Source organism: Catharus ustulatus, chromosome 12 (assembly GCF_009819885.2).
Source record: "Catharus ustulatus isolate bCatUst1 chromosome 12, bCatUst1.pri.v2, whole genome shotgun sequence".
NCBI lineage: Eukaryota > Metazoa > Chordata > Aves > Passeriformes > Turdidae > Catharus > Catharus ustulatus.
In genome coordinates this window covers 18,971,775-19,075,437 of record NC_046232.1, presented here as the reverse complement: position 1 = coordinate 19,075,437, position 103,663 = coordinate 18,971,775, and the positions used below count along the sequence as shown (strand labels likewise).

At 47.7% G+C, this 103,663-nt stretch overlaps 1 protein-coding gene across 2 annotated transcripts; it reads left to right on the top strand.

Moving 5' to 3' along the window:
* Positions 1–15,426: 15,426 nt before the first annotated feature.
* IGDCC4 (immunoglobulin superfamily DCC subclass member 4) lies at positions 15,427–102,635 on the top strand. 2 transcript variants are annotated; one of them, XM_033070227.1, is made up of 20 exons: positions 15,427–15,586; positions 44,998–45,327; positions 52,016–52,157; positions 57,436–57,569; positions 73,305–73,439; positions 75,837–75,992; positions 76,527–76,937; positions 77,619–77,783; positions 78,718–78,855; positions 80,280–80,450; positions 81,016–81,249; positions 85,442–85,549; positions 85,818–86,001; positions 86,643–86,770; positions 86,970–87,140; positions 87,623–87,760; positions 88,234–88,339; positions 89,215–89,449; positions 96,317–96,481; positions 98,022–102,635. In XM_033070227.1, the coding sequence occupies exons 1-20, from the start codon at positions 15,478–15,480 to the stop codon at positions 98,562–98,564; spliced, it is 3,903 nt and encodes a 1,300-aa protein (XP_032926118.1). In that variant the 5' UTR covers positions 15,427–15,477; the 3' UTR covers positions 98,565–102,635. The 2 variants fall into 2 exon arrangements, with proteins under 2 accessions (XP_032926118.1, XP_032926117.1); XM_033070226.1 differs by having other exon boundaries at positions 80,277–80,450.
* Positions 102,636–103,663: the final 1,028 nt, after the last annotated feature.

The window sequence follows — 103,663 nt, the reverse complement described above, 5'->3', positions numbered from 1 at the left end:
AGATAGTTTGAACAATTTGCCTTCACCATTGCCCTCCCTCTTTTCCTTTCTGTTCTACTTGCAATTTCGTTGGAAATAGATGAGTAAATACCGTGTACGTTTGTGTGGGAGCTGCGGTGCCTTGTGGTTTTATGATTTTCCCCCCAGCTGTGATTCATTGCTTTTTACATTTTTTAATCTATTCCCCCGCACCCCCTCCTGCTCTCCCTGTCTCCTTGCAGCCCAGCAGCTGTCGTTATCAGTGAAATGACTTGACATTATTTTGCTGTACTTTGTTTCTATTCATTGATTTGTTGAATGAAAACTATTTATCTGGCACTGACACGCGAGATTGGAGCCTTTCAAGAAGAGGCAACTCTGCAGTATAATTTTGCTCCAAAATGAGCAGAGCAAGAGCTCTGTGTTAAACCAGCCCAGCTGAAATCCCTGGCTCTGGGACGGAGCACAAGCAGTGGCTGCACAGCCTAAAGAGGTGGTGTCTAGGAAAAGCATCTTTCCTTACCCTGCCTGCCCCCTGGGAAACCCTGCAGGGCTCTTGCCAGAGGGATTTCTCTGGAGCTGGGGATGCAGGGAGGTGCAGGAGGGGAGGCAGGTACTGGGCAGCTGATGTGCAGTGTCTGACTGGGGCTCCCAGCGTCAGGAGGATCTGGAGTGAGTCCACAGGAGGCCATGGAGATGCCCAGAGAAGCTGTGGCTGCCCCATCCTTGGAAGTGTTCAAGGCCAGGTTGGACAGACTTGGAGCAAGCTGGGATAGTGGAAGGTGTTCCTGCCCACGGCAGGGGGTGGAATGAGATGATATTCATCTGTTCCTTCCAAGTGAAGCAGTCTCTGATTCTGTGATTCCATGATTTCGTCTGGGTGTAGATGAGTTGTTCCCCTCAGCACGATTTGCACCACAGTGCTGGAGCAAAATCCAGACTTGTTCCTTTGCCTTCTGTCTTCTCCATGTGAGTTCATTCCCATTTCAATATTGGGCATGCAGGGAAAACCACCTTCTGGATTCCTCCTGTGACCCAATAAACCTGGAGAGAGGGTTGCACATCTCCAAAAACAGGTGCCAGTGCCTGCTGTGACTTTAGTTTAAGAAAAACCTGGGCGCTGCCACCTCAAATGCCAGAAGTTGGTTCCCTGCCAGCGCTGCTCAGAAAAATCCCACCTCCTTGGCTCCATCAATACCATCCCACAGCTTGAAGGGCAGGTTTTGCCTAGGGAATACGCTCTTGTTGGAGGGATTCAGGATCCCTTTTTCCCACAGAGCCCTGGCTCCTTTCTTCCCGGCACAATCAGCCCTCTTGCCGCTTTTCTTGCCTTTTCTTCCACCGCTTTCCCACATTCTGTTCACACCTTCATGAATATTCAGAGGCCATTGGCCATATGAAGCTATTGAGAGCTCTTGTTAACACTCCTCCTAATGACATGCACCTTCAATAGAAAACAAAAACACAGATAAGAGCTTGTTAGCGCAGACCCTTGTTCCCCACCTAACAAGGTTTCCATTGACTCGGACACTTGTGGTGACACATTGCTTGCTCTCACTGTTGCCTCTTTTGATTTGCGACTGGCTTTTACCGAGGGATTTTTTTTCCTTCTATTTTTTCCCTTCTTTTTTTCCCCCCCTTTTTTAGATTTTTTTTTTATTGTGCGGTTTTAAGCTAATTAAGAAGAAGGTCAGGCTCCCCGAACAATGCGGAGCGGCGTGCGCGCAGCCCCGAGCGGCGGGCGAGCCCCGGGCTGCGGCTCCGTGCGCTGGGAAAGTTGTGCCGGGAGTGGCACAGGAAGAGCCCAGCTTGGGTCAAGAGGTGATTAAAGCTCTGAAAAGGGGCTGGGACCACCCGCCGCGGTTCCCAAGGGCTCCCCGTGTCCCAGCCTGGCTGGACATCCGCGGTGGCCAAAGCACCGTCCCCAAGGCCAGGCACCACCCGGTTTCTGGGAGATGCTCCCAGTGACACTACTCCCAATTTATGGTCAAAGTACACATCCCCGGTGGCACCGTGTGCCGAGGGGCTTTTCCCCAATCCGACTTTGGCGATTCTTTTTTTCCCTGCCGCCGTCACGGAGATCTGCCAGGCTTTCATCAGCTGGGCCCACCCATTCGATACCGTGAGATGCCGGGTTTGTTGTTGTTGGGTTTTTTTTGGCCACACCTCATTATTCCTCCTATTATTAGGCTCTCGCGGCGTTTGTCATCTTGTCAAGGCTCTGGAGTTTCTATGGATACTGGTCCCCTAAGTGGCCATGCTATCAATTAAGACAGCTCCATGACTGAACTCTTCCAGGGGACTTTGTGAAGATCCACAGATAATTTCCCTGATTTCCCTGCAGTTCTCTGTTCCTTATGTAACTGCCTTTTCCATAACAGCCGCTTGGTCAGAGCTCAGCATATTCAGGTTTTTCAAGCATCAAAAGGCAGGATTACCTGCTTGGCTAATAGAATTAGCTAGAGGGTGATGGGGTTAATAACAAACCACCAGATTATATATATATGTATTTATGACAGGCTGTAATAAATAAGCAATAATGAGATAACCATCATGGTGATGTAAGTAAAAGCACCAGCAACAAAACCCTGCCATGGAATAAAAAGATATATGCTTTATTATGCTTCTTTTGGACTCCCTGAGAAGAGGAAAAATCCTCTTTTTTTTCTTCTTCATATTCAGCTTAAGGACAGACAACTGTGCAAAGCTGAGAGGATGCTGAGCGGTTCTTCTGAAAATAAGACTGCTGAAAGTTTCCAAATACAGCAATTTAAACTTTGTTTCCTTATGAAAAGAAGCATAAGCAAGTGAAATAAAAAGCATAGCATTTCCAGTGTGAAAATAAGACAGAAGAAGATCATGCTGGGTTGATCAGGACTTTACTGGGAACAGGCTGAGCACAAGGAGCAGCTTTGCTGAGCACCTGGCAGTTTCTCACTTTCCTCTCACTGTTCTTTGAACAACCAGTATGTTTCCTTGGATAAATTTGCTTCACTTACTGATTTTCTTTCATGGGCATTCTGTCTCCATGCCAGACCTAGCTCATTTTTGTTCTCCCTGTGCAGGTGAGCAGAACAGGGGCATGTTGCTGGAGCTCCCCCACTCTCAGCCAGCCACTTCATTTTTCTGTATCTGTAACCATAAAATGTAGGTCTTTAATGATTTCTCAGAAGTATCAGGAGGTTTCAGCCTTTCAGCCAGAGAAGCTGAGCACTATTTGCATTTACTCTCTGGTGAGAATTAGTATCTGGGGGCAGAAGGCAGCAGGGAAAAAGGCTTTGATTTGGATTTGAGTTTTGGCTGGTGATTATGATTCTTTATATGCTCTAAACCAGTTTATCTCTCCCTAGGTGGATGTGTGCTGCCAGCAGTGCGATAATATCCATCGAGGGCTGCCCAGAGGTACAAGGAATAAACTCATCTGTTATTAGCTAATACAGGAAAGTGATTCGATATGGGTCTCAGAAGCTGGAGTAGATAAATAGGATGATAAATGTTGGCATTAGCAGACGTGACTGACTCCTCTGTCTCTGTGATTTGGTAGTGCCCAGTAATTAAATAGTTGGAGTTTAATGTATTTTAAACTAGAGCTGCAGCCTGTAAATCACGGAGATTATGCTCTTCCCTGCTGTGCACTCTCTGGGTCGGGAGGAATTCCCATTCCTGCGCCGCAGCTGTCCAGGGCTCCGGCTGGGTATTGCATCAGGCGGGACAGGAAAGGCAGCACCAGCCCTGCTGCTGGCCTTGGGCAGTAAACACATTCCCAGAGCCTTTCCAGCCCAGCAGGACATGTTTTCCAGTCCTGGAAGGATCCCAGCCCATGTGCTCTCCATCTTGGGTTGTCTCCTCTGTTCTGCCCATGCCCATGTAAACACACACATGTAAACATGCAAACACACCCCAGGCCACTGCAGAGCCCAAATTCCAGAGGGCAAAGCATCCCAGGGGAGTCATTTCCTCCCCAAACCTGTGCTGTGTCACTGTGGGAGCATCAGCCCCTTGGGTTGGTTTTGCTTTCAGCCATGATTTGCAGGATTATTGTTTTCAATTATCCCAATTTCATCATCAAATTTCACAACAAGGTTTAGTTTTCTTTGCAGCCAGACCATGACCTTGTACTAAATCGAAGTGGTTGTCTTTTATTATATACAGGTTATCCAAGAAGGAAACCCAACCCTTTCCAATGCAGCTTGAAAGTGTACTGAACTATAAGTTACTTTTTCTCTATACACACAACTATTTTTGTTTCTCATTGTTTTTTGCCAGACCTGACTCTCCTGCTGGAGGTAGGTTGTATTACTCAGAGTTTCCCCATTAGCAAAGGACAAATTTAAACATTTCCATGCAATTCAGCCATTTTATAGCTTTTAACACAATTTCTGGATTAGTTCAGGCTTTTACTCAGAAATTTCTCTGTGATAACTGGCCCCACATTCAGACATGGCTTTACCAGAGCTCTGCTATGATGACCCCAAAATGCTGTCTGGGATAAAACCTGTCCCTGCTCTTCCTGCATATAATTATTTTTAATAAATTCTATTTGTACCTCAAATTATTTCCTCTTCCAAGCATTTTATAATTAAACAATTAATTTTGCTGGATCGTTGCAAGTAGACTGTAGTCTCTGAGGTCTTCCTGCTGCTCTGCATGGAGTGGTGGTGAGTAACTTTCCTCTGGGGGAATGATAAAAATGAGTTCTGCTCTAGGTAAAATAGATGTTTCTTTACTCTTTTGATAAGCAGAAGCTGATGATTGTCAACCCACAGCCTGAAGCAACAACTAATATTGCTTTCAGCAAGATGACCAGCAGTTTAAAACTGATGAGCAGGAATTATTGGAGACGAGCTGTGTTTTGGAAAGCATAAGGTACAACCTTTCCCACTGGGCTTTGCAGGGAACTGGATCATCTGCAAATCATCCTGTGGCTTGTTTTTTCCCTACTGTTGCTGTTTCCCTTCCAGATCACTTTTAGCCTGCCTGTTCCAGGTACCCTGTGATGCACAACCCACACAAACCCAGGGGACTTCACCCTGTGAAGGATGGTGTGGGAGCTGCCATCAGATGCTGAAGGACATGGGGGCCTTCAGACTCTCCTGGTAGGGTTAAGGACCAGCCCCTTTTCCAAGTCCCACTGCAACCCCCTTCTTTCCATGCTGCTGTGCCTCCCTGTGCCCCATCCTTTGAACAGAAGCTGTTCTTTACTTGCACAAGGGGCTGTGAGGGTGGGATACAATGGAAGTTGCCCATGGACCAAAGGGATAAACTTTTACAAGCTCTTGCTGAGATTCAGAATGAAAAAATATGTGAGCTTGTAGCTGTTGGACCAGAGAGGCTGTTTGGGTATGAGCATGTACCCATGAAAAAAGATATTGTTAAGTGTTGGTATAGAGTTGACAGAGCTGCCCAACAGCAGCTGGAAGATTTTCCCATGATGAAACATCTCTGGAAGAATGAATTCCCAGCCCTGGGTGACCTACAGTCTTAAATGTTGAGGTAGAATGAAAATGCCCAAATCCTCTCATCCTTGCAGCTGGAAGTTCAATTTCCTCCTGTCTGGTTCTGTACTAAGCAGAGTCCCTGCTCTTGCAGCTAATGGCACCTTTGTTTGCCAAAGTTATTTTAGCATAAATAGAAGTGACTCAAAAGAGAGTAGTGTGTGGAAAGCAGTAGAAGCCACCTGGTCTGATACAAAAGGGATTGGGATTTTTTTAGCCAAGTGAAGTGGTAAATGGAAAATGCAGCTGGATGTAGACAAATGCAAAGTGATCATTATGGGCAGCAAATGGAAAGAGAGTGGAAAACAGCAGGAGCACATCAAAGGTGGAACAGCCAGAGAGGAAGCAAGAGGTACTGCAAAAATCCTTCAGGCTGATCCAGATAACCCTGGATGGAATGGGACAGAGTGCCCCCAGCCCTGCTGTACCTCAGCAGAGGAGCCAGGGGGGCTGCAGAGGTTTCCCATGTCGACAGCCAGCCCATGGCTTAGCAGCAGGGACAGCAAATGTGGCTGTGCCTGAGGAACTGCTCCACACAGCACCTTTGCTCTGGCACCTCTTTTAAAACAGAAATGATGGGTCATTACTGCAAATTTGCTGAGTTAATTCATTTGGTTTGTGTGTGTGGAGTGGCAAAGAGGAAAGCAAAGGGGTTCACGTTTGCCTGCAGCCATCTTTTATGGTCCAAGCAGCCAATTTTCTGTGTAACTATAATAAATCACAGTGACAGACACACAGGATGGTGCTGTCTTTATATAATTATTCCATAAATTGCCCCATTTTCTCCCCAGAAAGGCCTCCCAGTCCCTTCTCTTTGCTGGAGCATGTTGTTATCCTGAAGACAATATGCCAAATGTGTTTGAAGAACTTACTTTGTAAGCAGAGGGTAAAGAGAGGGAGCCTGCTCCTGTTTCCATCATGTGGCTGTTAGCTCCAAGGGGATTTGCAAAGCAAGGGAAACAATCTTAGAGCTCAGGAAATCGAGTGTGAGCTCCAGGACTGAAGGGAAAGTGTGGCTGAAAAGCCAATCCACACAGCCCAGCTGCAAGAGCACGGCTGAGCAGGGCCCTGCTCCTCCTTCACTGCATCCTCCTTCCACTGGGCTGTGGCTTGGAGGTCACTCCTGCATTCCCTGGAATGAGCTCCCATGATGAATTTTGAAGTCCCTCACCACGGTGATGAAGGGAAACTTTGGCATCTCTAAATTGTCTCTGTGTAAGTGGCATTTTAGTCACTGCTGCAGACAGTGCAAGGTCAGCCCAGCAGAGTCACCCTGATGAGCAGTGCCTTCCAAACCATCCCAGCTCCTTCCTGCTCAGATTTGCTTTGAGAAGCTTTTATTTCTCTTCTTATTCCTTTTACATCCTCATTCCCTGGCTAACTGCAGTTTCAGGCTGCTTAGCTGGAAGGCACAAACCAGGGCAGGTTCTGCCTGCAAGAAGTCAGATAAACTATTCTCCTGTGGGCACTCACAGATTTAAAACCCCCACAATTTGTGCACAGTGGGACTTTGGGGATCTCTTGGCTTGACTGGTGTTTTGATAACTGAGCTTATGGTGTTTCTCTTTCCTCCTGCCCTGTAGAAGATTCTTTTAAAAAAATACAGCAAGTGAGAAGGGAAAAAAAAGACCTTTTTCCAACAAGGACATAAAACTTCCATCAAATCAGCTGTGTCACTAGAGACCCAAAGCTAATAAGTTGATCTTACAGATGTATAATAAACTCATTTATTAGGTTTTTATTTTAGGAGTTGGTGGTATTAATTAGATTGATATGGCCCATAAATCACTTGATTTGGCTGAGCCCTCAGATACTTGTAATTTAAATTAATACAAGTGCTGCTTAATTAATCTGATTAAATCCTGGGACAAGCAAGGCAGTGTTTGCAATATCCAGGAGTACATCACAAGGAAAAGGAGTATTTTAAGGTAAAGCAGCTTCTTCACTGCAGGGTCAGTTTTGTTCAGCTGGTGAATCAGGGGACAAGAAAGGAACCACAGAAGATGCAACCCAAAAAAGAGACACTCTGGCTTTGCCCTGAGACCTGGAAGCTGGGCACAGCTCATTGCAGGTGAGGACCTGAACTTCACAAATTCATGCAACTGCTCTGATTTTGGAGTGTCTTAATATTTTTTCATCCTTTAGCAGCAATAAATGAATTCTCAGAAGGTGAGTTTAAGACATTGGTGAGCATAAGCCACAGGCTGATCTCTCTTGTGGTTAGAGTCTTGATTTTTTTACTCACTGCAATGCTACTGAGAAGAGCTAACATTTCTTTCCTTGCTCACCTTTGCAGACATGAGCTGCTGTGTTCCCCAACCAGGAGCAGACCTGAACTAGGAACAGAGAAGGCAGAGGTGGAGATGAGGTGACATGTCCCACCTGAGACCTACCTGCTGTGCATTCCCTTCCCAACCTGAGTATTCCTCCTCAGGGATGTTTCTGGGCAGTGGATGATGATTGTATTGTGACTTACCTGTAGAGAGTGTGGAAAGCACCCTCCTGTGGGACACACTTAGCAGGGTACACCCATCTGCTCCCTAACACTGATGGTTCCTGAACCTTTCCCAGGTGGATAACACCAGACAATCAAACCATGTTTCCATCTATTTTTTTTTCCAAAATGCTCTGTGCTTACAGCTTTTCAGATTGATGTTCCAAGTCTGTAGAGCCCAGGAATTTGCTGTGTAGCCTTTTCCCTGCACTCCTGCTAATTTACCTTAGTCTAAGTGACCTCCCCTATGGACAGCAGTGAAATTTGGACCCTGTGTCCACCCTAACCTGGGTTCCTCTGTTATCCACAAGATGTCCATGTGGGATGGAGGTACGAGCTTGGTATTTACAACACTCCCCAGAATCTGGATGAAAACCCCTTGCCAGGCTCCCCTGGTGTGTTTAGCAGCAGAGCACCAGGCCAGGGCTCATGCAGCCGCAGGTTGTTTCCGTTAGAGTGCGGACGCCATAAAATATGTTTTCTTTAAAAGCAGGAGATAATGCTGTTACAGCAGTTGGATTAATCTAATATTCTCCTTCATCTTCAAAAGAGAATTGCCTAAATAGCCAGAGAGAGGCACATTTTATGAGTCCTTCTTAAGGGCTATCAATCAAACCTTCCAAGAAAGGCACTGATGCCCTTTTGCTCTTAAGAGGGAAATTGGATTCCCCACGGCTTTGCTTTCAGTCTGCTGCAGCCTTGCCGTGTAATCGCTGCATCGCAAAGGCTCTGGCCATCATTTTCTTCTACTGGTCTGAAGAAAAAACCCACATGGAGGAAACCTGTAAGAAGAGAGGGAAAGCAGCCCAATTAAAGGCAATGATCTCTTAGCTCTCTGCCCTCTCTCCCGCCTGGATGAGGCAGATGTAAAACAATAGCTTTATTTGTGCAAGTTTTAATTGGGTGGTTCAAAGGAAGCAGCGGAGGCTCTTTTGATCCCTTGGTGTGTTTGAATGCCACGTTGCAACGGTGCCTGCTGGCCACGGCAGTGACCTCTTGTGTTAATTAGTGTTTATCTGAAATCGAATTATCTCACAATTGGGAGAAAGCAGAGTGAAAAGCAGGGGATAAGCAGAGATTTGTGCCGTTCTCACTTAGAGGTAAAAGCAGGTCTGCTGAAGTTGGTGTTACAATAACTCAGAGAACATTACATTTTTGCTTTGTTTTTCTAACACTCTTGGTCAGATGGTCCCATTTCTCTTCCTAATACCCTGTGCTGCCTTCATCTTTGCTGAGTCTGCTGGTCCGCGCCGCTCATTGGAACTTAAACCATAAACCAACACCGAACAATGATGCATTATTTATAGGAGACCGAAGGCTGTGAGGTTCACAATAGTGCAAAGCTTCTCTTTCTCGTGGTCAGTAATCCATAAATAAATACATCATCTATTTAGGTTTGCAGAACTGTCTGATGGATGGGAATAGCCTGCATTATACAACGAGGGCACCAAGGACCTTGTGAAAGCCACCACCTGCTTTTGGGGCAGATTGGCCATTTCTGAGTAAATTCTTGGTGGAGACAGGGGGTGTGAGAGCTGCCCAGTCTGGTGCTCATCAGGGGGACTCTGCAAGGTAAAAGGAAAATGCATAAAAACATCAAGTTCTCTGTGTGGAATATTAGCAAGGACAGAATTTTATAGCTAGAAGTATCTCACTGGACAGGTATACAGTCCCAGTTTCTGAGCAGAGAATAGCCAGGCATGTGGAAATCAAACACCTGTCCAAACATCCATGAACATCTGCAGGCCTTCAGCATGTTGGACTGGCTGAAATCCCATCCTCAGATCAGATCCAGATCTCAGGGTTTTTAAAGTGCAGGAAGGCTTTTATTTCAACCTTGCTTTTCACTCCTAAGCTGGTTTCAAGTGTCACCAGGCTGGACTTTCCTGCTTGCCCCCAAAATGAACTCATCAGTGGGGAGCAAGGCGCTCTGAAAATGCCATGGTGGAACTTAGTCCATGTCCTTGGGTGTACAGCACTATATTTTCTGGGATTAGCCACAAGAGGGTGGCATGAGGATGTGCACCAGGCAGCCTCCCTGCTTCGCTGCATGGCATTTTCCAGCCAGCTCTGTAGATTCAATAAAACTTCAGAACAGATCCTTATTTTTGGCACATGAGCACATTTCCCACTACAAATGAGCCTGCCGGGTGTTTCTGATGGCAGCCCTGACTGAGAGCATTCCTTGATGTTACACGTGTTCTTTATGCCTAAACCCAGCCTCAGTTAGTGGGTGCCATAGCAGCAAATAAAATTTAGACTATTTAGGATCAAAACTTTTATTGATCCTTTTATTGATCCTTTTATTGGTCCTTGGTAACTGCTGTAGGGAGAAGTTCACAGGTGTTGTTTATGAGCAAATATTATTTTTCCTAGTCCTGTATGTTTACAAGACAGTGATGTTCCACACGACTGCTTTATGGCTCATTGGGATGGTTCTAGTAGGTTTTTATTTGGTTGGAGCTGACAGTGAATGAGCTGGTTAACACATACACACAAAATCTATGACAGCAAGGGAGAATAACTGACATGAAACAGATTCATTTCATCTAAAATCTCAGCATGGATTGGCTTGGTGTGTTTTTTCCTGAATTGGACTGTCAGCAATCCAACCCAAGTCACTTGTCTTGAATGATCACAGAATCCCAGAATGGTTTGGGTTGGAAAGGGCCTTAAAGATCATCTCATTCCTCCCATGGGCAGAAACACCTTCCAGGCTGCTCAAATGTCCATCCACCCACCCTGGTCTTTGGCACTTCCAGGGATGGGGCAGCCACAGCTTTTCTGGATAACGTATTTCAGGGCCTCACCACCCTCACAGGGAAAATTTTTTCCAACTATCTAATCTAAACCTACTCTCTTTTAGTATGAAGCCATTCTCCCTTGTCCTGTCACTCCATGCTCTTGTTAAAAGTCCCTTTCCATCTTCCTTGTCAGCTCCCTTCAGAATCAGTTGATGTGTCTCAGTGGAAGGCAAATTCACATTTGATTTAGCAAAGCCTCACTGAGGTGATAAGTCCCAGGAAGAGCAAGAGACAGGGCACTGGGATGTCCAGGCAGCAATACAAATCAAAGAGACATAAAAAGCCACTCCAAGTTTGATGTGCAAAGCTTTGTAAATGCTGGAGTTTTATACCTTACTTTAACATGATATTTTTCCATGTGCTCTCATTCCTGCTCCACAGCCTGGCACTGTCTACATCAGAACTCCCCCACCCTGGATGAGTGTAGGTTTTTTCAGGGTGTGAGTCTCTCCCCATCCATGGCTCTGGCTGTAGGACCAGGGCCTTTGCACACAGAAATCCCTTTTGCCATGAACACATTTTAAATACAAGCTTCCGAATCTCATTACGTGCTGCCTTTTCCATTCGTTTTCCTCCTAACAATGCACCTGCCAATATCTGCCCCTGAGCTCCATTTTAAGCAGCATTTTCCATAGTTAATGTCACACTCTTGCTCCCAATCTATCTTTGGCAACTGCTGACTGCCTGCAGCAGGACCAGAGGAAGAAGGAAAGCCCTCCCTGGGTATAACAATAACACAACACCCATTCCTGGAAGAATGATGAGCTAGGCTGTGTAATAAATATTTATAAGAGCAAGCGTAATGAAATGGATGTGTAGGATGCTGACTCTCCCTTAGGGTTTGGTCATCACATGTTTTTTTCCTCTTTTCTTTCTTCCCTGTGATGCAGAATTGTCCTGATGTCCCTGGGTTGTTGAGCAAATTGCTCATTGTGTTGCTCACTTACACCATGCATGTTATTATGTGCAACCAGCTGCTCCTGTTTGGCATTGCTCACGCATACGGAACAGGAGGCCACCATCACTTTCCTGGTCTGGAAGTCAACGTTCCCTCCAGCACTGAAATTGCTGCCAGACCAGAAGAAGTCTGGGAACAAAGTGAGTCCTGGTGGTAAAGATCCTCAAGAGACTCCTTTTCTGGGAAGACCAAGGTTGAAGTCTTGCAGTGGGTTTGAGCTGATCCAGCTTTGTAGTGCTGTTGAAAACTTCCTCATGTCTCTGTCTGTCTATTCCCATTGCTTTCCTTGTGCTGGCACTAACTCCTGAGTGATTGCACAGGGAGCTGGAGCAGGGCCCTGATTTTGTTGTTGATGTTGTCGCCAATTAAGTTTTCAGCACCATCCTTTCCTCTGTCCAGCTCCAGGCTCATTCAAGCACTAATGCCGTCACAAAGGAAAGAGCAGCCAACTCTTCTGGTAATTAGAGCTGCTTAAATCCGTCATAAAATGTCAACCTCAGCACTGCAGACACCTCTGGAGTCAGGGATGGTCAGAAAATGGAGCAAGGCGGTATTTGAGACAAAAGTTTAATCCTGCTTGGGAGAGAAAGGATCTAAGCTGTGAATCTTCATGCTCCCTACTGCTTTCTCTCTGAAATAGCTTCTCCCTGATGTTCAAGTTTCTTTTATTTTAGGGTGTCTTTTGTAAAACAGGTGTCGTTCCTTACCTGCATTTGTTCAGTAACTCATACAACTAGATCCTGGTAGTCCAAATCCCACAGCTGCCAGCTGGACATGGACATGGGCTGCTTCATGTGGGTTTGGATTCAGAGGCTGGAGAAGTTCTGATTCAGAACCCTCTGTAATGTGTTGCTGTGCTCCAAGGTCTCTTGCACTACTACAGCCTTTCAGAAGCATGGATCCCCCTTGGCTGCAGGCTGCCTGCATAGGAGAAACCCTAAAATGAGGCTTTTTACCCTTAAAATGTTCAAAATGACTTTACACCCTAAAAATGTTCAAAATTATTGCTGAGCTAGATAAATGCATAGCACCTTTTGCTGGATTTCCCTGGTGGGCTGTTATTCCTGGGATCTTGTACAAACCAAGATACGTATATGATACACTCTCCATACACCTGACCACCAAAAAAATTTGTAGCACAGAAATAATGTCTCTCAAAGGGGGAACAAAAAACTGAACTACAAACACCTGCCACTCACTGCTGCTGCCCACCTGCCACATTTTCTTCTCTCAAAGTATCAGAGGTTTGCAGCTATTGAAAGGCAGAAATGCCTCATTGACCAGAATGGGAACGCTGGGGATTCTACAGCACATAAATGGTTAGCTGCCCTAAGCACTGGGGCAGAAGTGCCATTTTCTGGGAAGGAATGTCCCTTCTGTTGGCATGGGACTGACAGTCAGGGAGTTACCTGATCCCTCCCAAATCTACTAAGTGGCTCTTTAGCCAGGTTCTCCCTCTCTAAGTGCCACAGGGAATCATTTCACCTCTGTGAGCAGATGCTGGGACTGGATGTTGCTCCTGCAGAGCACAGGTGTGAAGGAGCTGGTGCTCCAGGTGACGTTTCTGCTGCTTTCTCAGTTCAGGGGCTGTTTGCCAAGTCACTGTTTTTTCCTTTTCCCCAGGGACAGATATTCAAGGAATATGTGTTGCAAGCTTGGGTTTGTCGAAATACTGGTTTCATTCCTGTTTCCACAGACATGCAGGAAGTCAAAGAGGTGCCACAGAAGAATCAAGTAACACTAAGATCAGGTAGAGAGCTAAGGCTTGGTTAGATGTGGGGTTTTCAAAGCCTGGTCCAACCCTGGCCTGCTGACATGGAGCTCAGTCAATGCCTTAACACAGGCAGGTGCTCTTAGCCAGAACGTACAGTGTTTTGTAGACCAATTTTCCTTTTTTTATATTAATTCCAGACTTGCCTGACTGCAAGGTAAAGTTTTTTTCTTGCTTAAAGGGAGGGAGAAATGTCTGGGATTTGAAGAAAAACGGGCAGGAGTGTCTGAAAGAAACCACTAGCAGACACAAGTAGATATTCCTTTACAGTCTAGTTAAAGCAATTTGACAGCACCCTTTAAACTATTTCACACATAAAGGAGCGGGTGGGAAGGACTCAGAGAGACAGAAAGGTTTGTGGATATTGTTAATCTTTACCTCCATGCAGAAGAAGATGTGGATATTAGTACCAACTCTTCTTTGCATAGGGAAGTGAGATGGTGCAGGAATGGGGCCAGTGGAATGCTGTGGCCTTATTACAGCACGGTGCACAGTGAGTGCCCACCTGATGCTGGGCAAAGCCCACCTGCACATCCCTTCAGAGCAGGGAGCTGCTGCCTGCCAGGGCTTGTCTGTACTGGCAGTGCCAAGTATGAACTTAGAATTGTGTAACTCACACTCATGGGAAACCTGCTTCCCACCACACAGCCTTTCTGGTTTCATTTAAGTTTCTATAGTTTATTATACAAGCTAATAAATAGGAGAGTCTGGATTAAAAAGGGGTTTTTTTTCATATTCTGCATAACTGAAGCCCCCTCCACATTCCACACCGCTGTGATAAAACATGCCTGTGTGCTGGGCAGCTTTGTATCCTTTTGGAGGGCAAAGCAGACCCGGTCTGGATGCGGCAGCCCTCGCGTTTGGTGCCAGGTACCACTGCTAAAAGAAGGACTTGGTGTCACTTGCCCTGGGGACTGAACCTGCACCTGCGGCTTTACACACACACGGTGAGAGTTTGTGTCTGGGACCCAGCCAAGCCAAACTGCGAGGCAGCAACTTTGGACTCCATCTCTCATCTCCTTGCCTCATTTCCACTACTTGGCTCAGCTGGTGGATAAGTCCTTCCTCTCTCCTCAGCGATGGGGTGCAGACATGCCACACCGTGTATTTTATGTGCTTTATTTTTACAGTCGGCTGAGAAGCACAAGGCTAGGCTTTGACGACAAATGAACCATGTACACCTGAAGGAGCTGTGCCTCGAAACCGAACCCCAGCAAAGCCATGGCGATGCGGTCACTGGTGCCCGTTCGCCTCCGCTGCCGGCGCGCTGAGCTCGGGCAGCCCCGACGGGCGGCGGGGCCGGGGAGGCGGCCCCGGCAGCGCCGTGAGGGGAGCGCGGCCGCGGGAACTCCCCGTGCTCACCGGTGACAAACGGGGGGAAAAAACCCTCATTTTTCCCCGGGGGAATTTTAATTTAAAAAGCCACATAAAATGTTATAAATGTTTGTGGCTTGTGGAGCTGCTGGCGGGCGGAAGAGTCCCGCACCTGCTGTCACCCCTCAGGGAGCAGGGCCACTCCCGGGCCGGCTGAGGCGTCCCCGGCAGCACCGTGAGGGGAGCGCGGCGGCCGAAGGCGGCTCGGCACCCGTCACGCTCACCCGTGGCAAAACCGGGAAAAAAATACTAAAGAGATTGAAGAGAAAATTATCTTAAAAACCCACATAAAATGTTATAAATGTTTGTGGCTTGCGGAGCCGCCGGCGGGCGGAGAAGCCCCGCACCTGCCGTCCCCCACCCTGAGGGAGCGCGGCCGCTCCCCCCGCCGCGGGCTGGCAGCAACCTGTTGGTGCGGGCGCTGCCGGGCGGCGGGAGGAGCCCCTCGGAGGGGCGGCCGGGCCGCTGACAAAGGCGGAGCAGCGGCAGCCCAGGGCCGCCCCCGGCAGCGGGGCCCGGCGGGCAGCGCGGGGCTGGGGCTGGGGCCGGGGCGCTCGCACAAGATGGCGGTGGGGCGGCGGGAGAGTGCGCTCCCCTCGTAGATGCGGCCGCGGCGGCCCCTGCTCCCGGCGCCCGGCGGGGCTTACATGGCGCTGGAGGACCTGCTGCTTTGTCTCTGCTTCTCCGCCCTCGCTGTCCTGGCCGTGCAAGGTGGGTGAGGAAGGAGAGGAGGGAGGGAAGGGGTCGGTGCCCCCCAGCCCGCGGGCGGCCGCGGTGCCACCTGCCCTCACGCGGGCAGCGGACGGCTCCGCGGGGATGCGCTCCCTGGCCGGTCACCCGCTGTAGCAGCCCTCCTTCCCCTTTAGTGGCCATTTACCCCAGTCGTCCTTTCTCCTCTTAGTGGCCGTCCCGTCCCTCCGTGGCCATTCCCCCCTCTCCCCATCCCTTTCTTTCTTCCAATTCGGGCAATAGCTGTGCTCATGGCCCATGCTTAGACGGAGCTTCCTTTGGGGTCATCATTTGGGGGGTGACATTAGGGGTGACACTCTCACACTTTGAGGGTGACACCCCTCACAGGAACTCCCATCAGTGTATGGATTTGGGGGAACAGCAAACCAGCAGCAGCAGCATTCCACAGCCTCTGCCTCCACAGTGGCGAGTTTCTGCCAGAGGGTCAGTGGCTGTGCCAGGGTGGTGGGGAATGGAGCGCTTGTGGTGGCCCAGAGCAGGCCCAGGTGCCCAGCAAGGCCATGGAGGGACCCCTCGCCTCCCTTCCCCGCTCCTGCCGGCATGGGACACACGGGCAGGCAGATGTGCCGTTGGTCAAGGAAGTGACCCAGGAATAGCCACGCTCCTCGCACTCGAGTTTTGCAATGGTTACGCAAACGGCGCCGTGCGAGGGCACACGTACACGGCCGCTGGGCGAGTTGGTGGCTCTCTGGGGTTGCCATCAGAGTTTGCATTGAGGGTCGGCTGAACTGTCGGACCTTGGGGTGTGGGGTTTCTTCTCTGTGTGGGCACAACCCACAAAAAGTTTTGTTCTCATCCCCAAGAAAGGTTTGGGAAGGTTTAGACTGGCAGGACGGCGCCAAAAAACGTGAGCGTGTGCCAGGGACTTGCTCTCCTTTAAAATCCCCTCTAAACAAGGTATTGTGGTGGAGGAGCCATCCCTATGTCATTGTACATTTTTATTCCTTTTACGATGCATTCAGGTTCAGCAGAGCATAATAACAGCACGTGGACGGCTGCAGGGTTGTTTTTCTTTCTTTTTCCTCAGAACACTGTGAGCTCCCGTTAGGGGTAGGTTATGATTCAACATAGGTGCAGCTTTATGGTAGCTGTTGTGGAAGGGAATAAAGGGCCATGTGAATGGCCCACTGTCACCAGTGAGTGTGGGTTTTCCTAGATGGGTGACAGGCTGTGACCCCACCAGCAGCTGAGCAGGTAAGCTGAACGTAGTGGGAGCTGTGTCTCCTGTGTGTTTGAACAAACAGCTAAGTGGATTGCAAGGCTTGTAATGGAGAACAATGATTTAAAAAGAAAGAAAAAAAAACCCACAGAAAAAATGGGGGTGGTTGAGTGGATGTTGTTTTTCCAAACCCACTTCAACAAGAAAACTTCAGATGCTTTGCAAGCATTTGCTGTTGTGGCTTCGTGGCGTTTCTTGCAAGCAATTAGGCAGCTAGGGAAAATTCTTGCTGTTTGTTTTCTAACAATGGGCCACATCTCAGGCAGTGAGTGTGTCAGCACAGTCCTTGGATGTGTGGCTGGGTGTGCTTTCCAACAGGTGGGTTTGATTCTGAAAAGAAAAACATGGACTTATTTCAGTCTGAAATTAATTTGGCAGAGGGTTGAAATGGTTTTGGAAAAGTCTGTGTTTGATCCCAAAGCCGCATATGTTTTGATCCAAAGTTCAAGCCTTGCTGAGTACGAAGTACCTGGGAGAGAAGCAGAGTGGAAAACCTTCCCCCCTCTGGATTGATGGAAGCAGTGCCAGTATACACTTGCTGAGGATGTGATCCAGTGTTTTTGAAAGCCTTCTGCTGTCTGACTTTGAGCCTGTTTTCCCTGCAGTAGCAGGAAAGGGGTTTAAGGAAAAAAAAACAAGCGCTAAACAGCCTCTTTTCAGTCGACTCCAACAAGGGGGCTGTGCTGGTTCCATTCCTTGGGGCTCTCTACAGGGGATGTGTTGATGGGAAGTGTGCTTAGCTTTCCATCCGAGGGATCAGCTGAAATCCATCTGGTTTTGTGTAGTTTGGTTTTGTGGTTGAGTTCTCCTGCTATAGAACACATTTCCTTTTTCGACATCACCTCACTTGAGCTGTGATTTGTTTTATCCTTCCCGTCGCGTTCGCCTTGGCGGCGTGACCCCGCAGCGCTGCCTGCCGTGCGGGCTGTGCCGGCCAGCTCGGCGTTCCCATTGTCAGCAATCCGTGTCCCTGCCGCAGGATGTCACCTGCCCGCAGCTCCTGTGGCCGTGGCACTGCGGTGTCACCGGGACGGGCGGTGCAGGGAGGGGATGTTCCCTACACCCCAAGGAACGGGGGGCACTGACAGTGCCGAGCATCGCGCTCACAGCGCTGCCGGGGCTTCACCTGCATCCCGTTCCCAGGGCAGCGTTCTCTCGGAGCTCGGGGCTGTTGTCACTGCTGCTCTAGCGTGGGGAATGCTTTTGCTGGCATTTCTCTGTTTCTCTTCTTGTTTGTGAAGCTGAAGGAGAAACTGCTCAGCCTTGGTTCTGGTTTTGTCTCTCCTGTTTTCCCTAGCTTTTCCCTTTATTTATTTATTTATATTTTTTGTGTCCTCACTGCCTTGAAGTCCGAAGTGAAGCAGAACAGGCTCATTTTTGGGCATATCCCCATCTTTTGCAGCAGACTCTTCCTGGCAGCTGTAGCAGGTTTGCTGTGCTGTGGGGGCCCTGTGGGGGTGGGTGACTGGTGGTACATGAGACACTTCAGAGAGGCACAAGTAAGAATTGGAAAAGAAAATATTCGGCAATCTGCCTTTCCCCAGAGATTAAGGGATATGATTTTCCCTGCATGCAGCCTGATTTGGAGATGGAGGCAGCTCCTGTGGGACAGCACAGGTGTCTCTGCACTGGGGGCACCAGGTCTCGAGTTTGTGAAGTGCTGGGGTGGGCTGTGGCATACAGGGATCTCTCCTGAGTGCCCACTGTGATCCTGGACCAGTCACTTTGTCTGCTCTGGCAACCTCATGGCCCCCTTCAGCCAAATTAGAGATGCTTCTCTCTGTCAAAGGTGAGGATGAAATCCATCAATAAGTATTCAGCTCATGTATGATCTGTCTCACTCTGGTGCACAGCTGTCCTGAGGGCAGAGTGCTGTGTTGTCCCACGGGTTTGTGACTCCTGATACCATATTGCTTTGCCAGATGATTTGAATTCTTACCTCCCTTGGAGCTGCTTTTCTAAAGGCTGGCTGTTCTCCCAGGGAAAAAATCCAGGTGCTTGTGAACCAGTCTGGGCATTTGCAGTGCAAGAGATGCTACTTGCACTATTTACACACTCCTCTCCTGGTTAAATGGCTTCAAGGCCATTAAACCTGGTCATGGTTATATAATTAAGATGGGAATTAATATTTAATCTGATTGTAATTTGTTGCTGGAATCCATCCCAATCTGTATTTCTGTGTGAGGTGAGTGGGTACCTGAGGGAAAACTGAGGGCAATGTTACATGCAGGGTGTTTTTTGCATGGACACTGGGAGTTACAGGTCTGCCTTGGGTGACAGAGAAGCCCTAACCTTTACAAGCCCTGAGTGATCATAGTCATTTTGTTATCAGTAGGAAGCAAATGTTTGTTTTATAGTCAGCTGTAATACTAGAGGGGATATGGTAAATCCTTGTTATCAGTATTTGCCAAGTACAGGTTGGGCCAAAATCAACTCTGGTGCAATTTTGTTACTTTCTGGAGAAGAACTGGATCTACTTGCCTGTGGTATTTCTAGCTGGCTTTTGAAGGTGAGGAGGTGTAATTGTCCCATCCAGTTGTCTGTCTATCTCCCTTTTCTTTTTCCCAACAATTCCCAGACTGCTGGTCAGTCATAACTAGTTTGGACATGCAGAGTTCAGAGTTTTTGAAAATGAGTGACCAAGTAGAGGAGGGAGATGCAGTTTCTGTATGGACTGAAGGAGAGGCACTGGAAAACCCACCCGTGGAAAACCTGAGGTGCCTCAATGGCAGGAAGAACTTTGAGCAGATCATGAACCTTGTTTGGGTAGGACACAAAACTGCAGGAAATCACAATCTCAAGTCCTTGTATTCACTTGTTTATTTTTGAAATATTTTCTGTAAAACTTGACTTATGATTACACCAGCACTCACGTTATGGGGCTTGGTGTGTGTTTTGCTTTCCTCTCTTTTTGGGAAAGCACTTCCAAACACAGGGTTTGGAGCTGCTGTGACTTTGGCTCTTTTCATTGTCTTTGTGTTGGTCACTTACTGTCTCTGCCTCAGTTTCCCTGCTCATTCCCACTGAGCAGAGGATGCTGTTACACACTGTAAACATGAAGCACACATCACTCTAAGTACCCTTCTTGCATTTATTAGATCCCTTGAGTAAGTGACCTCCCAAGTGCTGCTTGTGCTTTTCTGACTTAACAGCTTGTTGGTGAGGGGATCCACAGTTGCTAAAACTGAATCTACCACCTTCATAGAAAGCAGCAATGAGCTGTGTTTTCACAAGCCCTTCTAGAGCTGCCAAACCCTCCACCAGACATGGGGGGAAGTCTGAAGAGCTTCTAATTTGTCTGACTATCACTAGTATGCTAAAGTCATCCTTGAAACACCACTGAATTTCCTGATGCTGGAGAGTGATGGAGGCTTTGAGAAAGAGCTGGTCAGTGTTTCCTTGCAGGAAGGTAAAAATCTGCTGGAGTTGCAGCTGCTGAGAAGGGAAATTCCGTAGGAGAGCCAGAGGAGGTATCTGAGTCTCACACTGCCGTGTTTGCAGGTGTCAGACACTCTGTGAGTGTGTAGGTCATGGAGATTCTCCCTTGGACGTGTTTTTGTTCATGTCCCTGATGCCCTTTCGTGTCTCTGAGTCAGATCCTCTCCTGCTCCTAATCCATGTGATCCTGCTATTGTGATATGGGCTTGCTTTATCTGAGAAGTCCAGCAGCTGCTGTGTCTTATCTCCATGGGTAATAAACATACTTTGTGGTGGTTTTGATAAGCAATTACTGTGTTTCAGGGAAACCTTCGTATCAGATGTTCTCAAATTATTTAAAAATCTTTATCAGCAGTTTAAGCACAATTGTCTGTTATTGCCATATGAAATTCAGCTGAGCTGTGGAGTAACCTGGTTTATTCTATCTTTTCATGTTTTTTCATGTTTTAATTTTTTTCCCAGCTCTTTCGTGGAGTTCTTGAGGACAGGTCATTAATATTAAAGGTGTGTTAATGAAATGTGAGCATCCCCAAGGTTTGCTCTCAGCCCAGATTGGTGGGAGAATCAAAATCTAGCATGTGAAGTATTGCATTTGTGCTCAGTCTGCTGTGTCTCCCTTGTTCCAATGGACTTCCCTGGTCTCATTTCCAGCTTGGGTCTTTGAACCATGTTCCCCTTGGAGTTGGGATGGCTTAGCACCTCGTTAAATGTAAGACTTTGGGAAATTAAACAGTTAAAATAGTGCTGGGATGGCAGAACTTGGTGGAGCAAACCTGGGATGCAGAAGACATGGCAGGCTGGCAGCAGGGATGTGATAAAGTCCATTTTGTCTGGGAAATGTGCATCTTTGATCGTTTCTAAATTGACTGTCGATAGACCATCAAGTTAATTGGTGTGACCAAAAGGTCATTACTTAATGAAATGGATTTCCCATGCCCTGTCAATACACTGAGAGTTTTGGCAAGATCTGACTGGTTATGCACTCAGGGCTTTGGTAAATCATCTTTTTTCAGAAGCATCATCAGTGCTTACAGGTTCTGAAATTACCTCAGATTTTGCACTTAAGGCAGGAGTGTCCTCTCTGTGGCTGTTGGCTGGCTTTGGATACAGCTGCAGGATGGGTGCATGTATTTTTCAGACAAAAGTGGAATTTCCCCTGATTTTAAAACTAGTCAAGAGTTTACTGATTATTTTCTTTCTGTGCATGTGAAAAGGCTTTTATGTTATTTTGGAAATCTTTATCTTTTTTTAGTGGAAAATCTGCTCTTACCTTTCTGGGGTTATCTGTGCTGCTTTAAAGGAATGATGAGTACAGTCCTCCTAATTACACAGCCCCAGAAGGACTGAGCCAGTTTGAGCCCATTTCTGTGTCCTGGCAATCCCACCTGTCTGTCTGTCCGTGGCAAAGCCTTGGCAGAGCTTGTAACAAAGGGACAGTGAGCTTTTCATGGAAAGAAAAACCAAACCGAGGACTGGGGAGGGCAGAGAATTAACAGGTGTTCAGGCTGATGTCAGGGGCATCAGTTTGTGCTTTGGGGATGGGAGCTGCCCTGTGTGGGAGACAAGGGGCTCCTTGGAGGTTATCTTCAGCAGAGAGGTAAGGAGTGTGGGGTGGGGTGGAGGAGCTGGGGTTGATGCTTGGCTTCATTGTTTTTCTGCTTGATAGATATTTCCCCTTGTCACTGAGGCCAGGGCAGCCCTGCTGTTGGAGAATTCAGGCTCTGACAGGAGGGTGATCATATCCTCCACGGGTCTGGGTGGCTTGCAAAGACACTTCTGAAGGCACTTTAGCAAGGCATCTTGGCAAAATACCCTCAGATAAAATAAAAAGGGGAAAAAGAAACCCAGGATCTGATCCAACACCAGCTCCTTTGCTGGGTTGGCAAAAATTGTTTAGATTTTCCCTCCCAAGAATGGTTTTGTAAACATAATACTGCCTATTAGCCATGTAAATTACTGTCATTGGTGGCAATTGTTGTGATGGAAAGATAAGTATCTTGAAACTCTGGTTTGATTTTCCCCTCCTGCCCCCCAGCTTGCTAACCAGTTGTTTGTGTCAGTGCTGATTGCGGCTTTTGTCAGAGAAATCAAAATATTGATCAAATTTATTTAGCTCTGTGTTCCCTAGGTCACAGTAAATGCAACTTTTCTCTCTTTTCCTTTGTATTCTTCTTCTCTGTACTGAAAACAAAAGGAGCTGTTCCTCAGCAAGATGAACCATCCGTTCCCAAAGTCAAAAGTCATCCACTTGGAGAGGGTCCTTAGGAGCAGATTTCCTATCTGGAGGCTTTCCTCAAGAGTCTGTCAGTGGAAAATCTGGCGAGCAGCAATACCACAAGTACTATTGTGGAGTTTTCTTTACATGCAAAGTGGGGAGAGATGGAAGTTTCTCCCAGCTGCTGGCAGAGAAGAGCTTCCCATTTACTTCATGCTTGTGGCTGCTGCCAGGATTTGCTGTTTAGCAGCAGAGGAGTTAAGTGAGGGGTGAAAGGCTTCAGCAACACTTCAGCATCCAGGCACGAGGCTGAGCTGTCAGATCATTCTTTGTTTTTTACCCCAGTGAAGGCAAGCAGTAGATTGTGCTGCCTTCTTGTGTACTGTGGGAAGCTGAGATGATTCTGGGTTTAATAGTTGTGCTTGAAAATGAGCATCTCTTAAAAAGCAGCACCCACTTCTGACTTGAACATTTGCTGTGGGTGCTTGTCCATCACAGCCCCTTGGGAGGCTGGTTTGACATCCTTGCTCAGTGATGAGCACCTCCAGTGGGAGTTCACCCAGCTTTGTGGGGTTTGTAGGGCTGTGTGAAGACAGTACTGGTATGAAGAGCCTCCTGTGAGGATGTGTACACTCACCAAATTTCCTGATAACCCCTCTTTACTGAGCCAAGTTAATGCAGGTCCTTGAGCCTTTCACCTGTTTTCCATTCACATAATCTCAGCCTTCTGTAGTAAGTGTAGTAAGTGAGCCTTGCTTTTCTCAGCAGTCAGGTGTTTGCTCAGCTGGGGAAATCTTTTATTGCTCAGTTCAGAGCCTGATTTCTTGGATCTGGACCGTGCAGATCCCTAGGGCACCAGTTTCCCCCAGCTCAGTGCAGAGCTGCCATTCAGCTCAGACAACCAGTGCTGGATGCAGCTTTCCAGATGTGATTAGAGCCAGCCAAGGGAAAAGTAAAGAAACCTTCAGCTCTGAGAGTGTCTTTGCAGAGCAGCCGAGCTGTTGCTGAGGCAGATTTGGGGTGTTGCAGCAAGATGCTCACATGCAGGAAACCAGAGGAAGCATCAGGATGGGCACATCTATGTAGCTTCCATTTAGATTTTAAACAGAAAGACTGAGGTGGTGTTTGGTATGTGAAGGCCTGTAAATTAAAATTCCTGAATACTTTTTTGTGTATTTTAAAGTCTGTGAGGTTTAAAAAAATGCTGCCCTCATAGGGAGTATTTTCTTCTCACTGGAAACTTGTTGGACTGAAAATTTGACAGAACTAGTTTTTATAGCATTTTCTAAGCTGAACTAATTGTGTGTTTTGGAAGGAGGAAGACAATGATGTAGATGTGTGTTTTTATACAGATTTCATTAAAAAGGTGACTTGGATTATCTTGCAAGTTATCTGAGCGGTGTAAAGGTTTCTGCTGGAAAATGCAAGTGATTATAGGCTGGTGACTACCAAGTAATCCTTGGCTAATACAGGCTGGGCTCAATTAATGTTAATCCCTGCTCAACAGTAGTAAAAGTTGGATAAAGGAGCTTTTGCAAGGCTGTTGTTGACCTGATCACACAGCATTCCCTGAAATAAGACTCCTCTCTGAAGAGACATCACTCTCATCATTTGTTTCCGACAGCAGAGAAGGAGCTCTTCAGAGTGGCCCAAAGTTGCCTGGCTATGAACATGAGGATTTCTCCTGTGCTGGTGTTACATGCTGAGGCACAACAGACCTCATTAAAGGAGGAGCAGCAGTAATTAGTCTAGATTAATGGAAATAAATCTGGTTTTAGTAGTAAATGAGGTTGGATTCCTTGGTCCAGAGCAGCCACCATTTATAGCGCTCATGTAGCAGTCAGAGGTAAAACTCTCCGCACTGTTGAGAAAAGTCTGAGGTGTTTTTGTTGAAATCTCAGTGTTGAAGTCCAGGTGTTGTTTTTAGCTGTGTTTTGGTGAGATAAGCAGAATCCCAGAGGCAGTCAGGGAGAAGCATCCCAGCCGAGCCTGGACCCCCAGTGATCCTGGAGGGCCCCAGAGTGGTGTGACAGTCCCGGCAGGAATTCTGCTGCTCGGATACTGTGTGGCAAAAGCGTGTCCTTCACCATTTGGAAGCAGACCCGGGCCTTTTACTGCTTTGTCCTCAAACTGTCAGGTTTCAGCTGGCTGCAGCTTTGGAAAACAGAAAGATTTATGTGCTCTGAAGAGAAACTTGCACTGACAGTGGGTAAATGCACTCTAGATGCTGGAAAGTTAAACAGCCAAGTAGGTGTGAGGCAGTTTTTAAATAGATTGTGAAATATATTTACCTCCTGTTGTTATGATAGATGTAAGTTTAAGTTTGGAAATGGGAGGGCAGATTTCCACCCATTCTGACCCTCTGTCCTAGCCAAATTCAAAAGTTTGTCCTGCTCCTTGTTTTCTTCCACTTTCACGTGCATCCCATAGCCACAGGTATGGCTGTCATGTTGCTGTTTTTCCCAGCACAATCCCTGAGCTGTAAGAGGTCACTTTGCTCTTACAGTGATAACTGAGTTTCCAGATCACAACCAGATACTGCCTTTTCAAACAGGACTAGGTAAGAAGTTAAGCCAGGAGGATTAAAATCCCACAGTGGTCAAGTCCTTGGTAAGATCATTCATGTCCAGCTGCGAGCACCCCTTTGACTTCACAGCTTATCATCTCCCATTTTATTATTTTCTCTGTCAAACCTGCCCTTTTATCTGCTATTGTCCCAGCAAGGCTGGCTGGCTGCATTGATAACATACCTGTGGGGTTAGGTGATAGCAGAAAGTAGCAGAGCAGGTCTGGATAAAGCAGGGGTGGCCACACCCATGGAGGAGCTGGGGTCAGACCCTGCAGCTGCAGCCAGGCATGAGGCTCAGATGGGTTCTGTGACTTCCCCAAGGACACGTGGTGGGTGGTGACAAGGCCGTCCCTGGACAGGCTGGTGCTTTGTCAGGACTTCCCACGCTGTCTGTCCTCTGCAGAATTAACTCCTGCCCTAAGCCCCCCTCACCTTTGCCTTGTGCCTTGTCCCTGTGCTGTGTGGGTGACGTGTGTGTCCTTGTGTCCTCGCTCTCTTGGGCGATGCAGGCTGGCAGTGACAGTCTGCACTGAGCTATTAAAATGTACTTTTCCATTAGTTCTCTTTGTTGCTGCTCTGAATTGTCTTCTCTTCCCCTGTGTGCTGGCTCATTATTTCTTATTAATTCATGGTTTGTGCAATTACCTGGGAAATGCAGGAGAGTTGGCAGGAATTTGACGAGCCTGACTTTTCTTCTTGAGAGTAGATGATTTTCTTCCGAAGCAGCATGGGAGGATTGGTTCTTGTCCTCTCTGAGTGACAAATTGCACATCCAGGCCTTTCCACAGGGGCTCTGCAGGACAGGTTGGCTGTTTGGAGAGACCTGGAAAGCACAAGGAGCAGGGAGAGGGTTTATATGAGTATTTCCTTGTGTGTTTGGTAGGATTGAAACCAGAGCTGTTCTTTGACATTCTGTAGCTGTTCTGCATTATGGCACTTTACACCCTGCCCTGAAGACATGCTCCAGACTTGAACCCCAGCCTATCAAGAGCAAACAAGAGAGGCTCTTTGCTTAACTTTAAAATACAGAATTGTACAATGAATAGTTCTAAATACGTGCCAGGGGATTTTGTTTGTTGTGAAATCTTTCAGATCAGTCTGAGGAGTGTGTGTCTTGAGTTGTCACTGAAGTGGCACCCCTGCAGAAGGGTTCTTTGTCCCTTTTTTTTTGAAGACAGTATTTCAGGTAAGAACAGAGATGTGATCTGGTCTGTTTTTGCAAGGAGAAAGCCATCACACAGCAAGATAAGAGGGCTGTCACTAAATAAAATGTGGCAGTTTGGCTGCTTGTACCTTGTGTTTTATTGGCAAATCTGTTGTGCCCCTGGTTTTCCCATATGAATACTCCTCTTTTTAATGGGTTGTATTCATGCATTGACTTCCTAGCTGCTAGGAAGGACTTGTTGTTGGAATCTGGACTAAGCTGCTTCCTGGATGGCTTCACAGCTAGACTTCAGGCTGTTGGTAGAGAAGGAGGCTTTACCTGCCCTTCTCCTTCCATTTTTATTTTGAGGTGAACTGCAGAATCTCATTACCCACAGCAGTAGCAGGGCTTTTGAAGATTTCTGACCTAATTATCTCATTTGCACTGTGAGTAGCAGTAAAATCTATGTGCTGTCAGGGGGACTTTGCTGTTGTGGCAGCTATTCAGGGATGGGAGAAAAAGGCCACGTAAAAAGGGCTCATGCAGAGGGTTTGCTTCCCACAGTGCAGGCTGGCTCGGGCTGCTGCACATTCCCAGCTGAACAGGTGCTTTCCTGCAAGACCTGGATGGGGTGAATGACGTGTAAGTGAGAAATTATCACGTTCTGTTCTCCATCTGAGGCCTTTCAGATGCCTTTTTTGGGTGATGTTCATGAAGGTCCAGCTCAGAAGGGGCTGGACTATTGTCTATGGAGGGGCTGTTCAGCTGTGGCATGATGTGCAGTTAAGAAAGTGGTGGGGTAAATACAGCAAGTTTCAGTGGTGTGTGAGAGCTGTGAAAGAGCCAGGTATTTGCACATCATTTCTGAGACTCTCTTGGAGTCATGTCGCTGTGTTTATGCTTGGATATAAGGAATCACCTGAGTGAAAATATTAACTGTAGCTATTCCCACCCTGCAGCTTTAATGAAGTGTTGCTACATCTCTTGTGGGCAAGGAACTTACGAGGTGGAAGTGGTCTAAGTAACATTAAACTGTAGCAAGAAGGCAAGAAAAAGAAGTGTGGGAATATTTGGTGCCTTGATCATCAGTTGAAGGCAGAGGGATGAGAAAGATCTTTGATGATTAATATCTTTGATCTTGAAGATGATGAAAAATTCAGAAACATTAGAGTGTGCTCTATCCTGGTATAATTTCTTGTGTCTTTTTGGGTCAGTATCTCTGTGCTTCCTGTACCTTATGGAAACAGTAAAAATCATGGCTAAAAAGGATCAGGGTTAGTTTGTTTTCAGATGCTGCAGGTAACTGTCCCTGAGGGGTCTGTAGGAGCTGTTTTCTCTGGCCTCCTCTCTAAGCTGTTCTGAGTCATCTTCCAAGTTTCTGTGCCCTTGTGGCTCAGTGGAAGGCAGCAGATCAGCTCCTGTGGCAAAACTGGGACCTGTCACAAAAACTTGGCAAAATGCTGGTTCTCCCTGGCATGGTGTGAGGGTCTGAGTGAACCCTCCCAGTACTGATCTGTTGTGAAGCCAACCAGTCTCTCCAAGGCTACTGCTTATTCCTGGCAGCCCTCCCTGTGGCTTGTGCAGCCAGAGCACTGATTGCTGAGTAAAATGAGTGTGCAAAGTCAAGTAATCCTTGTGCATCTTGAGTATTGCTTTCCCTTTCTGTGGTTCCAGATAGCAGCTGGGAGAAAGTTGGTTTGGAAAACAAAGCTGTTAGGAGCTGTTTGTTTAGACACAAGGCAAAATGAAAGTGAAAAACATAATCTGTCTGTCCCCCTCCGCCTCCCACCTTCTTTTTGTTTAAAATGTCCACACACTATTTACTTTCAATAAACAAAAGATGTTTCTTATAAGCTGGTGTTTACTAGTAGGGGTATGTGATTTATTAGAAAACAGAAATCCCTGTTCGTGCCTATGTTTTCAAACTGGAGCAGGAGTTCATAATTTTATAGACCTTTCAAGAATAGATTTTCTAAAGCAAACAGTGAGGAACTGTTAAATTATAGCCGTGTAAAACAACAGTGTAACAGTGTGATTGCTCAGTAGTAATGGCTTTATTATTCTGTAACAAATAGGAGTGGTTTGGGCTGCTGGGAGATAATGTGGTGATTCTGAGATAAACTTTGGAGCTGGTTCAGAGGAGAAGCCCATTTTAGATTCCTCATGTTAAGGAGATAAGGAGTATTCCCTTACCTCAGCTTCCTTCCAGGATCAGGGAAGGTGCAGCTTCCAGAAATGCAATTCAGAGTTTCTCTCTAGAGCCTGAGAGCCTCTGGAGTCTCACATTGTCCTTCTGAGTCAGACAGGGTGTCACTCCACCAGCACTTGCTTGGGGTGTCTTTGTGGCTTGTTTTCTCTTTACAGGGATGGGAGAGTGATGCATTCTCCCCAGAACTGTGACTGATGGGGGCTGTGTCTGTGCCTCTCCTCAGCCCTGTCTGGGTCACAAGCCCTGCAGGACTCCCAGGCAATGTTCAGGCCAGGGATTTTGGGAATGAGCTGCTGTGGGTGCTGTTCAAACCCCTGGACATGAGCAGAATGTCCATGGAGTGCCTGCCACTGTCATGTCTGGATCCTGTTTGCACCTCATCTGCTCTTTGCTTCTCACATGAAGCTTGGGCAAGTTGGGGTGCCAGATTCCTGCCTTGCCTCTGTGTTCCACGTGTCTGTCACCTCTGGATGTTGATGCTGATGCCAATGGCTGTTGAAGGATGGTCTGTGCTCCCTGTGCCAGCTGTGGCTGTGTCAGTCCCTTTGTCACTGCAGGTAGTGAGTGTGAGGCCCCAGAGGCTGGGTGGTCTCAGCTGCAGCTCCTGCTTTCTCCAGCCTTGCAGTTCCATGTGTGTGAGGATGCCTGGGTGGGATCCCTGACAGATGCATGCACGGTGCCCTGGCCCTGCTCCAGCTCCCAGTCATTGCAGTGACCTCTGCTGAGACACGTGTGTTGAAAGGGACCCATCTCCTGTGTTTATTCCTTTCTGTCTCCTGGTTCTCAACTTTTGCCTGGTATGTTAGGCTTATTTCTGGCTGCTCTACACATGTGCCTGCTGGAAAACTTTCTAACAGCTTAGTTGGGCTCTTGGAAGAAATTATCTGTGCAAAGAGAGCTGTGGCTTGTAATGAAATAGCTTTACAGTGACATAGTTTTAGTGCTGCAGTGTGTCTCTGCTGGTTTTCAGGTTATTCCTGGGCTAAAAATATGGCTTATTAAGACTTCTTGAACAGGATATAATCATATTTTAAAGATATTTGAAGATATTCACAAAGTGATTTAACTGATAGTGCGTTTGGAGACCTGCTTTGTAGGATCCTCTATATGAAGAGGAAGTTGAATTAAGAATTAAGAGTGTGTGTGTGTGATTCTGATGGAGAGGATGTGCTGCTGGCATGGAAGGCTGGGAGGGCTTGGGAGCAGCTCTGGTGCCACTGGACCAGCTACTTCAATTTCTGGCCTTCCCTGCCCCCAGACAGCAAGAGAGTCAGAACTGCATGGAAAAGAGTTTTACCACCTATTTCATTTGAAGCTGGATGCACTTGAGATGTGTTGAACAAATGGACAGTAGCCTTTCTTCTCCCTGGGGACAGCTTTTACATGGATGGGAAGCTACAGATGGGGCCCAAGGCAAAAATGCAAATAGTCAGGGCTGTGATACGAAGCATTTGGCAGCATCGCAGCTTAAAAGCTTCGTCCCCACGGCTGCTTGATCCTGCTTTCTCAGTTGTGCTGACACAGCTGGTTGTGGGCTGTACTGTGAACTGTGTGAGGGGAGCTTTGACCTCAAAACTGTGGGATTAGGGCCTTTGCTGCTGGCACCGTGAAGCTGGCCCAGCCCAGGCCATGGCAGAGCTGCTATTGAGAAGCCCTCAGAGATGTACTCGCTGTGGTTACAGCTTTGCAGAGAAGAGCAGCAGCGAGCACAAACAGCTAATTAGTTTTTATAACCCTCTTTTGTTTGCTCTTGAAGACGTGAGTCCTTGGTTTGCTTGCCTGGCTCCCGTTCAGTGCGGTGACAATGTCAGCGCGGGTGTGTGAGGCTCAGGTTACACGGGGAGAGTTCACACAGGTTTGGTTTCAGCACAGGTCTTGTCCCTGAGCTGTTCCAGCACTTTCCTGACAGGAGACAGTCGGTGTCAGAACAGGTTTGGCCCTGAGACTGTGAAAAAAAATGGATTTGAGGGATAGATCTCCCCCAGTTATGAGTTCAGTGGTGGGCTGACTGTTTTTTGTAGATGGAAAGGTCAGATCTGTTGCCTGGGTTATGTAGAAAGGTTTTGTTCTGGAACAGCCTGCTCCTGATGAACTCCCATCTCTGCTGAGCTGCCAGGCACTGCTCTAAACAGTGTTTTTCCTACATTTTCCTCATCACTGAATGTTGGAGAGGTCCCATTTTCCTAAATAGTCCATTGTTGGTTGTTGAAGAATTTACTTTTTAGGTATGCTCACTTGAGGCTGTGAAGTTTTGACTTCATATCAGCAACTTGGACAGCTTTAAACCCACCTGGTTTTGAGCCTACCCTACTTGGAGTTTGGTTTTAATCACGAGTTTTAACAAATTGAGTGTATTGAAAACATTCTCAGTGAAACCTCTTTTCTTTTCTCAGAAGTCGTTAGCTGTCTGCAAGAAACAATATTTTAATTGAAGCCATGATAAAAGCGGAGCGGCAGCGGTTGTTGTAAAGCTTAATTTATTAAACAGCCTTGTTTTTAATGCAAAAAAAAATCTGTAAAGAAAAAAAAAAAGCTATGTGCTTTAAAACTGTCAAAATAAAACCTACAACTTTGAAGTCTTAAAATACTTTGGGAAATGCTGAATGTTTTTGACTGGTTATATGGAACAGCTGAACTGACTTAACTGGAACAAAATTAGAGGAACAAAGAGGTTTTGTTTCCAGAGTGTATTCTTTGCCCTTTGACAGCGCTGTCTGGCTCACACTCTGAGTTAGATACACGGAGCAGGTCACTGTCAGCTCCCCCCCACTTTGGTTAGACTTTCCACATAGCCAACCCCACTGGAACAAGAAGAATATGGTTACAAGAGAGTAAAAATGACAGGAAGATTCAGGGACAAGAGCAGAATCTGAACCTGCTGTAATGTTGAGTTGGTTTTTTTGAAGGAGTCTGAGTCTCAATATTGATGGTGCCACATGTCAGTGCTGAGTTTGGGGGTACCTCGGGCTAGCAGGGCTTTTCCTGGCTGGTGACTGATGTTGCATTCCACACAACTGGACCTTCTCAGCATGGTCTTGAAGTAAGAGACTTGTTTTCCATGGAAGAGGCTCTGAAAGTCTCTCAGTGAACTCTTCCTGTGTACCCAGCAGCTTTCATCACCAAAAGGGTGAGAGGCTGTCTGTGCACAGGGCACCCCTGCCTTGGAACTGGCACTCTGGCTCTGGGAGGTGCTCGTGTGCTCTGCTCTTCTGTCATTCCAGGCTGTTTGCCTGGAAACAGCCTCTCTGAAAAGTCTGTCTTCTGTGAAGGAAGGGCAGACAGCAGGACGAGATGAGCAGCTGAGAGACGGGGCTCTTGTTTCCATGCAAATGTCCTAAAGAGAACAAAAGAGGGAAGAAGAGTGTTCAGAGATGGGGTCTGCCAGCAGAAGGGCTCCAGAGTTGTTTTGCACAAGTAGCATCAAGTCCATGTGAATGTAATTTTTACACTGTGGTTGCTATGGGTCTCATGGGTGAGTCACAGATGCTGCTTTTGTTTTGGGCTTCTCAAGGGCTAAATCCACCTCTCTGTGGGAATTTTGCTGCTGAATTCACTACCAGAGAATTAGAGCTTTTAGGATCTGGTGCTGAAATGAGTTACCTAATCTCAGCTTGTACAGGAGGCAGGATACAAGTGAGCACAAGAGGTGCCTTGTGTGCCCCTGGGTGTCGCGCTGTGTGTGGCTCTGAGGATGCTGAGGGCACGTTTCACTGGCTGTAGGACTGCCCTGTGCTGTGTTTCCCAGTGCACTGGAGAGTGCTTACTTCCCTTTCTGTGGCACCTGAGCGTGCTGGGAAGGTGTCAGAGGGTGGGAAGCCCTGCATGCCAGCTAAGACCACTAGGAAAACAGTGTTGAGATCAGCCTCAGCCTCACTGGAGTTCACTTTGAAAGTCTTGGGGAGGAGTTGGGACTGGAGATGGAGACAGCCCTGTGATGTGCTTGAATTGATGTGTCAATGGCAAAGAGCTCTTGGGGACTCGCTGCCATTCACTGCAGGAGGAGCTGGGGTGGTTTAAAACTTGGCTGCTCTGAGCTGCCTGTAGTAGAGAGAACCAGATTGATAATAAAGGCAGCAGGAGTAAATGTACATCTGCCCCTTCCATCACTGCCCCCAGCAAGGCAGAAACCTCCCTCCATCAGCATTCATGTCCTTTTCACCTATGGTATCCAGTTGAGTTGCAAGCTGGTTCAATGCTGGAGCAGATGCACACTGAATTTAGTAGCTTGCTTAGAAATAAGTATCAGCAAAATGTCAGAGAGGTTAGGCTCATTATGAGATCTCATTAATTCTGTGAAATACCCTGTAGAGAATATATTAATATTCTTATTCTGTTGACATATATTAACATATATAATAGTTGTATAATTGTTACTAATAATTATGATAATAATAAGCTTCTACTCGTAGACAAGTCAAAATGGATATTCAGAAGTCCCTGTAGGTGCTTCTAACCCAGAGCTGATGGACAGGGGTGCTGGTGCCTACAGTGTGGTGAGAAGAGCCAGTTCCTCTCCCTGCTCCTTTGTGGGGGTAGTGTGAGCCTGAGGCCAGATTTCACAGGTACAGTTACTGTCTGTGCTGCTTGGTTGGGTCAGGCAGTTTGGGTCAGGAAGTTCTGTGCTCCTGGCTGGAAATTACCGTTCCCTGCCCTGGCATTTGCTGCTGTTCAGCAGAAGCCCCTGAATTTGATGTGCCTGCTCTTGTGCCATTGCAGTAGTACAAAAGTAAAAGTCACCTTTCAGCCTAAAACATTGGTTTGCAGAAGCCCATTCTGCTTTGCTTTGCAAAGGGATCACTGTCAGTGGCAGTCTCATCCAGGGGTCTCCTTTCTTACCAACTCCAGGCTTTTCAGATCCCTACCCTAGATGAGATAAAGGTCTTGGTTATGTGTGTTATGTGTGCATAGTTGCCACCCTACTAGGCCAGATCTTGCCATTAGTTCTAACAGAAAACCAGAGGGTGTCCTGATTTTTAAATCATTAAAAGAACTCAAAGACACATGGATCTTGAAAGGTTCTGGATTAAAATGTGTTCTTCTGTTTTCTTAAATGTAAGACCTGCTAACAAGCACACGGAGACCCACGGTGATTACAATTCAAAGCTTGGTTCAAAGGGTAAAGCTCTTCTTGATTTATTGGAGAACATTACTCTGTGGCATATCTGAAAGCCAGATGCAGGGTGACAAACCAGCAGGATTATGGCAAAGCAGTAATATTCAGGATTGTCCAAAGAAAGATTAACTTTTCCAGCCAGCTTTTACTGATGCAAATTGCCACCCGCTGTGTTGCAATAAAGAGCAGAAATAACTAAATATGAAATGCTGACTCGTAAAGGGGAGTCATCTAAAGTGCTTTGTGTTGCAAGATTTCATGAAAATGGTTTTGAAATGTTCTGCTGCATTTACCTTACAGAGAGGCCAGTTGTGCCAGCTGGCAGGTGCTGTCAGCAGTGCATCATCCTGGAGCTGTTTGGGGTGGAGCCTGAGCACTGGAACATCCTGTCCAGCTTGCAGGGGTCAAAACAGGATTGTTCCCACTAGTGCCTTTTTTCTTATTTTTTTTATCTCTCTCTTTTTTTTTTTTTTTTTTAAATAAATAAATTTTAAAAGGCTTTGTCCAGTGCAGGTATAAAAGCCTCCAGCTTGGTTTCAGTCTCTTTTTTCTGGGCAACAGTTCCAAATCGCTCCCTTCCCTGGCAGGGGGATGGCTCTCTAAAGTACATCTTAGGGTTCCTGGTCTTTAGGATCAATGCAAGTTGTGTTCAGTGAAGGTCTCTTTCATTAAGTTCATATTATACAATATAAAGGACATTTTTCTTCCTAGTGTGACCCCACTGCTCTGTGTTGTAGGCAACTTGCATGTGCCCCATGTTACAGTTCTTGTTTCCTTTATGAATTGCTCTTTCCACTGCTCCCATTGTTAATCCTCACCTGTTTTGGGTTTCTGTGATATGTTGGAATTTTTTTTTCAATAGCCTGCATTAAAATTGTGTATTCTTTACAACAGACATCTTTGGCTTGATATTTTTTCTTTGTATTTGTGAAGCATCCAGTACAGTTTTGCAAGACCATCCTGAGCTAAACACTACAGCCTGTACATCTTGTCCTGCTAAAGCTTAGAGGTTATGATTTCCCTGAGTTTTGCCAAGACCCTGCTGGGCTGGGTCCAGAAGGTGAATTCAGACACCACCCAGCTTTTCTAGAACTTTGTTTCCAGCTTCAATCCTTGTGTTCTCTCCCCTCAGTCTAATTAAACCCTGCTGTAACAAATGCTGTGAAGCCAGCTGCCATGCTTTGGCAGGTAGCAAGCACAGGGCAGCAAAACCTCCAGCTAATCCATCCATGCTATGAAGTCATAAGAATCTTGTTAATTTTTAAAAAGCCCTTGATGCCCACTAATCCAAATCAATTTTAATTTCTTTCATAAAGTCATGCTTCCATTTAAGCTTCAGCTAAGAATTACAGCTAATTTGTTCGATTTTATAACAGTATAATTGAAAAAGTGATTTTAATGTCCTGGCAACCATATTCCTTTTCTTTGGTTGTTAATGAAAGAATCCATTAAAGTTAAATGATTTGGGCACAGATTCAAGTTGAATCGCCTGAATATTCTAGGGGAGTGTTTCTGACCATCTGCTGCTCTGTCATTGGCGTTTGTGTTGTAAATGGGACTGAGAGAAGGACTTCACAGGTCTTGCTCAAACCATTAAGCGTAAAATATAATTTTAATTTTCTGATCTCAGTGTAAATAGTGGAAACACTCAGGAGAGTTGGGACTGCTCTGGTCTGTGGGGTCCTGCACTCATAAATATCACTGCTGAGCAGTGCTCCCACGCCCTTTCCAGGGGATCTTGTGGCTGCATTGATTACAGTACATCATTCAGCAGCAGGTTGTAAGTTCCTTTTAATGACAGGCAAGACAACTGGAAGTGTCTGTGCAGGGGAAGCACACGATGGAGAAGTGTTTGTCCTGCTGCTCCAGCCACACTCGCCGTTTCCGTCTGGCTGCGAGCGGAGCGCTGCGTCCTGGGGAGGCTTGGTGAGCGTCAGCAGACACAACTAATAAATGACAGCAGCTGTTGTCACTCCTGCCTCCTTTGCAGAGAGCCAGGGGGGTGAGCTGGGGCTCTGGGGCCGAGCTGGCACTCCAAGCACAAGCCTCGTACACCCAAGCAGGGGCAGAGTCAAAGGCTTTGTGTCCTTTCTCTGTGCCACTCTTCCTCTTTCCTTTGCTGCTGAGCTTTCTTGCTGTCCTTGGTGACATGCAGCACATGTGACATGCTGGGAAGAAAGATGGACAGTGAACCAGGCCTGAAACTCACTGCAGGTGCCTCTGCCTCACTGGAGGTGGATGAGTCTTTGGGTGCACCATGGAAGCTGGAAGTGTGCTTCTCTTGCAGTGTGGAAAAAAAGAAAATAAGATGACAGGTGGTGTGTTTCTTTTGAAATTGTAAAGTATAGCCCAAGTTTCTGGAGGTCTTTAAAACGGGGGAGAAGAAGGAGGCTTGCTCCACAGCTTTACACTGCATTTTATGTGTAAAATTTTGAGTTACAAAGGCTAAAGAATTGTCTGGTAGAGAGGACAGGATCTATTAGCTGGGGAGTTTGGCTGCTGGATTCAGACTTGCAGTGGGGACACTTTTATTCCTCTTAGAATGAGCCCAAGGTCTGGCATTGGTATGCTGCCTTTTTTTTTTTTTAATACTTAGGGTGGTGAGAACTTGACTGATAAAATATTCACTGTTGGAAGTGAACATTTTTTAATTTAGTGTATTTGTATATTTGGAATATGCAAAGTCATTAACCCAGGGGGAAAGAACTACAAAATACTCTAAAACTGTAGCTCACATGTGAAGGATTTTTGTGTATTTATTTGGCAATATTAGTTTCTGGTTAAGTGACTATTCTCAAGAGGAATGATACTGAAGCTTGTGTCATACTGCATACTTTTAGCTTTCTCAGGCATGAAGAGATGAAAGTATATCCTAAAAGTATGCTAAACTGAAACAGTTGAAGTATAAAAATAGGTAATGTTGTAACAGGAGATCTTCTTTCAGACTCCTCTGTGTCCTTTGCAGACAAAGTACATGTATGATGAAGTAAAATCAGGAGCTAGTGTATCTCACAAAAGCAAAATAACTGTATTTCCTTTCCAACACGAGTGAAAAGTGCAGGAAGTCATTATGTGTTTAAACGGGCGTGGGTGAGATCATGCAAATCCAACACAGTTGTTTTAGTCTGCAAATCTCAGCCTTATTCAGCCTGGACCCTCAGCAGCACAATTACAGTCACTGCAGCAAATGGGCCTTCTGATGTTAACACCAGCAGATAACAAAAATAGCATTTAATAACTTTCATTAGAGTTAGTGTTTCTAGGGCTTTGGGGCTTTGCTCTTTCAAATCATTTACATAATTTGCAGGTACAAGCTGCTGTGCCAGACTGTCCATCTGATTCTCTCTCTGATCAGAGCATATTAATGCACTTGTTTGATGGTCTGTTACCAATAATTACCTTGGATTGCATTAGGAGCATTTCCAGCATTGCAGCTGGTCTGTATTTTTCACTAAGTGTATTTCAGGGCCCAATTACAGGACTCTGATGTGTTATTGTTCCAGTGCGCTTGTTCAAGCTTGTAATTTTAATGTGCCTCCACACTGTAAATCTGAATGCAAACCCAGGGCTCTGTCCTGAGTTCCCCATGCATCCTGTGCTTGCAGCAGCTTCTGCAGGGATTGTCTCAGCTGTTCCTCATTGGCTTTTTGAGTAGGAAAGGATGAGGGCCAGGAGATGGACATTGCCTGGGAGATGTTTGTGGAGTGAAATGGAAGGTTTAGTGCTCTGGGTGGTGGGCATGGAGGGGTGGGAAAGGCTCAGGAACAGCTCAGTCCTCCCTGGATCAGGCAGTGAGAGCATGGTGGAGAGGCTTGCAGGGATTTTAGTGTTTAAGTCCCATTGGCACTTTGAGCATCCTTCAGTGCAAGGGAAATTCACATTTATATTGCTCTGCATGGGGACATCTCTCCCTGTTCTGCTGTGAGACATCTTGGGGAGAAGACCTGAAAAAGGCTGAGTTTAGCAAATCTGGATTTTGAAATTCTAGACTTCTTCTGTCTTCAGAAACCCTTCTGGGGTCAGAGGGGGAAAATACAAATGCTTAACCTTTGTGAAAGTCAAGCACTTTACTGTTATAATTGCCATTGACAATCCAACACAATGAATAAATTATTACTGCTATTGATTTGTTTCATCTTTCTGGACCATTTGTTGCAGGGGATACATCAGAATAACACACATCTCAAGGAACTTGATCTTGAGAACTGGTGTGGTGTTTGTTCCTATCTGTTAGACATCATCTGTAAACACAGATATTTGGGCAAATCTGATGCTTCTGTGGAAGCAGGAGAGCACTTAGTTCTTTCTAGAAACTGGTTGGCATTTTACTAGGTTAGAGTTTCCAGGGCTGTGTGGGTTGGTGGCTTTCATGGTCTTGGGGGGCTGAAATGAACAGCTTCAGCTGACTTCAGCATTAGGAGCATCTTCAAAAATACTTCCATGAAGATCTTTTCAGCTGTTCTATTTCCTTGGTGTTTTCCTTGGTGAATGTTACATTTATACACAAAGGTATTCATTTCCCCATGAGAAGAAAATTAATTCAATCCCAGCCCAAACAGCACATCTATTTACTGTAATTACAGCTTTAGATGATATAATTCTTTCCAGGTATGGCCCATAAACAGTGGTGTAGCATTGCATGTGCAATGTTTCTTTCATGCCATCCCTTCTGCTCTTTTGGTTTGAACTAGGGATTTGAACAGGACAAAGGCCAGAGGCTCATGCCCAGCATTGTTCTTTGGGGAGAGTTACATGCTCCAGTTTTCCATGCCAGTGCTCATCCTGGGTCCAGATTTGTGCCAGGACTTGAGGAGCACCCAGGCCCAAGCTGGGGAGTGACCAGGACACTGCACACACCCCATGGCTGCAGCTGGATCTGTGCAGGGTGTGAGGGGATTGCTCTTGGCACGGTCCCCTTGACGTGGGGACAATGTGACACTCTCCACATGCTGCCTCTTGCTGCCTGCAGTGCTGGGCTGGCACCCAGCTGCTCATGAAAGGCAGGGATCAGCTCAGTGACAGGGGATGATCTGAGAGTCCCTTGCTGCCAGCTGGATAAATACTCCTGCAGCAGTGGGAGATGCTGCATTATTAAATAAAGCATCCAGGTTGCTTATATGCAGAATTAGGATAAGGTTGGCTTCCCACTGGTGAGCACTGCTCAGCACTGGAACTGCTGTGCCTGGATATCAAGTGTTAATAAAATGGTCTTTTCAGCAGCTCTGGAGATTAGTTTTGGGAGCCTTCTGTTCCAGAGAGGCTTAATCGGTGTTGAAGGTGTAACTTTCTTATTCCTGTTGCTGTTACAAGGTGGAAAGTTCCAGTAACATCTGGTAACTAAGTAGGGAATGTAGGGATCTTGACCCTTCTGTCTCACAGGCCTCCTTACAGTTTAATGGAAGAATGTTTTCTATTTTATTGTGCTGTGGGGAGGCTGAACAAGTGATGCACAAGGGGATTTAGGTGTCCAGCTCCTCTTTCAGCCTCTTTCTGCAGAGATCATGGGAGTGGGGTGCTCCAAGCCCAGAGCTCCTCGGGCTCTGCTTTCAGTGCTGGTGTTGCCGAGCACCCAGCATGCAGACTGTCGCAGACCTTCCTCCAGATTTCTTTCTGGGTCACCACTTGCCAAGTGCAATTGCCCTAAAAACAGACTGAGACCAAGCTATTGACTTGTAATTGTCAATGCATAAAGTTTCCAAGGAGAAAGAGAGCTTTGTGTTGCTTTAATGGGGACACACTGAAGTATAGTCACTCTTTGAATTAGACAATGGGAACGTAAAGATTTTCTACAGCTCTAAGAGCCTCTGAAGAGCATCGGCAGAAGGTTACATTAAGCAGAACAATGGCACAGTAGTTGGCTTGCTGAGAGGTAGGAAAACCCTTTGGAAGCAGTAACTTCACTTTTCTTCAGTGCTGTTCACTCCCAATTAAATAAGATTAATTGTGCTGTTGAGTTCCACGAGTTCAACATCCAAAATAAATACATAAATTAAGGCAGGCGACAGGGGCTCAAATGCAGTTTGAATTCCTGCCACCTCCTGTGGGATGTGGAGGGGAGAGAGGAGCCCTTTCCTCTTAGTGCTGATATCCCACAGAACACACACGATGACCGAGCGCTCTGCTCTCCTCCCCTGAGCCACTTTCTTGCTCCTGGGAAGGTTTTCTTTGGCTGGATCTCTGCAAGGTGCACAAGCCAGTTTCAAAGTGCCAGATGTGTGTGGAATAGGAAATGTGCTGGCCAGGCTCCAGGCTGTGGGACCTGCAGCACAACAGCGGCTCCCCAGGAAAATCTCTGGCTGCCAAGAACTAGAAGTGATGTCAGCTCTGGAAGTGTGTCAGATTAGAAACCCTTGTACTTTGCTCCCTGTGAAGTATTAATCTCCCAAGGCCTGTGCTGTAATGGGTCCTGTCTGGCTTGGCTCAGCTCTTTGTTTTGGGCTGGGAGTGTTGGAGGGGTTTCTCAGGAAGGCACTGCAGGCTGTCAGTGGTTTGGCTGCTTTGGGCTGGGTGTCCTTGAGCTGCTCTCAGGGCCTCACTTAGCTATGCTAAAGATGCCTTGAAGTGAAGGTCTGAGCCTTGGAATTGTTGAGCGGGCTGAGGTTTTAGGAGTGGTTTTGCTTTGGGATCTTGTGTGTGCCTAAATGTCTTTGGCTCTCCACAGCTGAATGTGTTTCTTGAAGAGAAGATAGAATTGATGGAGATGTGCTGTCAGTCTTATGGGCCTGACTCAGGGGTTGTGGATCAGGTGATTTCAGCTGTGCTAGAGAAGAAACACAGATATGCCAGTGCACTGAATCCTTTTTGGTTTATGCCTGAATGTTTTGTTTTCACAGTAATTACTAAACCACGACTCATTCTCCTCTGCACAAAGCCATTTGTCTCCTGTTGAACAGTAACCTTTTATTTGCTCGTGCTGAGTAGCAGAGCTCAAGGGCATGTTTACTGCTGATAGCCAAAATTTCACCAGAACAAGCATCTGCCTTGTCTAGGTTTTTCCACCTTGATTTAAGTGGTTAAACCTCAGGGGAGGGGAAGGGAAATAGCCCTGTGTGCAGGGATACAAGTGGGGATTTGTGCTGTTCTTAGTCATGGAGTGAAAGCTCCCAACTCCGTGGGCTTGGAGTATTGCATGTCCTGGATGTAAAAACACTGCTGTGAGAGTCTCACCTCTGTCCAAGTAATTGCATTGTCAGCAATCTGTCAGACCTTTCTGTATTGCTCACTCACACTTCACCTGCTTACTTATAGATTTGAAATTAAAACCCAACAGAATCCGTTCTTTTTCACCTTTACTCAGTGGTACATGTGGCTGTTCCTGCCTCCCTTTGATGTTGGGAGGAGGAGATGATAGGAGTGGGGTTTGGCTGGACGCTGAGATGTGTGACTGGGGAAGGGCTGTTGGCTGGTTTAATGTGGATTTTCAGATGCCTGCCTTGGATCTGAACTCAGGCTGGCAGGGGCTGTGCTCCTGTGGAGGGCAGAGGACAGCTTTGTGCCTTGAAGATTTGATGACCTTTGTTCACTTGAAACGCCCTGTTTTTTTACGCCACTCAACAGGAGACTTTTTAATTTACTTCACTGGGCCTGGATGCCGGAGGTGGATGGATGGCTGATGGAAGTGAGGAAATAGATGGGAGAAAAAGAACATTTTCTCCTGGACTGTTTTTATGCACAGCATAGCCTAGGGGTTAGCAACACAGGGGAGAGTGAAAAAAACCCCGCAGAGCCTGGGTCAGAAAATATAATTTTCATGGGGAACAAAATGCTTTTAACTTGCTACATCAAAGACCCTCCATTCCAGGGCATGCTCTGTGTTTGAATACATCTGCATTCCCCCAGAACTCTGTATGTGAATGCACAAGTGGGTTGTGTGTATCTACATGTGAGTGTGTACTTGTACATCCATTTATGATCTGAAAGCTGTTACTGCCCACCTTGGAATAGCTCAGCAGCTCAAACTGCTTCCAGGAGGAGTCAAAAGCAAAAAGCTGTTTGGCTCCAAAGCACAGGTCTGCAGCTGGAACACCTGCCTTGGACTGAGGTGTAAAAAACCCTTCTGGCTCCTGTCTTGGAAGCCCACCTTGACTGCATTCCTGACAGCATCACCTCTGGCAGGGAAGGGGGTGGAGGTGAGCAGGAGGCTGCACAAGCACACGTGGCTCTGTGCTTAACCAGGGTCCCATCCATTTCTGTCACTATGGGATGAAGAATGGAGGTTGGAAATAGTCAGCAGCTTCTGTAAGCACTTAACATTCCTGATTTCATTTGTCTTTGATCTCACTTGGACTAATTTTACTCTCTTCTGATCCCTTCCCTTGAAGGGGCTTTTATCTCATTGTCAGGCTTGCTAATTTAGTGTGGTGTTTTGAACCAGACCTCCTCCTATGTTTCCAGAGCCTGGAAGGTATTTTTTCCTTAATCAGGATGTGTTTATGCAGTTCTTTGAACATCTTGGGACAAAAGGGCTGGGGCTTCTTGCAATGCAGAGTCTGCACTCTGGACCCTACTGCTCAACCTCTGCATGTGCAAATGGCTTGTCACCAAAAACTTGCAGCATTTTGGGGCCAAAAGGGCAGGAAGCAGGGCTGGATGATTCTGGACAGGTCAGAGCAGTCTGGTGTTGGGTAGGAACTTCATTTGCCCAGCTGGAGGCCTTCCCACAGGCTGTGTTCAATAACAAACAAGGAGGGGTGGTCACACATGTTTGACCAACCAAGCAGAAGCTTGGATCCAGGTAGGTTTTTACTTTGGGGAAAAGAGACAGTTGGTTTAGGGATATAGAAACATCACCACACGGTTTTGAAAAGCAGCTACTTTTTTTGTGATGGAAAATATGTTCTGTTCTTATTCTGCTACAAGCAGGTTGAGTTGACTTTTTAAGGAATTGAAGTTTGAGAGGCTGATAATTGCTTCTTACTGTGGGAAGCTGCACTGCAGATCCCTTCTCTATTCCTGGCTGTCCCCTTGCACTTCACCTTTGGAAGAGGAGGAGTATTTTCAGCAAAATGCCATTCTAATTGCTGTCTGAAGAAACTACATAATAGGACAGATAACAGGCTTCCCCAAGCAATGAACAGGAGCTTCTAAAGATGACAAATGTAAGGAAAGGCAAAGAATGAAGGCTTTACCCAGCCAAGTTTCAGGTCTTTTGGAATAAGCTCTGCACACAGCCTTTGCCCTAGCAGCCCTGCCTCCTCAGAGGTGCTGTGTACACACAGGCTGTGTGAGCACCAGTGACAGCAGCAGCTGCTGCAGGGACATCCCTTCAGAGAAGTGTCTGTGTCACTGCTCCTCCGTGGATTCTCCTGAGGGTTCTCCTGACAGAATCTGAGTGTGCCTCCTGTCCTGAGCTCAGCTGAGTTTTCTCCAGCTGTTAACCCTCTCCTGTGCTTGTCCATGTCACCTGCACAGGTATTTGGTGTGCTAAATTTCTCACTACTCCACGCAGTTTTTTGGTACCTGCTGTCTTGCGTGAAAGACTTCCAGAGGCAGTGTCTGTCCAGTACATCTGGGGCAGCCTTTCAGCTCCCTGTTCCCCTGCTTCTATCCTTTTGGGGAGCCACTGAGTTCTGTAGCTTGCTGTGATCCTCAAAGGACCAATCTGCCCTAGGAGACATGAATGGGCAGGATTGTCCTACAGGAAGGCACTTGGTGACATTTGCCTGACCTGGACCTGCCAGGCTGTGCTGGCTGACAAATGCAGGAGTTCCATTGTGGTGTGTAGGTGTGTACACACTGGGAGCTCACTGTCTGCTGCTTCTGCCTGTGCTTTCTCCCTGCAGAGTGTGGGATGGCAGCGTGGTGGAAGCATCCATGTGGGAAAACCCTAAATCCAGGGACTTGCTCTGTGGCAGTGGCTGCCCCTTTGTCACAGAGTACAGTGGCTGGCTGTGACATGGGCATCTCTGTATCCTGCTGGAATTCATCTTTGGGGACTGGGAGATTGCCCCTGGATGTCCTAGTGAAGGTGACAGAAGAGGGCCTGTTCTGTCCCATAACAATGACAAATCAACAGGCAGGGTTCTTGTGTGGCCTCCTCATCACTGAAGGGACAGAGCTGGCCAGCACCAAGTTCTCAGTGGTCATTGTACAGCCTAGTGATGACAAACCTGACAAGTTCCTGTCCCCATGGGCACTGAATTGGCCACATGTGGGGACAGGGTTAGGCCCTCCCTTCCAAGGGCACCTGCAGTTTCCAGCACACGCCTTGAAACACTTCCATCTCCCTGCATATGTAATTTTGTGTGTCATTGCCCCTAATTGCATGCTTAACACACACTCTTTTAAAGTGCAGCCCTTTTATCAGCAGTAGGTAGTAGCAGGTTTAATAGGGTGTTTGAATTCCTATAAAATTAATCTGTAGCCTTCTGCGATAGGAGACGGGCAGGGAGCCATGTGGTTCATATCCAGTGTTGATAAACTTGTTATAGAGGCAGGAAACATTTCTGATTGGAGCAGTGACAAAATAATTTGGAGCAGAGCCATAAAAAGAGTGGATGGTGATGGTTTGAGCACAGCAGAGATTGAAATTGCTGGTGTGTGGAAGCAGCGCTGCCAGCTAACATTGACTTAGTGTCTCTGGAGAACTCTAACGGCAAATGCATTTTATTAATGGCAATATTCTTTTAGGAAATGCTGAGCATTGTTTCAGAGGTGGAGCCCCCTCGAGTACGTGGGTTTGGAAGTCAGCCAGACCAAGATCTGTTCAGCTGAGCTTGTTGCTGGTCACTGCTCTGGCCTCAGGCTGCAGCAGGGAGGTTGCCTAAGGGCACGTGCTGGGTACTGTCTGCTAACAATTGGAATATCCTTTTCTAGTGGGGAAAATGCATCCATCCATTCTCCCTCTGGATTCACCTATATGGGATAAAATGCTCAGAGACAGCAGGTCATGTTTTTAACCATTCTTTTATTGTCTTTCCTTTGAAATGTGTTTCCCAGAACATGAACATCAGTGGGAGTTGCTGCTTACCCAGCTGCACTTGAGCTCTTACTGCCAGTTAGAGGGGGAGCTGCTCTTACTGAGTTGTGGTCATTGGCATTGGAGTGCCACATGGGGCTTGGATACTTTACTTTGCACTAAATTGTTTTGTGAGTGTTGATCAGCCTCAGAGGAGGCTCTGATGTGCAGGGTGGCAGGTTGGGGCCCTTACTGCATCTTCTGTGTTTGCTCCTACTCTTAGCACCTCTTCACCTTCCTCCAGCTGCTCTCTGCTCGAATCCAGCATGGAAATGAGTGTGGGCAGCAGGGGTGGCTGCTGGGCCCATTGGGAATGGCAGAAGTGGTGCAGGTTGTACAGCCATAGGGATGGGGCATGGATGGTGCAGGAGTCATGGGCTGTGCTGGTCACCCAACAGGGCTGAATTTCACCTGCTACCCCCAGCCATGGCTCCTTTGCTGTGTAAAACTGGGATGTGATTAAATCAAGGAAAGCAACTCCCACTGTAACACTGTTTTTTCTTTGCAGGGAGGCTGTCAGAAGGGGATTCTCTGGAGCTGAGCTGTAGTGCTGGTCCTGCAAAGGTGATACTGGAGCCAAACCAAGTGGTGATTCTGGATTGTAACCTGACTCCTGTTGAGCAGGTGATCAATATCACATGGAAGAAGAATGGGTTTCCATTAGTGGAGCAGGAACATCTCCATGTGCTTCCAAATGGATCGCTCTTCATCTCATCCCAGGCTGTGGCAAAGGACAGTAAATATCCCGAGAGGGCTGGTGCTGAGGGGAATTACTCCTGTGTGTCTCACACCTCCCTAGGGACTGTCACCAGTCAAACAGCTGCAGTCAGGTTTTCAAGTAAGTGTTCTGGGGGTTTTGTTGATTTTCTTTCTTTCCCCTCCTGGTATTTATACAGAAATCTGCTTCCCCAGGAGCTTGAGATGTCTGTGAAATAAAATTGCAATAATGATGTGTAGGTAGACTTGTGGATAGTCCACAAATAAGCAGTGGTGTCTTCCTATTTTCCCACTGTCAACATCCTGTGCAACTCTCCAGGTAAGTGCCATTAACTGTGGATCAAAAACAAGACCCTTCTCTCTCCAGAAGACAATGCTTGTTTTTGCAGAGAACTTCAGAGCCCTGAGTGCAGCCCCTGTGCTTGGAGAGGAGGCTGTGGTGGGGTCTGGCTGTGGCAGCTTGTGAGCTGAATATCTCTTTGTATGGAAGAAGTGAAAGAAAGGGCTCTCCAGAGCAGTTTTTGTTTGTATGAGAAGAACACTCCAAGATCTGAACTGCTGAATCTCTGCACAGAGTTCAACAATAAAATTCCTTTGTATTCAGGCTTGGGTCCAGGGGCTATTTTAAGTGAGTACAAATAAATAGGTGAGGCTAGAAAATAATGCAAACACAGTAACACTTCTCTCTAGTACAGTGACTTGTGTAAATGTTCTTGAAACAGCTGCACAGCACACCATGGGAGTTATGGGGGGTGAAGATGCACAGGGAATGTCCTGACAGCCCCTTTACCCTGGGATGTTTTTAGGCTCTGGTACCCCAGACAGGGCCATCCAGGTGTGGCCAAGTGAGTGTTTCAGTCTGTGAGCACTGTGCTGTGGAAACCAGAACTGCTGGTGAAGTTTTGCCAGATGAGGAGAAAATCTTTGATATTTGCAACTTATCCTCCTTTTCTGCTCAGAAAACATTAAGCATGCAATCAGGGGTCCTGCACACAGGTATTGTTTGGGAGGAGGTGGAAGTTCTGGAGTTGAAAAGCTGTCTACTAGTCCAGCTGGATTTATTTGGCTGCTCCTGCCTCAGTCCCAGACAGCCTGGGTTAGGATATATTTATTCCCTTTTAGGGATGACTTATGTTGAACTGTGTGCTGTGTCTCTTGCCCAGTGGCAATGGGCTGTGTCTCTTTTATGGTTTATTGGGTTTATTGTTTGGTGTCTTACAAGTTAGAACAATGGAGACATCTCAAAATGGGGAGGCTGACTTAAATTGCCTTTCTCCCCTCCTGAATTTTTCCAGAGGAGTGTACATGGGTGATGCCTCTCTCCATCCCCTTCTTTGTTTCTCCCAGAAATGGGAAATTTCAGGTGAACTCTTTCCTTATGTGTACTCACATGTCTCCTTTTATTACCATGTTCACAGGGAAAACTCTGCTTCCAGGGCACACACATGCACCTGACATAACCATTTCTGAGCAGGGAGCAGCGAGGGAATTGATTCATGAAATGCATCTCTCGCTTCGATTTGTTCCCAGGGTTGGGCAAAAGCACTTGCTCCATTAGCATTCAGCTGGAGCAAGTGAGGATTGTAAAGGCTTGGCTTTTTTCATTTTTCCCTCTGCCACTGAGCATGGTCTATCCAAAACTGGATGGAATGGATGGGCTTATTCTTTGTGCTGATTGCCCTGGGGCCTGCTAATCAGGATGGGGCAGTAGAAGAAAACCTGTTGAGCACGTGGGATGTGTTATTCCTGCCATGAGCTTGTCCTTCTGACCTGCAGCTCTTTTCCTTCCCTGGGATGGGGCTCCCATGCAGTCTGTGGGGCTCTCTGTGCCACTGAGTCTGCAGTACCAAGTAGGAGCATTGGATATTCATAGCACCTGCCTTGCTCAGCACTGCTTTGGTGGTGTTGGTGTCATCTGCTGTGTTTCAGGCTTGTGGGAATCTACTTCTCCCCCTGACAGCCCCAAGAGCAGCTCTGGCACCTCTGTGTAAGGACTTCCCAGTGGAGGGAGGGGATGCTCCAGGCAGCAGTGAGCCCAGAGGCTGGAGGAAGCCTTTCAAAGCAGTCAGGCTGGAGTGGCAGAGGTTGAATGGTGTGTGAAGGCTGTGACAGTGTGATGACTTCCATCCTTCCAGCGTGGTCCAGGAGTTGCTTGTTGGCATTTTGCTGGATAAACATATGGCTCACTGCCCAGTGTTCCCTGACACCCTGTGTGCCACCAAGGGCCCCATGCCATGGTCACCATCCACACCCCATGGCAAATGAGGAGGAGCAAGGCTGTGAGGGCTCCTGTGTGAGGGTGTCTGTAAATGAGCAGCTACTCAGGCTGATAAATTGGGTTTGCAGGTTTTCCTGAGCCCCACGTGCTCCCACATGGAAGTACCAGGGGCATTATTATAGGTGTGGGAAGGTGTAGCTTTCTACTTGTTAATAACTACATCGATGAAGATTTGTTAAAGCTTTTAATTTAGCTTAAACATTTTGTGCAAGGGGGGTTGTAGAAAATTACAGTAATTGTCACTGTCAGATGAAGACATTTGCTGTGGCTGGAGGCAATGGGCCAGCATCATGTGGCTGCTGGCAGGGAGCAGGGGAGAGGTTTGGAGTGTTCCTGCACCTGGAGGGACAGACCACAGCAGGAATCCACACACAGAATCTCACATCATCCTCTCTCCACATGGGCTGTATGTCTTCTCTGTGGTGCCCTGTGTGTCTGGGATTTGAGGAACGGCAGACTAGGATTTGTTGCTACTTTAAGGATTTCTTTTATAGATTTTACCTATTTATTTTGTGAATTAGGGGCACAGGTGAGTGAAGGCCAGGGACTGTAGGCAGAGCCACTCTGGGCAGAAAAACTTCCTGCAGATGAATGCACAGGCTCTGGACATCCATGACTATAGATGTGGCTTTAGATACTGTTCAGGGTGGGTGTGGAGCTGGCTCCTGTGGAGGGCAGGAACAGTCCCGTGCTGCCATATGGCCCTGCAGACAGAGCTCTGTGCTGGCTGTGCCTGCACCGTGCCGGGGGGGCCGTGGCAAATTGCTCCCACCACTTTCTGTGCGTGCTCCCCTTCCAGCCCGGCTGTTCAGAGGTGAGTCGTTCAGGGAGGGGTGGCCTGGGTGGTGTCTGTGATCTCACTGGGGGCTGATGTTGCCCCCACCTTGGAAATATCTCCTGATAATTGTGGAAGGTACAAAGAGGACGGAGAGTCTGAGGGCAAAGCGCTGTGGGAGAGAGCAGCGAGCCCCTTTCAGAAGGCTGAATTCCTTGCATAGACTGCATTTTCTGCCTGGGGTGTAGTGTTGCTGGCTGGCAGCTTTTCCAAGCCCACAGCCTCCTGCACGGATCACGCTGCTGGGAGAGGGGGAGGGTGCTGTGTTTCACCATCCTGCAGTCACCCCTGGGCTCAGGGCTGAAAGCTTTGGCACACACGGCTTGGCTCCAGCTGGGTTTAAGGTGTCAGCGGGGAGGGAGCTGCCTGCCCCACTCCTGCAGGCACAGAGCCGCTGCTTCGGCTGTGGCTGAGGGCAATTTGCTGGAATGCTCTTCACCTTCTCACCTGCAGTGGGTAATTCTTACTGAGTGGCCTATTAAGGTGTTCAGGATAATCAGTGCAATGGGGCTGGGAGGTTTTGTGGCTGAGGATGGTTTTGCAAGCTAAACCTTAGCTGAGGAGTTGAAAATAATGTTGAGTATGAGTCCTCTTTGTTTGCCTTGTCCCCTCAAGCATCCCCTATCCCTGCCTCTCTGTGGGAAAACCTCTCACTTTGCAGCACTTCTGCAGCAGCCCAGAATTTGTTTGTGGGAGAAGAGCAGTCCCCCAAGGATCCTGTGGCCCCAGGGTGGGCAGTGTGCTGGAGCCTGTCCTGCACTTGCTGTGACCTGCACACACGCCCATGCAGCGTGTCCAAGTGGCAGGACCTGCTCTCCAGTCCTCTCCTCCTGCTCTCCAGTCCTCTCCTCCCTTGTCTGATTCTTTTTCCTCCCAGCACCGGCTGTTTGCAGCAGAGCTCTGAGTTGAGCTAGAGGTGCTGTACATGTCCTGCCTCATCCATTCCACCCTGGTACTCCTGGGAATGAGAGAGGAGGAGCACAGGGGATCACACCGTGCTCTGGTGTTGGCCCCAAGCTGGTGCAGATGCTTGTGGAGCACTGATGAGCCCAACAAACAACTCTGTCTCTGCCTGATCCTTTCAGGGCTGGCATCCAGGGGTCTTGCTCAGTCTTGCATTGAAGGAACTTTTTCACTTTTCTTGCCTTGATTTAGTGTTACTTTCTGTGCTCAAAAGTTGAAGTTCCCTGTCCTCTCCTTCACAGAGGAGGCTGCAGACTGCTTCTTTCAGAGCTTGCAGAGGTGATTTTTTCCAGCCCATCCCTATCCCCACTATCCCTAACTTCATGCTGTGAAAAGAATACTCTGGAGCTGCTCAGCCTCTGAAGCCCACCCCAAGAGTTCTGAGATGGCACTAACAGACAAACTGGTTTGCTGGGCACTGCCAGGGCTGAACCCCTAGCTGTGTGAGCTCTCAGCTGTGTGGCTTTGCCAGGAGCTGTGACTCCCCTTGGGAAGTGTGGCTGTTCCTGAGTGCTGCTCTGGGCCAGAGGGACACTGTGCTCCCTCATCAGGGTCACTGCTTGGTCACACTCCCTGCACATTAATGAGGCTCTGTCAGAGGTGCTTTTTTGGCTTTTGAAGAGCCAGCCCAGCACAGTGGGGCTGGGTGGAGGTGAAGGGCAGGATTTGGTTCTCAGCTGGGAATTTCAACCTTGCAGGACCAGGTCTGGCAGGTGGTAGCCAGGAATAACCAGGACAGGGAGCCCAGGGAGGCTCTGTCACCTTTTGTACACCAAGGTGATGCCACTTAATGACAGCAGAGACACAGGTGACCCTGTGTGAAGTGGAGAAAACAGAAATGCCAACAAATTTCATTTTTTAGAAGGATTCCTGCCTCCCATCATGATGTTCATGGGTACATGACCTTCCAGAGCTTCCCAAAATATTCTCATTGACACCTGTAGGATGAGAAGAGAATAAGGGGAAAGAGGATTAAGGGTATCTGCTGTCAAGAGAGAGTTGTTTTGAAGGTGCCATCCTGAACATGCACTGGAATTTGATGGATTTTCTTTTAAACTCAGATTCAGCAAGTTTTATAAACATGAGCTTAAAAGGTTTTGTAATTTGTAGAATTTACTCTGTGGTAAAGTGGTCTGCAGTGTATATTTGAGAATACTAAAGCAGTTGGCTGAATTAAGGCCTTACATATTAATGTATTTTTCAGCTTTTTCCAGGAAAACATTTTTCTTTCCGTTTGTGTTGAATTGAAAAACTAAATGTGGTGGACAGCTGGTGGGAGAATTTGGTCTGTAGCTGCTGGGGAGAGCAATGAGTTGCTTGAAACATGTGATAACTATTTAAATTAAAGAAAAACACTAATGACAGCTGAGAATATGCCGAGGTTAAAATGGGTCATGCAAAAGCATTTCATTTTCCAAACTGTACATACTTTCTCAAGCTCACACTGCAATAAGGCATGTATGTGTGTGCATGGATGTTTGTGTGTGTGAGAGATGCAAAGAAAAACTTCAAGTTTGGAGTCCTACAAAATCCAAAGCAATGATGGATGTTCTTGGAAAGCAATGGCAGGACAAGCACATAATTGTGTTGGAGGGCCAGGAGGTCACTTGGGGTCCTTCGCGCACAGTGCTGTGCTTGGTCCAGCATCCAAGTGTGGTTTTTGGCTGAAATTTATGTTTATTGTTCCACATTTGGGGTTTCTGGGCCTTGTGTTAGAGTATTGTTGGATGGATTTGTCCAGCAGGGTAAGTTTCACAGCAGGGACAGTTTAACAGAGATGGATAAAGCAGAAGCCAGTTCTGGTGGACAAGAGCACAGGCTTTCTGCCCCCATCCAGGAGCCAGCATGGATATTCAAAAAAACTGCACCTGGCACTGGGATGCCTTCCAGTTATGCTGTTGGTAGGACAGATGCTGACAGCCCTGGGGGATGATTTCTGCTCCAGCATTTTGCTGTGTGCATGGGGTTGGAAGATGAGGCAGCTGTGGATTGTGAGCAATTCCAAACCTTAGTGCTTTGTCTCCAAAGCAGTTCAGCCTCTTCACTATGGAAAAACATGTACAGAGAGAGGTGAGCCTTGGACAGCAAACAAGTGTCCTGGCAGGTATGAAATCCATCCTCCTCTTAGCAGGGTGTCTGGATCCCCTTGGCTGCTCCCATCTGCTTGAATAGGATGAAGTTGGTTTTTGCAGGTAGGAGATGGAGGATCAAAACCCTTATGGGCTCTGCCTCTGCTCTCCAGCACTGCCAGCCTGTGGGCAGTTGTTTTGTGTAACTTGACATCTGCCTTGCTCTTCCTCTTGCCTTGTTTTAATTTCCTGTGGCTGCAGGAATGCTGCAAAGCAAGGGGGAAACGCTCATCTCTGGGGTTGTGGCATTTCCCCTCTGTTTCTCATTCTGTGTCCCTCCCAAATGGAGCAAGTGAACAGACAAGGAAGCAGTTTAGGAAGGTAACTGCTGAAAGTGCCAAATTGTCTGTCTTTCTCTCACACTGCTGTCCTTAAGGCAGAAAATGAGGCAAGAAACGAATTTATACAAATGTGTAATGAAACCTTTCAGTTACTGCTGTTAGGTTTGCTGAGGATCTGTAGGAGCACAGGAAAGGGAGGAATTACATTTCAGATTATCTTTAGGAGAGAAGAGCCTTTCTCTTAGCTGATACATGCTAACAGGCTTGCATTTCTCAGCAGAAACCCAGAGTTATTAACTTTCCTTCCCTTCTTCTTTCCCCAGCATTATCGCGCTTTGTGCAGCAGCCGGAGTCGCAGACCGTGGAGGAAAATGGCATGGCCAGGTTTGAGTGCCGGATCGAGGGGGTGCCCTCCCCTGTCATCACCTGGGAGAAGGACCATGAAGCTGTCCCAGCAGAACCCAGGTGACTCCCTGATTGCTTTCTTGGGTCAGCTTGGAAAAGAGCAAAGCAAAACCTGATCATTTGGGATGTGGAAATCATTCTATAAAATGGTAGAATGACCAGAGAGGTGACAGACCAGGTCTGGACCTGATAACAAAGTGATGTAAGAGGAGGTAATCAAGGAGCTGAAGAAAAACAGTCCATAAACACCCAAATAAAATGAACTTTGTCCCAGATATTCAAACCACAAAGGAAAAACAACCCTTCACTCTCTACAACTTCCTGAAAGGTGCTTTTAGTCAGGTGGGGGTTGGTCTCTTTCACCAGGCAGCACTGACAGAACGAGAGGACACAGTCTCAAGCTGTGCCAGGGGAGATACAGGTTGGATAGTAGGAAAAAGTTTTTCACAGAGAGTGATAAAGTACTGGAATGGTCTGCCCAGGGAGGTGATGGAGTCACATCCTTGGATGTGTTTAAGAAAATCCTGGATGTGGCACTTGGTGCCATGGTCTAGTGGAGATGTTAGGGCATGGCTTGGACTTGATGATCTTGAGGGTCTCTTCCAACCTTGTGATTCTGTGCTAGTTATTACAGTGCAGAACCTGCACCCTGCAAAGGCCTGTGTGTGCCTGGGATGGGGCATGGCAAGGCATGGGCTGCTTTGGCTTGTCCTCTTGTGTGAAGTGACATGGAATTCTTTGGGGGATTGGGGCCTGGGGTGAGGAGTATTGACCTGGGTGTACCCAGCTGGGCTCCATGATGTGGATTTTCCTTGATTTTGGTTGTGGTTTTAATGAGAGGCTTTTTCCTTTGTCTTACTCCCATGTCTAGACACCATCTAGTAAATGAGGCTGAATTTTCTTTTTCTGGAGAAAAAAAGGAGAGTCCTGTAGCATGATACTTTTTTATTTATGAAAGTCAGTTACAGAGAAGGGGATAAACAATTAACTGTCTGTCTGTTGGTCTACAGACATCACTTCTGCAGGGGATCAGTGACTGAATTGTCCTTTAGTTCTTTAAAACACCTTTTCTGTTCTTCAGAAGGAGCTTTTTTCCTCCTGGGGAAGTTAATTCAGGTGGCAGAAAAGGGGAAAAAAAGAGGAGGGTGTTTGGGGGGAAGTTCAGAAATACTTTTGCAGCAGTGACTGTTTCTATAAGAATACCCACTTAAATCCTTGAGTGTGGAGTGTGGCATCTAAAGTTCATAGGAGGCTGTTGCATTGTAATGAGAAGAAAACTAATAAAAAAGGAAGGAAAAAACCAAAAAGGAGGGATTGCAGGGAGAAGTGTGTCACAGATACAATGGCTTTTTAATGAGACAGCTCGATATTGTGAAATTACTTGCTCAGAGATTGCTTTCATCACGGGCAGCCTGAAAATTGTTTTCCTTGTAAAAGCCAGGCCATAATCTCTGCAGATCTTGCTTTTTAAATCATGTTCTAGCTAATATGCTTTTTCAGAAGGATTTGCTTTTTTTGTTGTTGTCTGGTTGTTGTTGGATTTAATATAACCGGCTTTCGAAGGAATTAAGTGAATTCCAGGAAATGTTGGCTGCCAACCAGAGCTCTGTTATCCTCCCTGCATCGTGCCTAAGGATGGGATCTCAGGCTGCCCTGATTACTGTGGGCTCCCTCCTGTGCACATGTCAGATGAGCCTGTGAAAATGCAACCCTTTGGCTGGGCAGGTGTCAGGGTGATGATTTCATATTCCAGAATAGCAGGGGCTGGGAGGGTGTGCAAAGGGGACTGGAGATACAGCCCTGGGGTAGTGCTGCTACATCAGTGTGATTTAAGAGGGATAGAATAATCATGTTAAACTCATGTTACTTTTCCTTTTTCTTGCTTTTCTTTTTTCCCCTCTCTTTTCTTCTTTTCCCTTCTTTTTTCCTCTTCCCTCTCCACTTTTCTTTGTTGTTCTTACCTTTGGGCACTCTTTTCAGCCTTTGCAGGTTCTAGCATGGTGCCACCTCAAAGGTACTGAAAGCTGAGCTTAAAAAAGTGCTTAAACAACCTAAAGGGTACCAAAGTGCTGATAGATGTTTTTGGAATACCTTTCCTGTCCCTCTTCAGGACAAAAACCTAAATTCCATATGTGAGTAAGGCACAGATTGTTTTGCAGTTCTGGCTCTGAAATACATTGAATAAACACAGCCTTAAATCTGCAGCAGCTGCTGAAAGGTGGCTCACAGGATTTCTCTAGATTGCAGTTGCTTTGGGATGTGTGCAACATCTCTTGGCTTAATCTCTGGTTGAGGTGCTGGCTGGGTTTCACATCAGGCTCCAAATTGCTGTTTATTTTCTCTAGAGCCAAGATGAGCACTTGCTGGGAACTGGAGGTCTTTGAAGGTCTGCACATCAAATCATAACCTACAGACCACATACTCTGCAATCACAGTATATTTTTCCACATTTTGGCTAAGTGAGGGTTTTATCTGTGTGTAGAGTTTATTTCTGTGCTGTGTCAGGAATGCCTTGATGTGGCTCATATTCATGTGCAGGACTCTGGAGCTGTGAGCAAAAGGGCTTCTAAAAGCCTGGCAACAGAGCTGCAGGTTCCTCACTGTGCTCAGGACTGGTGCTTTGGGCTGTCCTAAGCACCTTCAAAAGGCTGAAGAGGGGGTGTGCTGGCAATTTCCTGGGGAGAAGGTAAGAAAGGGAATGGGGGTTAATGCCAGGATTTTCTCTGAGCAGTGGGGTTGCAGGGTTTGGACACAAGACAGTGGTGCTTGATTTCAGTTTGTGAGCACTACCTTGGTGAGCAGCCTGAGCTCCTCAGTGCTGTCAGGGAGGGGAGCAGCTCTGTGGGTGTGCCCTGCTGTTCTTGCTGCCTTTAGGGCTGTGGTAGCTGACCCTGCTCTGAGTGTGCTGTCCTTCAGTGTAACCCAGGTTTTCACCCCCATCCAGGCAAGCTTCTCTGAGATCCTGACACTGCAGCATCAACAGCAAGTCCTGGGACTGCCAAGGTTCTAGTGTTTTTGTTACTTCCACGGCCTTTATCTGTCTGTCCTTTAGTTTTTGTTTCCTGCTTAATCCTTGGTGAAGGTGAGCAGACAGAAAGATTTGCCCTTTGTGTGGAAGAAAAGCTCTGACAACTGTCTGCTCTGAGTCATCAGGCAAATTTCCTTGCAGGGAGCCCGGGGATGGAGCAAATGCCCTTGCAGGCTGCCTGAAGGCTTCTAGTTCAGGGCTACTGGGACCCTGAAGAGCTGGAGGCTTTGTGAGCAGCTGGGAAAAATGGTGGCTAGAGAAATCCTGCTTTTCTTTCCTCCTTGCTTCCCAAGCAGAACCATCTACACCACTGCCATGTTTTCCCAACAGAATATACTGCACTGAGCAGATCTCTGCCACTGGTGCTGAAGGGATTGTCTCGAGCTCTTTTGCTGAAGTTTCCCCATTCAATCCCCTTGTTTCCATCTCCTGCTCTCTTTAGGGACACAGTGGCTTGTTTTGTGCCCTCAAGAGAAACTGGGTCCTGAATGCCCTGGTCTAGTGGCCCTGCTCTGAGAGAAGAAAGGCCACAGACCAGAGGTCTCTTCCAGCCTCAGTGAATCTGTGATACATCACTGAAGTGTCTTTTTGTGGCTGGGAGATGCCTTGCCTGGTGTTTGAAATATGTTGATATTAATTACAGACTCAAATAGCAGATGCACGACAAAAATAAATATTATCGCAGTGGGAGGCTTTCCCTCCACGGAGCTGAGAGGATGCAAATATTTGTCATCTTTCTCCTGGGTCCTGATGAGGCATCCTGATGAGGGCTTCTGGATATCACCTCCTCTGAGGTCTTCTGGAGCTTGATCCTGGGCAAAATGTCTTTGTAAGTAGCAGGAACGTGGCTGTAGGGATGTAGGGCATTGCATTTGTGTACATGGGAAGCTTCAGCCAGTCTCTGTCCATGAATCAGGCTGTAGGATTGTTTCAGTGCACACAGAATGGTCACTGGAGAAGCTCTGGGAGCTCTTCATCAACTGTGAAGAGGAGAAGACATGATAAGTTCACCTGCACTAGCTGAAGTCCAGGATTGATGCAAGGCTGACAGCAGGGATATTTCTCTCTGGAACAGACGGCTTAGGGCATGGGAGGTGTTTCCCTGAGTGCAGATTTAGGATAAATGTCTGCAGGAGCAGGTGAGCTGTTGGTGACCATGGCTTGAATGCAGGATGAGTAACCTGTTAAGGTTTCCTGGCTCCATGATCCTTGCTCATGGCACTCCAGCTGTCTCAGCACCTGGAGAACCACAGTTTGACTTACTGCGATCTTTGTGGATGGCAGGACTGGCGTTCATGGTTATAACTTGTCTTTGTGCTGTTCCTGTGGAATAGCTGCTATCCCTCCCCTTAGCAATTGCTTTGAATGTGTCCTTTTCATAATGAAGACTGATAACCCAGAGCTGCCTGTCAAACCTCGGCAGCTCTGTTTATAGAGACTCGCAATTAAAAATGGATCTCATATATAATTAAAAAGGATCACGTAGGCTTTGCGCCTTGCATTCAAGAATAAAGAGGCTGCCATCTAGGAATCCAGGCAGAAAATGGAGATGCTGACAGCCTGCTCCTACTTTTATGCTAATTGCTAATCATCTGCTTTGTTCAGTGTAATGCAGCAAGGATTGTGTTCATGTTGTGAGCAGTGTGGCCATTTCACTCTGTGCAAGTCTTTCCCTGTAGTATCCCATGGGCAAATCAGGGGATGCTGAAGGCCCAGCTGTGAGTTTGTCACCCTGGGAAAGCCTGAAACCTGTGGAAGAAGGAAAGGACTCACTACAGCCCAGAAATGGTGCAGGTTCAGGTGGCTGTGTCGTGGCTGCTTTGGCCCATGGAGGTGCAGTTGTGTATCAGTTGGTCCCTTTTCATGTACTTGAGGTGCAGCAAGAAAAAGATGATGTTCAGACTTCTTTGCAGTGTGTTTTTTGTCTGACAACCAAACCTTTGTAAAAAGCAAGTGCTGAAAATGGCTGTAGCATGTGCTCAAGCTTGTGGGCATCTACCAATGTGTATGTGGATATGTGAGTGTATGGAGTTGGTTTGCACTGTGTCAGCAAAGTCCTGTTAGTCTGGTCTCCCAGAAGCAGCTTTTGCTTTAGGAAGGCTCTGAGGTGATAGATAGGTCTGTACCTGCTGCTTTTTGAGAGCCATGGGTTGGGTTGCTCAGAGGTTCCCTCATCCCATTTTGCTGTCATTACCGCGACCTGCATGTGAGAGGTTTTCCAGAAAAAAGGGAGGGATAAGAGGGCTGTGGAGTGATGAGTATCTGAGGTAAGGCATAACCTGTCTCACACTCTTCCTTTTGGTCACTCAGGTTTATAACTCTTCCCAATGGTGTCCTCCAAATCGTGGATGTGCAGGAGAGCGATGCCGGGATTTACCACTGCGTGGCAACCAACGCCGCCCGCAAGCGCTACAGCAACGATGCCACCCTCAGCGTGGTGAAAGGTGAGCTGCTGCCAGGGCCAGGTCTGCCAGGGAGTCATTGTGTGGGGGAGCTGGGTTCAGATACCAGTAACCATCTCCCCTCCTGATGTGGCTCTGTGCATGGCCAGCTTTGGTTAACACTTGCAGAGAAGGCATTTCGTGAAAGGTTTGTCTTTGCTGTGATGGGATAAGGAGACTGTGTTGGGACGACTCCTTTGTGCTCTGGGGTGGTTAGAAGAGAGGAGGCAGCCCATTTGCTCTTTGGAGAGGGCAGCATTTTTGGTGATGTTTTCTGCAGTGGCCTTGGGTGGCAGAAGAAGCAAGGGCTGGCATGGAACAGATGAAGCAAGAGGAATAGTTGGAGGCTGGAGTAGCTGGCAGGGCTGTGTCTACCCAGCACAGTCCAGAGGAGGCCGAGCACAGTGAAATCCAGCTTGTGTTCTGTGTCCATATTGCTGGTGCTCTGCTGAGCTCCAAGATGTGTGTGTGGTATTTGGGAACAGCCCCAGCTGGGATTTTTCCTGGTGATTCAGGCTTTTGGAGCAAGGCTTTGGGTGTGAGCTGTCCTTCACCTCCCAGTCTGGGCCTCAGCCTCTGAGTGCATTTTCCTTTGTAAGCCAAGAGTGCAGCGGGCAAGTCTGGACATGAGGACATAGCTGAGAGCATGAGTGCAGTGGGGGTCTCCAGGCTCCAGCATCCTTCCCAGCAGGCCTGGCTGCCTCCCCAGCTTTGTATCATCCCTGTCCTGCAAGTGGACACGTTCCCCAGGGCTGGCTGAGCTGTCCCTTCTCTCAGGACAGTGCCCCTGCCACGTCTGTCTCCTGTTTGTGCCGACCCTGGTGTGTCTTGCAGGCAGCTTTAACCTTGAAATCCTTCCCAGCCCCTTTTGTCTTTGTTCAGGATTGGGTTGCTTGGCATTCTGCTCCCAGAATGTATTTTCCCAGCGATGGCTTTGCTGTTCATCCATCAGCAGGGAGTGTAATTAACTGTGGAGCCTGAGAACACACCTCTGATCAATGGATTGTGTCGTGGAGGTAATCTGGGTGGAATCTGCAGAGAATTTGTGAGCGGTTGAATGCTCTGTATCTAATTGCCAGCCCCTGCCAGATCCTCTGTGTGTTTAATGAAGCACAGAGCTGAGGGGAGCATTTCCAATGGGCAGTTCCACGCTCCAGAGACAGCTCCTGTGCTGGCTCTGCTGTGCTATTGATAACTAATATCGATCAAGCTGCAAAGGTGAATTTGATGTCCTTGGCATCATAACTCATTCTGCATAATTGCATCTTGTAGCTCTGCAATGTTTAATCTGCTTTGCAAATGGAGGCAATGGAAGAGGTTAAATGGGAAGCGTTCCTTCTGGAGCACCAGCCGGCCCGAGCAGATTTCTGCCTGGAGTTCTCACCCAAATCTCTCTTCTGCAGCACCACACCACCCGCTGGCTGCTAAAACAAATATGTGAGGTTGAGTTTTTCACCAGATTGAGCTGATAGTGATGAAAAACATGCCTGTTAAATCTCTGGGGTTTTTTATAATTGGGGAGAAGTATCTCTGAGACAGATGGGAAACTGCAGTGACCTGTGCAGGCTGTAAACTCCTCCATGAGTGACTGGCATGGTATTGATCCTTTTTTGTTTCAGTGCTTCACCATCAGAGCACATTTTTGGATGCTTGCACTGGCTTGAGAAGTCTTTTCCTCCCTGTTCAGAAGCATCTGATAATAGTTGGAGTGAACTAGTCAGTCAAAATCCTTTCCTGACTGTGAAAAACAAAACCAAACTAAACCAAAACAAAGAATTCCAGGGGAAAAAACCAAAATAAACTCAAAAATGGACAAGAAAAGAACAATAGATTGAAATACAGCTATTTAGTGTTGCTTATTTGGAAATTTCAGGGACCAAACTCCTATGTGTCTGCAGACAGGGGCAGCTAAACTGCTTCTTCCCTCCTTGCTCCTGGCTAGGGACTCCTTTGTGCCAAGATAAGGTGACAGTTCCTTTCAGTCCTACTGCACTGCCAGGGCCCCAGAAAAGGTTTGTGCAGTGGGACCTGGTGTCTCCTCACCTGCTGTCCCACTGGCAGTGCTGTGTTATGATGCTGGAGGCTGTGCCCCTGGCAGATTTTGGGGTTTTGTGGTGGTAATGCAAATGCTTCCAAGGATCAGGCCTGGGAACTTTTTGTATTCGTACCTCTGCCTTCCAGCCAGGGCTGGATTTGAATGGGCTGTGCATGGCAGAAGAATGTTTCCTTATAACTCTCCTGCCCATTTGTCCTGTTCTTCCCCCCTCCCTCCCTGCTCCTTATAGGATGGCTGGAAATTGTCCCATCGTCCTTATTAAAAGCCTTTTCCCAGTAAAAACAACATTAACAATTACCATGGCCCCTAAAAACCCCAGAAGTGTTTCCCTGGGCAGTGTGACTTCCCTGTCCTGGGGGGAGTTGGGGCTGTGCTGTGTGTCTGGCTGAGCACATGCTGCCTGTCCCCAGGCAGGGCAGGGCTGCAGATGTTTCGGCTGTGCAGACTTCATGGTGCAAATTTCCAGACCTTCCCTGGGGAAGCGGCATTTGGAGCTGGAAGGGAAGAGAGCAGACAGGACAGCAGGATACAGTCACACAGCCCTGAAACAGAGCCCTGAAACAGAGCCTGCTGCTGAGACAGGGAGGGATTGGATTTTCCCCTTGGATCTGCACTGCTCCCCAGCGGACGGAGTGCCAAACACATCTGGCAGCTCTGTCCCTTCACCCCTCACCTGGACAGGTGATGAATGAACACTGGGGCTCTCTCTGCCAAAAAGGGCATTAGGAGCTGGCTCTGGGATGCTTTCCCAGGCTCCTTGGGGTCAGCTGTGTCTTGTTTCTTGTAGCTCCTGTTTCTGGAAGCAGGCTCTGGAGCCCTACTCTGAACTTGCAGATAAAGAACTAATTCCCTGTGTGTCCTGGGTGCGTTCCCAGGTTCTTGACATACACACAGAGGTGCTGTCATGCTTCACAGAGCAGCTCTCAGAGAAGAGTAGCAGAAGGGCTTGGGGAGCATGACATGTGGTCTCAGCAGGTCACTTTGCCTGTCACTTTGCTTTCCCCCTCCATGTCCTGCACACACCTGCTCTCTGTGTGTTTTCATGGGAATAGGGACTCCCTCTTGCTGTGTGTTTGCCCCAGAAGCTGTGCTGCTGCAAGAACAGTAAACTTTTACAAAGATTTGATCTATTCTGTTTTTAAATGTCACAAGGAGTGTGCCTCCCCCTAATTTCCATTGCATCTTCCCCACTGAATGAATGCTGGGATCTCTCTTCTCTACAGCTAACCCAAATCTCACTTCCCTACAACTCATCCTATTAGTTTTAGTTGCAAAGCATTGGGAATCTTGAATAAATTGTCATTCCTCCTTATTTTTTAATCCCTTTGAGTATGTATAAGCAGTGTGATGTCCCCCAGGTGATGTAAAGAAAATTAAAAACCTTGGAAATTTTAGAATAGAATAGTTTTCTCACACTGGAGTGGAAGAAACAAGCTTGAAATCCTGACCCCAGAGCTCCTTCATGTAGATCTCAGTGTTTGTGTCTTTATATTTATTGGTTATTGCAGAAGGGTTGTCAAAGTGTGGTGCTGGGAGCCAGGACTCCTGGCTTGTCTCTCCCTCTCTGTTGTTGGGCTGCAGAGGACAATCAGTTCCTCAATGTTTAAATTTCTGTAAATGGGGATAATGTAATAAATAGCCTTGGAGTTGCCCTTTTGGAAGGGATGGGTCAGTGTGGAGAGTGGTTATGGAGGGCATTTAGGGGCACATACAGAGAGAGGTGTGGATATGTATGTCAGTGTGAGTGTGGGATTTCCCCTCCTCGTGCCCTCTGTACCCTGTTCCTGCTCTGTACATGTGGGGTGCCCATGACTGCTGTGACATGTGTGGGAAAAACCTTTGCCTCAAACCACACTGGCAGGAATCAGAATCTCTCTGTGCTGCAATAATGCAGGAATTGGAGAACAGAGCAGGGTGATGGGTGGAGGCCTGGGCTGAGTGAGCCATGGAGGAGTCTCCCAGCAGCTGAGCACATCCCCCCGAGCTGGGATTTAGTGCCGTGTTATTAGAGATGACACTGTGAGATTGCCGTTGGCAGAACATCATTTACACTGACAGTTGTAGCAGCTTGCTGCAGCAGTGTCCCAGGAAATGGATTTTTCAGCCAAATATTTGTATGAATGTGATAACAGGGATAGAGCTGGGAGGCAGCTGAAGCACCTTCAGGTTTTTTGTTCTTTTGGTGTTTGTGTTGCAGTGCCTTGCAGGTACCAACACAGAGCCTGGGATGGGGTGGTTCCTGCTCCAAAGAGGTGTAGGAAAATACAGCTCTTGACTGGGATGAGCTTTAGGGATGGAGGGGAAGGTGGTGATGAAGTGAGCAGCACTCACAGTTGGCCACCACCTCGCAGAAACAGACGTGCTGTTACCACAAGTGGATTTTCAGTCCCTGCATGTGCGAACGACGTGCTGGATGCTGGCTTGGCACCCAGCCCGAGCCCTGGCCACGTGCTCTGCCCCCCTCACAGCTTCCAGCACAGGTACTGGGCAGCCAGGGGGCAGGGAACTTTGGATTTGGGTCAGTGCTGCCCTGGGCTGACCACCCTGACCACAGCTGGGCATTGATCCTGTGTGTGCTGCCACTGACAGTGAAGGGCAGCATTGACCAGAGTGGAGGGATGGTCCCACCTGGACTGGGGTGGTTTTCCTCCAGCAGGAGCCCATTGCAGGGGCAGCAGGGCCCTGTGTGGTTGTGGGGGCAGAGCTATCCACAGGTGTGTGTGGGCATGGCACTCTTCTGGGAGGCATGAGTTGTGGGAATGTGTAGGGAGAGAAGGTCTGGGGTGAAGTAACACAGTTGCATTTTTGCTGTGAGTTGTTGGCATAACCAAGAAGTGATGCATCACCTTTGGAGGAGACATCCCTATTCCAGCCTGCAATTGCCATGTTCCTGTTGCTTGTGCCTTGTGTGCAGGACACAGAACTGTCACTTTTTCCTCTCTCCTTTTAGCATCCCATTTTTCTTTGCCCTCTGGTCTCTCACTTCTCTAGCAGTTAAGCAGGGAACTGCTCTCTACCAAAAGCTCAGCCAAGAGGACTCTGTTTACGAGTGTTTCTCAGCTCTGGTTTCCTGGGGAGCAGGTATCTGAAGCTGTTTGCATAATGCATCTGATGGATTCTGTAATGCTGTTGCTCCTGCCTGTGGCAGAAGGTGCTAAGCAAGCCATGGCAAGTGTGAATTCAGAGGATGGCAAGATCAAGGAGGTATGCAACATTTCTTGCTTAATAAATAGATCTTTAAAGCTAGAAGTGACTTTCTGCCTAACAAGCTGTAACTTTAACTCCATCTCACTTTCCTGAGCCTGTCACTGCTGGTGGGTTTCAAGCACACATGGAACAGGACTGACCCCATAGATACTGGGTGAAACTTATGAAAGGCTGGTGCAGATGTGTGTCAGGCACCCATCCAGCCACACAGCTCTGCTTGGCTGGGGTTCCTGCAGGGCCAAGATGCTTCACACCCTTCACATCGCTGAGGGAAAGCTGCTCATAGCTCCAGTGTCAGCAGCCTGCTCTGGGAGCCCAAGGGGAGCTCCAGCTCAGCTGTCTGTGAAGTTCTGTGGGGCTATGACATGCCACACTCCTGACAGCTCCAGCAGCCCGCAGTGACAGAGGGTTTGATACAAAATGCAGAGCCCTCACCTCCCATTAAGCACAACAGCTAAGCCCGGGGATGGCACTGAAGTGAGTGGCAACAGAGGTGTCAAGGATAATAGAGCAGAACAAGGGATGTACAGCTGGGAATAGGTGAGCTGTTTCCAGCTCCTAAGGGGAAACTGGTCTAATCCACATGCAGTGGTAGCTGTGCATGATGTTCAGAGCTGTCAGATGTGGCCAGGCTCGTGTGTTACTCTGCCTCCAGCCCCTGAAGATGAGTGATGTCTGGATTCAGGCGTGGTTTGTGGTCCTCTGGTGTTCTCTGCATGCATCTCTCACCAATTCACGTCTGATGCATTTTTGAGGCTTCCTGAAATAACAGCTGGTGTTTTGTAAGGCTCAGACTGAAGCAAGGTTTAAGCAGTAGGCTCCTCAGAGTCCCTTGGTGGTGCTGCAATCCTGTGGAGCATCAGCACATCTGCACTGCAGAGATCACACCTAGCCTGTCCTGGAGGGTGTGTGGGACAGGTTATGCCTGCATGGGGAGGCTGGAAGGGAGCTAGGAATTGAGACCATAATTAGGTCAGCAGCTTGCAGTGGACTGCAGGGCAGGAAGGTTGATGTGGCTGGGCTCCTGATGACACTAGTTAATTATTAATCATTGGTGTTACAGCTGTGCCTCAGCAGCTCTCTGAGGTCGAGGGCTGGTGGTGCCCTCCAGCACTGACAGCATCCAGCAGCTGGAGTGAGGATGTTGGAAGTGTCTGGAGCATAGCAAAGCTCATGGTGGTGTCTAATCCCATTGCTTTTAACATGGGACAGACATGTCCCTGTCTCCAGGACCCACCAGTACCTACAGGGGTGCTGAGAAACAGGAATGGGAGGAGTGGGCCTGGATCACAGGGGAGGCTGAGTCAGGAGCAGAGCTGGGCTGCTCCCAGCCCTCACTTGGATATCTTGGATGCCAGGGATGGCTCAGAACACAGCTGGGAGTTTGCCTGCTGTATCAGAGCTGTTCTTACCCAACTCTGTTTCTGGTGCAGCCAGGGGGCAATGCCAAGTGGATTGTGGACAAGAATGAGGAGCAGGAAAAGAGAGGAAGGATGTGATAAGGAGGGGCAGGTGGTGTCATCAAACACTGTCTTAATGCACAGCCCTCGATCGGGGTTCTGTGGCACCCAGCAGTGTCCAGCTAAAGGGCTTTGACACAATCTGTGAATATCAGTGATGGTTCTTCCCCACGGAAAACCAGCTTTTCTTCCAGAGTTTTCCTAGAAAAGCAGATTTGCATTGTCCTGAGCGAATGCAGATGCATCCATCTGCTTTTAGTTCTCCCTTCCAAGTTGGCAGTCTCAGTTTGCTGCCAGACTGTGTTACTGTGGGCTCCCAGCATGTTGTGTGTTCACAGCATTGCTTGTGGGAAGCATTCTGTGTACCTGGCATCAGGGAGACCCCGCTGCAAGATCCCTTCCCAAAATGTTCCTCTTTTCAAAGCTGCTTGGGACAGTGGATGGCTGCTCTGGCAGAGGGAATGGGGCAGAGCAGGAGCTGTGGTCTCAGAGAAAAACAGGTTGTGCCTTCCTGCACAGTCCAGGGCCACCAGCCTCATCCCTCCCTGCTGTCGCTGGATGTGCCTGAATTGCAAATGGATCTGATGTTACAAATAAATCTGAATTGCAAATAGAGCTGATGAAATAGGTGTCAGACCCTGGGAAACATCAGCCTCAGAGCACAAGGAGGAAGTGACTGGAGTGAAATGGCTCCAGTCACTGAGGCAAAGTGAGTTAGGAGGAGTTTCAGGGTGACTTGTGAGCCAGAGTGGTCTTCTGTTGACCATGTCTGTGTCATTTCTCTGCAAGAGGTAAATTCTTTTTCTTGAAGGTTCCTCATGTATCATCCTGGAAGGTTGTGTGCTGCCTTAGGATAGTGACAAAGAGCTGGTGTAATGATGGTTAAAAAGGCATGAGGATGTTCCCATGAGGAACATGGAGGCAGGCAAGCTTATGTCCCCAGGGCCATTTCATGTTTACTGATTTGGGGGGTGTTTATATTTAAGGCACGGATGTGGCTTTTGTTAAGGGTCTTCTGATGCTCTCTGGCTATTACTTTTGCACCTCACTTCTGTGAATAACTGTTATAATCCATGAGCAGATGGAGTCTCAGAGATGCTGAGATGTGCCCAGAGCAGCACAGGGAGTCAGTGACAGAGACCATGGGAGACTGACTTGAACCACTGGAGCAGAGCCTGGTCCAGCAGGGAGGCTGGGACATCATCCTGACTGGTTGTCAGCTGGGAGACATTCCTGGTGTACTGTGGAGGTTCCTGTTGCAGTGGTGACATTACAAAACATCCTCTTGTAGCCCTGTTTTTCTAGTCCCTGGTTTTGGCAGCTGCCTGGGAATGGCTGGAGCTTGCAGTGCTTTAATGGCTCAGCTTGAGAAACATAAGCTGTCTGGGTCTAAGGGTTAGGGCAGGGAGGCTGCTCTGCTGTTCTCCACATAGAGACACTGAGCTACATCTGCTCCTTTCTTCACTCCTCCTTGTTGGCCTCTCACCTGATCTAGAGGCTCAACTCCCTCTGTACACTGAGTGACTTTCTTATAGGGAATTTGTTTGCACAGAAGTCCATGGAAATGTGCCAAGACAGGCTTATTAATCAGTAGTTATTATCTAAAATGATGACACTATCAGTGCTGCTCCAACACAGACCTTCTGTTAGGGCTCAGCATCCACTGTGCCCTGAGCTGGGGTTTCCTTTTGCCTCTGCCACATTCCATCTCCATGGGCTGCTGCTTCTGCCTCCCAGAAACTCTCTGTGCTGTATCTTCGGGCTTCTGAGGATTGAGATGCCCGAAGGGCTGAGGAGTGCAAGCCTTTGGCCTGTGGCAGGAGGCAGAAGAGCCCATTTCTCAGAGCTGTGTGCAGTGCCTGGCCGCAGCTGCCGGCACAGCCCCTCGTGTTTATTTTGCCTGGCTCCGGCTCGGGGCGGTGCAAATGGAGGCGCTTCCAAGCGCTCTGGGGAAGCGAGCAGGAATGCGTCCTGCAGTCTGGCTGGCTCCCGTCCCTTTTGGCGTGATGAGGAGCAGTTCCAAATGCATGTACGCAAACAGAGAGCCAATGTTGACAGCTTTACAGGAGCTGGAGTGGTGGGCAAAGCACTCTGATTGCTTTGCAGCAGAGCTGAATGTACCCTGGGCGTACAAAACTCCACAGGCTGAAGGATCAAGGGTTTGGGGAGTGGGGGAAGAGCCCCCCTAAAATGCAAAGCAATTCCTGGAAACCTGCCACTCTCTCTGGGCTTCTGGTTACAGAGAGTTCAGGGTGTCAGCTTGTGGCTGAGCTAGTACATTAAAGGATTTAATTTCTGAGCTGAAATCTGTCAGCTGTATAAAGAAGTTGAGAGGAATGAAAGAGGAGTGCCTGATGGCCCCTTTGCCTGTCTGGACTGGGATCCATGTGCTCCCAGGGCTTGCAGACACAGAGGTGGAACTGGGGGGAAATGTTGGGCAGGCTGTTTCTCAAGCCAAATGAGAAGCTGTTCCTAGAGCAGCTTCTCCTGCCACTCTCTGTGGAGAGACCCCAGAAGCTGTGGCAGGTGTGGTCCAGCCAGCAAACAGACTCCTCTTCCAAACTAATTAATCTCTCTGCATCTTTTTTTAATCAGAGAAGTGTATTTATTCTGTTCAATTCTCTGTTTTTCACATACATACAAACAGCAGAGGAGCAGGTTTTGTGAGGTGTAGGTTGGACCATATATTTTAGGATCTGTTTGCTGACTTCTTTGTTGGGGATTTTGGGATGGTAGTTTGACATACCAATTGCTGTGTGTGAAGGTCTTTTAATAGCACTAAAAAGTGATTGAACTTCAGTGTTTTAATCACTTACCCGTGTTTCTTTGTGTGCTGCTTTAAAGATGACAGGATATGTCACTGCTCTGCTGCAGCACCATCTTTGTCAGAAGGAAGAGAGATTCCCTCATTCCAAAGCATGGAGATAAATTCTTCCCTCTTCAGCTTTTCAGTTCCAAGTTTGCATTGACAAATGCATAATTGCTTGCAAAACGTTTGGAAGGCATGAAGTAAAAAGACAATACAAAACTGGTTTATTGAGCTCATCTGTATTATAGGGCAGAAAGAGCCTTTTAATCCAATACACTGAGCAATGGAAGACTAGTTCCTTCTCAGCCTCCCTTCCTGGGTGACTCAGGTGCTGACCCAGACACTCCACAGGTGCTGGGAAGGGAAAGGAAAGGAACATTTCTGTGAGCACTGGTGCTGACACATTGTACTGGGGCAACCTCTGCAATCCCAGTACCAAAGCACTGTCTGTGCTGTGGTTTCTGCTGAGGCACACACCTAAAAGATCTGCAAGACTTGGGAACCAAAGGCTGCAGAGGATGAGTTCTGAGAGCAGTAGACCTGGGGAATTGGGTTCATAATCTTGTAACCAAAAATCATCCCATGCTTCTATGACAGGGTAACAGAACTTGGATCCAAACTGCCACAGGCATTGGTATAGCAAAGTTTCAGAATGGATATGTGCCTGCATTTGGGGATAAGAGGAGGCAGTTTTTGACTTAGGACCATTGGGATGCCTGATTTAGAGTGTTAAAAGGGCACCACTCACCTTCTGTAGTCACTTAGGAAAAGTCCCATGTGCCAGTCCTTTTTGCTTTCCCAAGCTGTGCCTTGCCATTTTCAAGTGAGAGCAGTTAGAAAAGAAGAAATGCATATTGCTAAGCATGCTGAGGTGTGAGTCTGACATTGTTTATATTGCCCCCAAAGCAAATATTCCATGTGTTTGAATACAACCAGGTAAGAGTCTTGCCTAGATATTTTACATGCTATTTATCCTGTCCTGAAGTAGAAATAAATTACAGATAAATTTCCAAGGCAGTGTAAAGGGAGGAGGAAGGCAGGTCTGGAGGATGTTTTTCTCCTCCACAGTTGCTGTCAGCTCCTTCCCTAACAGTCCAGGAGGTCTGTGAGTTATCCAAGAAAAGGGAGAGAGCTGGGGATGGGAGTAGGACATGCTCTGCAAACACAGTGCCTGCATTTTTGAAGGTGTGTGCTTTGCAATGGGTAATTTGCTCCTTTATTGTCTGCAGAATAACAGCAGTGACAGCATTGACTTTCTCTAATGAACAGCTGCTCAGTTCTAGGATCTATTCCCGGAGGAGGCTCGCAGGGATGAATAAGGTTTCATGCTCCTCCTCCAGAGAGGGTGAGAAAGTTCGCAGAACAGAAGATTGTTGCTTGATTGTCAGAGATCTCCAAATCTTGACCTGCTGACAGCTGAGAGCTGAATGTGTCGCCATGCAAGTCATGTTTAACCTTCCAGCACTTCTGCCAAGGCAGGGTGTTCATGGAATCGGGAGAGAGGTGTTAGTTCCCATCCCAGAAGTCATCCTCTTGTCACTGCAAACGACCATCACAAATTGGCTGAACAAAAAGCATTTTCCTCCTGTTGCACTGCCTGAATTCTTTGCTGAGACTCTGCACTAACAAGAGCAGGGAGGCGGGAGAGGATCGCTCTTGAATTATGGATGCATTAGAGGCAGAGCCAAGTTATGAACTCTTGGAGCTGGAAATCACTGATGGATGTTATAACTCAAACCATAAGCAAATAAACATTTTGAGCTTTGTCCCAAGCAGCTCCCCTTGGTGCCTCCCTTGACATCCCTGCTCAGGGTTCACCTTTGCTGTGAAATGACACAATTGAATTTGTGGGCATTGGGCAGCCTCAGGGGTGTGCTGAGGTGTGTCTGGCTGCTCACTCACAGGTTCCCTGTGCTCCCCTCCCCACCTCCTTTTTGATTTATAACACACATCATCATAAATGCTCTGTTGTATTTCCTCTGTGCCTGCCCTGAACCCAGCTCCAGGCACTGAGGGATGCCTGTGAGAGCAGTGGTACAGCAAAGTGGAGCACTCAGGTTTGGCCTGACTCCTCTGTCTTATAACAGGAAAGTAGAAAACTGAGAAGTCCTTTGTAGTGAGTCATTTGGAAACAGTAAACTGCAGGCAATATTTTGAAATGTTTCTGCAGCTGATCAGCAGGTCTGAGCTCTTGGTCTGTGGTAGCACCTTTGTTGTCTCCTGTGCAGGGGTTAACAAACTATGCAGGAACAGAGCTGCCTTCTCAAACCCTTTCAGTGCCCTGAAAATTTCCCTCAGTTCTGTGCACTGTTCCCAGTGATCCCAGACCATTCCTGGCACTCCAGAGGTGTTTTTTCCAGTAAAAGAGGGTAAAATTGATCCATCTGATTCAGAAGGACAGAAAGTCCACAAAGGCCTCAGTGATGGAGAGTTTTGATGTGAATCCATGGGTTGTGCCTTGGGCTGTGCAAAGCTTTTGCCTGGAGCAGCTCTGCTGCTTGGAGAGACAAAACAAAGCTGGCAGAGGGGGAGAGATCTCAAAGCCCAAGTTTTAAATAGCAGCTCTGTGAAAGCTTTTAATGCCCCAGAGCAGCCAGCATGGCGCAGGTGCATTCAGTGACCTGTTTTGTTCAGGCAGTGAAAGATGTCTTGGAAACTGCAGCTCTTTTTTCCCTTTGGTTCTGACAATATTCCCTCTTGACCTGAAATTGTCTTAATGGCAGTGGAGACAAAAGGCCTCACGTTGGTTTTACTCTGTGATGTGTGTTGGAATCCCCTGTGTGGAAATTTCCCTGGTTAGCTGAGTACTGTTCTTGGGAACTCCTCAATGGAACATGGTTTGTTTTGTAGGGGTGAACTTGCAATCCATTGTGTCCCACCAGCCTGGAGAGGTGGCAAGGGGAAAATGTGCTCCAAAGGGGTTCAGTTTGAAGAGAAACTTGACTTGTGGACTTGCTCTGAGAGACCCACAATACAATACAAAGCTGGAAAGAAATGTTTGTGTCTGCAAGAAGTGCAAGGGGCATTCATCCATTCACACACCCAGGAATGCACTGGGAAAGCAAGCAGCACTGTTTGTGTTTGTAATATAATTTTCAGTAATAATCAGATATGGGGCCTGGACTATGTTTTCCCAATAGTTTTTCAAGGCTGAAACTAAGATAAAACCCCTCTCCTAGTGACTGACAGCACTACCAGACAGCTGTCAGGGACCAGGTGATACAGGACAAGTGCCTTGAGGTGAAGCTTCTATAACCTGTAAGTGCCTTTGCCAGTCAGCACCTGGGGCCATGCACCTGATGGAACAGATGAGTGTGTTAGTCAGGTTTGAGCAGCTTTCTCTATTTCTCTGCTCTAAGCTTGGTAGAGAAAGCTGCTTGAAAATCTGGCAGGGAATATATTACCATCTGGCTGGTGTTATTTTTTACTCTAGATTTATTTTTTTCCCCAGCAGTGCAGAAAAGGACAGCTTTTTGCACACAGACATGTCTCAGCCATGTCCTGCCCAGCAGGTACGTGGCAGCCCGTGGTGCTGGGTAAAGAATTTCAGTTCCAGGGCAGGCTGGAAGTCCTACCATGGATATTCCTGCTCCCAGGATGTGTGGTGTCTGCTGCTTCCCTGCTCATTTTCCTCAGAAGCTGCCCTGGCCCTGCAGGCAGTGATTGGTGTCCAGGGTGGGCATATTGGGCTCACTGAGCCCTGTGCAGGGTGAGCTGGGCCTGAGCAGGGCTGGGTGGAGATGTGTGACCAATCCAGCCCTGCTCAGCACAGAGCAGCTCCTCCCCTGGCTCCTTTCTCCATTTTCTTCAGTTCACTCATCACAACTCATTGGGTTCTCCAGTGTCTTTCCAGCAGTGTGGCTTTCTCTGTAATGACTGCTTAAAACCCTTTGCCTTTGTTTCTGATGCTTTTCCATGTGTTTCCTTCCAAATCCTGGCTGGAAAGATCCTTCTCCTTCTTCTTTCTCATCCCTCCATGCCATATGGGGTAGAGACCTTGCATTAACAATGTGCAGAGCAGCCTCACCCATCAACAGGGCCTCACTGGAGTACCTGTGCTCAGTTCTTGTGCAGGACTAATGATTACTTGTGGATTTTAGTGCTTTGTTGAACTAGAGCTGGGGTTAAAAGAAAGCTGCTGTTGCAGCCTTGAGTTTCTCTGATCCTTGAGCTTATGTGCCTGGGGTGGAAGCTCTCGTGCTGGTTTTTGCATTAAGTCCATTTTCTGTCTCAGTAGTTCAGGGTGACCAGGATTTTGATCTGATTGTCAGTGAGTTTTAAGAATCCACATCTGCTGAGTTTTCTTCCCTGTGCTGTCCCCCAAATTGTCCTGCTGCAACCAGGTGCTGGCTGTGAGGCTCAAGGTGTCTATGGATGTGGACAGTGGGAGCAGCAGTGGATGTGACAGAGCAAAGCCCTGGTCAGCCCAGAAGGAGACTGGGTTTGCCTGTCCACACCAACCCCTCTGTGTAGGGTACTCTTTCCACTGGGGGGAGGACAGCTGGCCTGGCTCTTCCCTGCCACAGGGCAGCTCCTCTTGCTGGTGTTTGCTCAGGGCTGGCATTGCAGGTCAGCAGGTCCGGCCCCGGCCCCAGGTCAGGCACTGTGGGCGCTCCTTGGTCTCTGCTTCCATCTGCTGGACAAGCACTGGCTCCTGCTTGCTCCCGGTTTCCCTTGGTGCCTCAGGGACTCTGCTGGCTCCTTTTGACTGTGCTCACGTAATACTGGAGATGGAAATCCCTTTCACGCACGTATGGACTGCGAGAACATTTCAGCGTGGAACCAATGCTTTGGCAAAACTGCCCTGCTGAGACTGACTGGCACCGAGCCTGGGGCTGGGCTGAGCACAGCACATTCAGTGCAGCTCTGGGGCCTCCTGCCATGCAGGCAGCTCTGCCTGTGAGGCTGAAGCTCCTCTGGTTTCTATCCCCAAAGAATTCAGATATGAGTGAGTTGTTTGGATGCTGCATGAATGGCTGGTGCCAGTCTCCAGAAGTGACCAGAGCAGGTGCTAGAGGACAGCAAGTAAAGAAACTGGGAGGAAGGACATGATGCTTTCCTTGGACATCTCCCTCAGCATCTGACAATCAGGGTCCCAGACTATCCCAGTCAGGAATATTTTGGGCTGGGGACTGTAATGAGACCACATTTAGCAGTGCTGGTAAATGTGTCCTTTGAGCTTGTCTGAATTTCTTGGGTTTTGAACTCTGCAGCATCTTGATACACTGAGTTCAGAAAGGTCCCACTTTTATTTGTTTGAGACCTGCTGCCAGTAACTTTCTTTGCAGGCCTAAGTATTACTGGTACTACGTGACTCCTCTACAATTATTTCTCCCTTCATAAGGACAACAACAAAGTTTCCCCCAGATTGAAAGGTATTTGAGAGAGCTGGAGGAGCTGGTGAGGGTCATGAACAGTCTGGACTGCTCAAGAGTGCTCCGGTTGTTTTCATCTGACAACAGAAATTTGGCCGCTGCAAAGGCATTTCCTTGACCTTCCCTTAACCTCTGCTCAGCAGTGGGCAGACACAGGCAGAAGGTTCATTTCAAGCAGAATATCCCCATCCCATTGTCAAGGCATTGTGCAATACAGCCTGGAGACCTTCCTGTAAACCTTGCTTGATTTAAGTGTTGGCTCTTGGTCTGTGCACGTACAAGCTGCACAGCACTGTCTCCTCCAGATGTGGGATGACTGATCAGTCTCTGTGCTGTCAGGTGAAGGCCAGGACACAGCCATGACCTCTCTGTGTTGCAGTTTACAGTCCAGCATCTGGCTATTAGAATTTCTTTAGTCAAGTGACTGGATTCTTTCTGAGCTGCTCCAGTGCCTTGGTGGAGGGTGAGTGTTGGTGTTGCTCTGTTTGAAGACAGCAGTGTCTTGTTTCCATCTAATGAGCAAACATCTGTGTAGCAACAGTTCATGAAGGTGTTGGGTTGAAATTCTACTTGTTTTCCATGTGAAAATACTTTTATTAAAACCCACATGATTAGAGAAAATTTTGCTGGGCAGATTGTTTCTTTAGTAAAAATTCTGTAGTCATATAAAGGCAAGACCTGTTTTTCTCCCCCAAACGTACCTGAACCATTTCCACTCATGAGTCTGCCAGGGAGGTGCAGCTGGGGAGCCAATGCTCAACATGCTGGGTTTTTTTCTGGGAACTTTGTATCTTGCAAGGACAGACTTTCTTTTTTAATTTTTGGCATTAGGTTCCCAGCCAGCAGGAGGAGATGTCACCATTGTTGCTGCTCCAGAGAACACCACGGTGGTGGCTGGGGAGAGTGTGGTGATGGAGTGTATGGCAGCTGCTGACCCCACCCCCTTTGTCTCCTGGATACGACAAGGTGAGTGTGAGGGACAGGACTACATTTCTGTTGGACATTACATCCCAAAAATCTATTAGGAGTGGAAAAATCTGGGACAGGAAGGGTGCTTGTAACATCAGTACCTAATGACACAGGTGGGGTGTCCTTGCTAAAGTGGAATTATTAATTAAATCTTGAAGGTTTCAAAACACAGTTCAATTTATAGCTTTGACCTGTGCCTGGATACATATTCATCTAAATTAGTCTTTCTCTTGTGAACTGGAGCAGTAAAGGTCATGAGATGGGGTCAGGTGCCACTCCTCCCAAGGTTACTGGGGATTCTGTGGAATCTGCCATTGCACTGGATAAATAGCTTGTGTTATCTTGCAGGATTATAAAACTTGATAAAAGCTGTTAATCCTTGGATGGCTGGGACTGTTACTGGAAGATTTTTGTTGAATGGAAGGAGGAGGAGCTGCTTAGGTCTTGTCAGAGGTGTATGAATGAGCTGGGCTGGCAGATGTTACCCAGGGCTGATAGCCAAAGTCACAAGTTGGATGCCAGTGTCACTTCACTGAGAGTCACATCCATCAGATGTGTTGTAGAGGCTCTGACTGAAGACATTATCAGCTCAGAGGTTGATTCTCCCCCAGAAAAGGCCCTCAGTCATTTTCATAAATCCAGGTCACAATTTAAGACTCCTCTCCCCTGTAACCATTTATTGTGGTTGGTTTTCAGCCCAGATTTGTCCACAGGCAGTGATTTTAGCATATAAAAATATTTCCTCTTTCCCACAAAAAAGGAGCATAAAAACCTCAGAGGATACCACTTTGGAAATCAAATGAGCAAGGCTTAAATGTTATGGCAGAAATGTTTCTAGTTTATCCCCTGCACTTTACAATTACAAATGCTCAGCATTCCCATGCTAGATCACTTACTGCTTTACTGAGATCTGCTGATGCCCGTGGTAAAGTAGATAATGTTAATTATCATTATGAAAGCTTTTTGTAAGGAAGGAAGACAAGGGTGGAGGGGGAATGATTGGTGAACCAGTTCTTCCCATGCTTTATTTTCAAGTGTTTGCTTGTTCCCAGTGCCCTTCCTTGTGTGGACTCTTCAATTTCAATGGATGGAGTAACAGTGCAAGTCGTTCTGAGTTACACAAGTTTATTTCCAAGCCTTCATTAAGGAGCAGGCTGGGTTACTGGACCATCAGTCATGTAGGGAGCACCAAGGATGTACCTCCAGGTCGCCAGTTTGGCTCTTGCCAGCCTTGGTGGTGTCAGCTAATTGCTACCATCTGGAGTCAGTTTTCCAACCAACTGCTCCAGTGCAAACCGGGTGTGCAGATTGTCTGCTCTGAGTGTGCAGCCACTGAACTGTGAGGCCATCTGAAGACCCCCAAAATGCAGGGAGGGGGCAGAGGACCTGCTGTTGGTGCTAAGTCAGTGCAGCTGTTCACAGTGGAGGTGTGGATTTTGTTCACTGTGAGCTCCAGGCTCAGCTGAAGTTGCAGAGGTAAAGGCAGGCAGTGCTGAAGAGGAGGAGAGGGACAGGTGGAGAGGGACAAGTTCTGGTGGTGCTGCACAAATTGGCTGGTCCTCCCAGTCTGCAGACTTGTGCCAGACCTCCCATCCAAGCCTTTCCTCAGCTTGTCCCCAGCTCTTGGCTTTGTCTCCCACACTCACTTAGAGGTACCAATGCCGATATCCCTGAGTTTCTGACCTCAGAGTGATGCTGACAATATGCAATGCACCATTGTCTATGATGCTGAGGAGCCCAGGGCTACCTGAGGTTGTAGAAGGACATCTTGGCTTCTGGCCAGTGATGCAGAGCTGCCATTTCCTCCTTCCCTACTCAGCAGTGCTGAGCACCCAGCCTGGAGAATGGGGACAAGGCAGTTCATGGCCCATGTCTCTGACATAGACACCAGAGTCCCAGGGAGCACCAGGTGTCTTTGTGACACCTCACAGCCAAGCTATGGACAAGGAGTGGATCAGGAAACTCAGTAAACTTGCGTTCACAGGACACAGAGGAGGGGAGAAGGAATCCCTGGATTGTCAGTGATTCAACAGTCTTGCTGACATTGCATGAACAAGCGAGGGGAAGAGGTGTCTGTGCTTGTGATGGGGTCAGCACAACTTTCCCTTCAATGTGCTCTTCCTGGGGCTCTCATTGCAGGCATGCCCTAGGTATCAGAGACTGTTTTGATCAAACCAGTTGGATTATTACAGGCCAAACTAAACCTTGAGTTAATGTTGCCTTGAGCTGGCTATCAAGCACTGAGGAGTGTCCCAGCAGGAATCTTCCTCTTGGCTGGAATTAAGGATTTGGGGGTCACTCCACTCCCCAGCTGCAATCCTGGCATTGTTTACAAGCCCTCATAAAGGTCAGCCTGGAGCTCCCTCCCAAATTTGTGCACGTTTCTTCCTGCAGATGGAAAGTCCATTTCCACAGATGTGATTGTGCTGGGCCGGACAAATCTGCTCATTCCTTCCAGCCAGCCCCATCACTCCGGGGTGTACGTCTGCCGAGCCAACAAACCCCAGACCCGGCAGTTCGTCACCGCCGCGGCTGAGCTCCGCATCCTCGGTGAGTACAGAGCACGCAAATTCTCAGCCACAAATGCTGACCAGCTTGCTGTGGATTCCATGGATCAACGTCCAGGAGATCCCCAAGGGTTTGTGGCCCTTGCTGGGTAAAATGAGAGCTGGTAAAATGGGTAAAAGTTAGAACCAGGAGGCCCGAGTTGGGATAGCTCTCAGTGGGAGTGTCACCTCTTTAATTTGGGGTTTAGTTCCTGGTATTTACTGAAGTGTTTTATGCCTTATTCTTGTTCTCCAGGGTTCCCCCTTGGAAATCTCTACCAGCAATTAACTTTCAGTATTCTGGAAGCCAGCAGGGAGAACAGCCTAGGATCAGGGAACGCAGCACATGATTGATACAGAATTTATTTTTCCTTTTGGACAGAGTCTAAATTAAGCCTCTAGAGTCTGCCTGGCAAATCCCATCTTGTAAGCAAAGCTGCTACTGAATAAAACATAGCACCGAGTGGGGAGGAGAAGGGATTTGCTTTGCTATCTTTTCCTCCTCCTTCCTGCATTAATTTATCCTCTCTCCTCCCAGCTACTCCCAGCATCTCCCAGGCTCCTGAAACCATCTCCCGCACCCGAGCCAGCACGGCCAGGTTTGTGTGCAAGGCAGAGGGAGAGCCAACCCCCACCATCCACTGGCTGAAGAACGGGGAGCCCATCCTCTCCAACGGGCGCGTGAAGGTGCAGAGCAGCGGCAGCCTCGTCATCAACCAGATCGGCCTGGAGGATGCTGGCTACTACCAGTGTGTGGCTGAGAACAGCCTGGGCATGGCCTGTGCCACGGCCAAGCTCTCGGTGATCGTGCGGGAGGGTCTGCCCAGCGCTCCCAAGAAGGTCTCGGCCGTGTCCCTCTCCAGCAGCACCGTGCTGGTGTCCTGGGAGCGGCCGGAGCACAACAGCGAGCAGATCATCGGCTTCTCCCTGCACTACCAGCGAGCTGTGGGTATGTGTCACCTCCCTGAGCAGCACAGCTCTGTCAAAGGTGCAAGGCACAGGTTGACATTCTTCCCCAACTAGTGACAAGTGTGAGGCAACTCCCTTTTCATTGCAGGTAAAGGAGTTTCTTGTGGAGTTGGTGTCAACTGGTGACAGTTCCTGTGGATTAGCTAACATATTCTGACTTCTTTATTGGCAGTAGTGTGTCCATATAGCTGAGTTGTCTGGGTTCTGTGGGACCAGGCGCTGCTGATTTTATACATATTGATTTTGTATGTAAAAGTATGATTATTAACAGTGATATTAACCAGCTGCATTGTGTACAGGGGGAATCGCTAAATTATCCACATGCAGAATCTGAAGTGAGGCACTGGGTCTCTTGGGGTCTGTCTTCCCAAAAAGCCAGCAAGCCAATGCTCCTGCTGAACTGTTGCCAGAGCTCCTCTGAAAATTAAACTGGTAACTGCAGCTGCTTCAGTGTGGATTAAAGAGTTTGAGTCCAAATGGAGACATTAACGTTGAGGCATTGGAGTTTCTGCCCAAAAAACTCATATATGAGGCTGTGTAGTTGCTGGGGAAATTGTAGAGGATATAGTGATTTTTAAAGTGATTTTAGTGAATTAAGTGGTTTTTTCAGGAGTGTTGTGGCAGTTCACTGACCTGCTGATCAGTGTTTCCTTGACTCTAGGAACAGATAATGTGGAATACCAGTTTGCTGTCAATAATGACACAACTGAGCTGCAAGTCAAGGATCTGGAACCAAACACCAACTATGTGTTCTACGTGGTTGCATATTCCCAGCTCGGGGCCAGCCGGACGTCCTCTTCCATCGTTGTCCAGACCCTGGAGGATGGTGCGTTCAATCAGATGGGTACTGGTGCCTAGGAAATGTTCTTGGCCTGGTTCATGGTGAGCACTGAATGTGCTACAGAGGAAGTAGCAGCTCCTAGAAACCTAAACCTGCACCCTGGTGTCATCATCAGCCTGGGTGAAAATAACCCAGCTGATGGTGGGGCCCATGAGAATCCTTTGGGAATTGCAGTGAGCTCCTAAGGGCTTTCACCTAACCCATGTGATATTTCTCTAAGTTTTACTCTGGGCCAGACTGGATTTCAACTCAGAAGAAACATCTATTGCAATTTGTAGGGGTGGGAGCAGCCTTGAGGTCAGACCCCTTAAGAGCCAATAGTTTGTGTTGATTTTGCCATTTATCACATAGCATTTTGTGAGCAGTAAAGGCAGAGTGCCAGAAGCACAGCTGCCCAACGGGAGGCCATGCACAGCTTTCAACAGGCTGCAGGACAGAGGCAAGCAGAGATGGTTTTGGCAGACCTCGTGTGCTTTATGTGCTTTTAATGCTCCTGACATGGTGACCTGCATGGTCCAATGTGTGTGTCTGAAGCCTGAAAAGCTGAGTTGAAAGCCTGAAAGCTGCCTGCAGCCCCAAGCTGTGGTTCTCAGGGGAATGAGGATTCCCAGGCTTGCGGTTTAGAGTGAGCTGTTGGCTTTTTTGTCTCCTTTGTGCTCCACAATACAGTACAAGCTGAGAGCTGGGGTGTGTCACTGCCCAGTTTGGGTCCCTGGGGCCAGCAGGCTGTATCAGTCTCTCCCCAGACACCCCTGAAGGGCTGTGAGGTGTTGGTTCCCCCAGGACAGACACCAAGTCACAAGTGGCTGTGACAGAGCCAAGGTAGTGGCCTCCAGCCTCCAACCAGCTCAGAGAGCTGGCAGAGATGTGCTGAGATCTTGCTCTGGTCTTTGCTGACTTCTCATGGTTGTTTACCCAGTTCCCAGTGCAGCTCCTCAGCTGTCCCTGTCGAGCATGACTCCTGGTGACATCCGTGTGACCTGGCTGCCCCCTCCTCCCGAGCTGAGTAATGGCAAGATAACCAAGTACAAGATCGACTACTGCACCCTCAAGGAAGGTGAGGGAAACACCATTTGGGGGTGCCTTGTCTGCTCTAGTGGTGTTAACAGCCTGTGATAGGGGGGGAGGTGTGCAAGGCTGAAAATAAAGGGACCCTTTTTACCCAAGGGAAGAGAACCCTTTCACAGCCTGGCTCTGTCTGGTGGTCATGGCAGTGCTACCTCACACCATCTCAAAGTGCCTTTTCCTGTGATCATGGAGGCACTGTGTCCCCAGGAGAATTGCTGACCCATGTTTGTGCTGTCCCAGGAATGTCTGCATGAGCAGCCCTTCGCTGCCACCTGCACTGTTTTGGGGGAAGAATGTTATGCTGCTTAGGGAAGAGGGGTAAATGCTTTCAATTTCCTTAAAATGGAGTCTAATCAAAGTGATCCTTGTGGAAAAAACCCAAATACCCTGGCCAGGTTGTGTTGCTCTGTTGCTGAGTTCTATCTGATTTTATTTACACTGTCACACATGCTAAGCAGGGTTCATTGGTAACATTTACCTCTGCTGGATGTGGCTGTTCCAATTCCATGTGTGCTTGCTTTGCAAATCCTTCTGGGTATTTGCTCTTAAAACTGTCAAAGCTCTGCAGCTTCTCACTTCCCAGGGTCATGATTCTTCCTGAGAGAAGGATGGCGAGTGTGATGAGGTGCTGGACATGTTCCCATGTATTTGAACTGGATTAGTAGTGTGTGCTGTGACTCCTGGCTCTGGTTCTTTTGCCTTCAGCCTGCACATGGCTCAGTGGCATCATAAAACCTTGGAAACACTTGGAATCCAGGGATCACACTCAGCAATATGCTGTTACAAAGCAGGGACAGTGCTCCTGGCTGAGTTAACACCAAGGGAAGCTGAAATCAAGACCTCAGTATAGTCTAAACAGGCCACATGAATCTTCAGCAAAACCAGTTAGCTGATACAGTGAAAATCCCAGGCTATTCTCAGTTTAAATTTCCTGTCACCTCCCTTATGAACTTGGGTGGGCTGAAGAGGGAGCAGTAAAACCTCTGTCTGGTGTGGATGAGGGTGTGAATTTTGCAGAAAGCAGGGCTGCTGGACAGTTCTGGTTCACATTAAGGTGAGGATCTAAATACAGCAGTGAGAAGCACTGAAACATGCTATCAGCTCCCATTAGCTGTGCTCATGTTCCACCATCACATCATCAGAGCAAGGTTTCTGACAGCTCCCTCTGGGCAGGCTCCCTGGTGCTAAAGGCAACCTGCAGTTTGGAATGTGATGAAGGGAGTTGTCAGTCAGAATATCAGCTCTGCCCAGCCTTACAGTTTTTTTCTGGTGACTTAAGACTGCTCTGGGCAAAGCCAAGGCAGCCCAGGGCGTGCAGATCACGAGGGGGTAACAAAGCTTGTGGCTGCTCAGCTGTACTTCCCTTTGGCTGGGAAATCCCTGTTTGCAGTGGTGTCCCCTTGGTTCCAGCAGATCAGGTGACCTCCATCGAAGTGGGTGGAAATGAGACCCAGATCACGCTGTACTCGCTCCACCCCAACAAGGTGTACAAGGTTCGGATCGCAGCCAGCACCAGCGTGGGCTACGGGGCCCCCTCCGAGTGGACCCAGCACCGCACTCCTGACAGAGACAACCAGACACATGGTAGGAGGCTGGGGAGTGCCTGGGATTTGGGACAGGCTGTGGGGAACTTCATTTTCAGAGATACTTGCTTTCCTTTGGGAATTAACAGCCATTGGTCAGACCAAAGTGCTCACCTTTACCTTGCTGCTCAGCAGCCCCTGTACATCTCACTGCCTGCCTGGGCAATGGGGCTTTGCACCTTCCATGTGCAGCTGCGAAAGTTCTTTAAAAAAAATACAAAGAAAACAAACAGAACTCCAGATCCCAATGTTATGACATTTGGGAGTGAATAAACAATTCTGCCAAAGAGAGCCAAGCCCATGCCAGACTCCAGCAATGGTGATATCTCAGAATACACTGAGAAACCCCCACAGTGGCTTTGTGACATCGTTGTTTCCTGTTTCACCCAGCTGGGAAAGTCAGTGGTAGAATGTGACTGTCCCACTCTCCACTGTCAGGGAGACACCCCACTCAGGACAAACTTTTCCTCATACCCTGTCCTCACTACTGAGAACTGAGAGGATTCAGTAGATCAGGGAAATGGAGGCACGTGGCTCAATCTTTTTCTCTTTTCTTCTTCTTCCAGTTCCATTTGCCCCGACAGAACTAAAAGTCCGAGCGAAGATGGAATCTCTCCTGATAACGTGGCAGCCCCCACCAAACCATGCCCAGATATCTGGCTACAAGCTCTACTACAGAGAGGTGGGCCCAGAGGAGTCCAGTGATGAGAGCCCTTTGGATGGTGCTGAAGATGAGAGCTGGGATGTAGGACCCATAAAACTAAAGAAGAAAGTGAAGCAGTACGAGCTGACTCGACTAGGTTAGCTGGCTGCATTTTTCTAGCACTTGGTGAAACCCAGGGCCTGTCTCTTGCACTTTGTAGCATCCCAGCATGCTCCCAAGAGGCTCAGTTGTTTGCATGGAAATAGATAGGTCCAGGACTTTCTGAGGTGTTTTAAGATCATCCAAAATCCTTTCTGGAGTGAGGCTCCTTGAGGCTTGTATCAAGCAGAGTTTAAAGCATAGAAATTTCTAATGGAAATTTAGCAGGGATTTTGACCAAGTTACTAATTTACTTAGTATATGCTAATAAGTGGTTCTTAATTAATTAGTGTTTTTATTGTGTCACTATAAAGAGTGCCAAGATGGAAATCTCCAGTGAGGACAATGATCTCTCCTTTCCTGCCTGTTCCTAAGGAGCTACAGACTTTCATGCTGTTTGAAATCTCTCTGTATTAAAATGCTGTGAGGGGATAATTCACAGCATACTAATTTTAGCCCAGTATTCTCCTCCATCTCCCACCAAGGGAAAAGGGATGGAAGAGTGAGTGTCCATGACTGGAGATCTGAGCAGCAGTAAGACCTGCCTGCCTGGCTCACAGTGCTTGGCATTTCCCACAAGGGGTTGTGTTCCTAACATCTGAATTGATTTGCCCATTGATACAGGATGGAGAGAGAGGAGAGTCATGACAGATGCATCCTTGAAAGAGGCTTTGTGCTTCCTAGAGTCCTTCCACTCCCCACTTTATGCTTCACCTGTTACTGCCCAGTGAATGGAGACTGTAGGGCTCATGTCTGTCGTGCTGGTTCATCTTTACACTTGTAGCATGTATGTTATGCACAGTGTAAAGGTCAGGCTGCAGCACCTGGAAGGACTGTCATCTCTAAGGGGGTTTCCCAGCTCTGTCACAGCCATCTTGCCTCTGAGAGTGTTAACAGTGATGAGTTTCTCTGAAGAATTTAGGTCTGTAATTAATGCACAGAGGAAACCACATGTGAACATCATCACACGCTGCTCCAACCACTGGCAAGTCAGTCAGTGCAGGGGCTGGGAGTGGGCTGAATTGGTTCCAAATGCTCTGGCACGATGATGTTGAGAAGGCTGCTTGTTCTTCTGTAATTACTTCCTTGAATTTGGGCATCCGTCAAGCCCTAATGGTTTCCGTATGATTGGGCTGGGGCTGTGTCAGGAGCGCAGGCTCGGGTTTCTCCCAGCCCAGGATGTTCCCTCTGCTCCCCTTGTGCTGGTGAATGATGTGCTGCTGCACGTGTAAGTAAAGGAAGGGTCAGGAATCTGGCTGTGCTGAGGGAGGGAGGGGGTCTGCACATGAAACCAAGAGGAGTGGTTGGGATTTAGAAGGGTTTAGTTTTATGGTGCAGAACTGCCCTGTGCCAGTACTTAGGGCTGCAGCTTGTAGAGAGAGGGGGCAGTGGTCCCAGGAAGTGCTGGCAGCCCTCATGTGATTTGGGGAATTAGCTGGGGGGTTTCCCAGATCAGGGATGTCTGCCTGGAAAGCACAGCACTAAGATCCCTCTATAAAAACAAATACCCAACACTGTCTCTTAGGATTATCTCCAAGAGTCATTGAGTCCAACTGCCTGGGTACCTCAGTGTTGACCAAAAATGAAAGCAAATTCTGTTCAAATGTCTTTTAAACACTGACAGGCTTGGGGCATTGACCTTCTCTCTAGGAAGCCTGTTGTGTTGTTTGAAGTGGTGTCAGGAAATCCCAGGCTGGGCACTGGGTGTACCAGGCTGAACTCAGATGTGCTGTGTTCATGTCAGTGCAGGCAAGGTCCAGAGTGGTTGCTGCATGTCCCTTGGCTCCACAGCTCTGTAGTGTCACTGAAGTCCCTTGGTTTGAGGTGTGGCTTAAAATAGAAGACTTCTCCCATCTCATGGAGTAAACTGTGTCTCCTTAGAATGGTATCACTAATGGTACCTTGTGTCTTGTCTGAGAGGTGTGTGCTGCAGTCCTGTGAGAGAGGTGAGCAGCTGGTCAAGGGCACACAGGAAATCCAGCAATTTCATGAGTCCACAAGATCAGAAGGAACCTTTCCTGAATCACCAGGAGGGGCTTTCCCTGAGAAATTCTTAGTGACTTCCATCTATGTGCTAGTACTTACTCTTTTCACTGAGGTGCAACTACCAGGGCCATAATTTATGTGAAAAATAAATGGCAGGGATCTGATGCTGCCTTCCACATTCCCATGAAAGCAGATTGCATTCCTCTGGAAGTAACTCTGGAAATCAGGGTGTTTTCCTACTTAAAGGAAAGTATTGCTTCTGGCACCTGGCCAACATGAACACCTTGAAATGCTGAGTGAAGCAACATATTTAGCATATTGGATATATTATGCAGCCATCCAGATTAGTGATTTGAAATGATCTGGACTAGATTATTCTGCTTATATTTAATGTATGATGGAATGCAGCAAAATACATCTGTTTTCATGCTGCCTACCAGCTTCTTGACAGCTTGATAGAGTTTTATGTCTGCCTGTTCTAAGAGCTTGAACATCTGGGCCTGTGTATAAAAATTGAAGCCAATCCTCTGACTGAGAAATCCCAAATACCCCTATTTTCAGGATGTGAGGTGCTTGATCTTGCAGTTGAGCTCCCCTGGAATCACGTGTAAGCAGCTGCTGTATTGATCCTGCCCAGGGATGGAGACAGAGCACTTGTCCTTTCCTTCACTCCATTCTCCAACAGGAGCTGCCCACAGCTGCATCACATCTGGGAGCTTTTCCTCATTGTTTTGGATCACACTGTCCATGATGTGCTCGTGTCCCAGTGAAGCCCAGCCCAAGGCTCAGGCAGGAGGAGAATGTGGTGCTGGCAGGAGATGGGCTGGGGTTCTTTATTCCGCTGAGCCTGTGGTCCCAGCCCATTGGAGGTTGAGTACCCTTTGGCTTTATCCCCGTTGTGTGGGCTTAAAACATTTTTCTGTGGCTGGAGAGTGTGGAAATGCAGATCAGGCTGTCTTGGAGGCAGACAAAACTCTGTTTGCTTTTGGGATTCTTTGGGGGACAAAAACGTGGCTGAACTGTTTTTATATTCTGTGCGTGAGCGTGTGTTGTGAGCAGAGAAAGCCTTTGGTAATTGGTACCATCAGCCTCTGGGAGTGTAATCAGGGCAGTAATAATAAAATTGGCATCAATAAGAAAGGTTTCATTTTGCTTACGTTGTCTGGCAAAGAGAGCAGTGATCTGTGAGGGCAGGGAATGAAGAGGCATGTCCCAAATTAACAAACTTCATCAATGTGCTGCAGCCAAGGCAACAAAAGGCAGCGTGGACTGCTCTAGCTGAGCTCCTGAGGGGGCTGGCAGCTGCAGGGAATGTCTTCTTTGAGAACTTTGTATCTCCCAAGTTGTTTCTTTGATTAAACATCTCCATTAAAAATGAAGCAGCTGATGAAAGGCTGGAGGAAAGAGGAAAGTGGATTTTGGACGAGGGCAGCACTACTTGGAGTCAGAGAGCCCTGTCCTGCAGCTCAGTTTGAGATTCCCCACAGGCTCTCTGATGGGAGGAGCACGCAGTGAGGACCCTCAGGTTTTTGGTGTGGGTTTTCTGTGCATTGTTGTTTTTGTATTTGCAAATTGGGAAGCTCTACTGTGGAGGCAAAATAGACACCATACAACAAAGGCTGCCAGTGACTTAACAGGGCGTTTGAGGACTTGCTGGAAGGAAGATTCTCACAGCAGTGAATAAATCAGAAAGGACTTCAGAAACAGGAGGTACATTTTGGGGGGAGGAGAGAATGTCCTCCTCCTCAGGAATAAACAGTGCAGTGCAGTCACTTCCATGGTGGAGAGGGGAGTCAGCATGTGTAGGTTTCTTCAGTGGTTTGTAAGGGAGGAAGATCTGGAGATCCTGAGTAGATGTGCTGGAGGCCAGGACACTGGTCAGCCCTTGAGGGCTGGGGCAAGTCCATTTCCTGCTGATAATTTCTGTCAAAATAGAGAACCAAAGAGCAGCTGTGCTGGTAACATGCACCAGCTGTGAGACAGTGTTTGTGTGTGGGGAGCCTGTAAATGGAAGGGGGACTCCCTGCTGTAATTCAGGTATTAGGTGATATTTACTTTGGTATAAGGTAACAAAAATGTATTTATTATGTTCAAGCTACTTTCTTGGATGGTGAGGAAGGCTGGTGGGATCAAAGAAGATATATCTGACTAGGGAGGGTTGGTGACCAAAATAACCCAAGGCAAACCCTGATTGATTTTTCCAGCTCCTGGGAAGCTGTATGAGGTGAAGCTGGTGGCATTCAATAAGCACGAAGATGGGTATGCAGCAGTTTGGAAAGGAAAAACAGAAAAGGCTCCTGCAACAGCAGTAGGTGAGAAATGCCCTTCAATTGTGTCTCTTCTGCTTGGCATGTGGCTTCAGAGGGATTACAGGGGATGAACTTCAAAAAGGACAATACCAATATAGGGAAGATCATAACATAAGGGAACTTCCTTTGACAGTTTTTGCAAAATGCATTGGAGGAATTGGGAAAGAGAGAAAGGAACAAAATATCCCCCTTCTAATTAGGGCTGTTCTGCTGGGTGTGAGTGGCATTACTGTCATTTCACCTCCACACCTCTTCTTGTGCTGCACCACAGATCCCCCTGTGCAGAAGGGGCCTCCACTGCCTCCAGTCCAAGTCTATGCAGAGTCCAACAGCTCAACTTCCATCTGGCTCCGCTGGAAGAAGCCTGACTTCACAACAGTCAAAATTGTCAACTACACCGTGCGCTTCAGCCCCTGGGGCCTGAAAAACGCCTCTCTTGTGACATACTACACCAGGTAAAGAGGGCTCATCTGCCATGGGGTGTTCATGGCAGGAATGAGCACAGGGCAGGAGGGAGTTGCATGGAATTTCCAGAACTTAACAAAATCCTGGGTGTTTCATATGCTGGGAATATCTGCCCTGGTCACTCATAATGTTCAGAACTGCTGAAATGTGGCAGTGGCGCTTGACTTGAGTACCAAGGAATCATTTACTGGTCTCTGCATATTTTTTGCTGTGGTTGGACCTTACATGCTTATTAACAACATTGCAAGGTGCAGTTATGCATTCATGATTTGTGAGATGGTTCTCACAAGTTTGGTCTATAAATTGCTAGAGTTTAAGCAGTTTTGATAATTTGGGGATGTATTTTACATCTGAATACTTGTGCCCATTTTTAGCCTCTAACCAGGCTGTTTTCCACTTTTCCCTGCAAGTACATCAGAAATGGTCCTGGAGACTGGGAACTATTTTGCTCTGTCCCTGGGAGCTGAGTGTTCTTGCATTCACATGGCTGCAGAAGATGGAGCTTTAGGTGGAAAATCAAACGCTGTCAGAGTTAGGATAATCCCTTAGGATGCTCCTGGTGATGTGTCAGGGTGACATGAGAGAACCCTCAGGTGTTCATGGCCTTGTGCTGTGTCCTCTCTCTCTCCAGCTCAGATGAAGACATTCTCATTAGTGGGCTGAAGCCCTACACCAGGTATGAGTTTGCTGTGCAGTCCAACGGGGTTGGCATTGACGGGCCCTTCGGCAGCGTGGTGGAGCGCTTCACCCTGCCTGACCGTGAGTGTTGATGGCCACCACATCCTCATTTCTCCTGGCTTTCCTTGAGTCTCTATCACATCCCTCCTAATCCCTCTGAGAGTTGTGGTCTCAGACCCCCTGAAGCTCTGATGACTTTGAGTACAGGCTGGGAAGCCCTCTAGGGGGGAATGCTCTGCTCCTCTTCCTGCTGCTCAGGCTGGGTCTTTGTCTCTGCCAGGCCCCTCCACTCCTCCATCTGACCTGAGGCTGCACCCTCTCAACCCCTACGCTGTGCAGGTGCACTGGTGCCCACCTGTGGAGCCCAATGGCATCATTGTGGAGTATCTCATCCTGTACAATGCCAACAACACCCAGCCAGATGACATGTGGACCTTGCTGACACGAGAAGGTGAGCCTTCTTCAGGTACTCTGATAGCCCATGGTCCTTCTGCCTCCTTTTCTGTCTCTGCTCAGATTTCTGCCTCACTTTGCACACAGACAAATATTCAAGAGCTCATCCTGGCAGTTTTCTTGAAGCATATGCTGGACCTGGTCATAGCAGAGAGTCCAGGGACATGGTGCTGAGAGACATGAAATCCTACATGTCTGGGGCTGAAACAGCCATTATTATCATCCAGGAAATATCCCACAGATGCAGCCTGGCAGCCAGTAATTCCTAGAAAAATGTGTGCCAGCAGTAACACAAGCAGTCTGTATTGTTGGGTCTGTAAGCAGGAAGTTCATTATTACTGAAGAGGTGTGTGAAATGCACAAAAATGTCACAAAATCCCTCACTTCTGAGGGTCCTGCAATTCCACAGCTGCTTTGCTGTAGCCTCTGAATACTCTTGAAACAGAACATTTTAAATCTTTTTTATTTGCTTTTGGTCAGGAAATATTTTCAGCACTGAAGTGCATGGCCTGGAAAGTGATACCAGATACTTCTTCAAGATGGGAGCAAAGACAGTGGTGGGATCTGGTCCCTATTCCAACGTGAAGGATGTGCACACCCTCCGGGAGAAGCTGTCTGGTATGAACTCCTCCTTACCTCAGGGCAGAAGGGAATTGCATTGCTGGAGACTGATTTGTCAGCAGTGACATTTCTGCTTGCCAAGCAATTGCTGCTGTCGCTGTGTAGGATGTGAGGTAGGATTCTCTGCAAGGCAGTGCAGAGGATCACAGCAGAGCCCTCAGATGTGCAGCTCCAGAACCCATCCCACAGCCAAACTTCATCTCTTCTCCATCCTGGTTCCTCTGGAAGGGCACATGCAACCTGCATCTTGCTGTAGCATGACATTAATGAATTTGCACAGATGCCAGTTTGCTTTAAGTTGTTCTAAATTGTCACTGCCAAGGAATTTTATTGTTGCATGTGTAGAATCAGAACCACAGAACAATTGGGTTAGAAGGGCCTTTTAAACCTGTTTGGTTTAGTACAGCTGGTGGTTCTGTGCTGAAATGATGTCATTCTGTGCTGAATGATGTCATTCCTTCCCCTCCTAGATGTCCTGGATATCCACTCTGTGACAGGGATCATCGTGGGGGTGTGCCTGGGGCTGCTCTGCATTCTCTTCTGTATGTGTGCCAGCTTCCGGAACAGCAAGCACAGGTGAGTGGCACCTCAGGTGAGGGAGGCTGCTGTGGAAGGAGACAAAAACACTGTGAGCTGCATCCCCTGTTCAGCTGGGCTGCTTGGGGTGTGGTGTAGGGAACAATTAATGCACAGCTTGCATCTGTGGATGAATAAAGAGTATATTTAGTACAATCTTTTCACTGATTTATTTTTTCAGTAGTTTCTCTTCAATTTGCATTCTTAGACTAGTAGAGGTTTTTTTCAGAAAAAGAAAAAGGAAGAACCAGTTTATTACCTGTGTCTAGTATGTTGATTCTGAGGTTGGACAGCTCTAAGGATGTTTGGAAATAGTTTAACTTTCATCTGGGAAAATGATGAAAGACTTCCCAGTGAGTGACAGGCTGGTTTAAGGAGGGCTGGATACAGCCCAAAGCCCTCTGCTATCCCAGGGGTCTGAATCCAGCCACAAGCATTTGGAAAGACCATGAGCAGAACACAGCTCAGTTGTTCATAAGAGCTTTGAGCTCACAGCAGATCTCAGGGCTAGGCAAACAGCTTCTGAAGTCGTGTCCTAGCGTGGCCACTAAACTTTCCTGTCCTGCTGCACCTCTAACCTGAAAAGCAGAGGTGACAAGAGTGACACAGCTCCCCATGGACCAGGGTGTGTGAGCACCTGCTTGTGCTGGGACTAGTGGTATATCCCTTGGGGTTTGCTGGCAGAGGGACAGCCTTGCATCCCACAGCAGGATTTGTCTGAGCTTTGGCATTAACTAAGGTGGTGCAGAGACACATCTGCAGTGAAAGGTGTTCCAGTGGGATGTGATGATAAACAATATCCCCAGGAGTGGCAGGGCACTAGTCACCTGCACAAAGACCAGCTGAGATGTCAACTCTTGCTTGTTTTCCCTCAGGGAGGCCCTGCCAGGCCTGGATTCCCAGGCTGCTGGCAACCACATGTACTACCACCGGAGCAGGCAAGGGGTGGCCTCTCCCAGTGCCACCTTGGACTCACATGAGCTCGAGTCACTCATGTCCCCACTCCCAGAGGATGCACCCGTGCCCCTGGGGGACATCACAGAGCTGGCAGAAGTGCACAGCCTCATCCACACCAGCCTCCCTGAGGACATCTTCCATGGGAAGAGAAAGGTAAGGACCCATGCAGGTAGTGACTGGGCTCCCACCTTTGTTTGGTGTGTGGCTGCTGGGAAGCCAGGGTGGGATCCTGTCCTGGCCCTGCACTGCTGCAAGTCTTGGCTGCAGGCTGCTGTTGGGCAGTCACACATTTCCCCTCTCTGTAAAACTGGACTGGCTCAGCCTTGGCTGTTGGATCTAATTTGGGATGCCTGTGCATCTACCACCCCTTTTCATCCCCTGGGACAGTGACCCCTCAATCTGAGAAGCTGCTGCCAAACTTGGTGCTGCACCAGGCTGTGGTATTCATGCTGCTGTGGCATATGGATGGTGGGAGGAAGCGTGATGTCTAGAGCAGACACGTGGCCTTCCAGGATTCTCTTTTGCTTGGACTAAAAGGAGCTGTCTCCATAAATAGAGTGTTCACTGGAATACTCTTGAAGATAAACAAGAGGTGAAATTGTGGGGTTTTTGTGAACCTTATTTTTTGAAGTGGTCTTTTCCTGCCCTGCTCGGTTTGCGTGACACTGCATTGTCTTTCATTCCTCCCTGCCCATTTCCTCTTTCAAGCTTGCCTGAAACATTTCATTCCATTAGGGAACCTTTAATTGGCCTAATTTAGTTAATCTGTTTATGTCTCTCTTTGTAGCCCTGGGAGAGCATGTAAAGCAATTAGGAGGTTCAGTAAAACAAATGCATTGTGAGCATGTGGGATTTGACGTTTGTATCAAGGATGCACTTGTGTGTCACTGCAGGGAAGGTGAGTTCAGGTGCCTGGCTGACCAGGAGCCCTGCCCGTGCTGCTGGAGGCAGTGCAGGTGGGATCTTTTGAAACACAGAGTGTTGTGCTGGCTGTACCAGCCCCATGAGCTGAGGCCATCCCTGCGTGCTGTGGCAGATCAGTGCTCAGCTGAAGGAGAGGCTGTTTGTTTGCAGCCAAGCCACATCTATGGATTTTGGTGGAATGTGGCTGCTTGTCTGGACCCAAGCCGAAGAGTGTGAGGAATTTCCTACAGCTCTTTCAGTTAAATAAGGAACAAATGTTTTCAGTGATGGGGACTTACCCCTGAGAACAGGTCATGGTGGGGGAAGTTCCCTTCTTTGTGAGGCCTTTCTAGGGGCAGCATATTCAGATCTCTTTTCCAGAGCAGCAATCCTGCCTGCAAGGGCTTACACCAAGATTTGAATATGTGCAGAGTGGGGCTGGAGAGGGCAGTGCCAAGGCCAGGCCACGTGGGGCTCAGCCTGAGAACTTGGAGCCCTCAGAGTGGGCAGTGCCCAGCAGCAGAGCTACAGTCACAAAGCACAGCTTTGGAGGAGATGGACAGGTCTGGCTGTAGGGTTTCTGTAATTGGGTGGGGAACAACCACTGAGAGATAAATTCACTGAGGATTTTTTCTTTTTTAATGAATGTGGCTAGGGAAGCAAGGGTCACTGGGAAGCAGCCACCCGGAGAGCAGCGTTGTCACCCGTGCCGACCAGGAGGGTGACCTGGCAGGTGAAGGACACGGAGTGCTGGCCGGGAGCAACAGGCTGTTGTTGCTGGGAGTGGGCACTGGAGGGAGATGTGCTCCCACACAGCAGACCCTGCTCCCTGCACTGCCCCGTCCTGCTGGAGTGCCACCTGAGCACCACTGCTTCCTTGCTGTACTCTGACCTGTATAATCAAGTGTGAAAAGAATATGGCCAAGAAACGCCTTTATGCTGCAGTGGCCGAGAGGCCCCGTGTCCGGATGGTGATGTGATGTTACCTGGGTGGGCAGTCAGGGGCTTGGGCAGGTCTCAGGTGCATGGCTGGAGTGCTGCACACATGCCTGGTGCCCACAGTGGATGTAAACCAAGCCAGGAGCAGCTGTGAGTGTGTGTGTGTCCCTGCTTGTGCACAAAATGCTGTGCTCCACAGGCTGTGGAGTGGGTGTGGTGTCCTGTGTGCTGCAAATTGCTTCCTCCAGCATCCATTGAAGCTGGAAACCCCCAGGGACCCTGCCTGGAACAGTGCTGTGGGAGCTTTGCACCCTGCAGTGACCAGCTGCCTTTGTTGCCTCCTCTTTTCTTCTTTCGTGCTGTGTGAAGTTGGGGCTGTGAAAATCCATGGCAAGGAATGCAAGAGAACCACAGGAAAGAAAAATTCATTGTGGAAGGAAATTCCTGTCCAGACTGGCAAGGGGAAGCTCCCCAGGGTGTTCTAGGTTGGATACTGTGACTTGCAATCCTATTCACTGAAGAAAGGGAGTGAGAAATGCCTCAAGGATCCCTTTTGTTGAGCAGCATATCATGTCACCACAGAGCTGGGGATGTTGGCTGGGGCAGACCCTTGGGCTGAGGCTGCTGGCACTGCAGGGCAGGTTTGTGTAGCTGTGACCTCCAGGTGCCTGCTTGTCCCTCTGTCTTCAGGTTACACTCCTGAAACCTGGTTTGTGTTGGCTGGTTGGCACTGGCACTGGCTGCTCTGTGCCTGCAGGCTGTTCCCATGCTGACTCATTACTTACCATTCCATGGATTATTCTTTATTGGTTTTATCCTTGTGGCAGCCTGAGCTTCCAGTGGAGATTGGATGCTCCACATTAGATTAACACAAAGAAGGGACTGTCCCCATGCCATATGGAGTCAGAAGTGAGTGAATGTCATTTTACAGGTGTGGGGACTGGAGAACACACTGAGGGCAGGAAGTCTTTACAAACTCTGAGATTGGAACTGATTCCTGCTACGAATTGTGGGCAAGGATTGTGAGATGTCCCCTTGGTCATTTTCAGGTCAAGATCATAATTTCCTTCAAATTTAGGGCTGTGATTCTTCCTGAGCTGTTACACATAGTGCTGGAGGTGCAGGATGGTGCAAGTGGAAGGGGGGACAGTCCCAGAGGAGCCTCCTGGACCCCCTGTCCCTGCCTGCAGGACACCAAGGTGCTACTGCAGCCAAGGTGTGGGCATGGGACCCCTCTGGATGCTCACAGCTCCATTAGGCAGGAGTACAATTGACCATTCAGTAGTTCATTTTCCTTCTTTTATGTGTTTCCAGTGGTCACACACAAGGATTTCTAAATCCACTGACAAGTGATTTTCCTCTCCTACTCTCTTCCCCTTGCAAGCACCCCCAGACTGATGCCCTCAGTAGCCCTTTTATAAATGACACAGTCGTGCATGGGCTGTGGGGATGCAGCTCTGTCTCCTCTGACAGATGGACTGAGGATGATAAAATGGCTCTGCTCCAGACATCTCTGTCACTGCTGCTTGTGGGCCAAGCAATTTAAAGGGTGGGGGAGAATGTTAAAAAGCATCTGCTTTCCATGGAAGACTTGAGCTTTTCATTGAATGAAGCCAAACCCAAGCATTTTGGTTTGGAAATGTTTGCTGTTGTTGTTCTTGTGAGCTGGAGCCTTCCTTGCTTGCTGCCCTTCTCTTCCCTCTGGGCCTCCTTCCCACAGGACTGCATTTCCCACGAAGCATCCCTGTGACTTGGAGAGCAGAAGTTGTAACACATCAGGGAACTTGGATCTACCCAGGTTGTTTGTCATCCTTGTGTTGAAATTTTTCTGCGTGGAAAAGAAGTCTCAGTGTTTTCTGAGAAGCTTCAGACGAGAGCTGTGCTCCTGGTGCCAGCAAGCAGAGACTCCTGGTCTGTGGGGAGAGGTCTGTGCTGTGTTGCAGCCCAGCTGCAGGCAGGGATGTCGCTGTGTTTGCGTGACACGGAGCTTTCCCACTCGCTGCTGTTCACCAGCGAACCCTTTCTCTCTGCTGCTCCCCTCTCCAAAGCTGGGCACATCTGAAACATCCCCAGCCTTGTTTTGCACAGGACTTCAAGCTACTTTAAATAACCATCCTGAAAAAACAGGGAAGGTTTTAAGTTGAACTTTTGCTATGTGTTCATTCTCAGCTCATATATTTGCATGAAATCATGACTTGTCACTGAGAAGGTAACACGATCTAGGCACGTTTTTACCAGTTGGAGTTTCTATAAAAAGGCTAAAATGAAAAGGCTTGTTTGCTTTGATAAGGATTTAGCTGTAATGGAAATGTCTTTTATTGGAAGATGTTTTTATTAGTTTTCATTCTTGTGTTTGCAGTGAACTGACAAAGAGATTTTCCCCTCTTTATATTAGTATTAGACTGACACGCCTTGCTCCTTGCCTTCATTACTGTGTTGTAAAAACCAAGAGAATATTTCCTTCCTTCAGCCACCCACTAGCTCCCCTTGAGTAAAAAGAAACAGTATCGTTTATTACACCAAAAAATGCTGCTTAAAAAAGCAGTGAAACTTTCAGGCACACAAGATTTCTTCAGGTCTGTGATGAAAACAGTCCTAGAGTTAATTGCTGCTGCCCAACCTTAGAGACTAAGCCCCAAGAGGGATTTGTCTTTTGCTTTTTTTTTCCCCTCTCAAACATAATGTGCTCGAACAACATGTGGGACACAGGCCATGTTGTGTGGCTGATGGTTTTTTCTGTTTGTTGAAAGTTGCAAACTGGTACAAAACAAGTTTGTTCTTCGTTGCAGCCAATTTCAGCCAGAGCTGAACAGGCTGTTCCCAGAGTCATCAAAACCTATGTAAACATGGCAGATTGACATTTCCGCTAACAGATGGTCCATGGGGGATTGCAGTAGAGCTGCCTGTTTCTTTCCACATTTTTTGGTATTCACAAGATGCCTGCAAGAAGGTTTTCGAGTTTGCTCTGTGTGTGTGTGTCTGCGTACGATGCTCAGATCTCTCTGATGGCAAATACGCACGCAGGCATCTCGAACAGGACACACATTTGGTGCATGTGTGCAGATTTGTGTAGCTTCAGCGCTGAAATTTCCAGGCACTATTTGCTCAGTAACGTATGTTCCTTGGAAGAGGCACAGAAGCCATCAGTCAGGGATGGAGCTGCAGAAAGCCTTTCAGATGGCAGCAGAAGCAAATTGAACACGCTCCTTGAGCACTCGCACGTGGAGATTTTCCTTATTGCGCGCTCTCTGTGATCGCTTGGTTGATTTCTCGCTATTAAAGCGTAGTTTAATGATTGTCCACTTAGAAACAGAGCAATTAGGGAAGGCTTTTGGCTCAGAATATATTGTTGAGGATTACAGAGAGAGAAATGGAAAAGACATTGCCTCAAGCATCCACATCTAAATTAGCAAATGTTTGATAGCCACAGCGCTGAGCGTGGACATCCCTGTTCTGCAGGGTGTTGGCATATCAATGAGGCCTTTCACTATTTGTTTGCTAAAAATTTTTTCCTGAGGCAGTAGCAAAGCTCCTGTGACTTGGGGTGGTGCTGGGATGTAACATGGCCCTTCCTCCCACAAGGTGTTGAGGCATTTGGGTGCCTGGGTGAGGGTGGACAAGGGGCTTGGGAGCAGCTCTGGCCGCCCTCAGCGCATACCCGAGCGCTTCAGTGTCCTTCTGCCAGCCCTGGCAGCACGAGGTAGCATTTGCTTCTTGCTAAATAGCTGACTTAGGAATGTCTGGCTCACATACAACATCTGGTCGTGTATTTCTACCTAATTTTCAGCCAGATGGACCGAGGCACAAGGAGGTCAAATGACTCAGCCAAGGTCAGGCTGATGTCAGAAATCTCCTCGCTGTCTCAGCTGGACTCACGCTATGTTGGAGGATGCTGGAATAGATTTGGCCTAAGGAGCAGCCCCATATGCAGGGCAGGAACCTGGGCTGTGTTGCTGGCAGTGAGCAATAGAGGATCAGTGGGTTTGAACAGATGTGCAGGGTGTCTTTACCCCACACACCCATGGTGCTCACACCACCAGTGTTCTGTGTGCACTCTCTGTTGTCAGGTCAGGATTTTCTCCTCTTCTCTGCATCAGCCTCTCTTGTACCCACACAATGTGTAGCATCTGTGGAACAAGGCAGAGATAATGGGCCTGTGTGGTCCTTGAATCTGAGCTGTGTGTGTATGTGTACACTTATGTGAGTACTAGCAATGCTCAGCTCAGGTACACGCAGGACATCCCAATAAAATCAAAACCTGGAAAGAAAACACTTTTCTGCCTGTGAACTAATAGTCTGAGCTGTTAAATAACTTCTGCTCTTAAAGACACACATTTGCCATACACAGAGGTGTGCATTCACCAGTTTATTGCAAGGGGAAGCTGAAAGAACCCAGAACAAATTGCGTTCAGCCCGTATAATTTAATTAGATCTACAAACAAGGTAACACTGGTTGCCCAGGGGATTTAAAGCTGAGCAAAGAATTGCTAGGTGGTCTGTTGTAAAAAAAAAAAATAAAAAAAAAATTAAGGCCCCCAATTTTGTGCCTCTGTGTTGATGAGGAATGGCAGAGTGTTTTCCCAAGTCCTGGCTTGGAGCAGGAGCTCCTGTCTGTGCTGCAGTGAGCAGTTTAACAGAATGTCCAGCTCTTACTGGGGCAGCCAGGGCACTGCCCTCACCCGTGGGTGAGGCTCCTTCTCTGTGCTGTGGAGCACTGCTTGTGCCAAAGCAAAGGCTGTGGTCACTCAGCTCCAGATTTCCCAGCTCTGTGTATTTTTCAGTAGGCTCGTTCTGCTCTGGGCTGTTGCAGCTTTGCAGGGAGTTGATTCCAGTGCACCTCTAAATGATGTCTGTGCCATCATTTACCCACTGGCCTCACAATTTGAGAATCAGTGGAAAGCCCCTTCTGCAACCAGTTGTGAACCATCTGGCATCTTTTATCCCTGTGCTCTGCATCAGCCCATCTTAACAGCAATAAAGCCAGTCCTAAGGCAGGGACTGCGTGAGTCCATTGCTGAGCATTTTTATTTTGATGCTATCAGAAGTGTCACCCACATATATGCTATTTTCCCAACTTGCACTTTCCTTTTTCAAGCTGGTTCTCATTTCAGGTGTATGAGGATAAGAATCCATGTCTTTGATAACTGCATCCTTTCTCCTGCCACTTTTCTCTTGCAGTCTTCATGGAATAAATCGGTCAACCAGGCCTGGACAAACAGCATCACCAGATATGGGGATACCAACACCAAAGAGCCTCTCTCTGCTGTCAATGGGTCACTGAAGCTCCCCTCCAGTGCAGGGCAGAAGCTTCTCTTACAAGCTCTGGTTTATGATGCTGTGATGGTGGGTGTCTTTGGTGCTTTATTGATTGTGTGTTCTCATGTGGGTTTTCCATTCATGTTCTCCATCTCCCTTTCTCCTTTTTGCAGCCCCTTTTTGTGGGCTTGTTCATCTGGTGATGGCCAGGTGGGATCAGAAGCTCAGTTTTCAGCAGAATTGTGACAGTTCTGGTTCCTGAGGACCTGGTGCCAGGCACCAGCAATCTGCTTGGAGTCTTTGCTGTGGCTGTGCAGCAATCAGCCTGAGTGAGTTAGGAGCTGCAGTGCTCAGCACAGTCATTAAGATCTACAGCGTGCTTGCCTGACAGAGGGATTGCATTTTTGGCTGTAAAAGGAGTCAAAGATCAAGGGTTGATTTAAACTCCCTTCTCCAGATAGGGCAGAGCAATTTTCACTGCACTTGTTCTGGGAGGAAATCCTATTTCTGATACTGCACTGGAATAAATATGCACTCCTGTGTTTGGGAGAGTGTGCATCTGTGTCACTGTCTTAGCAAAGCAAGCTGACACCTGCTCAGGCTGACTCTGTACCAGAAGATTCTTTGGTTATTCTTTGAAAAAGTTCATTCCCCCTCCCCGGCAAATACTTGTAAATAACCTACCTATGTTTCCTTCCTAGACAGTGGTGTGAAAATCAATTATACACAGGATGTAATTAACATTGTGGATAGAGTTAAGACAATGTTTTACAGCCCAATTACAGGGCAGCATTTATAGCACAGCTTACCCATCAGAGTTTGTCAACAAAAGAGAAAAGTGTTAAAATATGTAAATGATGCTCAAAGTTGGCTTCAACAGAGAGTGCAAATTACACGTGGGATATCACTGCCATACTCTGAATTGTCTTCTTGCTGCTACATCACACTCAGCCCACAATCTGAGCGTTGATTGCCTTTGTCAGCTTCTGCAATAATTTGTCTGGTAAATTATTGAGTGATAATCTCTCAAAATGACCTGCTTGTCAGCCAGATTTGTGGAGATCTGTAGCCTGAACTCCACTTAAGCACTGTGGAGCAGAGCCTACTCTTTTCTTGAATTTACCCAGACTTTTGCAGGCTGTGACCAGGGCTTTAAGGAACACACACTTTGTGATGTCTACCCAAAATTAAATGAGGAAAGTGAAGGGAGCTCTTTTGTCCATCTCAGAAGCCAGTTTGCTACAGTGCTGCCCATTCAACCTCTAAAAATCTGGCCCTTAATATGGAAACAGTCTGGTGAGAGTTGAAAATTGTGGTCTTTGACAGAGACTTGGAGGAATGGTTGTTCCAGCCTGCCAAGAAACTGTGAGCAAATCACTTTGGTCCCTTGGGACTTAACTTTCTCAAATGTAAAATAAAAATAATGATCCTGAGGTGATTTGAGTTGCTTCTTAAGACCCAAGTCCTGAAAAACATATCAAGATAATGCTTAATAGAGGCATATATACATCCCATTGCACTCAGTGGGATTAAAAATAAATATATTGTAGTGCTTGGTGTGGTCACAGCCTCAATTATTTGAATTTCACTTTACCTTTTTTTAAATTTCTCCCCTATTTGATAACAGAATGAAGCAAAGAAAAGCCACCTGCCAGCCAGCCTCCACCAAGTAGAAGCAGAGGTCATCGTCCATTCTGATTTTTCAGCCTCTGACAGAGACTACAACTCCCAGCTGCACATCCTGGAGAGTGAAGAGACACAAATGGAGGAGCAGGAGCCTGGAGAGCCCCCCTTGGCAGAGCTGGCTCTTCCCATCTCTCCCAGTTCCCAGCAGGACACTGGCCAGGTGTTGGTGGACTGCACAGACAATTTGGAGGCTCAGGCCCAGGCTGAGCTGCTCTGTACTGACACAGACACAAAGACTGACACACCAGAGGCTGTTTGCATCCATGGGCTCACCAATGGCTTTCACAGGCATGGAGAAAGTCTGGATTCAGTGGAGAGTGGAGATTCAGACTCCATCCAGGAAGGCAGGAGTGATGTGCAGCCAGTCAAGTGCCACTTGTTTTCCATGGCACCTGAGGAGGCCCTGCTCTGTAGTAACTCTGGATTAACCAGTCCATCCTCAGCAGCTGAGAACATGGCATGTGTCCCCAGTCACAGAGAATGAACTGATCTGGTTTTGATCACAGCAGAGCTGAAGCACGAGGAGAGCCTGTCCCTGGCAGGAGCTGGGCAGGTGCAGCATCTCAGCAGAGCAGGGCTTGGAGCTGTCAGCTCTGCAGAGGCTTTGGGAAACCAGGGGGGTTGGTAAGGGCCCCTCTTCCTGCCACTGAAGTTGATGAGGAACTGGGTGTTGGTGGGAGCAGGACTGAGCCATCTGCCAAAGTCTGCCACAGAACCACCATGGAGCAGAGCCTTGTGCACTGGGCTGGGGCTGGCACTTCAGCACAGCCCTTGAGGGGACTGGCACCACGTCCTTTAGCGCTGGGAGGTGGCAGAGTGCACCGAGGGATCCTTCCCAACCACCTCTTCCCCAGGGAGTGCCCGGGTACTGCTGACTGCCTGGCAGCACTGGGATGAATTCTGGCACAGGAGTCCCAGGAGGGGGTGGAAGCCCTGGAAACAAAGGCAGTGAGCTGTAAGCACCAGCCTTTTCTGCCCTCCCGTGGTTAGAAGGATTACCAGGCTCTCTGTGTGTGCTACCACAGTAACTACTACTAACAGGCTGATGTAGTGGCCTTTTATTACACACTCTACGAGTGCCTCTAACAACTTGTACTATATAGAACCTTCTGCAGTGTCTGGGTCTTTTCACCAGCCTAGGCTTTGTTTTATGTAGGTTCTTGTACCTAATATTTTAGGTACACATCTGTCCTTTTAATGTACAACATGTATTTTTATTTCCTTGGAACATCTTTATATTATTTAATTTTATAAAGTGGAGTAGTGTGTGGTATAGAGTAGCATTTTTACTACTTCTCTCTTTCTTTATTTTTCCTCCCTAACAACACAACTACCTCATGTCTGTTGGAGAAAAAAAAATGCAGTAGATCTACTCATTTGTTATAGTCCATTATAGGTTTTAACTTATTCTTATACTGCCTTTTTTCTAAAGAATATGTTTGCACTGGTTGTTGACTTTTCTTTAACACATAGTGCTGCAGATCTGATGTCTCTCTTGCTTTGTTTCTTGACGCCTTCCCTACAGCCAGAGTTGGGTTGTGTCTTGCTGTAGGATTGTGTTTTGCTGCAGCTGCCAAAGGACACTGCTTTAGCTGGCAGGATGTCGATCCATCTTTCCTCAACAAGCTTGTACTAACAAATAGAAAGAAGAACCAGCAGTTGCAAAAGTAACCTGTGATTCTGGGGGCATGTATTTCTTTTCCTTTGAGTGCCCATGTGGAGACATCTCAGATGGTTTTGATTTAGAGAGCAGCACTCAGCCTTCTGCAAGCAGTGGACTTGCTGAAAGCCTTGGATGAACAAGTGACATTTTCCAGTCACTTCTGATAGTCCTGGCCAAAGTGCTTTTGAGTGAATTTTTTTTTTTGAGGAGCAGAGCACCACCAGAGTTCTAAAATTAAAATGAAATTTTTGGTCTCATACCAGTCAACCTGGCTTAAAAATCATCCAGTGACTCTTCCTGCTGATGCTGTTTGGTTACTGCTGATATGTCTCTCAGCCTGGCCCTGCTGGGGGTGGACTTTTCTCTACTTTTTTTAGCCTGTCTCTGTCCTCTAGACCTGCAGGGTTTGACTGCAAATGCTATGAGATTGGACCAGCTGCTTGGAGTTATCAAGGATCAGTAATTCTGTTCATGGGTGTTTGGTAAATGTTCTGCCTTCCTGGAGGATTCAGACATCTCACCATTTGTTTAAAAAGTGAAGGAAAAGATGCCCACCTTCATCTTTTCTTACTAAAATTCTCCCCAGATTATATGGGGAAGCTGTGTGCCAACTTGAGATCCTGTAAGAGACCTTAGATTCTGTTTTTCCTGGTGATGACTGGTGGAGCTGTACCACTGCTTGCAGCATGGAGAACCTTACTTCACCAGCACCCTGCAACCCTTTGACCTGCAGCTCTTCAGCAGAGGAGAACCTGCGAGCCTCCATGTACCCTGATGGGAAGGATATTGGAGCTTCCACCTCTCCCCAGCAGGAACATCTCCTCCCAGTATGACACACTGTTCTGGTAACCAGCTGGATTTCATTGTGATTGCTCTGTTTCTCCAGCTGCTGCTTGGTGTCTTGAGGAGTCTCAGAAATGCTGTTCCACACTCTGAATAGCCATGACTCTGGAATGCTGTGGGACAGAGACTGGAAACCAGTGCCAGTGAGCAGGTGAAGGCAGGGGTTTATGTGTGTGTGCTACTGGAGCGAGGAGGTAGAAAGGCAAGGAAACATAACTGGGCAGAGGAAGTGTGTAAATAACCTCCAGAACCCACTGCCACAAGACTTTGAAACTCATGCCTTAGCAGGGTTACAGATAAGACAGTGAAGTGTTATTGCAGGCAATAAGGGCAGTTCACAGTTCTCTGGGAGCGGATGCAGTCACACAGCTGCAAACCCTCCGGCTGGGCAAGGCTGGGCACTCGCTGCAGAGAACGGGGGGACACTGTGCAGGTGCCCTCAGGTCCCAGACAGTTCCATGCAGAGCCTTTGCCCTTCCTCAGTGACAGAACAGGCCCTGCACAAGCACATTGCCACTGCCACTTTCCATCCAGGGGGATGGAAGGGGACAGAGGCTGATGTAGGAGTGTGACACAGTTTTGGGGGCGCTTCCTTGTACATGCACCCTCTGCTTTGCCTGTACAGCCTTCAGCAGTCCTACAGCCCTGAGCTGCCTGGAGGCTGTCCCTGCCTGTCACTGCAGCCCACACAAGCAGGCACAGTGGGGCACCATTCCCTGGATCACTTTGGGCCAACCACCAAACCACCACAATCGTTACAGGCTCAGAGAGCTCTGGGGAGATGCAGCAGCCCACAATTTTGTTCATGCATCCCCAAAATACTTTTTGTCACCTTATGTTCTGATCTCATTACACTGTACCAGGGTGTGAAGCTGGAAGTGTTTGGCTGTCCAAGAACTGTGGTGGCCATGGGCTCATAGGCCAGACCTCAGTTGCAGAAATCCAAACAGTTCCCTTGGAGCCAAGAGGTCAGCAGTGCCCAGCAGCCCCAAAGCTGTCCCGGGACAAACACACATCCACTCAGTGCTGGGTGTCCTTGTCCAGCTCAGCTGTGCCCCAGGCCCCCCCTGCCCTGAACATGCAGGGACCTTTGAGTCTCAGCTGGAAGTGAATCAAAGAAGACACATAACACACATTTGATGTGTAAAGCTGAAACAACCAGTGCATATATTTTTTTATAATGAAATAAGTAGCTTTCTTGCAGATTTCTCACAGGCACACAAACTGTTGATACCTTTAATTACCTATCATGCTTAATATCTGTTCCTGCACACCAGGCTCCTTTCTCCATTTTCTTCCTTTCAATTGCTGTTCAACTTTTTGCTGGTGTATATTGTTTTACATTGTTAAAATGTCAGGTTTGTCTCACTGGTATAATTTTCTAGTATTAATGTTACTGTTTGGCTACGCAGCTGTATATTCCCTATGCTGCTGTGAGAGTCACAATTCTCATCCTTTTATTTCTTTTGATTTCTTGTTACATGAAACATGCAATTCAGATAAAAACCTCTATCAGCTTTTTGTTGACTTGATTCTTACTTACAGGCAGCAAAGTTCTGGTTTAAATAGTTCAAATGAGATAACTTCTAATTTAGAGTTTGAGATTTTTTTTACATGACTAGCTAACAATCAGCCCATGAAATATTGCTGTGTAAGAAAACAACCATTTTACTAGAACACTGTATATGGTTTTGATCTCATTAGTAATAGGTGTTTGAAGGAATCATTGTGTCTTTTCTAATCAATACTTTTGTTAGAAAAGAAGTGTTTAGCCAGCAGAAATCTACCATCTACTTCTGTTACTGTATTCCCTTGCTTGTATTTTCAAGTTAAATTTCATTTTCTGCACAGTGCATAAAGATGTGTAACCAGAACTTGATCTTGTTTGAAGGTTGTGTCTGTGTTTGGTTCCATGCTGTACTTATTATAACTTTCTTTCTTCAGAAACTGTTCTTACTCCACAAATACTCTTTAGTGCTAAAGTGTAAGAAGACATTGTCCTTATATTCCTTAACTAATGGGTTATTAATAAAATGTTTTTTAAAAAGAGTGGAATTTATCTCACAATTCAGTCTGTTCCAGCTGTGTGAGGCTGTACCTTGTTGGCAGAAGCAGTGATGGGAGCAGAATGCAGAATTCCTGCTCACACCAGTTCAGTACCAGAGCTCATCACCATGAAGGCTGGGATTGTGAGATGATAGTGAGTACCTGGTTCCTTAGGGATTCTTTTGGAATTTCAGACATGAGCAGAGTTTGGATTCATTTCTGGATGCTTGCTCCTCTCTCAGTTTTGAACTGATCGCTATAAGAAAAAAATATTTGTTCAGTTTCATGCTTCATCTTGCTGGGGAATTTTTTAATGGGAAAAATAAGCAGAGGCATCTAGCAGATGAGTGGTGAGAGTTCTCTTGGATGGCACTCTGGGCTTGTGTCCAGTGGGATTGGTGAGAGGTGCCCAAGGACACACTGTTAACCTCCCATGCATCTCCCTCCTTCCTGGGATGCATTCCCTACTTCAGTACATAGTTTCCATTATTACTTTATGCTGCCACAACTACAGGGCCATAAAATCTCATTTTATCTACATTACAGAGGTAATAAATCTGCACTTAGCACAGTGTTCTCTGATAGCGGTTAAAGGGAACTCAGACTGTAACTCTGATGAGTCTCCTAATGATAGGTAACCCTGCCAATGAGCAAGGAAGGACCTTGGAGGGGGTGATGGGTGACTGCAAATGACTCTTCCAGCTCTCAGTTTGCAGCATGGGATGCTGACTGGAGGCTGCTGAGAGGAGACACAGTGGGATGGAATGGATGATAGAGATGGACAGACATGGCAGTAACAGGAGAGAAGTGAAGAGCAAAGCGTCTGGTTGTGTTTCTTTCTCTTCCCAACCTCTGTCACCCCGAAACACTGGGTAAGGATGCAGCTGGAAATGCCACTGCAGCAGGCTTGGGTTTCTCATGGTCTCAGGTAATTCAGGTTACAACTGCCAGTGCAGTGCATGGCCCAGCTCAGCCCTCTGGAACACGGCACAGCACAGGACAATGGGCTCTGTGATGCACTGAGCTGGCCA

Excerpts from the sequence above, each read along its gene's own strand:
- IGDCC4 (XM_033070226.1), top strand. The coding sequence starts at position 15,478 with ATGCGGCCGCGGCGGCCCCTGCTCCCGGCGCCCGGCGGGGCTTACATG. Across the intron at positions 78,856-80,276 it reads CTACTGCACCCTCAAGGAAG|CAGATCAGGTGACCTCCATC; the intron begins GTGAGGGAAACA and ends CCTTGGTTCCAG. Across the intron at positions 87,761-88,233 it reads CCTCCGGGAGAAGCTGTCTG|ATGTCCTGGATATCCACTCT; the intron begins GTATGAACTCCT and ends TTCCCCTCCTAG.